The 102,444-nt window shown below is 42.5% G+C and overlaps 2 protein-coding genes across 2 annotated transcripts; one reads left to right on the top strand and one right to left on the bottom strand.

Annotated features, from left to right (window-relative positions):
* The first annotated feature begins 40,111 nt into the window (after positions 1-40,111).
* On the top strand, positions 40,112-46,851 carry FITM2 (fat storage inducing transmembrane protein 2). Its single transcript, XM_063425602.1, has 2 exons — positions 40,112-40,290; positions 45,762-46,851. Exons 1-2 carry the CDS (start codon positions 40,118-40,120, stop codon positions 46,372-46,374), a joined length of 786 nt encoding a protein of 261 aa, XP_063281672.1. The 5' UTR covers positions 40,112-40,117; the 3' UTR covers positions 46,375-46,851.
* Positions 46,852-51,903: 5,052 nt separating this feature from the next.
* On the bottom strand, positions 51,904-100,284 carry GDAP1L1 (ganglioside induced differentiation associated protein 1 like 1). The gene is made up of 6 exons (XM_063425600.1): positions 99,904-100,284; positions 79,985-80,177; positions 66,719-66,892; positions 65,937-66,031; positions 65,395-65,509; positions 51,904-53,119 (listed from the first exon to the last, which is right to left on the bottom strand). Exons 1-6 carry the CDS (start codon positions 100,081-100,083, stop codon positions 52,776-52,778), a joined length of 1,101 nt encoding a protein of 366 aa, XP_063281670.1. The 5' UTR covers positions 100,084-100,284; the 3' UTR covers positions 51,904-52,775.
* Between the last annotated feature and the right edge of the window lie 2,160 nt (positions 100,285-102,444).

Raw genomic sequence — 102,444 nt, 5'->3', positions numbered from 1 at the left:
GCCATGATATGAAGTGTTTCTGGTAAATCACCAACTTCAATGTAAAGGCCATGAGGTTAGTTGGGTTTAGCCTTTTGTAGCTGTAATCAAAGATAAGCAGGTGAGTATTCAGAACTAGAGGCAAGTGAGGCCACTAGTGGTAGACATTAATCAGAGCAGGAACTTGTTTTAAAGGAACAGAAATAAAAGGAACACAAGTCTTGTTTGTCAGGATAGGATCCTGACAGTGGCATTCACTGCGCATGCACATTAGGTCCCCCCTGCTGCCAGAGGGTGGGGTGCGAGGGAAGGTGGGTGCGAGGGAAGGGTAGGTGCGTCCAGGTTTCCAAGAGATATGGTTACCTATTTCTACAGTTAATCAATTTAAACACAACAACGGAATTCATATATATATGTGTGTTATATCATGTGTTATAGCAATACATAAATAGGCACATAGATACACCCATTGGTCATATTAGGTATTACAAGTAAAACAGGTTGGCACAAAGACGGTATAGGTTAATTTTGTAACGGCACAAATGAGATTAAAAATATTGGTATCTTTTAGTTTTTGTTTTGTTTTTTTCGTCTCAGTGTGTGTTTTACGATCTGTCTCGGCTCATTTGCATATCCATAAATTTCCCCAAGGTTAAAGGGCTAATACAGAAATGAATCGCCTAGTAATTTATTGTGGGGATAATTAGCAATGGAAACGCAAAATAAAGATGGTTCAGCCTCAAGGCATTTGTAAAATATAGCATACATGTAGAGAACCCAGAATTTAAGAAATTAACCAAGAACGCAATCAGACCATGTGACCACAATCAGGTCTACTGATCGTGCACAATTTACATACATAAATAAACAAAGCAGAAACTCCCTAATAACTGTACACGGCGGCACGTATCAGTACTAAATAAAAATCAATCAATAACAAAAGCTTGTCTTTCAAAGCAGATAATTGTTAAAGGGATATAGTAAAAAGCTGTATTCCTAAAACTATAGATCCCTCTGCCTCCCCCTCCCTCACATCATCCCTCCCCCAGCTGCAATGAATAAAGAGCTAAAAACACTTTATTTACTTAAATAATCCTTCCTCCTCTGACATTCCTTTGCTGCTAATGCAAGTTTAATCTATATTATACTCCTGGATCTTCCTAATTTTCCTGATGATGATACATCATTTTCCTTGGTGGGGAATATACCACCCAAACATTTTGGATTGAGCAAAACCTTATTTTTGCTCTCAAAAAAGTGAGTACATTTCTGTGCACTATGTTTTATTTTTATATCTACGGCAAGGACTTTATCTACCCATAGAGAGAAGAAGTCTGCACCTATATCCCAAGAGTGGGGATTATTCCACACCAGGCCATATGCAAGGAGCTATTAGAGGGCTCTAACAAATGTGAGTGTGCATTTTTATATTATTTATACATTTTTGGTTTCCTGACATATTGCACTATTATTTGCTCTTGTGTTGATATTACACATGCATACCTGATTCGGACGGACTCAGATCTCACTATTATATTCATAGTTGGGGATTGTACTGCCCAGGTGCTACATCTAGAGCTAAGAGATAGCTGCCTACACTGTAAGTATATTTACCTCTGTTTTTAATTTGGAAATTTGACATACTGCACCTTATATTTCTCCTCTCTTTTTCAACTACATGTCACTTGGAATTTGAGGACCCCTCCAAGGCGCTTCTCCCAAATTTTCCTCTCTGCTAATGTGCATGTTTGGCAAGTGCCCCAGGCATTAGGCCTCCCCATTGGAAAGCATTGAATCAATGCTTTCCTATGGAGAAATAGCCAACGCTGGATGTCCTAGCAGAGTGTGAGGACGTCCAGCGTCAGTAAGCGGACAAAAGTCAAGTAACACTCCAGAAGCGCCTCCAGTAACTGTCTTAGTTTTAGAGAAATTGCAATGTTTTACATCGTAGTGCTAAGTGTAATGGGGACACTCAATTAGCTAAAGTGGTCTGGGTGCCTATAGTGTCCCTTTAAGTTCAATTGTAAAGCAACAATGAATTGCACCGAAAAATGGAGACCACTCTGATACTGTCAAAAGTGCATTAAAAGTGTTTTTTATACATTTGTCATTACAGACGGCAAACGGACTACTGAGATAATTTTACAATCAAATATTAGATTACCAAGCCAAATACATATGTATCAATTGTGCACCAGTCAAACTAATTTAAGAACGACTGGGTTAGACAACACCGGAGGTCGGATGGAGTCGATACGATCTGCTCTGATGGATTACAGAATAGTCCTCACTGGCGTATGACATAGTGTGCTAAAATAGACTGTTCTCATTAAATAAGCTAAAATAAATAACTGCTCAAATTCTTCATCAGTCAGCTGTGTACTGCAAAGTTAGCTTTGTTTTGGCTTGGTCATAGGGCTATGTAATTATACGAGAATTCTTTCTAAGAACCATTTTATGTTTTAGCCTTGATTTTCCTGGATTTTTTCTTTTTAAGAGCAAGTTCTGCTGATAGAGGCATATTTTTTTTAGAGAGTTTCGGTAAACACGCTGGTTACTGCAGCTGAGTAAATTGCAAGCCTGTAACTTAATATATACAGCTGTTCCACTTTTACGGAGAAGAGTCGATGGTTGTGTATGTACTATAATCGTAGCCCGTAACAGCCTGCGTTCAGCATTCCATCAATATTCAGGGAAACAATATGCACAGCCAGATGCTGATATAACATTATAAAAGTATAAAGTGTAAACCTTTAGGTTTTAAATATTGGTAATACGTAATAAACTGATTTAAATGAGCAGTAATGGTTGTGCTTAATGGGGCAAGTAAAGTACCATAACAACCTATATTCGTTGTATTGGTGGTTGGTGGAAGGGGCTTTCATCTATCTCAATGTAACTGCTATCAGCTTCGGCGCAAGTTCCATTAATTATTATGATAAATTTAACCACAAGTTAAAATGTTGCAACTACAACCTTTGTTACATGTTTTTTTATCGGGGTTATGCGCTAAACTCCCAAAGTTTCCTACTCCATATTTAGATTCAGGGCCCTCCTAAATAAAATACTCTGTTCAACTGCCCACTTGGCCTCAGGGGACATTGACCCACAGCTAATCTCCTCTTTTCCTTCTAGTCCAATCAAATGCTTTTATTCATTGGGGATGCAAAGCGCATGCGCAGTAAACTCCACGTTCATCCAATCAAATGCTTCTTATAGGAAAGCATTGAATTCAATGCTTCTCTGTGATAAGCATTTAAGGACTATAGATGTCTTCATGTGATGCGTAATGATGTCAAATGTTACATAACTGAGCATGATTCAGTCGTGGCAGCAATAGCACCCTCCAGTGGCTATCAGCAATACAGTCACTAGGGGTGTATTTAGCCTGCAAAGTAAACATCACTGTATTCACAAAGTGCAAATGTTTTACATTGCAGGACTAAAAGGACAGGACCAGAGTGGTCCAAGCCCTGGGGAGTCAGCACAGCTAAACGGACAAGGGCACATGTATGAGTGTGGGGATGGTGCTAGTGATTGGCTATATGTGTTTAGGGGAGTGGTTATGGGTTTGTAGTGGGGCAGGGATCATCTTACCTGGCCAGCAAACAACTTCCCACCCACCCACCCTAATTTTCTGTTTTTGTTCCGTCACAGCTAGCGGGGAACGTGTCCTTGCCAACAGGGTTGGGGAGCAGATGGAATGTCAGGAGATGGACATGGTGGGTCTCAACCTCCCCTGCTCTGTAAGGTAAACTTTTAAGTTACCGAATAGGACGTGCCCACCGAGCAAAAAGCCGGCTGGTGGTAGAGCATTTTAGATGATGGGAATTTTTGGTTTGGACGAGGGGGGAGGCGAGACACCAGTGGGTAAAGTTTTGGTGCATAGGCACCTGGTTAAGTTCGTTGGCAAGGACGGTTATTTAATTTGGAGGCTGTAGGGCAATAAGTGTAATTTAAATGTTAATTATGGTATGTATATATATATATTTATGTGTTTATTTATATTTGAATTAAAGAAAAAGAATAACGTTTGGATGAGTCCTACAGTTGTAAGTTTCATAAATGCTGTGGCCTGTTTCATCCAATATTCGTTGTTTGTCATTATTGGGGGGAGAATTGGGGTAGTCTCCTTACTCTTAGTCATACCACATTACCCGCTACGTACATAAATGTAAAAAAAGTGGTCCTTTAAAGAAACGCTTCAAGCACTATAACCACCACAGAATGCCCCTCTCCGACCCCACTACTTCAGACAGAGAGACGGAAACGCTCTGTCTGGGCTAAGCTCGCTGTGTTTAGCTCATAGGCTGAGAGCGATAAGCTGACGGAGGCATCCTGTTGTCCCCAAATAAAGTGTTAAACCATGACTGCTGTCTAGATGACTGTACCACCCACCCAGTGCCCCCCTTTCCCAATGACACACAGAGACCGTATAAAGTTGGGTAAGGGCATCGGCCACAGCTTTATTTCATTTTTCCATGCCAGCAACATAAATACTGTCAGCTGTTGGGGTGATTGCCCAACAGACAGGTCTATCCCCACAAACCATGAGTCCATGAGCAGCCTGCCTCCGCCATCAGCTCCCAACAGGCTGCGACTCCCCAAGCCTCCTCGGCAACTCCATCACTTCTGCCTGCGCTGGCCAGGACTCCCGCCACCGCGATGACGACTTCCCCTCACGCCTCCTGCCGTCATCGCGCCCCCCGCCGACAGCGCAGCCTCAATCCCACTCTGCAAACCCGTGTTCAGGATGTCCAACCCTATCTCATTTAAGTGGACCCCATCCCTCCTCATTAAGTTCTGGTTCTCTCCTTCCAGCTCCACGTGTCGAACGACCACCCCACCTAGCCGCCGGACAAATTTCCCCACTGCAATGTTCAGCTTGCGCCGGCTCTTCTCCAAACCGCGCGAGTGCGGCAGCGCGCGCCAGCACGGCCTGGAAACCACCTCCGACCAAACCAAGGTCATGTCCGGAAACAGCGCCATGCACCTCGCCAAGTCGTGCCGAATCGCGTGGAGAAGGTCCACAGTCCTGGATACCCCCAAGTCGTTCCCGCCCGCATGGACCACCACCACCACCGGCCCTGACACAAACTTACGGAGCTCCACGAACTCAGGATATACTTGCTGCCATCGGAGGCCCCTAATGCCCTTCCACCTGACTCGGGCCAAGTCCACTGAGAACCCCAAATTTCGTCCATAGGCCCGGTCTTCAGCTCGCCTAGCTGCCCAGTACACGTAGGAATGCCCTAGTATCCACACGTACCGGGGCCGCCCACCTACAACGAGAAGAGGGTTACAGCATATGAGGTCGGACATAAGACTTAAAACGCCCCGACTCCCATCTTCCAATGCGTTTAATGCCCGCAGCCGAGTAACCCAAAACACTTGCCTGGGTAGCCGCCCCAATCCGAAAGGAATGGGCCGAAAACCCTTGACTTTCCATACCACCCGCGGCCAATGCTCTCTTCAGCATTGCCGAGAACTGATAGCGTGTTAGGGGAGACCCATCCGCGTGAGCCAACAAAGGGCCTCCCCGCTCCGGGCGCACCTCCAGAAAATCGTGAAAAGCCCCGACAGGACAGACGACATCCCTCGTGGCCCCTAAACGAACCCAGGCACCCCGGGCCGCCTGGTCCGTCTTAGAGCGCCGCACAAAAATGTCAACGGAGGAAGTAGACCACCGCACATCCGACAATGCCAAAGGCGAGGCCTTCCCCTTGCTCGGGGCTACCAACTCGCCGATGCGAAAGGCTCCAAAAAAGCAGACCGAGAAGGCTACGCGAAACAACTTCGATACATAATCCGAGCCACAGACCCGCGGCAAGACTAAAAGAATCCGCCGCAACATTTCCACCGAAATCGGACGACGACGATCCGGGCGACGCCGCAGTCGCCACCCCTTCACCACCCTCTGGATCCCAAATTCCTTAGTAGCATCCCGCCAGCCCATAAATCGAAACAAGAAAGACAGGGCAGCCAGCGCCTTCTCCGCTACTGCGCAAGACCTACCTCTCCTGACCAAGTCATCCAGCAACACAAGAGTCGCCTCCGTACGTCCCATTTCCGTGGATACATCCCCGTCCCGTGCTGCCGACAGCCACTGTTTCCACACTGCCCGGTATGCCTTCCAGGAAGCCTCCGCCAAGGAGTCCGATACCAAGCCCATCAGGCCTCGAAATCGAGCTTCCATAAGGAGTCCGGACACTGCAGACCGGTCCGCCGCGCCTCCGGCGCTGCCTCGCGAAACCGTTCCCACTGCAAGCGAGACAATGCATCAGCCACCACATTTTGCACACCCGGGACATGTTGCGCCCGCACCCAAACATTAAACTGAAGACTAAGGAGCACGAGGTGACGGAGAAGAGCCAAAACTGGTGGGGACGAGGAGGACGATCGGGCAATCACATGGACCACACTCATGTTGTCCGTGTGAAAGACCACCGTGTTATTTCTCAGCTCCTCACCCCACAGTTCCAGCGCGACCACTATCGGAAACAGTTCCAAAAAGGTCAAATTCCTTCGAAATGGGGAAGACTGCCATTCCTCCGGCCACTCCCCCGCGCACCACTGACCCCGAAAATACGCTCCAAAACCAACGGACCCCGAGGCATCGGTAAACAGATCCAAGGCAGCATTGGTGGTGGCCTCCCTCAACCAGCAAGAGTGCCCGTTGTAACGTCTGAGGAAGGAGCTCCACACTGCCAGATCCGCCCGAAGGCGCCTCGTGATCCGAATGTAATGGAAAGGTTCCTTCACCCCCACCGTGGACAAGGACAATCTACGACAAAATGCCCGACCCATCGGTAACACCCGACATGCAAAAACCAAGTGCCCCAACAGGCCCTGCATCTGACGCAACTGAACCTTCTTGGAACCTTTGACTAAGTCCACCAACCGCAGCAACCCCTCCAACTTCTCTTCCGGAAGCCGGAAAACCATGCTCTCGGTATCGATTTCGATACCCAAGAATGAAAGGACCAACACCGGGCCAATCGTTTTTTGTTCGGACACAGGAACCCCGAACTCAGACGCCACCCGCCGGAATGCCTGAAGCAACGCTGTACAATCCTGGGAACCCGACGGACCAACAAACAAAAAATCATCCAGGTAATGTGTCAACGAACACAAACCCGCAACTCTGGACGTGACCCACTCCAAAAAAGAAGAAAACAGTTCGAAATGATAACAAGAGATAGCGCAGCCCATGGGCATACACATATCATAATAGAAGCAACCGTTAGCGAAACACCCCAACAAGTGAAAGCAATCCGGATGAACCGGCAACAAACGAAAGGCCGATTCAATGTCCGATTTTGCTAATAACGCCCCACGACCGGCCCGCCGCAGGAGGAGCAATGCCGAGTCGAAGGACGCATAACGTACCCTGCACGCATCCCTGTCAATGTCATCATTGACCGACGACCCCGAAGGGTACGAGAGATGGTGAATCAATCGAAAAACTCCCGGATCCTTTTTGGGTACCAGACCCAGCGGAGACACCCTCAGGTTGTGGAATGGGGGGGAATCAAAGGGGCCGGCCATGCGGCCCCGTTGAATCTCCGCCTCCAACTTTTCCTGTAACAAAACCTCTTTTCCCCGCGTGGACCGAAGATTGTCCGCGAACTGGCCCTCGTCCGACAGCACAAAGGGAATCCAGAAACCCGTTGTGAAACCGTCGAACAAGAGGCTAGCAACGTCCCTCTTAGGATACTGGACGAGCCATGGACGCATCTTTTCCACGCTCACTGGAGTCCTCTCTGCGAGGAACGTCGTCCCTACCAGAGCCCTTGGAGGCAGATGGTCTGCCCTTCTTGAAACAACGGAGAGCCGGGTGGGCTCCCCCACAGTGGGCACACTCGTGCCGGAATCTGAAGGAGCTAAACCACTTACAGTGGCTCTCGTTGAAGAGCCAACAGACTCCCTTCCTCTGACCTGCCGACGTACCCGTGGGGACGCCGGCCGCCCCCGAAAAGGGAGAGGGTCTACACGGGGTCATAAGTAGCAGCCACAGGCTGCCGTCCTGCACCCCAAAACCCATACCCGGACACGCCGCCATCTTCTGGCGGAATTGCTGGTCGTATTTGAACCAGCATTGCCCTCCATAAACCTTGTAGGCGCCCCAAATTAAGTCCAAATAACCAAATAAAGAGGGGGCCCTCTCAGGGAAACGGCGCACTAGTACGCTGGCAAAGATATTAAATCCTTGCAGCCAATTACCGAACGTACGCGGGATAGCCTTACCCTTTTCTCCCTCCAATTGTTCGCCACGTCGCGGTCTGTCCACGGACTCCTTGTCTGGCGGAACGAGAGAAAGGAGATCCACATACTCACCACGAATAATCTTCTCTTGCACCTCCGTTGGCACATGTAAACCTAGGGGAGCCAGTTCACACCCTGGGAGAAAGGAACCAACCCCAACCCCATGACCCCTCAAACTATCCGCACTACCGGGACCCTGAGCCCCTAGACCAGTACCCCTGGCTTGCCCCTCCACTAACATCCTCAGCAGGCGCAACACCTCGCTATCCTGACCTGAACCCCCTGCAGCACCCCAGGCGCCTGCGCATGCTGACTCACCAAATGAGGGGAGGCGCAGGGACCGTCCTCCATCACCTTCTCGCTCCTCCTCAGACTCCTCCTCCTCACCGGACTCCCCCTGGAGCCTCCCAGCTCCCAGAGGGGCTGCAGCCGACACGGCCTCCCGACCGCCGGCATCCTCGCAGTACTGCAACCTTGGGGCTGCCGCCTGATCCGCGGCACCCCATGAACCGGCCGGTCCTGGGGACTCCCATCTCCTTGGGGCTGCTGTCCGGCTCACAGCACCCCTATTGCTGCCTTCTTCCGCCGGCGCTTGTGGTCTCCGGGCGCCCGGCGTCCTATTTCCGGCGCGGGCACCCACTTCCGGGTTTTGCCCGTCGCCGGCTGCCGTCGTCATATCCGGCGCGCCGGCCGTGCGCGACCGGCGTCGTGACGTCACTTCCGGCCGCGCCGGAAGAGAAGGTGGAGGGCTCCTGGATCTTCCCGCCGAATCGCCATCTTGGAAATGGCTGCCGGACGCAGCCGCAGCTCTCACCTGGGACCGGATCGCTCGGGGGGACGACACCAGGCTCGGCTCCACATTCCCAGCCACTCCAGCTCGCCGGCTTCTTCGGCCTTCACGACCTCCTCTCACCGGGCTGGGAGACAGTCGCGACGGCGGCCTTGAACGCCTGGCCCGCCGCCCACCTTCCACAGGTCGAGCCTCTTCACCGGGGACGCCATCCATGCCGGCCAACACCTCTGCTAACGAGCCTGCACCATGTGCAGCCCGGTAAGCCTGCAACAGGGCCACCAACGATTCCTGGGAAACGTCCATCACTCTCAAAATTCAGGAACAGGTAAGTATAAAACTTTTTAAGAATAATGTCTATAATATTTTATTTTTTTTTTTTTTAAAGGGGTCAGCAAAGAAAGACAGATGCAAATCTGAAAATCTGAAAGTCAGGATCCCTGCACTTCCAAGAGCTGACTGGTAAGTCCCCTCCCCTCACTGTCCTTATAACTGTCTTCCATCTTAGCAACTATGTATCCATATATCCCCCTCCCATCTGCTCTTCCTTTAAGACTCCTTATCCTAGCCGCAGTCATGTCCCCCCTTCCTTGTCAGTCCAGGGAGGTGTCTTTCTGAAACTCTTTGACTACTTACAAAGCGGGGCGCCAGGAAACTCTGTCACCATAACCACTACAGTTCCTTTAACAAGCCAAGCTGTGCAATATAAAAAAAACAATATGTATACATTTATAGAAGCCTATATTTTGCCATTCATATTTCCAGTGGCTATAACTCAGAGTTTAGTGAATTATGGTGTTAGCATTTAGTTGTGGGCTAGCTTGGTTTGGAAAACTATTTCTGTTTCTTAATATTTTTTTCTTCAATTTTTCAATCTCATGAGAATATCTGATTCTCGCTATGTTTTGTATGAAATCGAAGACTCAGCATATTTTCCCTAGGCTTCTGTGAAACGGAATATAAATTGTTTTACCATTTCATGCTAATGTATTTAACATGCATGCCTAAAAAGTCTGGGATATCACAGATAGCAAGCGAGGATGCCAATATTTAGGAGAGAATGTAAAATCACCAAGGTTAAATGGGACACAACAATTTTTTCGTTCATTCATTTGAATTTCATCCATTATTCTGGGGAAAAAAAACGGTTTGGGTGAAGGATGCAAAAAATGGTCAAACAATTGTCCAGTTGGGTTGCTTCGTAACTCGACATAGTTTGTTAGACACTTAAAGGGACACTGTAGACAATCAGACCACTTCAGCTCATTGAAGTGGTCTGGGTGCTGTGACCCTTTTGCACTCATTGCTGCAATGTTTCCAAACTGACTTTTGGTCCATTATCTGACGCTGGACATCCTCACGCTCTGCATGAGAACCTCCAGCGCCAGATTTTCCCCATAGGAAAGCATTGAATAATGCTTTCCTATGGGGAGGTCTAATGCGCATGTGAATTAGGTCTCCCCCACCGGCTGACGTCTGCAGAGGACGCTGGTTTCAGGTAAGTGGCTGAAGGGGCTTTAACCCCTTCAGTGCTGAGGGAGGGGGGGGAGCGAAATGGGGGGGACCTACTAACCCTATTGTGCAAGAAAAACTGCTTTGTTTTCCTGGCACTATGGAATCTCTTTAAACAAATGGAAGGGTAATATTTGTGGGGGTAGCAGGTTCCCCATACTGCCCTCTGCTAGGGATTCCTTTGGGAGTTGTTGACCAGCTGCTCCCACTTTATGCCCAGCTCTATACACAAAAATAAATGCCTTGACCGTTTTTTGAGATGGATCATTTTCTTGTGACCCCTCTCTATATTTTTATAGTAGGTGTAGGTATTTAGATAAGACGACCATATTTAAGAAACAAAACTGGGCACAACTTTTCTTCTAAATTATTCTACTGGACATGGGTCCATAGGCACTGTCCCCCCCCTACACTACAGCTCCTGTCCACTGTACACTGCAGCCATTACCCAACATTCACTAAATCCCTTATCTCCCCAACACTACAGCTATTATCCTCCCCAAACTACAGCCAATACCCCCTTTACACTACAGTCTCTACCCCCACCATTCACTGAAGCCCTTAGCCTGCCCTACACTACAGCTCCTGTCCTCCACCACACTATAGCCCCTATGCCTTTTAACTGTAGCGTTTGTAAACCCTCCCATTCTAACCCCGCCCAGACTTTATGTGTCTGTCCAATCACAGACTTCCCAATGCAAGAAGTAAGAAGTCTGTGCAAGACAGGTGCTCTGATCAATTGCGTTTAAGTACACTGACCTAGCCCACCAAGAATTAACAGGACCAGTTGTGTGATTGACAGACAGGTGGTGTAACCAGGTTCATTTATAGAAGGGGGGTTTAGATGCAAATCCTCCTTCAGTAATGACCGCAGGGTGCCCCGGTTGCTAGGATGATCCAATGATCCAGCCACACCAAAACAGCTCCCATAAATCGGTTTAATTGATAAGTTGAATTGAAGATGAAGGATTACAAAAAATACATAAAAACATTAAATTGAATAAAACATAAAAGCCCACAGGTCCTACGCGTTTCGTTCTATATGAACTTCCTCAGGGACCAAAAATGATAAAAAAGCAATAATCAGGAAAAAGCAATCTAACATTCTGCTTGAAATAAAACACTTAAATAAGGCTAATCCCTTACAGTCCATTGGTGGAGAACAGTGGGCATCTTTTCTTCGGAACTCTGCTATTCGTTTTCAAATTTTCTCCCATCTGTAAAACGTTACCGGCTTGATGAGCGTTCCGGTCCTATTCTTTAGCCGCACTTCCGTGTTGATACACATGTTCCGCTTGCGTTTCAATTAAAATGGCCGTGCGTTCCAAACGGAAAGACCCTGTAAAAGCTTATCAGCTCCCCCTCTGGTCGCCAGAGGAATTTTTCACCAATGTATCTAAACGCGAAGCCTATTAATATACAATATCCATTGCTTACATTAAAAAGTCCTTTTCAGTTTATGTGCATAAAGTATTCAATAATTTTGAGAACAAGATGGGGCTCCCTATCTGAGTATCCCACTTGTTAATGTAGAAAATAATAAACAAAAATAATCTATATTTTACTTAATCTGTTTTCTTGTGAAAAAGTGATAAAGCGCCAAAAAATATATATAAAACATTTAAAGTGTTTGTTAACATTATTGTTTATCTGTTAACTCAATTGTTATTAAGAGTATTATTTCACAAATTAGTGCTCACAAAAAACATTAATTCAATAAATGAATAAAAATTAATATATTCATGAAACAGTGTACAGTGAGTACCATACTACATATCCATATTGTGCTGGTACATTGACTATATTTCCCAAACCATATGTAATCTACATTTATCCAATCTAATATTAAAGTGCTTTATTAATCCTTTAATGAACATAAATCATATAGAACCCCATATCTGATTCTACATCGTGGGGAGGCACATCTAACACGCTTTTATTTCTTGGCATATGTGAGTGTAATGGAATTCTTTATTTTATAATTGGTTCCAGACAATATTGCACTACGTTTTTTTGTCCTTTATTCTAGGCACATCAGGAAGATCACAAAATACCCTATCTTGTTTATATCTGTTTCATGTTGCTAACTGGGAAGCAACCGTGGGATGCTATGTACCTATAAGCTAAGTTTTTTAAAATATTATTTTTGCACTGATCACTTTTACACTGGTGGTTTGCAAATTTGTTTAAAACTACTCATTTATAGAAGGGCCAATTTCTGTTGAAACCTGCACGGTTTGTAAGATGGAAAGAAAAGAGGGCACACTCTTTACACATAAACCATACAGATTGAAATACTTCCGAGTTAATAAATATAGGTAGAGAATAAAACTAGGGGATGAAACGTTACAGACAAAGAACACCAGAGGATGAAAGAATAAAATTTCTTTATGTGTTAATCTGGCCGGCTGAGGATCACGACTCCACAATACAGCACATAGTAAGGGTTTAGCCGTCTTTGTTCCTGAAAATCAGTCCTTGATTCACAGCGTAAGAAACCTTAAGCTTCATAAAAAGGTCCACTTTTTAATTACATAGCTCCACCTAGTGGTATACATGATAATTGCATTAGCGTGGCCAATATTTTTGATCGGCTTCACGTCAGTATATAGTTGGTAGAAAAAGAAAAAAATATATATATTTATGAGAATCTCTCCTCACATTAAGGTTTCTCAAAACTGATACTGTTTTCCCAGAATATAAGACATGCTCGCAATATAAGCCCTACCTCAAAAATAATCCCTAGTCGCTAGTTTGCTAATCTATGTTCGGGCATTTTCCCCAAACATAGATTCTTGGGATTCCATGCACTAGTGAACTGGTCTATGTTTGCGAATCTATTTTCGGGAAATTCCCCCGAACGAAGACCTGATTTCATGACCCGAAATTAGACATCCCATGAAAATAAGTCCTAGTGCGGGTATATAACACTGCCTTTCCCTGAGAGCAGGGTCAGTTCATTGTTCCTGATGCCTAATTTCCCTTTATTTCCAGACTAACTTGGTTGTTACCTCTTTAGGATTATTCTGTTCGCTGCCTGCCCTGACCTTTGGAACCGTGTCTGACTACTCTCCTAGATTTGCCCTTGTCTGTTTCTATGTACCCAGTTATTGTTCCTGCCAAGCCCCCGTGCACAGATTCACAGCCCAGGTGGCTTCTTACCTGTTACCGTGGGCTGTGATTATCTGCAAGGGTGAGCTAACATCTCTGCACTATGGACTCCAACCAAGGTAAGCCCTTACACACACTCACCGATTTGACACAATCTGACAGACACACACAATTACTGATTTGACACAATCTGACAGACACACACAATCACTCAGACATGCACTGACACACGCACTGAAAGACACGCACACACTGACTGACAGGCACACATTCGTGACAAACATACATTGACAGACATACACTCACACTCACAGGCACACACTGACAGACATACACATTGACAGATGTACACACACATTCCCTGACAGACACACACAAACTCACTCACAGAAACACACATTCACTGACAAACCAACTCACTGACAGACACATTGACAGATATAAGCACACATTCACTGATAGACAGACACATACACACGCACTGACATACACACACTGACAGACATACACACTCAGACAGACACACACAAACTGTCAGACATACACACACACTGACAGACTGACATACACTGACACACACATACACTGACATACACACATACATTTCCCCCAAACATTTACATATAATGTAAATTATTTATTTGTATTTGAATTTAAATCCACCCAGCCTCCATAGCTTTAGGAGAGCTTGGTGGATATTTACCTGGGGTCCAGTGTGCTGCTGGGCTGGCCGCTAGGTGGGAGGACGTGCACGATGGAGGTCAGGCAGGCGTGCAGGATAGAAGGCGGGCAGGCAGGGGGGGAGTGGGTGCGCAAAATAGGCAGTGAGGGAGCTGTGATCTTCCTGCTCAGCTCCCTCGCGCACTGCTTAGTGATACCGGGCGCGGAGTGACGTCACATTCCAGCTCCCGGCATCACTGCAGGTCGTGCGAGGGAGCTGAGCAGGAAGAGCTCAGATCAGCGCTCCCTCACCGACGCCTGTAAAAGAAAATGTCCAGGGCTTAAGGGTGGCAAGCTGCCCAACATTTGGGGCCCCTATAAGTCAAGGCTAACAAGTTAATTTCCAGGGCACATGGGAGGTGGCATTTTTTGCCGCCCCCTGGAAAGTGCAACCCAAGGCAAATGCCTTGTTTGCCTTGCGCTAAATACAGCGCTGTCTATACCCCCTACAGTACAGTCCCTATCTCCCTCTAAACTACATCCACTATCACTCCTACACTATAGCTCCTACTTTCCCTATACTACAGCCTCTACCCCCCCTACACTATAGCCCTTATCCCACTCTACACTACAGCCCTTATCCCACTCTACACTACAATTCCTATTTCCCTCTACTCTACAGCCCCTACCCTCACAAACACACACACTATGGCCCCTACACTCCCTATTCTACAGCCCCATCCCCACACTAAACTTACAAGCAGCCGCACCCAGTTCATTCCCCCGAGCACAACCACACAAACAGCGAGCCCATAAATGTTCCATATTACAAGGACAACACTTCAAATGTACAACACTACAATGTACAAACACGTTATATCAAAAGCAGGCTACCTAAAACAATATTCCCACACGCATGCATTCCCACAGACATGCAACATCACTAGCAGAATCACTAGCAGCATCCCGACAAGCATACAATACCACACGCACCATCCCAACAAAGACGCAATACCACAGTGTCTTCCCACACACGTCCGCACAGACAGGCAACATCACAAGCAGTGTCCCTAAAATGCGCCATACTGCAAGCAGCCTACACACCCACACACAACACTGCAAGCAGCCTACCTGTACATATTATTGGACATTAGAGACCCCAAAAGACACAAAATGGACTTGCCTCTGGATGCCTCATGAACTCCCTACTCCACTGATCTCATTTCACAATTGTGAGATATCTATGTAAGATCCTGATGTCTTGCATGATCCTCCGCGCACCCCTGATTTTTTTCTCCTGTGCATGAGTGAGACAACAACAGCGACACAGTTCCTGGCACACAAAGCTGCATCTCCTGTCATCAATAAGGCAGATATGATCATGACAAACACAAAATGATCAGTTTTCCTTACAATGCCAAGAAATTAGATTTATTAATTTTTTTGCAACAAAAACTTAGTATGTTTAGTCTGAATAAGAATATCATCGAGCTGTGCTAAAATAATCTCACTAACATGGGTTTAAATGCAAAACAATGTTATGTAAATTAAATATCTTTTACCTTGTATTAAATGACCCATCCGATTATATAAATGGCTAACGGTAGGACAAAGAGTCATCTAAAATAGTTCTAGAATTATCCCAGTTCTGACCACCCTTACAAAAATGTATCGTGGTGGCCATGAAACACTGGGCGTAGGGTTGCCAAATACGCCACGTTTTCCTGGAATACAGCACCTCTTTGTTCTGATGGGCCGCACATGGAAATGTATCCCACTCCCATGTGTATCATGCATCATTCAGTCACTTGTGCGTTAGTTACGCTTACTGGAATCACTTTTAGCATGGCTAAACAAAGCAGAGCGTCATTGAATCATAGATTCCTTCAGAACTGTTTTAAACTGTACATTCTAATCGACTGTATATAATTGCCACAGCCTCCCATATTGGTCTCAATTACATTCTATCAGCAAAACCCAGGGAAAGATTATTGACTTGTTTCGGACAATATTTTTTAAGCAAATTTTAACTGGGTTTAATTGCCAGACAAAATTCTAGGAGCCGAACATGATAAACGGGTTGGCTACTTGAGAGAAGACGTCCAATAAATGTGCTTTAGAAGCATGTGTCATCCTTTTTTATGGGTAACCCAGTTAGCCACTTAAAAAGTATATGAAATGAAAGCTTGTGGGTGTCAATCTGAACTCCACATTAGTACAAGGGAAGGAGGTTTTATATCTGCCCCATTCCCTGACTTACCATGCCATGAGTAAGGTGGTGATTGCTGTTCAGTCACATACAGAGGAAACCTGGCACATGCCCCTCTGTGCCACCACCTGTGGACATCAGGTGGACAAGGGTTCTGAGCAGATGGACCTAGCATAGCAGCAAGAGTTTTTATAAGGGCTATCCCATGCTATACAATTTCAGTAAGAGCACTCTGTCAGCAAGTCTCGCTTATATAGTAAAGACATTATGGAATTGGCCTCCATGCCCCACATTGCAGGAATGGTGGTGCCGTAGTAACCAAAATTCATACATAATACAGATTACATAACAGTGCACACTTAAGAATGCATTTTTAAATCTTATAATTATATATATTATATATTTCTGCTATATTTGTTTGCTGAGAAAGGTGATTTTATGTAGCCTATAAAAAATGTAAAAAGTTTTTGGATACTAATGTCGCTTTAACTATAATGTTCATTGAGCAGATATACCATTTCCATTGTGAGTATATTCATCCAAGCACTTTTACTGTAATTGTTTAGTTTTGACACTGTTTTTTATTTCTTTTATCACTTTAATTTTGCATTATATACTCACAATGCTCTTACAATAGAATAATGAAATACACTTTAGCTTATTTAGCACTAGCACTATTTAATTTGCCTCTCATGTTTGGAATTATTGTAGGACCCACTGATATTGGGGTACTGGGAAGTAGTGGTGGGCTTAATACAATTTGGCCATATCTTGGATTTCAATCCCCATATATTGTTTGCTGGGATAGGTGATATAAGTAGCTTTATAAGATTTAAAAATGTATTTTTATGTGTGCGCTGTAACTTAATCTGTAGTATGCAAGCCTCACTTACACTGTCAAGCCACAACATTAAAACCACTTGCTTGATATTGTGTAGGTCCGCCTCTGAAGCATCGCGCCATTGGACTCCCCAAGACCTTTGAACAACCAAGACCATGGCAAGACCATTGCCATGTAGGGGTGTTCGTGGCCTCCAACAATCTCTAGGTAGGTGGTGTCAAAGTAACATCCACATGAAAGCCAGGACACAAGGTTTCCCAGCAGAACATTGCCCAGAGCATAACACTGCTTCCACCGGCCTGACTTCCTCCCATAGTGCATCCTGCTGCTATCTCTTCCCCAGGTAAAGGATGCACACACATCTGGTCATCCACCTTATCTAAAAGAAAATGTGATTCATTAGACCAGGAAACCTTCTTCCATTGCTTCATGGTCCAGTTTTGACCCTCGAGTCCCCATTGAAGGAACTTTCAGTGGTGGACAGAGGTCATCATGGGCTCCACTGAGAAAGCCTTTGGCGAAAGGCGTTAAGTGAGGACTAATTTCATCCACAGTTTGTTTATTTGTTTTTACTTATATAGCTGTTGTTTCCAGCATTTTATTTAATAAACCTACTATTTTATACATCATCACCTGTGGAATGCATCCTTCATACAGCCCTCATCATCCTTCCGGTTCCAGCATATATCCCTAGGTGGAGTTTGTTCCACCTCAAGTTCTTTATACCAGAGCAGGACATTGCTCTGGTATAGTATATTCAAACAATTTATACCAATTGTTTGAATATACTATACCATTGGATTTTCTATTTTGTCTTTTTTCACATATACCTACTCAATCCTGAAAACAAGATCCAAAGGCCCTCCACTTATATCCATATACGGGGATGATTCCATCCAGGCCTTTTTAATTGAGCTGAGACAGCTCAAAAAAGTGTGAGTGTACAATTTTGCCCATTTGTACTCCATTCAATAACATCTACTGTATTGCACCATAATCGGTTTCTTGCTTTGTACTTATAGAGTTGTTATGGGCAAATGCAAATATTACAAGTTTTAGAATGAAATGTTGTATTTCTTAAACTGTGTACTTTGTCTTTAAGAGATATTGCAAACTGACAAGGGGTTAGAAATGGAACATATTGTGTTCCATAACTGTTTCTTTAAGCAATAACCTCTTACTTACCTTCAGTGCTTAATATGTTTGCGCCATTTTGTCCCAGACGAATTACAATAACAATAATGCATAAACAAGCTTCAAGGCTATGCTACGACTCTTTCAGTACACAATATACTGTGGTAACCTTAGTAGATAAAGATGTTCAGACTTTAAGATGCCATCTTGACCGAAGTCAGGAAAATTTCCATGACGTATTTAGTCATGGACTTGTATTTTTGCCAAATTAAGGGAGGTCCTAAAATGAATAAAGTAAAAAAGTAACTTTTTATATATGAACTACGGTAACCCTAAAATGGAGACACCTAAGGTATAAATAGGTACTTTTAAAATAGGTACTTAAAAAATAGGTACTTTTAAAATGTTAAGACACAGAGGAGAGACTTGGAGACAGACGCTGCTCCATCTTAAAATGACAGAGAGGCTGACATGATGACATGTTCAGGAGGGTATGTTAACCTATTAATGATATTTGCAAGCATTTAGTTTAATCTTATAAACGCTGCTATAATGGATTTTATATGTCTATATTTATATTTTTATATAATAAATATCTAAAAGACAAAACTATTGCTTCCAAGACAATCCTTATTTTATATTGTATTCTCAATTATTTATATATGTTAAATAGAGGATCTCTTACACTAACTATATAAAATTATAGCTAAGATATCTGTATGGTAAGCCCTACTAAGTTCTATGCTTTAAGACATTATAGTGGTAAATAAGGGAACCAGCCGCGGTTACAGAGTCATATACCAAGAACATCATCTGCATGGTATGTACAGTGGCGTACATACCAGGGTCGCAGGGGTCGCGGCTGCGACCGGGCCCGGCCCACCAGGGGGCCTGGCCGCCCTGCGACCCAGGTATGTACCCACAGGGCCAGCCGCTTCTGCTGGGGGGCCCCGGAGCCGGCCATCTCCGGGCCCCCCGAGGCTGGCCCTGCTGTCATCCGGCTGGCTGTCGGGCGCGCGAGGGAGCACTGTCCCCTGGGTGCTCCCTCTTCAGCTCCCTCGCGCACCACACTGAAACCGGAGCCGGAAGATGACGTCATCTTCCGGCTCCGGCATCAGTACGCGGCGCGCGAGGGAGCTGAAGAGGGAGCACCCAGGGGACAGTGCTCCCTCGCGCGCCCGACAGCCAGCCGGGTGACAGCCTGGCCAGCAACACCACTGGACCCCAGGGAATTCCCCCAGCTCTCCTGGGGGGATTAAATTAAAAAAAAAAACGTTTGAGTGTGTTAGTGTTAGTGAGTGTGTTAGTGTTAGTGAGTGTGTGTGTTAGTGTTAGTGAGTGTGTGTGTTAGTGAGTGTGTTAGTGTTAGTGAGTGTGTTAGTGTTATTGAGTGTGTGTGTTAGTGAGTGTGTTAGTGTTAGTGAGTGTGTGTGTTAGTGTTAGTGAGTGTGTGTGTTAGTGAGTGTGTGTGTTAGTGAGTGTGTTAGTGTTAGTGAGTGTGTTAGTGTTAGTGAGTGTGTGTGTTAGTGAGTGTGTTAGTGTTAGTGAGTGTGTTAGTGTTAGTGAGTGTGTGTGTTAGTGAGTGTGTGTGTTAGTGAGTGTGTGTGTTAGTGAGTGTGTTAGTGAGTGTGTGTGTTAGTGAGTGTGTGTGTTAGTGTTAGTGAGTGTGTGTGCTAGTGAGTGTGTGTGTTAGTGTTAGAGTGTGTGTGTTAGTGAGTGTGTTAGTGTTAGTGAGTGTGTGTGTTAGTGTTAGTGAGTGTGTGTGTTAGTGTTAGAGTGTGTGTTAGTGTGTGTGTGTTAGTGTGTGTGTTAGTGTTAGAGTGTGTGTGTTAGTGTGTGTGTCTGTTACTGAGTATGTTTGTGTGCGTCTGTCACTGAGTGTGTGTCTGTCAGTAAATGTGTGCGTCTGTTCATGAGAGTGTGTGTGTGTGTGTCTTAAGCACTTACCTTTCTCCAGCGCCGGACTCCCTTAACGCTGGGGATCTCTCCGTCCCCATCCGCCTCTCAGCTCCGAATGCACATGCGTGGCAAGAGCCACGCGCGCATTCAAACCGCCCGTAGGAAAGCATTACTCAATGCTTTCCTATGGACATTCAGCGTCTTCTCACTGTGATTTTCACAGTGAGAATCGAAGAAAATCCTCTAGCGGCTGTCAATGAGACAGCCACTAGAGGCTGGATTAACCCTCAGTGAAACATAGCAGTTTCAGCTGCAGGGTTAAAACTAGAGAGACCTGGCACCCAGACCACTTCATTGAGCTGATGTGATCTGGGTGTCTGTAGTGGTCCTTTAAGTGTATGTGTTTATGCATGCACTGGCATACATACCGCGGTCGCACGGGTCGCAGCCCTGCGACCAGGTGCCCGCCGCCATGTGTTGCGGCCCCAGCCTGCGCAGAGTAAGCGCTCGCGCGGGGGGAGGGGGGGGGCCCGGATCAGTTTTCGCACCGGGGCCCCATGGGTTGTGTGTACGCCACTGGGTATGTATATATAATCTTAAACGCTGATCACCTCCTGTCTGTTATCTTTACTATCCACTTCACAAGGGTGGAGAGAACCTTGTGTTGGTGATTTGCTGCTAATTATAGATATTGAGCACTTCTGCTCACCAGTTTTTCCATATCATGGGCTCTCTGCCCGGCCTGCGGCTTCGCAGCCCCATACCCAGCAAACTAAGAGTCACTGTGTGTTTTGACACCTTTCTATCATTGCCAGCATTGTTTTCAGCAATTTGAGCATCAGTAGAGCTTCTGTGTGATCTGACCAGACGGGCAAGTCTTTGCTGCCCACATACATCGATGAGCCCTGGCATGAATCTGACGCCAGTACACCGGTTCTTCTTCCTTGCACTACTTTTGGTAGGTACTAACCATTGCATACTGGGAACATCCCACAAGACTTCCTGTCTGAGAAAGGCTTTGACCAAGTCGCCTAGCTATCTAAATTTCATTAATTTCTAAAACATGGGTGTGTGTAAGGAGTACATAGCTCCCCAACATGTCAATAAAATGAAATACCTCATGAAGAAATGGAAAGAATTGCAATATCATTATTTCTTACCATAAAAAAAATAGTACACGGGGGCGGGGCCGGACCGCCGAGCTGGACGGTCGCACTTGACACCAGCTCCTGCAAACTAGGCCCAGATTGGCACCAAAACTGCAACCTTGGGCAGAAAACCGACCAGCTCCGGTGGCCCCCAGCGGGCAGAGAGCCCTGGATCTAGGGAGAGGCTGGCCAAACGGGCTTCAGTCCCCAGGAGGAGGGTTCCTCATCGGCACCTTAAGGCCTACTCAGGCGGTGAGGGGGGTGGACGGCCGCTACCCCACTGACTGCCGATCAGCGCTCAGCCATGAGTCGGACCTGCGGGGAACCGGCCCCAAACCCCCCCCCTTTGGACCGGGGGGGTGATCCCGGTCCGCACCCTCGGGATCCAAGCACCTCGAAGCACAGTAACTGGGCCGCAAAGACCCGCAACCCCAGCACTACAATCAAAATGGCGGAGGCCATGTGCGATGGCATAAAGCCTGCATACACCATCAAACACCAATCTGTTACTCACCACCGCTATGGCTGGAATCTGGGAGACCTTCTTCCTCCTCCGGGCACTGTACGGGACGGCACAATGATCCGCCGGCTGCCCGCAACCGCGCAGCCTACTGCTTGCACCCACGTCGACCGCCGGTAAAGCGAGACCTCAGCTCTCACCCCAGCCCGGCGCAAACCGAATGGCGAGAAGCGGAGGGGTCGGTACCTGCCGCATACCTTTACTCTGGACCATCCCCTGAAGCCTACCAGCGGCATCGGACCGGAGTCGCAAACCTTAGCTGGACTCATCGTTTCCAGTGACGTCCTCAAGGCACTCCAAACCATCACAGAGGCACACACTACAAATGCCATGCAGCTTCTGGGACATCAAATGATCGATGTATCTCTACGATCCCGGCAGCCATCTTTGATCTCTGTTCCTGCTCTCGCCTATCCACCTCTCCAACATGGACTTACATGGACATAAGTACCTGTTAAGCAGTTAGCCCGACTCCAGTGGTCTCTGCTATATAATATATCTGTCTAGCATGTAACCTATACCAACTTAACGTATATTACCATTAATGTCAGTTTCACTGTATCATTAACTGCAGACAGGCTAGCTTGCACACTCTGATGTACCTTAGGACCAACAGTTACTGCTATATAATTATATAATAAGCTTGTTTAACTACTGACATATCTAATCTCACTTCTCATGCAACCCATATTGAAAATGACCAGTCTGCTATATAAATAGTCGTACTCTACTATTAGACTAACTAAGCATGCTTTACCCTAACACTGTTTGTTTTTTCATGCACTTAGCCTGATTATTCTATAAAACAAAAAATGTGCTCTTTCTCACTTGCCACTGTGGTGGAATCTCGGTAAAAATAAATTTAGTAGGCCGAGATTACCACGTGGCATGTGTACGTGCATATGCTGACGTATCGATCAGTTGGTTGCACGAGGCAAGATACGATCAGTAGTGTACGGAGCATGTGCAAGAATACAGGATGTAGTATTCCCCTCCTCCATTGTGCTGGACAAGCCATGCGGTCAAGCAGGAAGTTAATTCTTATTTGTATTGATTGGTTAAGAGAATGTGCGGGTGGAGCTTAATATGGGAGGAGTTATGTGCCTATATAAGGAGCCTGCACTATTGTCCGGGACTCAGAACTTGTGGTATTTTGGTGACGCTAGTCCCTCTGAGTCCCGATCGGTGATCCAATAAAGAATCTCTTCCTTCCTGAAGAAACCTGTGTCCATCTCTCTGTGCCTCGCTTCCGTCAGTTTCTCCGGTATCATTTGGTGCATTGGCCGGGAAGCTCATCGTTCAACGGTAGCTGAGAGACAGAGGCGTGAGACGGTCTATCTTTGCCCACGTTCTCTACGGCTGCACCCCTGAACTTCTGCGTGGACCTCCCTTCGTCTCGGCGCCACTGGTCTGTTGTCCAGGAGATCATCGGCCTCTACGTTAGAAGTGCTGGGGTGTCCCCGTCGATGAGTGTGAACTCAGGTTCAGGAACGAGGAGGTAAGACAACTGCTGTTTTAGACGGCAGAACCCACTAGGGGTATACCGATTGTGCGGTAGGCCCAAAGGGGTTTGAATCTGTGTATCTGCCCCCTCTGTCGGAGGGAAGGAGCGAAGGCGCACCGCTCGATCGAACGCTCTTTAGTCAGACCGTTTGATTTTGTTAGTCAGGCGGGGTCCTGGTGTAAATAGCCCTAGCCGGACACCGGTGTCTTGTCTAGACTAGCGTTCTAGGGTGTATATTACGTTCGCTAGGTCGGAGGGACCGGGAGACTAAGCGGCGCCTGTGTAAATTCGGCTCGCTAGCTCTCAACCTATCTGGGCTAAGTGGGAAGGCGTGTAAATTTGGAACCCACTAGACTTTTGATAGTGCGACTAAGAGGCGCCTGTGTAAATTCGGTTCTCTAGCTCGCTATATGTGGTGATTGGGCAGTGTGGCTAACCAAAACGGGTGTATATAGTTTTAGGTAGTCCATTCAAGGTACTGGCCAATAGTTTAGTTGGGAATTGTAAATGTGATAAAGATTGTTTAGTAAAGTGTATATCTTGTTAGATAGCGCAAGCTCAGCCGTCTAGCGAGAGTGTTAATAGTGTGTTGCTGTATCATAGTGCACGGTACCATAACCCTGTATATTTACTGACACTGTATATAAGTACTAATCATTGTCGTCCATTGCATGTTTAACACCATAACCACTAATAATTGTATTGTGACCTTAACTTGTGCTTTGACCTATGCTAACCGTACTGTAACCGCTATTTGTAAAAGACGATGTTACTGAGGTGTGTTATAGACGGGTAATTCATATATAGAGAATTATAGCGTGGGTGACTGTATAGTTACGCCAAAGGGCATAATATTGATTATATAGTGACTGGTGTAACAGCTGTGTGTGTACGGGAATTCCCTGAGTGTTTATTGTTATTGTGTACGTTTCACTTGGTAACCGTACCACGTGGTGCTGTTGCCAGAGGAAACGGGTGTGACTGTTGAATAGTACGCGTGTATAGTATTCGTTGTCGACGACGTTCCATTGTTAAGTATGGGTGCGTCGCAGTCAACGATTCCGGATCCCTTAGGTTGTATGGTGAAGAATTTTAAAAAGGGATTCAAAACTTGTGATTTTGGGGTTAAAATGTCTCCTGTACGTTTGGTCACTTTGTGTACTAGGGAGTGGCCTACTTTGGTTGCGGCATGGCCGCCACGTGGCAGTTTGGATCCAACTCTGGTACAGCGCTTACACGTGGCTGTATCAGGTAGGCCTGAACTTTACGGCCAGTTTCCTTATATTGATTGTTGGAGACAGGCCGTAAATGACTCGCCAAAATGGCTCCAGACATGCCACGAGGAGCAGTGTCGCCTCATGGTAGCTAGGACTTGTTTGTCCACTAGGACTGGTGTTAGGCCCATTTTGGACACGCCCCCTGAGTCCGAGATCCCTTTGCCGCCCCCTTACTTTCCGTTAAGAGGAAGTGACGCAAATGCAGGAAGTCCTGCAACCCTCCCCTCATTACCCTCATCCACTTCCGCTTCCTCCTCCAGTACAGGATCCACCCCCCCTCGTACTAAATCTCCCCTTCCGGAATCAGAACCAACCCCCATTAAAAACGAATATCCTGATTTGGCGCCACTTCAGACTTCCGGTCAAGCTTCATCTAGCTCGGCTCGAAGTGTTTTATTTACAACCTTTTCCCAAAACCAAGCTCCCACATCCCCATACCCTATTTCTCCCTGACTGGAACCTATGACTGACGCCCCTCCACGTAGCCCCATACAGACCCGACAGCTGACCGGTGCCCAACAATTAAAACACTATCAGATGCCTCTTCGTCTGAATCCTGGGTCAGCCTATATCGATGCCGCAGGCCAAATGGCACATGCTGACCCAGTCTTTGTATATGTCCCATTCACGACAACCGATCTCTTAAATTGGAAGACCCACAATTCCTCGTATACTGAGAAACCACAAGCTATGACTGATCTGTTCACCTCAATAGTACAGACACATAACCCGACATGGGCTGATTGCCAGCAGTTATTAATGACTTTATTCAACAATGAGGAAAGGACAAGAATTAATCAAGCGGCCATTAAAGCACTAGAGGATAAAGCCCGTACTTTAAACCAAGCCAATCCATCAGCATGGGCCGCAACACATTATCCCAACACCGATCCCGACTGGAATGTAAACGGTGCTGATATGGTTCAACTCAGAGCCTATAGAGACGCTATAATTGCTGGCATGAAAGCCGGAGGAAAGAAAGCCATTAACATGTCGAAGACAGTTGAGGTGATTCAGAAAAGTGATGAAGCGCCCAGTGTCTTTTATGACCGATTATTGGAGGCATACCGCTTGTATACCCCCTTTAATCCGGAAGACGCAGACAATTCCCGAATGGTGAACTCCGCCTTTGTCAGCCAAGCTTACGGAGATATTAAGCGCAAGCTACAAAAGTTAGAAGGGTTTGCAGGTATGTCAATCACCCAACTAATGGAGGTAGCGAATAAGGTTTATATGAATAGGGAAACAGAAAGTAAGAAAGAGGAAGAGCGCAAGATGCGTAAAAAGGCTGATATGCTAGCGGTAGCGATCGCAGGCGTAGATAGACGGGGCCCAGATAGAGGCGATAGTAGATGGAATAGGGAGCCTTTGAGTAGGAATCAATGCGCGTATTGCAAGGAAGAAGGGCATTGGAGGAACGAATGTCCACAAAGAGAGCAGTACGATAGAGACCAACCCAGGGCAGGTTATGGAAACTTTAGAGGCAGAGCGAGAGGTAGAGGAGGCCCCGGAGGGAGTAATGGTAATAGAGGGAGTAATGGGAACATAGGAAGTGTTAGGGAAGACAGGTATATTCCAGCAGCGCAAAGGTCCCGCGATAGAGAAGGTAGGGACTTTGTAGGATTGGCTGACACGGTCATGGAGGACTATTGATACCGACCGGGCTCCATCCCCCTTGGTCGAGCGGAGCCTATGGTCGATGTATCAATAGGGGGAAAAAGGAGTGCGTTCATGATCGACACTGGTGCTGAACATTCAGTGGTGACTAATCTAGTGGCTCCTCCATCTGGAAGGACTATTACTGTGATAGGAGCAACTGGAAGAAGTGCTGAAAAACCGGTTCTTAAAAGTCGACTCTGTACATTGGGAGGCCACGTAGTAAAACATCAATTCCTTTATATGCCTGAATGTCCAGTCCAATTGCTGGGACGTGATATGCTATCAAAATTACAAGCGCAGATTACGTTCCTACCAAATGGAACAACATCCTTAAAGTTTAATGGACCTTCAGGTATCATGACATTATCCGTACCAAAGGAAGAAGAGTGGCGACTTTATACAGCGTTGACTAGCCAAAACCCTAGGAGTGATGAGACATTATTTAACATACCAGGAGTTTGGGCAGAGAACAACCCACCAGGACTGGCCCGCAATATTCCACCTATAAAAATTGAACTAAAACTTGGGGTTTATCCAGTGAGCCTAAGACAATACCACATCCCGCAGAAGGCTAAGAAGAACATCCAATCCTATCTGGATAAGTTCATACGGTATGGTATCCTAAAATTCTGTACTTCCCCCTGGAACACCCCATTGCTGCCTGTTCAAAAGCCCGGTACAGATGAGTATCGACCTGTGCAGGACTTGAGAGCAGTCAATGATGCGGTTGTTAGTATACATCCAGTTGTACCCAATCCATATAACCTGCTTGCTTTAATTCCGGGCGGGGCTACTTACTTTACAGTCTTAGACCTCAAAGATGCCTTCTTTTGCCTCTGAATTGCCGCAGAAAGTCAATGTATTTTCGCTTTCCAATGGGAGAACGCTGTAACGGGCTCAAAACGCCAAATGACTTGGACAAGACTGCCCCAAGGGTTTAAAAATTCACCTACCCTATTTGGTTCAGCCCTAAGTCAAGATCTACTGGATTTCGAGTCCATCCCAGGAGAGTGTGTATTGTTACAATATGTAGATGACTTGTTGATAGCAGCAGTTACAAAAGAAATCTGTCAGCAAGCAACGCACGATCTACTACACATTCTCTGGAAGGCAGGATACAAGGTGTCTAGAAAGAAGGCTCAGTTGTGTTTGCCAACTGTCAAATATCTGGGATTCCATATCTCTGAAGGTCAAAGAATTATGGGGCCAGAGAGAAAAGAAGCTGTCTGCCAAATACCAATACCCAAGAATAGAAGACAAGTGCGAGAATTCTTGGGGGCAGCAGGCTTCTGTAGGATATGGATTCCCAGCTACGCGATACTGGCAAAACCTCTGTATGCAGCTATCAAAGGTACAGAGCACGACCCCTTCTTATGGACCCAAGAACAGCAAACGGCATTTGAAGATGTGAAGAAGGCTTTGATGAGTGCCCCAGCATTAGGTCTACCTGATCACACACGACCATTCTACCTGTATGTACATGAGCAAATAAGAATGGCTGTGGGAGTATTGACACAGTACTTGGGATCATGGCAAAGACCTGTTGCCTACATGTCTAAGCAATTGGATGCAGTGGCCAGCGGACTTCCACCTTGTCTAAGAGCCGTAGCTGCAGCCGCCCTGCTAGTAGCTGAAGCCGATAAACTCACTCTGGGTCAAGAACTTTATGTACGAGTCCCACATGCAGTACAGACGTTGTTGGATTACAAAGGAAATCATTGGTTTAGTAACAGCCGTATGACCAAGTATCAAGCAATGTTGTGTGAAAACCCCAGAGTGCATTTAGAGACTGTAAACACCTTAAATCCAGCTACCCTTTTGCCACAACCTACTGAAAGTCAACATGATTGTTTGGAAGTAATGGATGAAGTATTCTCAAGTAGACCAGATCTTCGTGATTTTCCCATCCAGAACCCCGATGTTCAATATTATACCGACGGCAGTAGTTATGTGAAAGAAGGGATCCGCTATGCAGGATATGCAGTAACAACAATAGACAAGGTGATAGAAGCTCGGCCACTGGCGAAAGGAACATCAGCACAAAAGGCAGAATTGATAGCACTGACACGAGCGTTACAATTGGCTGAAGGTTTAAGAGTGAACATCTACACGGACTCCAAATATGCGTTTTTAACCACTCATGCCCACGGAGCTTTGTATAAAGAAAGAGGACTACTGAATTCAGAAGGCAAAGAAATAAAATACGCAGCTGAAATCCTACAACTATTGGAAGCAGTGTGGGAGCCGAAAGAAGTCGGTATCATACATTGTCGAGCGCATCTGAGAAGAGATGGTGATGTAACCAAGGGAAATCGGATGGCAGATAGTGCAGCTAAGCGTGCTGCTGAATCAGGAAGACAGGAGTATGTGGGGCATATAGCTGCTCTTATACCAACTCCACTGTCCCAATGGACTCCAGTTTATACAGCTCAAGAAGAGGAGTGGTTAAAGACTGAACCGGGAAAGTATTTGGAGAACAAGTGGTATCAGCTAGAAGATGGAAGAATAGTCATACCAGCATCACTAGCGGTAGAAATTGTCCAAAATTATCATAACGGGACACATTCTGGGAGAGACAGCACTGAAGAATCTCTCAGAAAACATTTCTACATACCAAGATTGTCCAACTTGACTCAGGCCATTGTACGAAGATGTGTAACGTGTGCTAAAAATAATGCAAGACAAGGACCAGTAAAGCCACCAGGAGTCCAGTTTATGGGGGGACTCCCCATGTCCGATTTACAAATTGACTTTACAGTGATGCCTAAATCGGGTGGACATCGTTACCTGCTGGTAATTGTGTGCACCTATTCAGGCTGGGTAGAAGCATGTCCTACTCGTACAGAGAAAGCAGGAGAAGTTGTGAGATTCCTGCTACGAGAAATAATACCCCGATATGGACTACCCTGTTCTATAGGATCGGACAATGGTCCAGCTTTTGTTCATCAGTGCCTACAACAACTGACTCATATGCTTGGTATAAAGTGGAGGCTTCATACTGCATATAGACCCCAGAGCTCTGGTAAGGTAGAGAGAATGAATAGAACTATTAAGAACCAGTTGGCTAAAATGTGTCAGGAAACCCAACTTAAGTGGAACGTTCTCTTACCCATAGCTCTATTGCGAATCCGCAGTACCCCTACCAGAAGGATGGGCCTCTCTCCTTTTGAAATCATGTATGGGCGACCACCTCCCGTACTTGGTAACTTAAGGGGGGACTTGAGTCAGTTGGGAGAAGGAATTACCCGGCAGCAGGTTGTAGAGTTGGGTAAGACTATGGAGGAGGTACAGAAATGGGTACAAGATAGATTACCTGTGAATATTTATCCCCCTGTTCATAGTTATCATCCAGGAGATCAAGTGTGGATTAAAGAGTGGAATAATGTACCGTTAGGGCCCAAGTGGAGAGGTCCTTATGTTGTTCTTTTGTCTACCCCTACAGCGATAAAAGTAGCCGAAGTGACTCCGTGGATACATCACTCCAGGGTTAAACCAGCAGCAGTCGATTCTTGGCAAGTTACAGCAGATCCAGAGAATCCCTGCAAGATCCGGTTAAAACGCACTACTCAGTCGGAGTAACGAGGAACTATTGTGGATTACAAATTTTATTGTTACAGGGATTTGGTGAAGTGAGTGTTTTTAGACGGCCATAATAAAGCCTGTCCGCTCACCAGCACATAGTATATAAGCCAGGGAAAGTCTCGAAGGGACTCCTGTGAAGACGAGCAGAACTCCATTCCCTGCAGCCCTTACATCCTGGAAGCTGAGGTGCCTTCGCACGGACGAAGACTGAGGATGACGGCGAAAGATGTGTTTTTGATAGTGTTTATTTATGTGTGTTTTTATATTCAGGAAGGTAGAGGTACCGACACTCCTAGCTGTGAGGTATGCATTAAGACTACGAGAACAGGTAACCATATTTCCCAAACCCTAATTTGGCATTCACAATACGAGTGTAAAGGAGATGTATCGAGATGTAGATACCTAAATATAGACTATAGTGTGTGCCATTTAGGAGTAGGAGAACCTAAGTGCTTCAGTCCGGAGTATCAACCTCGTACAATTTGGTTGACTCTCAGGAATGGAGATCCTCAGGGGACCCTAATTAATAAGACGGTGTTAGAATTCGTACATTCTTCGGGTGTTCTGCTATTTGATGCGTGTAAAGCGATATCGAGTGGTAGAAAGCCGTGGAATGTATGTGGGGATCTTAGATGGGAGAGGACGTATGGGTCTAATGATAAATATATTTGTCCCAGTAGTAAAAATAAATATGTGAGTCCTAGATGCCCAAATAAAGACTATAACTTTTGCCCATATTGGTCTTGTGTGGGGTGGGCGACTTGGGGACAGACAGTAGACAAAGACATGATAGTGACTAAGTTGCCTACCAGCCCATATTGTAAGTCTATGGAATGTAATCCCATCCATATACTTATAAATAACCCCGATAAGTTCTTAGACAAATATGGCAATTTATTTGGGTTTCAAATATACGGGACGGGTTTAGATCCTGGGACAGTATTATTTATAGGGATAGAGACTGATACGGTATCCTCCCAAACTCATCAAGTATACCATTCCTTTTATGAAGAGATGAGTATAGATAATAAGATCCCCCATAATGCTAAAAACCTGTTTATTGATTTAGCCGAAAGTATTGCCGGTAGTCTTAATGTTACCAACTGCTATGTGTGTGGAGGTACTAACATGGGAGACCAATGGCCTTGGGAAGCAAAGGAGGTAATGTCCGGTTCTGAGGCAGTTGACCAACTAATATCTACACAAGCCGATTATCATATGAGTGTTAGAGGTAAATCTGAGTGGAGATTAAAGACCTCCATCATAGGTTATGTTTGCATAGCAAGGAAAGGAATAATGTATAATACTTCTGTAGGAGAATTAACTTGTCTAGGGCAAAAAGCTTATGATGATGATACAAAGAATACAACTTGGTGGTCGGCTTCAAATGTCTCAGAACCATCTAACCCGTTTGCTAGATACGCCAATTTAAAGGATGTGTGGTTTGACCTATCCATCACATCTACCTGGAGAGCCCCAGCAAATTTGTACTGGATCTGTGGTAAGAAAGCCTATTCGGAGTTGCCACAGGACTGGGAAGGGGCATGTGTGTTGGGTATGCTCAAACCATCCTTCTTCTTGTTACCGATTGAAACAGGTGAGACTTTAGGTGTTAAAGTGTATGATGTGAATCATAGGAAGAAAAGGGGACCCATAGAGATAGGCGCCTGGGAAGATGATGAATGGTCTCCCCAGCGTATCATAGATTATTATGGGCCAGCCACGTGGGCAGAAGATGGTACCTTTGGTTACAGAACCCCTATTTATATGCTCAACCGTATTATAAGATTACAGGCGGTGGTTGAGATTATTACTAACGAAACATCACAAGCGCTCAATCTTCTAGCGAAGCATAACACCAGGATGAGGACAGCAGTCTACCAAAATAGATTAGCCTTGGATTACCTTTTGGCAGTAGAGGGAGGTGTATGTGGGAAGTTTAACCTGAGCAATTGCTGTCTTCAAATAGATGACGAAGGGCAAGCAATAGCTGAGCTTACTAGCCATATGGTTAAACTAGCGCATGTGCCTACTCAGGTATGGAAAGGGTACAATCCAAGTAGTTGGTTTGGTAGCTGGTATGAGTGGTTTGGAGGGCTTAAGGCAGTGGTAGGTGGAGTCCTACTGATTTTAATGTTGTGTCTACTCCTGCCGTGTCTTATACCCTTAGTAGTTAGGTCTGTGCAAAGCCTGATAGAAAATATAGCAGAGAGGAAGGCTGCTGCACAGATAATGGCGATTTATAAGTATAAGGCTCTAGATCAGGGAGAACCAATGCAGGAAGATGAGTGTTAAAAGATTCACATCATAAGATAAGTCTGGTCTGGTTCAAGGTAACTTGCGGTGTATGCAAACCAAGGTTAAGTGATGCCTCAAGTAATTGTGAAATATCAAGAGGCATCAAAGGGGGGAATGTGGTGGAATCTCGGTAAAAATAAATTTAGTAGGCCGAGATTACCACGTGGCATGTGTACGTGCATATGCTGACGTATCGATCAGTTGGTTGCACGAGGCAAGATACGATCAGTAGTGTACGGAGCATGTGCAAGAATACAGGATGTAGTATTCCCCTCCTCCATTGTGCTGGACAAGCCATGCGGTCAAGCAGGAAGTTAATTCTTATTTGTATTGATTGGTTAAGAGAATGTGCGGGTGGAGCTTAATATGGGAGGAGTTATGTGCCTATATAAGGAGCCTGCACTATTGTCCGGGACTCAGAACTTGTGGTATTTTGGTGACGCTAGTCCCTCTGAGTCCCGATCGGTGATCCAATAAAGAATCTCTTCCTTCCTGAAGAAACCTGTGTCCATCTCTCTGTGCTTCGCTTCCGTCAGTTTCTCCGGTATCACCACGATGCCCTGAAATGTTTATGTAAGCGAGTTCTACGCTGTTGTGGCGTTACATATATGTATGTGAACCTAAGCACTACTAAAATAAAGAATTTAAAAAAAAAAATAGTACACAGTTATGAGAATTATGGGGAGCAAAAAGTAGGGGTATGACAGGCTGACCCTCCCTCACACAGTGTATAATAACAGATAGGTATAATAACAGAGTGTATAATAACAGAGTGTATAATAACAGAGAGGTATAATAACAGAGTGTATAATAACAGAGTGTATAATAACAGAGTGTATAATAACAGAGAGGTGTAATAACAGAGTGTATAATAACAGAGTATATAAGAACAGAGAGGTATAATTACAGAGTGTATAATAACAGAGAGGTATAATAACAGAGTGTATAATAACAGAGTGTATAATAACAGAGAGGTATAATAACAGAGAGGTATAATAACAGAGTGTATAATAACAGAGTGTATAATAATAGAGAGGTATAATAACAGAGGTATAATAACAGTGAGGTATAATATCAGTGAGGTATAATAACAGAGAGGTATAATAACAGAGAGGTATAATAACAGAGTGATATAATAACCGTGAGGTATAATAACAGAGTGTATAATAACAGAGTGTATAATAATAGAGAGGTATAATAACAGAGTGTATAATAACGGAGGTATAATAACAGTGAGGTATAATAACAGTGAGGTATAATAACAGAGAGCTATAATAACTGTGAGGTATAACAACAGTGAGGTATATTAACAGAGGTATAATAACAGAGTGTATAATATCATTGAGGTATAATAACAGTGAGGTATAATAACAGAGGTATAATAATAGAGAGGTATAATAGCAGTGAGGTATGATAACAGAGAGGTATAATAACAGTGAGGAATAATAGTGTGGTATAATAACAGTGAGGAATAATAACAGAGAGGTATAATAACAGAGAGGTATATCATCAGTGAGGTATAATAACAGAGAGGTATAATAACAGTGAGGTATAATAACAGTGTGGTATGATAACAGTGAGGTATAATAACAGAGGTATAATAACAGAGTGTATAATATCATTGAGGTATAATAACAGTGAGGTATAATAACAGAGAGGTATAATAATAGAGAGGTATAATATCAGTGAGGTATAATAACAGAGAGGTATAATAACAGTGAGGTATAATATCAGTGAGGTATAATAACAGAGAGGTATAATAACAGTGAGGAATAATAACAGTGAGGTATAATAACAGTGTGGTATAATAGCAGTGTGGTATAATAACAGTGAGGTATAATAACAGAGGTATATTAACAGAGGTATAATAACAGAGTGTATAATATCATTGAGGTATAATAACAGTGAGGTATAATAACAGAGAGGTATAATAATAGAGAGGTATAATAACAGTGAGGTATAGAGATGTCCCGAACGGTTCGCTGGCGAATAGTTCCAGGCGAACATAGCGAACATATGCGATGTTCGGTCCGCCCCCTATTCGTCATCATTGAGTAAACTTTGACCCTGTACCTCACAGTCAGCAGACACATTCCAGCCAATCAGCAGCAGACCCTCCCTCCCAAACCCTCCAACCTCCTGGACAGCATCCATTTTAGATTCATTCGGAAGCTGCATTCTTTTTTTTTTTTTAGACAGAAGTGTGTTATATTTGAGCATGCTAGGCTGAACGTGCGTATATCATGGCTAGTTGCACTGAGGTGAGGGTATGAGTATATAGCAGTACATTGTTGTGAAAGATGGCTGTCATGTTAGGGTGTAGCTTACACGTTATCAACTGTGTATTTATATCAGCAGTTCCACCGCTAGTTATAAAACAAGTGTGAGTCGCCCCATCAGATGAGACTAGTGAATAACATAATACATGAACGGTTAAGGTAAAGGCATGTAAGGAACTACGACAATAAACTCTTTAGGAGGTGAAATAATGACATGTTTAAACGCTTGCTACTTTACAATTAGTTAATGTGCAGAGAGCAGTTCATGTGATCAAAGGCATGGTGTGGAGGATCGGCTATAGTGGGACATGCTTGACAGACTGCTGTTTACTGCTTGTGCTCATCCGATCCCTTCTGGGCGCCAGGTGCAGACCCTGGGAGTCCCTGATACCTGGAACAACATAGGCAAGTCTCTGGCTGAGTGCCGGGTTCGCGGCTTGAGGTGGTGGAAGCTTGTTTTGTCGGGTGGTCGGATCTGTCCCGGTGGTGCTTTACGTCCGGTGCGGGATTGTGGTGGCTTAAGGTGGAGGCGAGTGCTTGACGTGGGGCAGGCTCTGCATTTCTGTTTGTGCCTCCGGTCCCGTCTTCGACGCCTTTTGCGTTGGCGGATTTTAATGGGAACTGCTTCGCTTAGCTGTGGTGGAGCTTGTTGGGGCTGTGGTGGAGCTTGTTGGGGCTTCCTGCTTGTTATTTGCTTCCAAAATTGATTAAAGAGTCTGTCCAGCTTAGACTCAATATCCTGCCATGCTTTGCTGGTACCAGGAGGACACGCGGCTGCCGCCATATTGGGAGAGTCGCAGAAGAGTATGTCAGCCTGGGCGGCTGTGCTCTGTGCGTCCATTAGCTCCAGACAGCCTCTCAGGGGTGGACCGGTATAACCCCCACCGGTCCGAGGGGGGGGGGGGTAACAGAGCTCCTGCCGGGAAGTAGCTGCTCCTGGGTATCCCAGGATCGGGAAATCGTCCGCCTCTCCTGCCCGGTGAGCACCAGGCCACACTTGCCATGCGGAGGTAAGTAAGACTCGGTCGAGTTGCTGACCGCTTTTAAGCATGTCGGGTCGGTCAGGTAGGAGCAACATTGCTGGGGTGAAATTCGCTTGTTGATAGCTGCTTAAAGTGAGATATTGAGGGAGCTCACACGAAGTGCGTCTTTCCTCCATGACAGCTAGGCCCCGCCCCCCAGGAAGCTGCATTCTTAGTGAGAGGAGGGACAGTGTAGCTGCTGCTGATTTAATAGGGAAATCGATAGCTAGGCTAGTGTATTCAGTGTCCACTACAGTCCTGAAGGACTCATCTGATCTCTGCTGTAAGGACAGCACCCCAAAAACCCTTTTTAGGGCTAGAACATCAGTCTGTTTTTTTTTTCCTGTGTAATCTAATTGCAGTTGCCTGCCTGCCAGCGTATGTTTCAGGCTCACAGCGTATACTGTGCCCACTTGCCCAGTGCCACAACTCATATCTGGTGTCACAATAGCTTGCATTTAAAAAAAACAAAAAACTTTTTTGACTCTAATATAATAGCAGTCAGTTTCCTTCACACGTGTGCGTTTCAGGGCCTGCCAGGGCACAGTGTCACATCAGTGCAACTCATATCTGGTGTAACAGTAGTGTACATTAAAAAAAAACCTAGAAATTTGACTGTGAAATAATAGCAGTCAGTTTCCTTCTCACGTGTGCGTTTCAGGGCCTGCCAGGGCACAGTGTCAAATCAGTGCAACTCATATCTGGTGTAACAGTAGTGTACATTAAAAAAAAACTAGAAATTTGACTGTGAAATAATAGCAGTCAGTTTCCTTCACACGTGTGCGTTTCAGGGCCTGCCAGGGCACAGTGTCACACCAGTGCAACTCATATCTGGTGTAACAGTAGTGTACATTAAAAAAAAACTAGAAATTTGACTGTGAAATAATAGCAGTCAGTTTCCTTCACACGTGTGCGTTTCAGGGCCTGCCAGGGCACAGTGTCACACCAGTGCAACTCATATCTGGTGTAACAGTAGTGTACATTAAAAAAAAACTAGAAATTTGACTGTGAAATAATAGCAGTCAGTTTCCTTCACACGTGTGCGTTTCAGGGCCTGCCAGGGCACAGTGTCACACCAGTGCAACTCATATCTGGTGTAACAGTAGTGTACATAAAAAAAAAAACTAGAAATTTGACTGTGAAATAATAGCAGTCAGTTTCCTTCACACGTGTGCGTTTCAGGGCCTGCCAGGGCACAGTGTCACACCAGTGCAACTCATATCTGGTGTAACAGTAGTGTACATTAAAAAAATATATAGAAATTTGACTGTGAAATAATAGCAGTCAATTTCCTTCACACGTGTCCGTTTCAGGGCCTGCCAGGGCACAGTGTCACACCAGTGCAACTCATATCTGGTGTAACAGTAGTGTACATTTTAAAAAAAAATACAGGGGGCTTGTTGTCACCTTTCGGGGACCCTTGGTGTTGTACGTGTCTGGATGGAGGAAGAGACCTTCAATGACATGAGTGAGGACAAGGAACGGGACATGGCTAGCTTAGTATCCAACCTTGTGCAAATGGGGAGTTTGCGGTTGTGCAAATGGACTGTTTGCGGTTGTTTGCGGTGCGTTACACGGGGAGTTTGGTCTGTCACTGTGAAGCGGGCGTAACCCTTACACTACCTGATCGATACAACATCATACCTGATGTTTTAAAGCACGTTATTCCAAACAATTTAGGAATGTTACGTGATTTATGCCCTTTATGGATTAAAACCAGACTCTGCATCAACTATGTAATTTTCCATGGGAGTTTTGCCATGGAACCCCCTCCGGCATGCCACAGTCCAGGTGTTAGAGGTATAATAACAGAGAGGTATAATAACAGTGAGGTATAATAACAGTGTGGTATAATAACAGTGTGGTATAATAACAGTGAGGTATAATAACAGAGAGGTATAATATCAGTGAGGTATGATAGAGTGTATAATAAAAGTGAGCTATAATATCAGTGAGGTGTAATAACAGTGCGGTTTAATAACAGTGAGGTATAATAACAGTGAGGTATAATATCAGTGAGGTATAATAACAGTGAGGTATAATAACATTGAGGTATAATATCAGTGAGGTATAATAACAGTGAGGTGTAATAACAGTGAGGTATAATAACATTGATGTATAATAACAGAGTGTATAATAACAGTGAGGTATAATAACATTGAGGTATAATAACAGTGAGGTATAATAACAGAGTGTATAATAACAGAGGTATAATAACAGTGAGGTATAATATCAGTGAGGTATAATAACAGCGATGTATAATAACATTGAGGTATAATAACAGTGAGGTATAATACCAGTGAGGTATAATAACATTGAGGTATAAAAACAGAGTGCATAATAACAGTGAGGTATAATAACATTGAGGTATAAGAACAGCGAGGTATAATAACAGTGAGGTATAATAACATTGATGTATAATAACAGTGTATAATAACAGTGAGGTATAATAACAGTGAGGTATAATAACATTGAGGTATAAGAACAGTGAGGTATAATAACAGAGTGTATAATAACAGAGTGTATAATAACAGAGTGTATAATAACAGAGAGGTATAATAACAGAGTGTATAATAACAGAGTGTATAATAACAGAGTGTATAATAACAGAGAGGTATAATAACAGAGTGTATAATAACAGAGTGTATAATAACAGTGAGGTATAATAACAGTGAGGTGTAATAACAGAGTGTATAATAACAGTGAGGTATAATAACATTGAGGTATAATAACAGAGTGTATAATAACAGAGTGTATAATATCAGTGAGGTATAATAACAGTGAGGTATAATAACAGTGAGGTGTAATAACAGTGAGGTATAATAACAGAGAGGTATAATAACAGTGAGGTGTAATAACAGTGAGGTATAATAACAGAGTGTATAATAACAGAGAGGTGTAATAACAGAGTGTATAATAACAGAGTGTATAATAACAGAGCGGTATAATAACAGAGTGTATAATAACAGAGTGTATAATAACAGTGAGGTATAATAACAGTGAGGTGTAATAACATTGAGGTATAATAACAGAGTGTATAATAACAGAGTGTATAATATCAGTGAGGTATATTAACAGTGAGGTATAATAACAGTGAGGTATAATAACAGTGAGGTGTAATAACAGTGAGGTATAATAACATTGAGGTATAATAACAGAGTGTATAATAACAGTGATGTATAATAACAGTGAGGTATAATAACAGAGTGTATAATAACAGAGTGCATAATAACAGTGAGGTATAATAACATTGAGGTATAGGAACAGCGAGGTATAATAACAGTGAGGTATAATAACATTGATGTATAATAACATTGATGTATAATAACAGTGTATAATAACAGTGAGGTATAATAACAGTGAGGTATAATAACAGAGTGTATAATAACAGAGTGTATAATAACAGAGAGGTATAATAACAGAGTGTATAATAACAGAGTGTATAATAACAGAGAGGTGTAATAACAGAGTGTATAATAACAAAGAGGTATAATAACAGAGTGTATAATAACAGTGAGGTATAATAACAGTGAGGTGTAATAACAGAGTGTATAATAACAGTGAGGTATAATAACATTGAGGTATAATAACAGAGTGTATAATAACAGAGTGTATAATATCAGTGAGGTATAATAACAGTGAGGTATAATAACATTGAGGTGTAATAACAGTGAGGTATAATAACAGAGAGGTATAATAACAGTGAGGTGTAATAACAGTGAGGTATAATAACAGAGTGTATAATAACAGAGCGGTGTAATAACAGAGTGTATAATAACAGAGTGTATAATAACAGAGCGGTATAATAACAGAGTGTATAATAACAGAGTGTATAATAACAGAGTGTATAATAACAGTGAGGTATAATAACAGTGAGGTGTAATAACAGAGTGTATAATAACAGTGAGGTATAATAACATTGAGGTATAATAACAGAGTGTATAATAACAGAGTGTATAATATCAGTGAGGTATAATAACATTGAGATATAATAACATTGAGGTGTAATAACAGTGAGGTATATTAACAGTGAGGTATAATAACATTGAGGTGTAATAACAGTGAGGTGTAATAACAGTGAGGTATATTAACAGTGAGGTATAATAACAGTGAGGTATAATAACAGTGAGGTGTAATAACAGTGAGGTATAATAACAGAGTGTATAATAACAGTGATGAATAATAACAGTGAGGTATAATAACAGTGAGGTATAATAACATTGTGTGTAATAACAGTGAGGTGTGGGGCCATTGTGGGACAGAAGCTGATTTCAGCCCTGCTGGTGTGTCTGGGGCTATTTTTACATACAGACATTGTGAGATTAATAAAGTTACATTTAAAAAAAAAAAAAAAAAGGGCGGTGTGTAGGATTCGCCCTGTGATTGGCTGAACGCGCCCGGCGCTCTGATCACGTGGTCACATTCACCATGGCGGCGTTGGAGGGCTGTGTGAGGCTGTGGCGGAGCCTGTGTCTCCATGGGAGCTCCCGCCGTCACCTGGCAGCGCTGCTGGCCGGGATCGCGCTGGGCGGGTCAATCATCAAGGAGCTATGGCCGCTGCCAGACTCATACCTCAACAACAAGAGGAATGTGCTCAATGTGTGAGTGACAGGTCACCTTCCACCAGCCGGCTGGGACTGTCACTCAGAGTGAGAGACAGCCACTCAGAGTGAGAGACAGCCACTCAGAGTGAGAGACAGCCACTCAGAGTGAGAGACAGACAGCTACTGAGACCCTTACTGAGAGAGAGAGAGAGAGAGAGACAGCTACTGAGACCCTCACTCAGAGAGACAGCCACTGAGAGAGAGACAGCCACTGAGACCATCTCTCTGAGTGACAGGTCACCTTCCACCAGCCAGCTGTGACAGCCACTCAGACAGAGAGAGACAACCACTGTGACCCTCACTGAGAGACAGCCACTGTGACCCTCACTGAGAGACAGCTACTCAGAGAGACAGCCACTGTGACCGCCACTCAGACAGCTACTCAGAGAGACAGCCAGCTGTGACCGTCACTCAGAGAGACAGCCAGAGGTGATCGTCACTCAGAGAGACAGCCAGAGGTGATCGTCACTCAGAGAGACAGCCAGAGGTGATCGTCACTCAGAGAGACAGCCAGATGTGACCGTCACTCAGAGAGACAGCCAGATGTGACCGTCACTCAGAGAGACAGCCAGCTGTGACCGTCACTCAGAGAGACAGCCAGCTGTGACCGTCACTCAGAGAGACAGAGAGACCGTCACTCAGAGAGACAGCTACTCTGAGAGAGAGACAGCCATCTGTGACTGTCACTGAGAGGGAGACAGCTACTGAGACTGTCACTGAGAGAGAGACAGCCAGCTGTGACTGTCACTCAGAGACAGAGAGAGAGACAGCCAGCTGTGACTGTCACTCAGAGACAGAGAGAGAGACAGCCAGCTGTGACTGTCACTCAGAGACAGAGAGAGAGACAGCCAGCTGTGACTGCCACTCAGACAGAGAGAGAGACAGCCAGCTGTGACTGCCACTCAGAGACAGAGAGAGAGACAGCCAGCTGTGACTGCCACTCAGAGACAGAGAGAGAGACAGCCAGCTGTGACTGCCACTCAGAGACAGAGAGAGAGACAGCCAGCTGTGACTGCCACTCAGACAGAGAGAGACAGCCAGCTGTGACTGCCACTCAGACAGAGAGAGACAGCCAGCTGTGACTGCCACTCAGAGACAGAGAGAGAGACAGCCAGCTGTGACTGCCACTCAGAGACAGAGAGAGAGACAGCCAGCTGTGACTGCCACTCAGAGACAGAGAGAGAGACAGCCAGCTGTGACTGCCACTCAGAGACAGAGAGACAGCTACTGAGACTGCCACTCAGAGACAGAGAGACAGCTACTGAGACTGCCACTCAGAGACAGAGAGACAGCTACTGAGACTGCCACTCAGAGAGAGAGAGACAGCTACTGAGACTGCCACTCAGAGAGAGACAGCTACTGAGACTGCCACTCAGAGAGAGAGAGACAGCTACTGAGACTGCCACTCAGAGAGAGAGAGACAGCTACTGAGACTGCCACTCAGAGAGAGAGAGACAGCTACTGAGACTGCCACTCAGAGAGAGAGAGACAGCTACTGAGACTGCCACTCAGAGAGAGACAGCTACTGAGACTGCCACTCAGAGAGAGAGACAGCTACTGAGACTGCCACTCAGAGAGAGAGAGACAGCTACTGAGACTGCCACTCAGAGAGAGAGACAGCTACTGAGACTGCCACTCAGAGAGAGAGACAGCTACTGAGACTGCCACTCAGAGAGAGAGACAGCTACTGAGACTGCCACTCAGAGAGAGAGAGACAGCTACTGAGACTGCCACTCAGAGAGAGAGAGACAGCTACTGAGACTGCCACTCAGAGAGAGAGAGACAGCTACTGAGACTGCCACTCAGAGAGAGAGAGACAGCTACTGAGACTGCCACTCAGAGAGAGAGAGACAGCTACTGAGACTGCCACTCAGAGAGAGAGAGACAGCTACTGAGACTGCCACTCAGAGAGAGAGAGACAGCTACTGAGACTGCCACTCAGAGAGAGAGAGACAGCTACTGAGACTGCCACTCAGAGAGAGAGACAGCTACTGAGACTGCCACTCAGAGAGAGAGACACAGCTACTGAGACTGCCACTCAGAGAGAGAGACAGCTACTGAGACTGCCACTCAGAGAGAAAGAGACAGCTACTGAGACTGCCACTCAGAGAGAGACAGCTACTGAGACTGCCACTCAGAGAGAGAGAGACAGCTACTGAGACTGCCACTCAGAGAGAGAGACAGCTACTGAGACTGCCACTCAGAGAGAGAGAGACAGCTACTGAGACTGCCACTCAGAGAGAGAGAGACAGCTACTGAGACTGCCACTCAGAGAGAGAGACAGCTACTGAGACTGCCACTCAGAGAGAGAGAGACAGCTACTGAGACTGCCACTCAGAGAGAGAGAGACAGCTACTGAGACTGCCACTCAGAGAGAGAGAGACAGCTACTGAGACTGCCACTCAGAGAGAGAGAGACAGCTACTGAGACTGCCACTCAGAGAGAGAGAGACAGCTACTGAGACTGCCACTCAGAGAGAGAGAGACAGCTACTGAGACTGCCACTCAGAGAGAGAGAGACAGCTACTGAGACTGCCACTCAGAGAGAGAGAGACAGCTACTGAGACTGCCACTCAGAGAGAGAGAGACAGCTACTGAGACTGCCACTCAGAGAGAGAGAGACAGCTACTGAGACTGCCACTCAGAGAGAGAGAGACAGCTACTGAGACTGCCACTCAGAGAGAGAGAGACAGCTACTGTGACAGAGAACCACCTACTGAGAGAGAGAGAGCTGTGACAGTCATTCAGAGAAAGATAGACCCCCACCTACTGTGACAGTCACTCAAAGAGAGACCCACCTACTGAGTGAGAGAGAGAGAGCTGTGATGGTCACTCAGAGAGAGAGACCCAACCTACTGAGTGACACACCTACTGAGAGAGAGCTGTGACAGTGACTCAGAGAGACCCACAGACTGTGACCGAGCACGAGACTCCCACCTACTGAGAGAGAGAGCTGTGACAGTCACTCATAGAGAGAGACCCACCTACTGTGAGAGAGAGCTGTGACAAATTATATTATAATAGTAACAATCACTCTGACTGAGAGAGATAATACAGTCACCAACAAAATAACCTCTGACACAGAGACCGACCACCTACTGTACTATAACAGTAACAACCTCTGTCTGAGACAGAGACCACCTTCTCTATGATAATAGTAACATCTTCTGACTGACAGAGACCAGCTACTCTATTATAGCAATAGCATCTGACTGAGACAGAGAGTGAGACCACCTATTGTATTATAATTAGGAATGCACCGAAATTTCGGCTGAAAATGGGCCTATACCACTTTGGACGTAAATGGGGCAAATCTCCTGAAAATTACCATGGATGCGCAGTTCCATGCACCAGGCCGGTAGTTATTTTATCTTTTCAGCCCTGCTGCGGGCTAGTGGCAGAGTGACTTGTCAAGCTGAGGACCCGACATGGGGAGGGGGCCGGCGGCTTGCCCTGGGGGCAAGGCCCCTCTCGTCTGCCCGGTGAAAGAGCCAATACAATCTATAGCTCCGCCTGTGTGAGCTGCAGACTGTGCTGTATCTCGCGATCTCTGGCCAATCAGAGCTTTGCTGCGGGTTACCACAGTAACGCTATAATATCAGAAGATACAGCACAATCTGCAGCTCACAACTGACGGAGCTGCAGACTGGAGAAACAGACCACCAGGGAATGGAAATAAAGGTATTTCTAACACTGTCACTCTGTCACCCCCTGCCTCAGTTACTCTGTCACCAGTCACCCCATCCCTCTGTCACCCCCTCCCTCAGTCACTCTGTCACCCCCTTCCTCAGTCACTCTGTCACCCCCTTCCTCAGTCACCCTGTCGCCCCCTCCCTCAGTCACTCTGTCGCCGCCTCCCTCAGTCACTCTGTCGCCGCCTCCCTCAGTCACTCTGTCGCCGCCTCCCTCAGTCACTCTGTCGCCCCCTCCCTCAGTCACCCTGTCGCCCCCTCCCTCAGTCACCCTGTCGCCCCCTCCCTCAGTCACCCTGTCGCCCCCTCCCTCAGTCACCCTGTCGCCCCCTCCCTCAGTCACCCTGTCGCCCCCTCCCTCAGTCACCCTGTCGCCCCCTCCCTCAGTCACCCTGTCGCCCCCTCCCTCAGTCACCCTGTCGCCCCCTCCCTCACTCTTGTGACCAGTCGCCCCCTCCCTCACTCTTGTGACCAGTCGCCCCCTCCCTCACTCTTGTGACCTGTCGCCCCCTCCCTCACTCTTGTGACCTGTCGCCCCCTCCCTCACTCTTGTGACCTGTCGCCCCCTCCCTCACTCTTGTGACCTGTCGCCCCCTCCCTCACTCTTGTGACCTGTCGCCCCCTCCCTCACTCTTGTGACCTGTCGCCCCCTCCCTCACTCTTGTGACCTGTCGCCCCCTCCCTCACTCTTGTGACCTGTCGCCCCCTCCCTCACTCTTGTGACCTGTCGCCCCCTCCCTCACTCTTGTGACCAGTCGCCCCCTCCCTCACTCTTGTGACCAGTCGCCCCCTCCCTCACTCTTGTGACCAGTCGCCCCCTCCCTCACTCTTGTGACCAGTCGCCCCCTCCCTCACTCTTGTGACCAGTCGCCCCCTCCCTCACTCTTGTGACCAGTCGCCCCCTCCCTCACTCTTGTGACCAGTCGCCCCCTCCCTCACTCTTGTGACCAGTCGCCCCCTCCCTCACTCTTGTGACCAGTCGCCCCCTCCCTCACTCTTGTGACCAGTCGCCCCCTCCCTCACTCTTGTGACCAGTCGCCCCCTCCCTCACTCTTGTGACCAGTCGCCCCCTCCCTCACTCTTGTGACCAGTCGCCCCCTCCCTCACTCTTGTGACCAGTCGCCCCAGTCGTATAATCTCTGACTATACACAGGGCCACCTACTGCAGAATAATAGCTATAACGTCTGACTCGGGGCACCGGCTGCAAGAGAATATGAATAATCTCTGACTGTTCGAGTATAAACAAAAGAAAAATAGTAGGTTCTGACTGTTAAAGAGACAGGGGACACCTGCTGGGGGATATTGGTAATAACATTTGACTGTTTAAGACTCTTTCTGGAATCAGAGCCCCTCATTGTTAGAATAAAATAATAGCAACTGCTATTTGACTGACACCTCTGATAATAACTGACATCTCAGTAATGATGACTTTTGTCCAATCCAACGTTGTGACCTTAGATGCATACATGGCAATTGTTGTGCTCTGTCAATCAAATGGTTCTCATAGAGAAACATTGAATCTAATGCTTTTGCATTTGACATCATTATGCTGGACATTAAACTGAATGTGATGACCTTTGGTTTTAAGAGGAAGATCAATCAGAAGGTGTCACTCTGGAAGTCACTAAACACATGGTTTCGGACAAATGTAAAAAGGGACCGGGTCTATGCACCAAAACCACTACATTTAGTGTCTTTAATGGGATAAAGGGTACCTTGTGACATGACAGTTCTGTAAGTCATTTAATATGAAAACATGTTTTACCTCTATTTCAGGTATTTTGTGAAATTTTCCTGGGCGTGGACCTTCTGGCTTCTCTTACCATTCATAGCGCTGACCAATTATGCACTTACTCAAAGTGTTAGATCAGTTCTACAACGTTTGAGCTCATTGGTGGTCGGTACGGTAATCTGGTACCTCTGCACAAGGTTTTTCATGTATGTGGAACATATCACAGGAAACTGCTATGAGTCCGAAGTCCTGGCCGAGCTTAGATCCCACCACAAAGACAGACATGAGTGCAAGGTGAATGGGGGTTATTGGCATGGATTCGACATATCTGGACATTCCTTTCTGTTGCCTTTTTGCATCTTGACCATTCTTGAGGAAACATCAGTTCTTCTTGATAAACGACTTGAGAGACACCAGCTAGGGACTGCTATTAATGCTCTCTTTTTGGCCCTGGGGGTATTGTCCATAATTTGGGTTTGGATGTTCTGTTGCACTGCTATATATTTTCATGATGTCTGGCAAAAAATGATTGGAACCAGCTTCGGTATACTGGGCTGGCATGTGACATATCAATGGTGGTACTTGCAGCCATTTTCTCCTGGGCTTCCCCCTGGACGGACATCTAAAGATTTGAAGCCACACAGTTGCAACAATTAAATTATTTTTTTTAGTTCTACATAATGTAATTCACATTTAAACTATTCTTGATTGTGAACAATTACAATTTATTTAATGCTAATTGTATCAATTTTTAAGCAGTGGCCAACAGAATTTGCACTGGACATTTCTCCAGTAAAAATGCCTGATAAAGAACGTGTTATAACAGAGCCATACGGGCACACATTTTACCTCCCTCCCTCTGTGCCTTTGTTGTGGAACAAGTTAAATAGGTCTAGAAGTAAAGTAAGTAGCCTAATAGCGGAACACTCCAAGCACCATAACCACTAAATCCCTGGTGCCGTCCCTCCAACCATTCTTGCAAGGCCTGCACATTGGCTGAGACTGACTGCAAACCACATTATACACTATTATTTAATAGAGAGGGTGTAAGGTTACTCATTTTAAAGAATGGGGGTAACCCCTATGATTAACAATTTATTCAAAATGAGAGGATTAGGGGAAAAGCTATGAAAAAAACCCTGTAAGTACTAGAGTAACCCAGTAGTTAAAACTTAATTTTTATTAAAATTTAAAAACCGTTTTAACAATTCAAGGTAATAAATGTATAGAGCTATTATAAATCTTTGTATATAGTGTCAAAGATTAATTCTAAAACCAGTCAATGAGGATAGAATTTAAATGGTTATAGCCTTTAATGTAAACCTTCATATAATTGCGAAAAGCTGATACAACACTATCCAGTTACACTGGTAAGATTGGTAGTAATGTATCAATCGAAGAAATGAAATACAAATTGACACACAAACTGTGTCTACACCAATACCTATAGGGGTGTGTAAAGCGTAGCATAAACACCATCCCAAGGCAGTAAAAATGAGGGGAAACAAGGGGTATATAGAAAACTTATATTGTAACTGGAGGGAGAGAATCTAAAGAATGTCTCTAAGCGATTGCTAAGCTGACGTGTCTTCATACATGGTTTATGTGTATTGGTGCTCTTGGGATATGGGACGACACTGCAGCACTAGACAGTTATAGAGATACACACCATACACACTTTTTTTGTATTTTACCTGTTTAATATTCTCATTTATCATTTAGATTCTATTTTCTTTATGGAGGGATTGGGCATTATTGCCATTTTCTGCCTGTATACTTGTTGCAGGAGTGCCGTCTTGGTGGGTGGCCGATTTTAGTTAACGGGTGCCCTCAAAGGCACGTAAGCACGTATAATAGATCTATAAATTTATGACCTTGAATTGTTAATACGGTTTTTGAATTATAATAAAAGTTAAGTTTTAACATCTGGGTTACTCTGGTACTTATAGGGTTTTTTTTTTCATACCTTTTTTCCCTATTCCTCTCTTTCTTTGTATAAATTGTCCGTAATCCCCCCCTCCGCTATGCGCTGCTGTTGAATGGTTTGACTACTTACTCTTGGAGGTCCTCTACATCAGGATGAAGTGGTTATGGTGCTTGCACTGTTCCTGTAAAAAGAGATGCAAGCCTTCTTGTCTCTGTTCCTAGAGGCAAGAGACCTAGGTAGAAAAATGTATCATTCAAATTATTAAAACTTTAAAAATAAATATATATATATATATAACAGAGCATGTGGACAGATTGATAATTTCATATGAAGGATGTTTGAAATATCATTTGTCAAACTGGAATAATTCTAGTAAGACATTTTAAACGTTTGGTAAATGTGCAAAGATTACACACGTTTGACTGTTGGCCAAACTAGACGCCACTCTGAATCCTTGGAAAGCTTTTTAAAGGCTTAGATTTAATTAATTGGCAACGTGACAGCAATACACTCCCTGTAAACCAATTTACTATATTAATGTTAATGTCAAGCTTGGGGAATATTTCCAAAAGGTAAAACAAAAGCAGAAAAAAAAAAAAATGATTTTAAAAATGATTCAGGGAATTCACTCCCGTCCTGACAATATGTGCAACAGACGCACAATTTGCTGTCTGTCTGTTAATAATTCCAAGTAGAATTCAGTGACATTAGTGTCTTGGCACACGGTTACTGAGGAACTGAGATTAATAGGCAGTTTGAGAAGGCAGTAGAAACACATCCGAGTCACTTGCAGGTTCCGTTATAAACTATAAAATCCTTTAATGCCGGGTAAAATGTATTCAGAAAGGATTACCTAAGTAGGGTACTACTCTATTGCCTTCTGTCTACAAATTATACATTGGGGTTCCTGAAGGAATAGTTGTTTTTTTCAGCATATTTCTGGAATTAGAGCAGTCAGCAGGAACATTTTATTTATTTCAAAATTGACTGCCCAGCCTTTCACTACTCTGCAACAGTATTATGATTGTTATGTATGTCTTAGCTCACTGCTACATATCACAGGCTGAAAATGGCTCAATGATATTGCAGGGGCCAATTCTAAAACAAGCTAATGCATTGTAAAATGATCTCACTATATAGATAACTAACTCCATAGAGGGGGTACGTTTACTCCAATAGTAAACTATAAATGTTTAGGTTAAAAAATGCATTTTATATAATTCATTTATAAATGTATTGTCCAAAGTCATTATGTATTAGTTTAACCCTTTTCCCGATGACTGCTTGTACTGCAGTATTGCAAAGTTTCTGTAAGTTCAGCTGCATAAAGCAAGTCATTGTCTTTCTCAAATTTTTCTTTTCACCTGATTTTGTTCAGTGTGAATCTGGTTGAAATACTTAATTTTATCTGGAATATGAAAGTGAGGATTTCTCATTTTAAAGCAGACACCAGATGGTACCAAATGAGATGTGATTTGGTTGGACGAAACAACATTTCAACTGGATTTTTCTTTAGCAAATCTGAAAATTGCAAATTTGCACTGCATCCTGTCGTTGGGTAATAACTCAGACAGTTTCTAAGTGGTGTTAAAATCAGAATGTAGGATTTGCCTCCCACCCTTACCAGATAGGTGTTTTTGGTGCTGATGAGAGCTTCATTACGTCTTGAAACTAATTTAGTTTTGATGTTTATCTGTCGCTCCTTGTAAAGTGGATAAAATATTTTTTGAAAAAGCATCTGTGTGCAAGCTAGATTTTAGAGTATTTTCTTACAAATGGGGATAGGCGTTTTCTGTATTTAGTAAACTTTGTCTTTTTTCTGTATTTGATCCCATAACCATCCTAAGTACACGTTTTTAATATGTCCAGTTTACACGATTTGCAGTATTTAAAATAAATATTTTGCCGTAGGTGAATTATAGTTATTGGAAGTATACCATCACTTTAACAGGAGTAGAATATTAATCCATGACTGCATTGTAAAAAAAACACTAAGTGCACCCATACCACTTTATCTAAATAAAGTGGGCTGGATGCGGTGGCCCTGTCTTCCAGACAGCCACTAGCCACTATAGGCGCATCCACAGCAACAACCGAATGAAAATGCTGGTAACAGGAAAGCATTGGTCATTCATCGAGGAAGCAAAGCGTTTTATTCCTAGCACTATAGTGTTCCTTTAATGTTATATATTTTCTAAAGGGTTCGTCTAAGCACCATGACCACTTCAGTATTTTGGTTTGAAGTATCCAGTGTGTTTCAGCTTGAAACTTCACACATACAAGGATATAGCAGCGCCTGCAGCGTCATTAAATAATCAGGAACTGGCTAATGTTAAACTTGTGCATATTTGGGTTATGCTGCCAGCACCCACAGCATGCTTATGGCAAAAAAACAGGTAAGATTTTTCCTTTTCTGGGAGGGATTGGGAAATCAAGCAAGGGTAACTCTAAATATTTTTTTTTTTTAATAAAAACACTGCTTTTGGTTGGAGTAACATTTAGTTTTTTTAGTTTTTTTTTTATATAATCGTTAAAAGGACACTTCCAAGTACCATAAACACTATGTTACGTTCCTTGCATTGGTTATTATTCCAGGAGCTCCCTTTTTGCTGTCTGCCTCCAATCACCATAACCGTTGAACCAGTAAATGCAGTTTTGTGCAAGGAATCTTGTACAGAATTGACATTAGCCAGCCCAGAATTAAAGTTCCCAGCTTGCTGGTTACATGCCAATGACGCTGTTGGAGGTGGAGTTAGTGAGGGGTTAAACTCTGTGCAGCATTCCACAGTGGAACGTTGCGCATACATACTCCAGGTGCTATGAGCACTTCAAGCCAGTGAAGTAGTCATGGTGGTTGGAGTAACCCTTTAAATTTCTACCTTATAACTTCAGAAACATGATATATATATATATTTTTATTTTCAAATATAGCTGTAGAAGTCTGATCCAATGTAAAGGCGATAGTTACCTCTACCTAGCAGTGGTGTCTTGCGTCTTTTGGTGCAATAGCTACAATATGTATTTTCCCAGGACACGCATTTTTTAATGTGACTTTTGAAGCATCCAGTACAAAATTACTATAATTTCATATATGCACACGTAGAGACAAGTTTACCTTATGGCCTTTCTTCCCGAAGGCTATCTAATCTTCAACTAGACGGTTTAATTGACGTCCGTTGTTTAATCCTTCCTCCCTTTTATTTCACTTAATTGCATGTTAGTTGGCTAAACTAAGTTGTCAATGAAAAGACAAAGCCATCCTGATGTTGCCTCCAGGAAGACAAGAGAATGATTTTACATAAACACATAAAAAAATCGATTTCTAAAACTATATAACCCTACAGACACAATTTAAGATAAAGTAATAATATACTTTCATATGGCACAGAACGATGCTGAAATGCACTATAATAGGCTAGATTTAAGCTAAATGTTTTGTATGCATCTTTTCCATACGCCTGCCATTGCAATTTACTATAGAATTTATATATCTTGTACTAAAATGTTTTACACATTGTTTGTGTATTTTAACACTACAAGTTTTGGTTTTTTTTCCCCCTCAATAAAGTTGTGCATTTTAACACTACAAGCTTTGCATTGTTTTGCATTCACAGTTTGTGCAGTATGTAGAATTTTTTTTTTTACGTTTTATTCTCTATAAATATATATATATGTGTGTGTGTGTGTGTCTCAAAAGGAATGAACACATAGTGGAACAAATAAACAACACCAAATATAATGTATGTAATTTTATGACGCAGAAATACTAATAGATGTGTTTTGACTTCTGGGTTAAAAGTGTCTCACCTTTCCTTTGTATTGTAAAGCAATTCCGAATGCAAAAACTATGCATCACAGTAACAAATCTGTTCAGGTTGTTTTTTACACTAATGGGAGTAGGCCTACTTCACTCTTTAGGTTCAGACAGGTGCTGTTAACGTAAAATCTTTAGCAAACCACATTTCAAAAAGTAAGTTCTGAAACTATAACTTGGTCTACAATTTTAAAGCGCTCTTAAATAGTGTGCATTCTATTCCATTGGGTGTTTATGAACTCATGGTTCAATTGCTCTGGTGCGCATTTAAAGACCGACTTCAATAGGTTTTATTTTTTTAAGTCAAAAAAATAGTTGATTATCTCTTAAAGACAAAGTTTTTATCCCTAATCATTTGTGCTTTTCCAGTCAAGACTGTAATGTATGAATGAAATATATTGCTTTGAAAAAAAAAATGTTTGAAATAAATTTTCCACCAGATATTTATTGAAGATCTGCAATACTTTCTTGGTTTCGTAGAATTTCATTTGATCTTACTGACATAAAAAAAGGCACGAGAAAGTGTTGAACCCTGTGAGTATTTATGAAAATGTATCCACACAGGCACCACATTATTCTCTGGTTAAGTGGAATTAAAATCCCAACCACAGTCTTCAATACAGTGTGACAAGAACAGAATGTGGTGAAACACTTGAATGCAAATGGATGAAGGGTAACGGCAATGGGCACAACCTTTGACAGTAATCGGAGCTGTTTTCAACAACACATCAACAAAAAAAAATCATACATTCTAAAAACAGCTCAAGTAAAAAATATATTTAATGAAAATTAAAAAGAATAAAAAAAATCCAATAACACAAATTAATGCATTCATTTTGTTATCTCCAGCTTTACATAAGGGGATTATCTTTACTGTGCTCTTGTTCAGTATTTTCAAAATAACTTAAAAGTGAGTGGATTTAACTTATTTAGAAAAGTAATGGCTTATATTTGGTCATCAATAAAGATTTTAGTTGCTCATACCATACATATATTCATGGATTCTAATTAGGAACTAGTAATTTGGGAAATATAAATATTTTAATTTCGCAGATTTGTTCCAGTGCGTTCGTTGCATTCACCTATTTTCGCAACAGTCTGACTTTTTGTTGGTTTTTGCATACAAAAGGCATTTGCAAATGTAACCTTTGCTTCTTTTTTTTCTTTTGTCGCAATATTTTTCTAGGTTTTCTAATATGGAATGTTTACATTAGCATTAAGAATATTTGTATCATGTCAACGTGTTGTTCAGATTTCTGTAACTAGGTATTAATACCACATAGCACAGACACATCAAACTAATACAATTACATATCATTAGATGTATTTTTTCTTCAAGTACCAGTAAGCAAAATATCCCATTCCTCCCAATGATCCCATGAGAAATGATGCCCCAAAAAAGGATGGCGGTTTTCGTTTCACAAGTCGAAATGCGTTGGGTAAAACGGCTGATAAAAGCGTAGTGTGGATATCTCCCAATACTCTTCGAAATGCATATCTTTTCTGTATTCTCTCAAAAAAACACTGCAAGTTTGGTCTGCTTCCATCTTCCCAATATTTACTGGAAAGTCCTAGAAATTTAAGTCGATGCAATGTAGCTCCAAGTAGGATGTCGGCTAGGGTGAAGACTGGTCCACAAAGCCAAAGTTCACATTTTTGACCTAGGGAAAAAAAAAAGACATTTTACATCACTATTTTAAGGCACATTTACTTTGCTTTCAATTTAGTTTAGTATGAACCAATTTCACGATAACAAGCAATACATTAATCAACAAAGCATTAATACAGTTTATACTTTTTGTTAACCTTTCTTTAAAGATTGTAACTTTTATTGCCCGTCTCTTGTCCTTGGACCAGCACACACCTGATTCTTATAGACTGTCCATTTAATGTGTACATTTTTGAATCTCTAACTTGATTTATATATTTATTCACATATTCCTTGCAGCAATAAGAGATTATAAGATTAAGAGATTATAAAGTATCCCTTATCTTGCAATCCTCTAGACTATTTCTGATTTGTTAGCCTAGAATAGTGATTCGCAATCCATTCATCTAGACCAAGGGTGGGGAACCTTCGGCTCTCCAGATGTTTTGGACTACATCTCCCATGATGCTTTGCCAGCATTATGTGTGTAAGAGCATTATGGGGGATGTAGTCCACAACATCTGGAGAGCCGAAGGTTGCCTATCCCTGATCTAGACACACCATCAGTCCAGATTTTATCAGTATCCCCACTGGAACAAAACTGGGAAGTGTCTAAATCCCGGACTGCAGGTGTACCTTGAGGACTGTGTGGCTCCCTTAAGGCTAGAAACCAATATAAGTATGATTGTGGCATATACATTGTCTCACAATGGAATTCATCAATGGAACAAACTACACTGTGTGTTGTAAATATCATAATAATAATAATACATAATAAAGTTGTTGGATATCAAGATACACACCCATATTTTCCAGAGCATTGACCCTGAATATTTTGTCACTGATAAAGTGGTACTGCTCATTTAAGCTCATTAACTCTTTTTCTGAGATTATGATATCCTCCCCAGGAACAATGGTGTGTGCAATCTTGAAATACATGTTCCACTTGGTAGTCTAAGTTGAAAAAAAAAGATTAAAGTCCAACACTTTGCCGCCTTTTACAGAACGCTGGCTGTAGCTGATCCAAAAGATGAACATTGCAATAGAAAATCTATGGTTATGAGTTTGATATAGTTATAATTTTTAGTTTTACATTTACTAGAGCTGTTATATGGCTCTGTTAGAGACAGCAGTTAGTACTATTGCAGGATGGTAATTTCTTTAAATGTGTATATCGTTTAAAACTAAATATAGAGCTACGTACATCTGATTGTTATTGGTAGATTTTCCCAGAGATATAATCTGAGTTCTAACAGTTTTTTGTTTTTTTTTAATATGCACATTAAAGTAAGTAATACCATTTTAGAGTTAACAATCCTTATTGCAACCCCTATCTGTGCTCTTAACCCATCACATGGCTCATCTGCAAACATCTCTGGAAACGCGTTTCACTATGCACATGTACCGGTCAATCAAAAATAGAGCAAATTAGAACACAGATTCTAATACCAAAAGTAGTGCAGGGGATCTGAAAATAGAAGACATTGCTAAGTATGACAAGGTCAAAATGACAGAACAAATTTCTTTCTTAGTACTATGGATGCCGTCTGTGTAAGGTGGAAGGAATGCCAGCAGAGGGAGGTACCCTGCTTTCACCTAACTACATACAGAAAAGTCTCATCTAAAATGTGCATCCTTCTACATACATTCTGTCGCTGTTTAATTTAAGAAACACTACCAGCCGTTTATAAATATATTTCACTGAAAGAACACAAATTGTCAAGGGTGAAGCTTAGTTGCTTTTTTGCTCATTCTGGGTACAAGCTGCCTTTTTCTGGTATAAGAGTGCCCATCTCTGGCCTGTTTTCAGCATGTTTATGTATGCTACAACTAAATAAAAAAATCGTATTATTTTTATTATATAAGGTTGGATGGCACCGGATATGATTACTACTTAGTAGCTTTTGTGATGCAAAGTTGGTCCAGTGGCCCCATTCCTGATTTACAGTGGCCCAATCGTTATTAAACCAACCCAATAAGTGTCCCTGCCACTACTCACCCCCGTTATTGTCTCTGCCCCAACCCAACTCATTAATGTCTCAGCCCTATCACCAATTAGAGTGTCTGTCCCCAACCACCATATTTATCCTCCTAATGTGCAAATTCTGGTCTCCAGACAATCAGGGAATAGACATGCGATATGTCCCAGCCCCTACGCGACCCACCACAAAGACTCTGGCATGAAGTGGAACCGGAGGCTGGACAGAGTAAAGGTACAGCAGCTTGGTACTTACTACAAAGTGGGGTCTGGCCACCGAGGATTTCAGGCACTTGGTCTGCCCCTCAGAATGCAGGCCACATTCCCCCTGTAGCAGCCCTGCTGCTTGCCCGCTGCAGGTCTGAAGGTAGATTAAAGCTGCCTGCTTAGCGCCCAGAACTATATGTCGTCAGGCCATAGAAGTTCCACATCCCTGATTTTGCAGTAAGCAGTTAGGCTAATTTTCCTGCCATTTCGTTAACAGATCAAGTGAAAAAAAGTAACCAGTAGTGGGTTAAAGAAGAGAAGCGGGACAAAAATCTACATTTCTATATGAAATATATAATATATGAATATGGATTTTTTTTTTTTTTTACTCTACTGGTCACTACTCACGTGATCTGTGAATAAAATCTAAATTTACTGGCTGTCCCCTAGGCCAATAAACATGTTTTTTTTTATTTTTATAACCACAGGTTGAACTCTGACCCCCGTAGCAAACAAACATGCTCATCCAACTCGCTCATTCTTTGCTCGGCTATACGTCCAAAAGGCATTTGGGAGACATTGAATTTTGTGTAACTGCTGATCGGCCTAAATTCGGATGAGGTGCAGTTCGGGCTAAAACCTAATTTGGCTACTCTGGTCTAAATTTCACATATATTGCCAGATTAGCTGAATTGAGAGTATAGCTACATTTTTCCGGTATGGCTATTTCGACCTTCAAGTTGAAATTTACTTTGAAATTCTCATTTTAATAAATAACTGAGTTTGTCTCTCATTCGCACAAACATCATTCCTCTACACAATGGACTCAATTCACATTATTTGTGGGTAAGTGCTTGGCTGAGTATGACGTGACCAGCCTAGCTATTCACTAAAAGTGAGAATTGTTAAGAATTCAAAGTATATTTTGTAGGCAAAAAAGCCAAACTGGCAATGTTCTCTAAGTCAGCTGTGCTTCTAGTTCAATGGCTTTGGCCTTACACACTTTCATTTCCTGACAATGTTCACACTGCAATAGTCCACCATGGCTGGTATGCTATATGCTTGCCATCACTGTCCTCTGGACATAAATCTGTTAACAACCCTTATTGACATTCCAAGAGATGATATGAAATAGCATCGCTAGTCCTTCTTTTGTTAATTATTCAATAATCCTAGTGCAGAGAGTGAGACTGGATCCTACTGAGGATCTGCAAAGGTCAGATAAATTATTCATATAGGAGCTTTATAGAAATAGCGATTGTGATGTACTAAAAGTAAATGCAGTATATGAGAGCAATCCTATATCACGGCAGCATTGCAGTATACATGGAACACTATGGAAACAACTGATTTTTGTTTCAATATCATGATATACAGTAATTGTAAAGAAATCCGCAGCTACATCAGGAAGAAGACTTTTTGGGGAGATGTTGATTAAGACCTTGTGTTTCAGGTGCCGAAGAAGGTTATAGTACAAATGAAAATTATTGGAAAGGTCAGAATTACCATACATGTTATAAGGAACCAGTGGCTTAAAAAGAAGGAAAGGCTATCCGGGTGCTACTGCAAACCTTTAACCCTTTTTAAGGTGGGAGACGGAGATGGCTGCTGGGCTAGTGCAGTGTTTTTAAACCTGTCATTTGGACCCCCAAACAGGCTGCATGTCAGGGTCCTGCTTTAGTAGAAGTAAGATAATCAGTTCATTGAGAAGCCTGTGCATCGGTAGGGACATTCTAATAGGGCATACTTCCCATGTGTCCCTATTTAGGAGGGACAGTCCCTATGTTGGACCCAATCTCTCTGTCCCTCTTTTCTGTCCTAATGCCCCTCCTTTCTAGGAGCTCCAAATTGTTGGTGTGTCTGAGTGTATAACAGAGCTCCACAGCAATAATACTCCCAGTAATGTGTCTAAGTGTATAACAGAGCTCCACAGCAATAATACTCCCAGTAATGTGTCTGAGTGTATAACAGAGCCCCACAGCAATAATACTCCCAGTAATGTGTCTGAGTGTATAACATAGCCCCACAGCAATAATACTCACAGTAATGTGTCTGAGTGTATAGCAGAGCTCCACAGCAATAATACTCCCAGTAATGTGTCTGAGTGTATAACAGAGCTCCACAGCAATAATACTCCCAGTAATGTATCTGAGTGTATAACAGAGCTCCACAGCAATAATACTCCCAGTAATGTGGCTGAGTGTATAACAGAGCTCCACAGCAATAATACTCCCAGTAATGTGTCTGAGTGTATAACAGAGCTCCACAGTAATAATACTCCCAGTAATGTGTCTGAGTGTATAACAGAGCTCCACAGCAATAATACTCCCAGTAATGTCTGAGTGTATAACAGAGCTCCACAGCAATAATACTCCCAGTAATGTGTCTGAGTGTATAACAGAGCCCCACAGTAATAATACTCCCAGTAATGTGTCTGAGTGTATAACAGAGCTCCACAGCAATAATACTCCCAGTAATGTGTCTGAGTGTATAACAGAGCCCCACAGCAATAATACTCCCAGTAATGTGTCTGAGTGTATAACATAGCCCCACAGCAATAATACTCACAGTAATGTGTCTGAGTGTATAACAGAGCTCCACAGCAATAATACTCCCAGTAATGTGTCTGAGTGTATAACAGAGCTCCACAGCAATAATACTCCCAGTAATGTATCTGAGTGTATAACAGAGCTCCACAGCAATAATACTCCCAGTAATGTGTCTGAGTGTATAACAGAGCTCCACAGCAATAATACTCCCAGTAATGTGTCTGAGTGTATAACAGAGCCCCACAGCAATAATACTCCCAGTAATGTGTGTGAGTGTATAACAGAGCCCCACAGCAATAATACCCCCAGTAATGTGTCTGAGTGTATAACATAGCCCCACAGCAATAATACTCACAGTAATGTGTCTGAGTGTATAACAGAGCTCCACAGTAATAATACTCCCAGTAATGTGTCTGAGTGTATAACAGAGCCCCACAGCAATAATACTCCCAGTAATGTGTCTGAGTGTATAACAGAGCCCCACAGCAATAATACTCCCAGTAATGTGTCTGAGAGTATAACAGAGCTCCACAGCAATAATACTCCCAGTAATGTGTCTGAGTGTATAACAGAACTTCACAGCAATAATACTCCCAGTAATGTGTCTGAGTGTATAACAGAGCTCCACAGCAATAATACTCCCAGTAATGTGTCTGAGTGTATAACAGAGCTCCACAGCAATAATACTCCCAGTAATGTGCCTGAGTGTATAACAGAGCTTCACAGCGATAATACTCCCAGCAATGTGTCTGAGTGTATAACAGAGCTCCACAGCAATAATACTCCCAGTAATGTGTCTGAGTGTATAACAGAGCCCCACAGCAATAATACTCCCAGTAATGTGTCTGAGTGTATAACAGAGCCCCACAGCAATAATACTCCCAGTAATGTGTGTGAGTGTATAACAGAGCCCCACAGCAATAATACCCCCAGTAATGTGTCTGAGTGTATAACATAGCCCCACAGCAATAATACTCACAGTAATGTGTCTGAGTGTATAACAGAGCTCCACAGTAATAATACTCCCAGTAATGTGTCTGAGTGTATAACAGAGCTCCACAGTAATAATACTCCCAGTAATGTGTCTGAGTGTATAACAGAACCCCACAGCAATAATACTCCCAGTAATGTGTCTGAGTGTATAACAGAGCTCCAGAGTAATAATACTCCCAGTAATGTGTCTGAGTGTATAACAGAGCTCCACAGCAATAATACTCCCAGTAATGTGTCTGAGTGTATAACAGAGCTCCACAGCAATAATACTCCCAGTAATGTGTCTGAGTGTATAACAGAGCCCCACAGCAATAATACTCCCAGTAATGTGTCTGAGTGTATAACATAGCCCCACAGCAATAATACTCACAGTAATGTGTCTGAGTGTATAACAGAGCTCCACAGCAATAATACTCCCAGTAATGTGTCTGAGTGTATAACAGAGCTCCACAGCAATAATACTCCCAGTAATGTATCTGAGTGTATAACAGAGCTCCACAGCAATAATACTCCCAGTAATGTGTCTGAGTGTATAACAGAGCTCCACAGCAATAATACTCCCAGTAATGTGTCTGAGTGTATAACAGAGCTCCACAGCAATAATACTCCCAGTAATGTGTCTGAGTGTGTAACAGAGCTCCACAGCAATAATACCCCCAGTAATGTGTCTGAGTGTATAACATAGCCCCACAGCAATAATACTCACAGTAATGTGTCTGAGTGTATAACAGAGCTCCACAGCAATAATACTCCCAGTAATGTGTCTGAGTGTATAACAGAGCTCCACAGTAATAATACTCCCAGTAATGTGTCTGAGTGTATAACAGAGCCCCACAGCAATAATACTCCCAGTAATGTGTCTGAGTGTATAACAGAGCCCCACAGCAATAATACTCCCAGTAATGTGTCTGAGTGTATAACATAGCCCCACAGCAATAATACTCACAGTAATGTGTCTGAGTGTATAACAGAGCTCCACAGCAATAATACTCCCAGTAATGTGTCTGAGTGTATAACAGAGCTCCACAGCAATAATACTCCCAGTAATGTATCTGAGTGTATAACAGAGCTCCACAGCAATAATACTCCCAGTAATGTGTCTGAGTGTATAACACAGCTCCACAGCAATAATACTCCCAGTAATGTGTCTGAGTGTATAACAGAGCTCCACAGCAATAATACTCCCAGTAATGTGTCTGAGTGTGTAACAGAGCTCCACAGCAATAATACCCCCAGTAATGTGTCTGAGTGTATAACATAGCCCCACAGCAATAATACTCACAGTAATGTGTCTGAGTGTATAACAGAGCTCCACAGCAATAATACTCCCAGTAATGTGTCTGAGTGTATAACAGAGCTCCACAGTAATAATACTCCCAGTAATGTGTCTGAGTGTATAACAGAGCCCCACAGCAATAATACTCCCAGTAATGTGTCTGAGTGTATAACAGAGCCCCACAGCAATAATACTCCCAGTAATGTGTGTGAGTGTATAACAGAGCCCCACAGCAATAATACCCCCAGTAATGTGTCTGAGTGTATAACAGAGCTCCACAGTAATAATACTCCCAGTAATGTGTCTGAGTGTATAACAGAGCCCCATAGCAATAATACTCCCAGTAATGTGTCTGAGTGTATAACAGAGCCCCACAGCAATAATACTCCCAGTAATGTGTCTGAGAGTATAACAGAGCTCCACAGCAATAATACTCCCAGTAATGTGTCTGAGTGTATAACAGAACTTCACAGCAATAATACTCCCAGTAATGTGTCTGAGTGTATAACAGAGCTCCACAGCAATAATACTCCCAGTAATGTGTCTGAGTGTATAACAGAGCTCCACAGCAATAATACTCCCAGTAATGTGCCTGAGTGTATAACAGAGCTTCACAGCGATAATACTCCCAGTAATGTGTCAGAGTGTATAACATAGCCCCACAGCAATAATACTCACAGTAATGTGTCTGAGTGTATAACAGAGCTCCACAGTAATAATACTCCCAGTAATGTGTCTGAGTGTATAACAGAGCTCCACAGTAATAATACTCCCAGTAATGTGTCTGAGTGTATAACAGAGCTCCACAGTAATAATACTCCCAGTAATGTGTCTGAGTGTATAACAGAGCTCCACAGCAATTATACTCCCAGTAATGTGTCTGAGTGTATAACAGAGCTCCACAGTAATAATACTCCCAGTAATGTGTCTGAGTGTATAACAGAGCCCCACAGCAATAATACTCCCAGTAATGTGTCTGAGTGTATAACAGAGCTCCAGAGTAATAATACTCCCAGTAATGTGTCTGAGTGTATAACAGAGCTCCACAGCAATAATACTGCCAGTAATGTCTGAGTGTATAACAGAGCTCCACAGCAATAATACTCCCAGTAATGTGTCTGAGTGTATAACAGAGCTCCATAGCAATAATACTCCCAGTAATGTGTCTGAGTGTATAACAGAGCTCCACAGCAATAATACTGCCAGTAATGTCTGAGTGTATAACAGAGCTCCACAGCAATAATACTGCCAGTAATGTCTGAGTGTATAACAGAGCCCCACAGCAATAATACTCCCAGTAATGTGTCTGAGTGTATAACAGAGCTCCACAGCAATAATACTCCCAGTAATGTGTCTGAGTGAATAAAAGAGCTCCACAGTAATAATACTCCCAGTAATGTGTCTGAGTGTATAACAGAGCTTCACAGCAACAATACTCCCAGTAATGTGTCTGAGTGTATAACAGAACTTCACAGCAATAATACTCCCAATAATGTGTCTTTATCTACAATAAATGTGTTTAGAAATCAGTCTGTGTAAATAATATACTTTGTTCTTGTTCTTGTTCTAAATTACATTTTAGTTGTATAAATTGTTATTAGTAGGTCACCTAAAAGTGCCCCTCTTTGTCCATTTGAAATATTGGGGGAGTATAAATGACAGTGCTATTATATTAACACAATGAGTCTAAAGTTTATGCTAGAAGTGAATTTGTATTCAAAGTATTCAGTAGATAATATATCATGCATTTATTGATTACTGCATTGATGGAGATCTATGCTAAGTGCTAAGGATACAAGTACAAGATAAGAATTGTTAAAGGAAACCTGACATTTTGAATTATTTAAAATAAGAAATTGCATGCGTTGTATTGTTTATGTATAATGTTTTGTAATGGACACATTTAAGTAAATACCTTTTTTTGTGGCTTCTCCTGGTGTAGCCAAGCTTCATTAGGGTAGTAAACTTAAATTTCTCTTAAAGGACCACTATAGTGCCAGGAAAACATACTCGGTGCTGAAGGGGGAGGAAGGGGTTAATCCCTTACTTTTTTTTCAAGCGCCGGGCTCCCTCGGCGCTGGGGACTCTCCCCCTTTTTGGCGCCATCGGCTGAACAAGAGCCGCACGCGCATTCAGCCAGTCAATAGGAAAGCATTCTCAAAGCTTTCCTATGGGCGCTGGCGTCTTCTAACTGTGAGAATCACAGTGAGAAGCACGGAAGTGCCCCTAGCGGCTGTCAATGAGACAGCCACTAGAGGCTGGATTAACCCATAGGTAAACATAGCAGTTTCTCTGAAACTGCTATGTTTACAGCAGAAAGGGTTAATCCTATATGGACCTGGCACCCAGACCACTTCATTAAGCTGAAGTGGTCTGGGTGCCTATAGTGGTCATTTAAGCACAGTTTACCTAATCCAAAACTGCACAGATAATCAACAGCCTTTTGTGCATTCTTGAATCTCAAAAATTCTCCCATATTTTCCCAGATATGACTATAGACGTCTGTGCTGGAACATCTGCTGAGTATCTAACCTTTTCATTTACGGTGCGTGGATAGGAGTGTTTGGCTAAATTGCTGTTGGGCAGGCAATCAATTTGTGTTGAGAGGAGTTTGGGGACATTTTTTCGAAATCACAGTTTTTCCGTACTTCTTCCCTTTTTTCCAACAAAGCTTTGTGTATTGGAAAAAAAAACAAGAGGGCGAGTAAAACAAATCATTGATTACTTCCAGTGTTGTAGCACACGCTCGATTTTACTAATATAAACATGCTTACGTTCTATTCAATAGATTGTTTAAAGCCGCCAGGGCTGTAGAATAGAATGATATAGGAATAACATTACACAACACAGTTTATATTCAAAACCTCGGCATGTGTTTTAACTTTGAAGTAAAATTCTTAGCACATTCCCTCCCAACAACGTGTCTATGTGTTCACTTACATTGCAAACGTTTAGCCCAGGAAGCCCTATTATTCACATTGCGTTAATTATGTTTTTTTTTACTGTGCCATTGCCCTATTCTGTTTTACACCTCTGCAGAGGGACGGTAAGTGTCACCCACTTCTTTTACTTCGCCCAAACTAATCAGCGACTGTTGTAGGTCAAACTTTATGGGTGCAATTTACAAGGGAGGGGGATATGATATTTTTACATTCTGGTGCATTTTTGAAAAAGCTATATTTCCATCAAGTTCCTTACAAATGCCAGTGAGTTTATTTGATGAATTATGATCCTCTAGAGTAGTGGTCCCTACCACTACTGAGAAATGCATGTTCCGGGTGTGCCCCCCCATTCCACTTTTTTTCTGTGTATATTTCTAATACAGACAGATTCCTGTTGGGTTGAGCACCCCACTCATCCATGATAGGTGACCCATAGGAGGTGACTAGAGATGTCGCGAAACATAAAATTTTCCGTTCGTGAACGACGAATGCGAATTTCCGCAAATGTTCGCGAACTGGCGAACCGGGCGAACCGCCATAGACTTCAATAGGCAGGCGAATTTTAAAACCCACAGGGACTCTTTCTGGCCACAATAGTGATGGAAAAGTTGTTTCAAGGGGACGAACACCTGGACTGTGGCATGCCGGAGGGGGATCCATGGCAAAACTCCCATGGAAAATTACATAGTTGATGCAGAGTCTGGTTTTAATCCATAAAGGGCAGAAATCACCTAACATTCCTAAATAGTTTGGAATAACGTGCTTTAAAACATCAGGTATCGATCAGGTGTTGTATCGATCAGGCAGTGTAAGGGTTACGCCCGCTTCACAGTGACAGACCAAACTCCCCGTTTAACGCACCGCAAACAACCGCAAACATGGTTGGATACCAAGCTAGCCATGTCCCGTTCCTTGTCCTCACTGATGTCATTGAAGGTCTCTTCCTCCACCCAGCCACGTACAACACCAAGGGTCCCTGAAAGGTGACAACAAGCCCCCTGGGACGCCTGCTGTGTTTGGTCTTCCACCTCCTCAAAGCCACCTTCCTCCTCTGACTCCTCTTCTTCAGACTCCTCTCTCTGCGTTGCCTCTCTCTGCGTTATTATAAGGTGTGTTAAGTAGTACTATTATTTCACAGTCAAATTTCTAGGGTTTTTTTTTAATGTACACTACTGTTACACCAGATATGAGTTGCACTGGTGTGACACTGTGCCCTGGCAGGCCCTGAAACGCACACGTGTGAAGGAAACTGACTGCTATTATTTCACAGTCAAATTTCTAGTTTTTTATTAAATGTACACTACTGTTACACCAGATATGAGCTGCACTAGTGTGACACTGTGCCCTGGCAGGCCCTGAAACGCACACGTGTGAAGGAAACTGACTGCTATTATTTCACAGTCAAAAAAGTGTTGTTGTTTTTTTTAATGTACACTACTGTTACACCAGATATGAGTTGCACTGGTGTGACACTGTGCCCTGGCAGGCCCTGAAACGCACACGTGTGAAGAAAACTGACTGCTATTATATTACAGTCAAAAAAGTTTTGTTTTTTTTAAATGCAAGCTATTGTGACACCAGATATGAGTGGTGGCACTGGGCAAGTGGGCACAGTATACGCTGTGAGCCTGACACACACGCTGGCAGGCAGGCAACTGCAATTAGATTACACAGGGAAAAAAAAAAAAGCAGACTGATGTTCTAGCCCTAAAAAGGGCTTTTTGGGGGTGCTGTCCTTACAGCAGAGATCAGATAAGTCCTTCAGGACTGTAGTGGACACTGAATACACTAGCCTAGCTATCGATTTCCCTGTTAAATCAGCAGCAGCTACACTTTCCCTCCTCTCACTAAGAATGCAGCTTCCGAATGAATCTAAAATGGATGCTGTCCAGGAGGTGGGAGGGTCTGGGAGGGAGGGTCTGCTGCTGATTGGCTGGAATGTGTCTGCTGACTGTGAGGTACAGGGTCAAAGTTTACTCAATGATGACAAATAGGGGGCGGACCGAACATCGCATATGTTCGCCCGCAGTGGCGAACGTGAACAAGCTATGTTCGCTGGGAACTATTCGCCAACGAACTATTCGGGACATCACTAGAGGTGACCAAAGGAAAGAATACATTTGAATACATATTTACTTTGTTTATACACAAGAATACACATTACTCAGGTCAATGCAAAGCCCACAAACTTTTCACTTTAAGAGTCTACGCTAGAAAATTCACTGCAAGAGATATTAAGATAAAGCTTACAGGGTTTAAAGTGATTAAACCTGTAATGTTCTTTAATTTATCTCCATCTACTTTTAATTTGATGAACAATAACGTGAGATTTTTTTTTCTTACCTGCATATTCTATTTTTCTCTTTTCCAGCTCGGCTTCAATCTGGTCTAAAACCATGGCTAGTTCAATTAGAATTTTCTTCAGGTAATTCACATTATCATGTTCTAAGATCTTTGCCTTAAAAAAAACAAAAAGAAACAACAAAGTCATTTTTTTAAAGGGATTTAAAGGGACACTAGAGGTATCACTTCATCTAAACAAGGTGGTCTGTGTGCAATTCCCTTGTTATTTTAGATACGGCAATGTTTCCATTGCAAGGCTACACACAACTCTAGTCTTTGTGTTCATTACAACCACTAGAGGCGCTTTCCCTGTGTGAACCAAGTCAAACTCTGTTTTTACACATTACTTCATCTGAATGCTTGTCGTAGAGAGCTTTTGATTGGAGAATTGTGGTGCTTGCTGCGCAAGTGCTTGTCATCCCAGATGCTTCTCTTTGAAGACAAAGAACGCGCCGCAGAACGTGATGATTGCGTTTAACCGCCGTATTCCCTGAGATCTGGAGAAGGGATTTTATTTGTAAATAAGGCAACCAGATCCTTACCATGAGTTTCTTTTGTTTGGAAAGATAAGGCTCTGTTAGTTGAGGTTCTTCGTGATCAAGTTTGAGGAGTTCAGTGCTGGCATTCTCCAGATGTCCTGAAGTGCAAATGACGAAGAAGAAAATACAATATTTATTTAACTTAACTGAAAAGCAACATCATTTTCTATGCCATGCATTTAGTTCTTTTTAAAAAAAGTCAGTGTTTTCTGCAACATTGTTTTTTGTCAGGGTAAAGGTCGCATTGTCGACGTGATAAATGTTTGTACAATATTTAAAATCCTATAAAAATTATTAGTTATCAAACAAAAATGAAGACAGTGGTGTCTTACGCCTATAAATTAAACCAGACATTTTCGATTGGTATATAAAATACAGACAGAAAATGTCATATTACATTACAGTGAAATGGGTTCAGAAAGTTTATATATTCTTTAAAAAAATATATATATTTATATATATATATGATTATCTTTTTCTCTTTATCTAGTCAAAATTTAGTAAAAAAACATTTGGCCTTACTTACACTCGTACCCTACCCTATGTTTTAATTCCAGCTTCAAAAAAGGGACAAAGAAAGATAGATAAGACAGACAGACTATGCGAATTCTTGAAATCTTGGGTATTGCATAGCTTCACTTATTACAGTACTGACAATCGGCCCATTGACTTCTAGTTAGAACTTTGGTGGACCTGCTACTGATACCTGGCAAATGGACTTTATAAGGTCATCTTTCCCCACTTGCTGACATAGCAAAAGGCAGCCAGATAACATGGCCACTTACGGCGGATCTCTGCAGTGGCGTACTTTGGGATCATGGAATCCACTGTGAGTTCCGGGTGTAGAATACATCCATGTGTGTAGGCATCCATTGGTAGATTCTCTAAGATTTCTCTGTACTGGAGGACTCGGGTGTGGAGAAGACTCCCGGCTTCAGGTATCAACTGAGGAATAAGTTCTAGAATTGAAAAACAAAGGTGAACATATTCAATATATTCTACTCGATGATGAAAAGATCTGCTGGCCTAGGAGGAGAACGATAAGGTTTATTTACTACATTCCAAACAAAAATGTGAATTAAAATGTGTATAAGAAATTTCAGATCAAATGTTAAAAAAAAGTTTACAATTTGCCATTTGGATTTCAATAATCTACAATTTGGAGTTTAACGAATGAACCCGAATGTGTTCATTAAAAATATTGACTGTATTTGTGCTTGGTCCTTGGAAACCACCAGGAGGGGCTATCATACTGGTATGTTACGGCTTGTCCTCATGCTTTTAACACACCATCCTGGCAGTATATTTTAGCATAAGAGGCAACACTTATAATAGACATTACAACAAAACTAAACTTGGATATGTTTAATATTAGGCTTGCATGGGGTAGCAATTGTGTGAATAGGGGGTGGGTTTCCCCTGCCCCCCCCAAAAAAAAACCAAAAAACAAAAAAAACGATATTCACTATATTATATGTAAAGAGTTGATTATCCCATACCACTAATAGACTCCCCAGTGATAATATATATTTTGCCGGTGGAATACAGCATGGTCTAAATAATACATGATCCCTAAGTGGGGCTTGGAATATTGTGATAGGCTATAGTAATTTACCGTGAATAGGTATTTATAAGCGGTTTTATTTGAAACATAATTGGATCATCCCTACATTATCAAGTGCCACTGCCAACTGTTCTATTACAGAAAATGATAGAAATTAAATGAAAATGATAAAATACCCATAAATAAATGATTGTAAAGTGTTACATGTAATTGCCATTCAATCTGAGATTTAGTAATTCAGCACTTTCCCTACACTGTCTTTTATCACCAGAGCTGTACTGGCAAATTTGGGGTGCACTCCTAGCTCAGGGGACCTTTTAAAGGGTGTCTGTCATAACAAATACGACTTCGTCTTAAATTATAAGAGAATAAAATGTCATGTATACATTTTGCAAGCAGGATAGGTGGCAAATTGTTAGATTTCTCTAAAATCAGAGTTTAAAAAAACAGCCATTTCCTCCTCTGTTCTGTCTGTGCCAAACTATGCTGATGAGCAGAGATAAGGCTGTGCTTCTTTATGATCTGCTATCAGGGAAAAAAAACCTCTGGGTGTCTCTCCTGCTTGAATACAGCCAGGGGACGCAATGCTTGCAAGGGGAGGTAGGGATAAGGGGCAGGCTCTGTGTGATAGCAGCAGGGAGAGAGGACAGAACGATGTACTGCAGCACCTTTAGACAATCTGAATAAATTTAAATTTAAATATGAGCTTTTAATAGTATAAAAGGAAGAAACACGTAGTTGTACGAGTCAAGCCAGATGGTTTGAATACTGCAAACCTTTATCTGTCATGATAGGTTCACTTTCAAATAAACCCACAGAATGGCACTTTCTCTATTATTCCTGAGTAACTATGAGTAATTTTGTTTTAGATCTCAGCTGATTAACTCCCGTCATCCCACTGTGCCAGAAATGAAATTAATGCATTGCTTGATTCAATATCCCTACTAAGCCCATGGAAAGCTAACAAATGAGGCCAAAATTTTACAGAACCGTCTCCCACATGGTGCTGTGCTGACGTCGTAACGCGTTTCACCAATCAATGGCTTCCTCAGACCTGCCATTGATTAGTGAAACGCGTTAAGACACCTGTTGCTTTTCAGCACTTTGGATGCTGTTTTTAAGTACTTTTTTTTTTTTTTTACTTTGTGAGTGACACAATTTCCATAATTATGTAAGACCAGATTCCCTTTGCTGTAGTACTCTAAATATTTGCGTCAGGAAGACAGCCACTAGAGGCTGGATTAACCCCTAATGTAAACATAGCAGTTTCTCTGAAACTGCTATGTTTATATCTAAAGGGTTAAAATCTGAGGGACCTGGCACCCAGACCACTTCATTGAGCTGAAGTGGTCTGGGTGACTATAGTGTCCCTTTAACCCCTTAAGGACCAAACTTCTGGAATAAAAGGGAATCATGACGTGTCAGACACGTCATGTGTCCTTAAGGGGTTAACTAAGTGCTTTACATTGATCACTGTTAAACAAATTAAAATAATTTTATAGATTTACAAGAATTAAATGTTCAGTAAAAAGCATTCTAATAATAGAATTACTGTAAATTAATCAATTAACAGGGAAAGAATTGTAGCAATTTCAAGAAAACTAATTTATTAAAGAATTCTTTCCTAGAACTGAAGTGTAGCCCTCTGCTTCAATCTACACGGAAATCTGCTTAGTCCAACAAATCCTCTGACCTTCTAACGACATGTTTATATATTTTAGTCATCCTCACTTCTCAATCAATACTTCCCCCAGGGAAAGCTGCAACGCAAGAACAAATTCTTCAAGACTCCTTGTTTCTCTTTCTGGAGAGAACCAAGACATGTTAACGTATTATCTCTGTCAGGAATGTACAGAGCTCGCAAAACAAAAATCTTAGAAAGCCCGTATAACCAGTCCTTAGAGGTGGCTGGACTTAAAGGGACTCTCCAGTGCCAGGAAAACAAACCGTTTTCCTGGCACTGCAGGTCCCCTCTCCCTCCCACTCCCATCCCAAGTTGCTGAAGGGGTTAAAACTCCTTCAGTGACTTACCTGTATCCAGCGCCGATGTCCCTCGGCGCTGGGTCAGGGTCCGCCCACGCTCCTCCCCCGCCGACGTCATCCGGCAGGGGAGATGTAATGCGCATTAGACCTCCCCATAGGAAAGGATTGAAAAATTCTTTCAGTGCTTTCCTGTGGGAATTTCAGCGACGCTGGAGGTCCTCACATAGCATGAGGACGTTGAGCGACACTATAAACATGGAAGTGCCCTCTAGTAGACAGCCACTAGAGGAGGAGTTAACCCTGCAAGGTAAATATTGCAGTTTATGAAAACTGCAATAATTACACTTGCAGGGTTAAGGGTAGTAGGAGTTGGCACCCAGACCACTCCAATGGGCAGAAGTGGTCTGGGTGCCTGGAGTGTCCCTTTAATGTATAAAGCAGATTCAGAATGGTCGAGGAACAAGACGAGGCCAAAGTCTCACAAAATAACAGGACAGGCTAAAGTAAGGATAGTTAAGCCAAGTCACTTGTTCCTGTTTATGCAGCCCTAGACACACCTCCCATGACTGTGACTCACACAGCCTGCACAAAAAAATGGTTTCATTTTCCATCAGATTTTGACTTGCTTTAGATGTTTTTATCTCCTGCTCTATAAATCGAAATTTAATCACATACAGGATGCTCATGCAGGCTTTAGAAGTCAATTAACAGAGTAGGAGATAGCACATTCTAAATTAAACAGACTGTGCAATAAAAGAACCTAGAATATCTAGGTTCCTTTTCAGGAAGTATTTAGGAAGACTGTGAAAGTCACATGCAGGGAGGTGTGACTAGGGTTCATAAACAAACTGATTTAACTCCTAAATGGCAGAAAATTGAGCAGTGACACTGCAGGTGCATGATTTATACACCAAAACTGCTTCATTAAGCTAAAGTTGTTTTGCCTATAGTGTCCGTTTAACTCAGTATATATCTGTCAATTTTTTGGCTGTGATGTCGGGTTTACTATGAAATCCGCACATTGTTATTTCCCTGATATACTGGGATGGAATACCGAAACAGCTATTTTTGTCTGTCTTTCAGCAGCTTATAACAAAGTGTAAACACCTCAGGCATTGCTACAAATGTACCTACTAACAAATTAACATTCTGCAGGAGAAATTGACACAAAATTGTTACTGTGGTTTTCTTTTTGTTAGTTTCACACATACTGACTGAACATACATCTCTTTTTATTACAAGTAAGCCTTGGGAGCCTTTAGTGACCTTATAGAGTTCGGAGCGCTTTGCAGTCAGACATATATAGTCTACTCATTATTATAGGCAGCACACCTCTCCCATCTTCCTTCAAACGTGTGACCAAAAGCATTGCAGTCTACCTGACTGCCTACAGCAATCAGCCTTTCATGCACCCTGTCTTTAAGTGTGCAGGAATTGAATGTCTGCTAATTTCTTTCAGGGATTTTAATGCCAAATCACACTGTTAGACGCCTGGCAGGTCACTAGGACACATTTGGGAGTGCATTCCTGATACAGAAATAACTGTATAGATTCCTGGAAGGTAATGATTATAAAACAGATCAGAGCTTTTATCTAGCAAAGAAGAGTATAATTAGCAAGAGCGAAATACTCTTTAAAGAAACAAAACATTTTAAGGAGGGATTACAATGGCCCTAAACTATTTTAAGAATAGTTATAAAAACTGCAAAGAGGTCATAGGAGAAAAGAACAAGGGAGGAAGATCTAGAGAGAGATAGGAAACTCCTAATCTCTATTCCAGATCGACCAAGGTAGGAAACCCCTTCCTAGTTGTAATGCTAAAACTTAACCTTTAATGGAAATATAATAAAACAATATAAACACAAATAATGAAAATAACGAAGAAAACAAAAATAAAGATAAAAATAAAAATGGAGTGGTTCCTAAATAACTGTGGTAATGGACAATAGAAATCGTAGAAAAATCAACTGTCGTCCTTGAAAACCACCTATAGATAGAGAACTAAAGTCCAAACTGTTCCCAAATAAGGGGAGGTGTAGAGAGATAAAGGGAGAAAGTCAGAGTTGTACTATGTTGGCCCTTTAAAACTCTTAAATGGAAGGGTTAGCAACTCTAGAAAAACTGTTGCATACTAGCTAACAAGTGGGTACTATAAAAAAGTAGCACTGTGAAATATACACTTGTAGCAAAACCCTAAATCCTTAATGGAAAGGTTGGCAACTCTAGAAAAACTGTTGCATACTAGCTAACAAGTGGGTACTATAAATAAGTAGCACTGTAAAATATACACTTGTAGCAAAACCCTATATCCTATGGAGCTCCCATGCATTGTACATACAGGAGACCACCCACATAGAGCAGAGGAAGTGTGTCTAAACTCGGTAGACTAAATCGCCAGCTGAACCTCCAAACTTCCAGTTAAAACTCGGCTAACTGTTTAGCCAACAGAGACTCTCAACCCCTGGAACCCCTCTTAGTAAACCTCAAGTGTTCCGATAAAAGAACAAACAGTCTGGCTAGACTAAAGACTCAAAGTCTGGAAAACACTCCTGACTAGCTACCTAACGCGCGTTTCAGCGCTTCAAAATGCGCCTTCGTCAGAGGTACAAGCGTCGTGCTGTCCTTCTGACGGCTCTTTTATACCTAGAGAGCCGGCAACATAAGGAGGGAGTGGAGGATTCATTCGCGCCAAAAAACGGCGTTCCAATCAGTTCCGCCCATCTGATTACGTCATGGGCTGATTGACAGGATATGCAAATGGATGTCAAACCACCTAAATGCTTGCTTCAAAATAAAGAAAAAGACCCCAATTGTATGCTTATGAAGAATCAATAAAGAAGGGATGAATCACTCCTATAAACTAGAGGGATGCAGCAAAATTATGACTCAGTCATATTACACTGGTGTGCATCCATAATTATAGAAAAATAATAATAATGAAATAATAATAATAATAGTGATGATAATTCAAAATAAAACATATAGGAACGGGTCTAATAATAATTTTAAATTTGTCTTTAAAAAGGCAGTATCAAAGACTTGTATGTCTTGAAGATGACAGCATCCAAGACTCCCAGCTCTTAAAGGGACAGGTATATGTAATCCAAGTTATTCAAAATATAACAAAAGTATTTACAGAAATTTATGAAATATATACAGATTAAAGATAGAAGCATTACTGATGGTATAAGATAATGCTCTCAGTGTAATTCATTTTTCAATGAAGGGAGTGAACGTGAACCCTTCATTTAGACCATTGGGGGTCAGTGTATTGAAACTGTAAATCCAGAAGGATTCTCTTCTGAGGAGAGTGCGGTCTAAGTCACCCCCTCTACGACCCAATAGGACTCTCTCAATCCCTGCAAATTTTACCCCCCTCGTGTCGCCGTGGTGGTAATTCCTAATGTGTCTAGCGACAGGGGTATCTTTGAGGTTTCTGACTGAGTGTATGTGTTCCATAACACGCCTCTTAAAGGGGCGTATGGTTTTCCCCACATACCTAAGTCCACATACACAAGTCAATAGGTATATGATGCCTTTCATGTTGCAGTTGAAGAAGTGTTTCACTTGACATGCCGTATTGTCTATCAAATTTGGAAGTATTTTAGAGTTTTTCATCATATATTGGCAGGCTACACACTTACCACATTGGTAGGTACCCTGCACTGAAAGCCAGTTAGTAGTGGCGCATCTAGAGGACAAGTGGCTGGAAACCAAGACATCTTTTAAATTTTTCCCTCTCCGTGCAGTAAGAGAAGCAAATGGAGTCACAGCTCCCTTCAGTTGGGGATCTTGAGAGATCAGTGGCCAGAACCTACCCAGTATCCGTTTGGACTGGTCCCATCCGGAGTCAAACGTTGCTATGCAACGAATGGGTTCCTGTTTGGATGGTGTTGCCTTGTCTTTTAAGAGGTCTTCCCTGTTACTCAATAGTGCCCTTTGATATGCCCTCTTGAGGCAACGATTGGGGTATCCCCTCTCTTTGAATCTTGTTCTCAGGAGTTTAGCTTGATCCATGAACTCCTCCACAGTTGAGCAATTTCTCCTCAAGCGGAGGTACTGTCCAACTGGAATCCCATTTTTGAGGGGTGTCGGGTGATAGCTATCCCACCTCAGCATGGTGTTTGTTGAGGTGGGCTTCCTATAGAGGGTAGTATCAATTACCAAGTCTTTAGAGATGTTAAAGGTGCAATCTAGAAAGTTAAGTGTGGTTCCTCCGATCTCAAACGTGAATCTTAGATTGAGATCATTGGAGTTCAGATTTTCCACAAAGGATCTGAAACAGTCCTCCGTTCCAGTCCAGACAACGAGGACATCATCGATAAATCTCTTCCACAAAAATACATATTTTGTGAAATCAGCATTGGTATCAGAGAACACCACATTTTCTTCCCACCATCCCAGGTGCAGGTTGGCATACGATGGAGCACAAGACGTGCCCATAGCAGTCCCCTGCACCTGGTGGTAGAACTGGCCATCGAAGAGGAAGAAATTGTGGGTCAGGATAAATCTCAGCAAATTGATCACGAATTTCGTGTGGCAACCATGTCTCGGACCACGTGTGGCAAGATAGCATTCAGAATGCACAAGACCTTGAGTATGGGGGATCGACGAATACAGGGCCTCCACGTCGAGACTACATAGAAGTGCGTTGCTTGGTATACTGAGAGAGGCTAGACATTTTAATGTGTCCTTAGTGTCTCTCAAGTATGAAGGTAATTTTTCGACGTATGGTCTCACTATTGTATCTACATATAGACTGGCCCTGTTCGTTAGGTTATTAACCCCTGACACAATAGGTCTAGCTGTTAGTTGGATACATTTTTTGTGCACCTTGGGTAGGCAATAGAATGTAGAAACCACTGGACTTTTATTATAGATGTAGGTGTGTTCGTCCCTACTCAAGATGCCATCATCAAATGCTGAGTCCAAGATGGCTTTGAGATCCGATAGAAATTTAGTGGAAGGGTCAGATTTTAGGGTACGGTAAGTTGTTTCATCCTTGAGTATGTTAGTAGCTAACTGGATGTAGTGTGTCCTATTTAGAACCACAATATTTCCACCCTTATCTGCCGGTTTGATTATGATGTCCTCGTTGTCTCGCAGGCCACGGAGGGCTCGCCATTCCTCCCTCGAGAGGTTACTGTGAGGTCGGGGTTCCAGAGAATCGACTTTGAGCTTCTGTATCATGTTGCATACAGACTCTATAAATAGCTCGACATTTTTAAAGTCCCTGATATTAGGAGTGAATTTGCTTTTAGGGCACAGTTCTGTATAGGGTTGTGGAGAGGTAACATCGTTATCCTCCAGTAGGGACACTAAATCATTTAGACACTGGTATTCTCTAACACTAAAGCCGAGATCTTTGGCTCTTTTTTCATTTATGGTATAGAAGAACTTATGGAGGGTCAACCGTCTCCCAAACAAATGGATGTCTTTGATCCAGTCAAACTTATTAAAAGGGGGGACCGGAACAAAAGATAAGCCCTTCATCAAAATTTGAGATTGCTGTTCAGTGAGTATAGTGTCAGAGAGATTAAGCACCTTGGTGTTAGTGCTTAGTATCTTTTCCGTGCCCTTCCTCTGTACCGTGTTTGTCTGTACTGTGGTGGTTGTTCCCCCTCTCGGGGGTTGTGCCCTAAAAAAGTCACCCCCTTTTTAAGAATGCTTTTTGATTGTTCACTGGCCTGGGACATAGAAGAGGTACTGCTATCGTCGTTGTCTGTATCTGATGTCTCGTATTCAGATGTGGTGTTCTGATCTGAATCTACTCTGGTACTTCTTTTGAATTTTCTATACACTCGCTCATTTTTGTAGTCGTGATGATCTCTGGGAAACTTTCTGTGTTTTCGTTTTTTAATTGAATCTCTATACTTGTTTAAGTTTTGTTGAAGATTATCCTCTTGGGTGTTAAAGTTAGGATCTTCCTTAAAGGTTTGAGTGGCTTCTACTGCCTCAATAACTTTTTCATTAACTGCGGTGAGTCGTTTATTTTCAAACCTGCAGATGATATCCATAAAGGTTTTAGAACAAAGATTCGCTGCCTCTTCCCATTCCTTTAGAAGGGCAGCGTCATCCATGTCAATATTAGGCAAGATTTGTACCCTGAGACCCCTTGGTATCATGGATTTATTAAGATAATTGTGTAGAGATGATAATTCCCACCCAATCCTGATTTGTTGCTTACATAAATTAGATAAACGTTTAAATTTGGATTCAATGCTCATGTCAGTTGATGGAAATAAACATTCTTTATCTGAAAACACTTTGTCAGCATCTAGACACCATTGATTTGGGTCTTTTAATTGGTTCAAAAAACTGGCCATGTTAATGAATTACACTGGAGTAAGGAACACGGCACACTTTTAAGGTATTGAAACCTGTTAGAAATATCGAAAAGAGAGAACCAAAAGCTAGTTGCCTGGGGCAACCAGCCTATGAGTGTGCCTGGGGAAACCTGGGAAAGGGGGTAACCCTTACATACGTTATAGGAGAAAAGAACAAGGGAGGAAGATCTAGAGAGAGATAGGAAACTCCTAATCTCTATTCCAGATCGACCAAGGTAGGAAACCCCTTCCTAGTTGTAATGCTAAAACTTAACCTTTAATGGAAATATAATAAAACAATATAAACACAAATAATGAAAATAACGAAGAAAACAAAAATAAAGATAAAAATAAAAATGGAGTGGTTCCTAAATAACTGTGGTAATGGACAATAGAAATCGTAGAAAAATCAACTGTCGTCCTTGAAAACCACCTATAGATAGAGAACTAAAGTCCAAACTGTTCCCAAATAAGGGGAGGTGTAGAGAGGTAAAGGGAGAAAGTCAGAGTTGTACTATGTTGGCCCTTTAAAACTCTTAAATGGAAGGGTTAGCAACTCTAGAAAAACTGTTGCATACTAGCTAACAAGTGGGTACTATAAAAAAGTAGCACTGTGAAATATACACTTGTAGCAAAACCCTAAATCCTTAATGGAAAGGTTGGCAACTCTAGAAAAACTGTTGCATACTAGCTAACAAGTGGGTACTATAAATAAGTAGCACTGTAAAATATACACTTGTAGCAAAACCCTATATCCTATGGAGCTCCCATGCATTGTACATACAGGAGACCACCCACATAGAGCAGAGGAAGTGTGTCTAAACTCGGTAGACTAAATCGCCAGCTGAACCTCCAAACTTCCAGTTAAAACTCGGCTAACTGTTTAGCCAACAGAGACTCTCAACCCCTGGAACCCCTCTTAGTAAACCTCAAGTGTTCCGATAAAAGAACAAACAGTCTGGCTAGACTAAAGACTCAAAGTCTGGAAAACACTCCTGACTAGCTACCTAACGCGCGTTTCAGCGCTTCTAAATGCGCCTTCGTCAGAGGTACAAGCGTCGTGCTGTCCTTCTGACGGCTCTTTTATACCTAGAGAGCCGGCAACATAAGGAGGGAGTGGAGGATTCGTTTGCGCCAAAAAACGGCGTTCCAATCAGTTCCGCCCATCTGATTACGTCATGGGCTGATTGACAGGATATGCAAATGCATGTCAAACCACCTAAATGCTTGCTTCAAAATAAAGAAAAAGACCCCAATTGTATGCTTATGAAGAATCAATAAAGAAGGGATGAATCACTCCTATAAACTAGAGGGATGCAGCAAAATTATGACTCAGTCATATTACACTGGTGTGCATCCATAATTATAGAAAAATAATAATAATGAAATAATAATAATAATAGTGATGATAATTCAAAATAAAACATATAGGAACGGGTCTAATAATAATTTTAAATTTGTCTTAAAAAAGGCAGTATCAAAGACTTGTATGTCTTGAAGATGACAGCATCCAAGACTCCCAGCTCTTAAAGGGACAGGTATATGTAATCCAAGTTATTCAAAATATAACAAAAGTATTTACAGAAATTTATGAAATATATACAGATTAAAGATAGAAGCATTACTGATGGTATAAGATAATGCTCTCAGTGTAATTCATTTTTCAAAGAAGGGAGTGAACGTGAACCCTTCATTTAGACCATTGGGGGTCAGTGTATTGAAACTGTAAATCCAGAAGGATTCTCTTCTGAGGAGAGTCATATCCCAACCTTATTAATGGAACCCTGTCTGTGGGACACACTCATTACCAGTGAGGGTTAATCCCTGTTTGTGGGACACACTCATTACCAGGGAGGGTTAATCCCTGTCTGTGGTACACACTCGTTACCAGGGAGGGTTAATCCCTGTCTGTGGGACACACTCATTACCAGTGAGGGTTAATCCCTGTCTGTGGGACACACTCATTACCAGTGAGGGTTAATCCCTGTCTGTGGGACAGACTCATTACCAGTGAGGGTTAATCCCTGTCTGTGGGACACACTCATTACCAGTGAGGGTAATCCCTGTTTGTGGGACACAATCATTACCAGTGAGGGTTAATCCCTGTTTGTGGGACACACTCATTACCAGTGAGGGTTAATCCCTGTCTGTGGGACACACTCATTACCAGTTAGGGTTAATCCCTGTTTGTGGGACACACTCATTACCAGTGAGGGTTAATCCCTGTCTGTGGGACACACTCATTACCAGTTAGGGTTAATCCCTGTTTGTGGGACATACTCATTACCAGTGAGGGTTAATCCCTGTTTGTGGGACACACTCATTACCCAGGGATGTGTCTACCACGAGGCAAACAAGGCATTTGCCTTTGGCGGCAATTTCCAGGGGGCGGCAAAAAACGCCACCTCCAAATGCCCAGGCAAATACATTGTTTGCCTCGTTTTATGGGAACCCAAGAGCTGGCCGGCTGGCCACCTTTGGGCTCCCCCGGGACAGGCGGCCAGTTGTTTCCCGGGCAGGCGGGCGACGAGAGAGCACTTTCCCCTGGGCTCTCTGCTCAGCTCACTGGCGCGACCCGCAGTCATGATGTCATATTCCTGCTCCCAGCATCACTCGGCAGCGCACGAGGGAGCTGAGCAGAGAGCTCAGGGGAAAGTGCTTCCTCGCCGCCTGCACGTTCAGCCGCCTCCCTGCCCAGCAACCCCACTGGACCCCAGGTGAAAAATCCACCCAGCTATTTCAAAAGTAGTTATCTACTAAGCGGCTGCAAGAGAAGTCCCAAAGTCCCGAAATTCTGAAATGCCGAAGTTGCCCAAGTTGACGAATTTCTGAAGTGTCGAAGTGCTGAAGTGCCGAAGTTGCCGAAGTTCCGAAGTGTTGAAGTGCCGAATTGCCGAATTGCCGAAGTCCCGAATTGCGAAAGTCTCGAATTTTGGAATGCCGAACCGAACTGAAAATTTTCCCCATGCACATGCCTAGCTGATTCTGTTAACCATGTCTGCAACTTCTTGGTTCCATATTAACCACTGCAGATTAATTATATTGCAGGTAGTAAGGAGTCTATCAGTATCCTGCTGCTTTAACCCTGTGTTCACTGTGTGCTGAGAGCTAATAGTAAGCCAGGAGTAGCTAAAATGGATGGAGTCTACCGGTATCTTGAGCTCATTGAGTATCCGACATGTTTCATAACAGCAGCAATATTAATAGAAAGCTAAAGTTTCATAGCAGGAGCACTACTGTAGATGAGATCATGAGAAGGAGAGCTATGAGAGGGATAGAAAGATAGAGAGAGAGAGAGAGAGAGAGCTGGAGCATTATGAGACATGAACTGTTTGGGGGTCTCTACATTGCAGCTCAGTGTAATCAATCACAGTGAGCCTGTGTGTGATAGTAATGTTATCGTCTTATTGTGCCCAGCTCTGTGTGTTATTTATCTGTATTGTACTCATCCCTACCTATTGTATGGGTATCTCTGTAGTCTACCCGGCTCTGTGTATTGTATCAGTATCTTTGTATTGTGCCCAATTTTGTACATTATATTTTTTCTCAGCTCTGCTTGTGGTATGGTTACCTCTGTATTGTACTAAGCTCTATGTATTTTATAGATATCTTTATGCTGTACCCAGCTTGTTTTACTGTATGGGCATCTCTGTATTATGCTCAGCTCTCTGCATTGTATGAGTATCTCTGTACTGCATAGGGACGAGTGAAATTCTGGGGAAGGAGTCTGACGCCCCACCAGCTGTCAATAATTTATTTTTGCTAAGTAGTTTTTTCCCCCTTTACTACTTACTGGCAGCCCCTGATTCTTTTGTCAGCTACCCTTGAAACAGACTCAAACTATATACAATGTTGTCCTAATCTGCAACTTTCTCTGTGCACCCTTCACGCACCTTCCCGGTAATGGAAATTGTTTTTGCTAAAGTACATATATTTTAGGAAGCAAAATGCATATGAACCATGTAATGTATTTTGTAATAGCCTGTAACTCAAAAATTTAGGAACCTTGTCAGATTGTTTCCAGTGAATTCAATGTTGTTGCACCTAGATGCAAATTTTTATGGCAATATTTTTTTTCTTATTCCAAAAGAGCAAAAAGCAGTTCTTAATCTTAAATACCAAATCCACGTAAATACAGCATTTATTGAAAATATTTTTTTTTTATTTTTTTTTTTTACCTCCCACAAAATTGTTTTCTATGTAGTCAACGATCTGGTTATAATCACTGATGATGTTGTCGCAATGGATGACGACCGGCACTTCTTCTCCGAGGTTGAGACGCATGAACCAAGGCTCCTTGTGTTCTGTGAGAGGCAGGCTAACATCTCGCTCGTCACACGGCAAGCCCTTCTCGGCGATCACCAGACGTATCTGCACATGGAGACAGAGAACATGCTCATTAAAAATAAAAAGTATTTAAGGTTTTTAGAATGCTAAGGTTGCATAAAACCAAAGCCTGTTTAAGAATCATCTATTTTTGTGCTGGGCACAACTAAAATGACTCTACATTATTTGTGCGGGATCATTATTTTTATTTAGAATTCATCACACATGTGGCAATACCCAAGATCTATACAGCACCCCACTTTAGTAAGCGCTAATCCATTTTGAAGATTCCATTGAGTCTCAGAGGAGGTGCAAAAAGGGTCTGCTAACTTTGCTACTATCTGTGTCCTTAAAACGTCCTCATTGTAATAGTGGACTAATAAAAAAAGTCACTTAATGCTGTTAAATATTAAGAATATTATTATAAACGCGGACATTTTCAAAGGCAACCAGAATACTATCATTTTAATTGGCATAGTATTCTCTTAACCCCTTAAGGACCAAACTTCTGGAATAAAAGGGAATCATGACATGTCAGGACCACTATAGGGTCATTAGGTCCCCCCCACCCTCAGGGCCCCCCTCCCGCTGGGCTGAAGGGGTTAAAACCCTTCAGCCACTTACCTTTCTCCTGCGCCGGGCTCCCTCGGCGCTGGGGAACTCTCCTCCCCCTGCCGACGTCAGATCCGAATGCGCATGCGCAGCAAAAGCCGGGCGCGCATTCAAACAGCCCATAGGAAAACATTTATCAATGCTTTCCTACGGACGTCCAGCGTCTTCTCACTGCGATTTTCACAGCCACTAGAGGCTGGATTAACCCTCAGTGAAACATAGCATTTTCTCTGAAACTGCTATGTTTTCAGCTGCAGGGTTAAATCTAGAGGGACCTGGCACGCAGACGACTTCATTGAGCTAAAGTGGTCTGGGTGCCTATAGTGGTCCTTTGAGCCTTGTTATGTCTCGAATATTCCCCCAAAGATTAAAAAATTATAAAAAGGGACCTCTGACCTCGGAATTCTTTGCATTACGTTTGTGACTTTTTTTAAATCACAAAATCACTTTGAGTACTATCTCTGTTATACTACCTAATCTGACTCTACTAGCTAACGGGGAACAATGTTTTTTTCAGTTTTATATAATAAGTTTGGACTAATTGCATTTTTAATAAAAGGTACAAAAAAAAGAATCCATTGCTGACTGTGGCAGGATCACTGGATGTGTCCTGCGCATTGTGGCATGAACCTATGAAACAAATGCGAATTCTAAAAACAGCTATGCCATTTAACATTTTGTAAATGGCGCTGGGTCTCGGACACATGACAAGTGTTTTTTTTTTTTTTTTTTAATCACAAATTCTATCCTTGAGAAAGGATACCAAATGCAGCCACTGTCCGTTGCTGCTCTCTCTAATGCTTCCTCACTAACCCAAACAGAACAGACAGGAAGGGCATTAATATATTAAAAATTGTTGAATGTTGAATGTGGTTGCCAGAGGACTTCAGACACTATAACCACTTCAATGAGATAAAGCAGTTACAGTGACTACAGTGTCCCTTTAACACATTGAGGGGCTCAATCATGTTTTAATAACACACGCAAGTAGATATAGCAAATGGATACAGCATGGGGGCAGATATACAATATATCCAGTACTTAGCAAGTCAATTTCACTAAATTCAGTATTTTTTTTTTTTTTATCGTACCGTCTGCTTGAATGAATCCAATTCGGAAAAAGTTAAATTTTGGTTCACTACGTAAACATTTTGAGATGATCCTCAGGAGTGTTGTTTGTCTATGTTTTCATACTTTGTGTAAATAGCAGCTGTTTGCGGCCTGATGCATTTAATCTCCACATTAATTACGGGTCAATTGCTCCCAGTTTCATCAGTGCCGGCTCGATAGTTAATGAGGGTAGCCCTCACATAAATTAGACAGTATTATTGATGCATTATTTCAGATATGGGCAGAAATAAAAGAGAAACTCTTTATATCACAACACAGAGGAAGCAATTTCACTGTGAATGAGACAGTATTCAATTAACATTATCATTTATCTCCAGACAAGGCTGCATGCAGTGGTCTATTCTCTACACAGCAAGTGGCAGCAATGTGAAAACAGACTTACAAATATCTAACAAAAAAAATAATAAAAAATAAATAAAACGCATACTCAGTCGATGTAAATTTATTTTCTCAGCCTCAATTTTGCAAGTTAGATATTCACTAAACATGACAATTTTGACAATTCCACAAATATTTATTATAGAATTGTACCTGTGTGCATTATTATGTTTGGGGACAAATAAAACTATATTTTATTTATTTAATTTTAAACAGGAATTGTTACATTTCTAGTTTTTTATGAAGTTAACACCTGGATGAATCACTAGATAAATCCACAGCCAAAATGACAGACAAATTCAAATGATGTGCATGTTTTGTCAAATAGCAAACGTACGTTTAGGTAAAATCAACGTATATCTGCCAAGTGAATCACATCATTGGTGCTGCCATTTTGAATAGCTAATTATGTTTTTAAATCTCTTTATGCAAATGATCTACTTTTCCAATAATCTCCCAGTTCTGCAGGTTGTGTTAACGCAAGACCACACTGAACTTATTATTATTATTATTATTATTATTATATTATTTATAGAGCGCCATCAAATTCCACAGCGCTTTACAATGGGTGGACGAACAGACATGTAGTTGTAACCAGACAAGTTGGACACACAGGAACAGAGGGGTTGAGGGCCCTGCTCAATGAGCTTACATGCTAGAGGGAGTGGGGTAAAATGACACAAAAGGTAAGGATAGTATTAGACTAGTGACAGTTGCAGAAGAGGAATCAGTTGGGAGCTATTAAGAGTTTAATTGATACGCTTTTATGAAGAAGTGGGTTTTTAATGATTTATTGAAGGAGTGGAGACTGGGTGAGCATCTAACGGAGGAGGGAAGCGAGTTCCACAGGAACAGTGCAGCCCTCGAGAAGTCTTGAAGGCGAGCATCAGAGGTGGGAGTACGGACAGAAGATAGACGTAAGTCTTCAGCAGATCGTAAGGGCCTAGACGGGACATACTTGTGTATAAGGGAGGATAGATAGGTGGGAGCAGCATTATGTAGACATTTGAAAGCAAGAACCAGAATTTTAAATTGAGCTCTATATTTTATACTTATCTCAGGTATTGACAGATTGTAACAATGCTTGCGTTGTGAGGTTAATGAGGTTTGTCTAAAATGAGAAATGGTGGAAAACGTAACCGAATTTGCTTTAATCTGTGCTTTTTCCCCAAGTCTGTTATACTATAGCGAAATCATATATTTTTTTTTTTTTAAGATTTATTTATTAAATATTTTACCAATATTTCATATTTTATTATTAATAAAAGCTATTTCTATTTGCAAGCTTTAAGAATACTTATCTCGGAAATGATCACAAACAGATCTGCTTTCAATCCATATTTATGTTTTGGGATAGAATATGTCCTTATTCTACAATGCCGGCAATTATTGAGTAACATTGCAACTAAAATATCCCTTCCACAAGGATACGTTCAATGAGGCTCTTCTCCTAAAATGCACACTAGTCCTCTTTTTTTGCAGTGGTATCAAAGATAGTCATGACTTAGTAAGCAAATACATTTTCCTTACGCCAGGGTCAAATTTGCCATAATAGCAAAATTTTAAAGGTTAATTCCTGGTTAAATAAAGACTCATCTCCCGAGTTCTGCATTTGGGATTTAATATTGTTGGATACGTTTTCCAAATGATTATTTTGGATAAACTTTTATAATGTTTTTTTTTTCCCAAAATATAAAAATTAAAAAAATATATGACATGTAAAAAAATATATCAATATATAAAAAGAAAAAGTGGTATGATACCCACTATGTTGATTACCTTCAGCCATTGCTGTTCTGTGCCACCTACAGGGGAAACTATCTATTCTTTCAATTGGTCTATAAAATCTCCTGGTTTACTGCTTTTCCTTTCTGGCATCTATGTAGGTCAGTGGTCACTTACCTTTTTGACTGCATTCCTGCTTCCAGACTCCACTCCAGCAGTTCCAACGCCGGCCGCTGTAACTCCACCCCCTTTATGACTTTGCCTTGTTGTGGTTCTTTTGTTAGTTCCCAAAAGCGCTTCCTACATGATTGTTCTTTTTGGTATCTTGACCTCGGCTATCTGACGACTCTCCATTCTCTCGTTCTTGATTCGGCTCTCGTACTACGACTATTCTCATATCTGGTTCCCTGACTCGGCTAGTATACTCGTTTTCGTGATTTCTGTATCCCTTGAACGCAGCTTGTTCTTGACTATTCTCTTTCTGTCAAACGTAAAGTCCGGCCAGTTTAAGGTCCAGTATGCATTTTTCTATTACACCCTGTGTGTTGGGTCTCCTAGGAGTCCTGACATCACCAGGGCTGGACTGGGACAAACATTCAGCAAGGGCAGTTTAAGGAAGAGCAGCCCACAAGGAGGCGTGGGGTCAGAAAGGAGACATGCTATGTCATCCCGTATGACAACCCCCCTTCTCCTTCCAATGAGTATGCTAGTGTGATGCCCCTCCAAAGCATCAAGTGCTCTTGAATGGATAAAATGAGGTGGAAATCGCTACAAGGTGTCAATTGGGCTTAACAAGCACACGGGTGGTACCTGGTTTGTGCTGTTGTTCGGTTCCCAAGCGGTAGAGGGAAATTACATGAACCAAGCCATTTAAAATGTATTTTACAGTCCTTTGTGCAGGGCCCATAGTCTTACGGCAGGAGGCTGGCAAGCAGGCTCCTCCAAGAGCATGGGCGTAGGAACCCCAAAAAATCTGGGGGGGATAGCATTTTTACTCGCCGGGTATATTCTTATTCTGTAAACTAGGAGTTGTTTATCCCATTGTACAGCGCTACGGAATTTGCAGTCGCTATATTAATGATTAAATAATAACATTAAAGGGTCACTACAGGGAAGGGTTTTTACTTACCCGGATACAGCGCCGGGATCCTCCTGATTAGAACCACCCCTACCCTTCCCATGAATATTAGAACCACGCCTACCCCTTCCATGCACAAAAGAACCCCACCTACCCCTTCCACGCATATTAACCCCCTACCCCTTCCACGCATATTAACCCCCTACCCCTTCCATGCATATTAGTATCCCCCTAACCCCTTCCATGCATATTAGTACCCCCTAACCCTTTCCCTTGCATATTAGAACCCACCCTACACCTTCCATTCATATTAGTACCCCCTAACCCCTTCCATGCATATTAGTACCCCCTAACCCCTTCCATGCATATTAGTACCCCCTAACCCCTTCCATGCATATTAGAACCCACCCTACCCCTTCCATGCATATTAGTATCCCCCTAACCCCTTCCATGCATATTAGTACCCCCCTAACCCCTTCCATGCATATTAGAACCCACCCTACCCCTTCCATCCATATTAGTACTCCCCTAAACCCAATTATTTTTCTACCTACCCCTCTCCCCCTATCCTTATTAGTAGCCCCCCTAACCCTTTCCAATTATTTTTCTGCCATGTTAACTAACGCCAGTGCTGGAGTGCCGCCGTGTTTACATTAAAAGGCCTGCAGGGACAGGCTATAGACACCAGAACCACTACATTAAGCTGCAGTGGTTCTGGGGACTATAGTGTTTATTTAATGTGAGGTAAATTAGATATTAGTGCCACGAATAATATGCTAGATTGCCTACTTACAACCAGATGAGGAGCTTCACTCCTACTTGATATTTCCTATCCTAATGTTTCTAATACCCCACCTCCTATAGACTGTAAGCTTATTTGAGCAGGGTCCTCTTCAACCTATTATTCCTGTAAGTTTTCTTGTAATTGTCTTATTTATTGTTACATCCCCCCTCTCAAAATATTGTAAAGCGCTACGGAATCTGTTGGCGCTATATAAATGGCAATAATAATAATAATAATAAATAATAATGATGGGCTCTAGCTGCAGTCTGCCCTTGGCCAGGTCACGTTCGCCACATTTATCATGGCCAATGGCATCACTGCTATGCCTCTGTAGGCCCAGCCACCCTGATTTCATACCTCCCAATGTTGGGAAGTTTGTGATCAGTTGTTATATCTGGACTATAGATTCCCTTATCTCCATCTCCCTTTGAGATAAATAATTCAAGTTAAGTAAATAATACTCACCTTGAAGGGCTGCCATCAGAAATGTTGGGCCCCTTACACAGCTCAAAGCCTGGACCCCCTTCCCACAGGGCCCACCCCCAAAATACGCTCCAGGATAAGTAAAGTGGATGCAGAGTGATATAGTGGATGCAGTGTGAGTGTGTGCATAGTGGATGCAATATATGTGTATATATATATATATATGTGTGTATAGTGTATAGATGTGTGTGTAGTGGATGCAAGGTGTCTGTAGGTGAAGCAGTTTTTTGGATGTAGTGTGTGTGTGTGTGTGTAGCGGATGGAGTGTATTTTTAGTGGTTGCAAGGTGTTTGTAGTGGATGCAATGTGTGTTTATATAGTGGATGCAGTGTGTATTACAAGCAGTGTGTGCATACATTTCCTTTTTTTTTTTTTGTTTTGTTTAGTTAGGTGTAGTCATACAGCTGTACTGACTGTATCCCCCGATGGCGGCCCTGTCACCTCGTTTCCCTCTTCTGCAGCAGCCAGCTCCTCCTTCGAAGACGTCTGCATACCCACTGACATCTTCGCAATCTCCTGCTATCAGCAGAATTTGATGCGCAGACCAAGTTGTACTCGGTCCGGGGAAGGAAGGGCCTCTAGCGGCTGTCAGGAAGACAGCCAGTAGAAGTGGATTCAACCTTGCAATGTGAACATAGCAGTTTCCGTTTTAGATTGCAGGGTTAAAACGAACAGGCCTCTGCACTCAGAACACTTCATGAGATGACTATAGTGTTCCTTTAAGTTGTGCCAGAATTTGTAGTGAAACCCAGAGGCTGCAATTTAAAATTATATAAAGAAGGAAGCGTATGATCTGTGTCAATGAACACGTGAACATTAAAATACAGCGAGAGTTTATTCACTAAACGCTAACTGTAGCAAACTGAAAAAAGGGTAATTATTAAAGTGTGAATTGTCAGGAATTCAAATTAAAATTCCCCTGTCCACTATATTACGTTTGGCTATTTTGGTTTAAAATGTGAACTATATGCAATAAGACTCACCAGTCATTTTATTTATAGACGAAGAATGCTTTTAGAAAGAAAAAAGTTAATAAAGGCCACAAACAGATGGAAAAAAAATTAATATGTACATTTTGTCCTTCTGTGTTTGGCTTTGTTTGTTTTGTTTTTGTTTTATTACCCTGCACATATATTTTTTTTTACTAAAAGAGACACTCCACTGCCCAAATACAAAATAAAGCAAAATCACTGTTTAGTAGATATACCCCCAGTGAAGACATGCTTGCATTTAATTATGCATTTTATCATTGGAGTTATATCTAAAAACATCTTGAAAAACCTGCATTTTTTCTTGTCTGTTGCCTTTATAAGCCCTCCCCTTCTAACCCCACCCAGTGTTTCTGTGGCTGTCCAATCACACACCTCCCAATGCAGCTCTATGAGAAGTCTTTGCAAGGCAGGTGCTCTGGGCAATTGCTGCCTCTTGAGTTTAGCTCCACTGAACGAACCAAACCAGGAAGTAACAAGAAATGTTGTCTGCTTAAAAGCCAGGGTGTGTAACCAGGATAATTCATAAAGGTGTAAATTTCTAATAAAACCTGCACTTTTTGTAAAATGAAAAAAAGGACACAAGCTAACGTACTTTAGGGGTGTCCCTTTAAGTTATTTCTATATACAATGCATATTCCAATGCTATTTCCGCAAATTTGGAATTCACTTTGAATTCCAACAACTGACGACGTCGTGAATAACCCCACGAGTCCTATTTTATACAAACACCATATATATTTTTAAGACATTCCTGATGCTTTATAGACGTATCTGCTCCTTCTAACTGCTCAGTGACTGATTGGTGAACTGAGATAAGAATACAATTTCTGTTTAACTGCTCTTTACACAATCACACATTATACCCAGCTGGGCTCTCGATACGGAAACAGATTGTCCTACGTCATCTGTAGTAGTCAACATTCGTTGCCTGTACAGATTGTCTCAGTGTTTTCTCTAATGCTCTTGAGAAAAGCATTTATTGGATTTGCTATCTAGTTTTCATTACTTAAAGTAGGCAGAACAGCTTTGAAAGTGACACTACATCGCAGTAAACACCACCTTTTGATTGTTTATTAAAGACGAAAGCTCTGATAGTATTTATGAAAAGGAATCCTTTTACCAAAAATGTGCATTTGACTGTGTTTATCTCTTAAGGGAGCTTATTTGGAGGGACTCATATCTGCACAATTCATATAGTATTGTACTAGTCTGTATGTCTTTCTACCTATGTACCTACCTATCCATCACATATTATCCTTGATTAAGTTATGAACATCTAAGAGAAAGAAACACAGAGGCAAATAGCTGGAGAGAGAGGAAAATTAAGGAACGGATATGGTACATTTTGACTTGAATTGAGTGAGGTTTTATGGTCAATGTTGGATTTTCTATTGGGAAAACAAACGTGTTGCCTTTACTTTCTGCTGCAGCGATGGTGAAAAGCCTCCAAGAAAAATGGCTCGTCATGCAATATTTCTATTATGACATACATCATATGTCATCTGATATTCAATGTCACAGGTTATTGTAAAGCGTCCATGCATATTAATTCCAAGTATAAATGGATACATCATTCCTGATAGGTTGTGGAATTACCACATTTGTAGCAATAGCAATGTTCTCCATATACACCTAACTTGTCATTGATTGCACACGGTACACAAATATGTTCACAACCCCCCTCCCCCCCCCTTCACATGTCAGAAATGAAAAAACAAACAAATTGAGAAACATTTGGACCTGTCACTTCTTTTTGCTCTCTTATAAGCATGTCCTAAAATCTCCCCCCTATTTGGCCTGTTGTTTTTTTCATTGTCTCTTTTTTTTTGGAATCATACATATTTTCAAAGTTATACTTAAAGAAACGTGGGGACCATTTTCTCTTACATATAACCTGCAGGTTGACAAAAGATAACAAAGGGTGGAACTTTTAGTCAAGCCACATGGCCTTTTTCAACTTTTTCATTAACCATCTTCTATACACACCTCCCTCGGATGGCACACCACTTTCAGAGGCGGTGCGTCACGGATCCTCATTATTGATGCTTGCACAATTGTGTGAGTTATCACTGAGGTCCGTGGAAGCCGTCGGGTCCCCTGGGCATGCATGTGATTTCACGCGCACACCTAGGAAAAGTGTTCCAGTGTGACTGGAACAGCTTTGCTAAAAAGTTCTTTGAACCGGTTCTGAAGCCAGAAGAGATTGAGGAGGCATCCGAAGGGCTTACACTGGATCTGTCACCACACGGATCTCATTATCCATGCCCCCCCAACCTATTTCAGATCCTGGGACCGGCTTTACTTATCAATATTAACAGAGTACTGGTGTGAGGACACAGATCCTTGTACTATGCCACTCCCGACATTCTGCCCCTGCCTCCACATTGAGCAAACAACAGTTACAAATTCACAGACACTTTTATCAGTTTCTGACACCAGAGGCTGTAGCTCAGCTCCTTTTATGTCATCAGGCCATGCCCACTTTGTGACCTCATCACAGCATGGCCTATGCCCACTCACGCCTAGGGGGCATGGCTATTAAGGAAACGCCAGTACAATAACAATATCGCATGGAGGATATACCTATATACTTCAATTATTCACAGTAAGGTGCAAACCAAAATGCCAAAAACAATAATCCTCTAATTGCCAAAAATAATAATCTCTATACAAAAATCAGGATGCACACTGGAAATTAACCAAAACAAATGCAGTGCTTTATTAACAAAAAATATACAACATATAAAAATACAAGACAAAAGACACAGTGAAAATACGAGAAAATAACAGAGCAATAAACATATACCTCAATAGCCTATACGGACAGGACACAAGCCTCTCGGAAAACACCCCCAGGCCTATAAATACATCTGGAATACGGAAAAGACAAATGTGTGGATTACAGGCGCTTATTATTTAGTGATTATTTTGGATAATAGCAGCTTGAACACTTTGTGGATGCTCCAAAAATCACCCACTATTTCGAAAGCAGAACAGAACACACAGAGAGGATAGAAAGTGAAAAAAAATCGTCTCCACTCCGTGCGATATTAGTGCAGCGCTAATTTAGAGTAAAGTCGACTCACCCTATTGGTATTGATTGGGTGGTTCAACTGAGTTGGACATATATAGAAAAAACACAAATAGAGAATATATAGTGCAGGGTTGTTTAAACCACAAATTGGAGTTGTCTGTACAATGGCACACTCACATGATAACGAGCCTTTTTAGAAACAGGCTCTAAACTTTTCGGCTGGTATGTTATAGGGTAACATACACCCCCCTTTTCTGGATCTCCTCACCGGTCACACTTCCAATATATATGGTAGAGAAAAGGAGAAAAGGATCTCTAAGTGAGATCTGTAGGTGTAAAACACAATTTTAGATATTATAAAATTTGCTCACCTGGCTCAGAGCCTTCCAAACTGGCTCTGAGTTTCAGAAGTTTGCGTCAAATAAAGGGTGACAACCCCCTCTTGAACCTGGGCAACACCAAAGACTGGATCCACTTTTAGTTGAAATGCACAAAAAAGTGCTTTTTAATATAATTAAAATTAAATGCAATTCGAGTGCAAATAAAAATACAAATAAAATACAGATAAAAAATATATATAAAATGTCCGTCTGGATCTATAAATACATCTGTTCAGTGCCCTGTTGTGGTTTTCTTGTGATCCAAATAGCGCATTCCTGATTATCTGTGATTTAGTGGTTTCCTGATTCGGTTTGTCTGACCACTCTATTTTCAGAACACCTTTACCTGACTTGGCTTCTCGTTATTGTGTACCTCTGGAATCCCTGACCTTGCTTTGTTACTTGACCTTGCTATTTCGCCTGCTATAGGCATTGCGTTAAGCCTGGCCACTCTTAGGTCTGGTAATACCCCGCTATCCTTTGTTTCTCCATTTGGTAGCGTAGAATTAACCACTATGTGCAAGGTTGTTATACTTATCTTGACAACCACTCCCTTCGGATCTTCTTTTTTGGTGTCATCATTTTTAATTTTCTAAGATTGCATTGCCTGGAAATGCCGGGTAGCTGGGTGTGGGCGCTTCCACGGACCTTAATTGTCTCTTGAGAGAATTGAGGATCAGTGACACGACGCTACAGGATGTGACACGTTGCTTGGAGGGAGGTGAGCACACAAATCCCCCAATGACAAAGTTGACAAAGGCAGTGGAGCTTGACTAAGAGAGACAGATGCGCTTTAAGGAAGAGATTCCTCGGGTAAAAAACAAGGAATCTATATAGTGACAGAGCCGCTTAAAACAACTTCAACTGTCCAAGCTACTAGCGCAAAATATAATTGTTAGCATTTGTATAAATCAAAGTATTTTATTAAATGTATGATGCATGAAAGGATCACAGCAGAGAAGAAGAATTGGTGGCCAGCTTTCCAAAAATTAATCAGACTTTTATTCAGCCAATAATGAGCAAAACAATAAAGCGTATTATAGCATAAGTCCTTCAGCAGATTTGGGCTTTGGCAAGAACCCAACACAAACGCTCTGCTACGAATTCTTTAAAATGTAACCCCTACCCTCCCAATAATGTATATTTGTGCTAAATTTCATTTTCAATTGTAACTAAAAACAATAGTTAATTGAACTAATGGAAATTCAAAGTGAATCAAAAATGAATTTTAAATTATAGAACAAAATAGAGGAATTGGAAAATATCTTAAATTCTGCTATATTTCCCTTCAGTCGTTTTGCAGTAAGCACTGTGTTTTCAGAGAAAATGCAATGTTTCCATTACAGCCTAGGGATACTTCCACTGGCCACTCCTCAGATGGCTGCTAGAGGTACTACCTAGGGCAGTGCACAATGTGCAGTACTGCCATTCAGCATCTCCACCCTCTGCATGGAGACACTGAACTTTTCTCAGAGAGATGCATTGATTCATGAAGAGATGCTGATTGGCCAAGACTGTGTTTGGCTTGTGCTGGCTCTGCACCTCTCATCTGCCTCCTTGACAGCATTGTGATTGGCTCAGATAATCAGTTCTGAATGTCAGCCAAGCAAGCAGATCAGGGGCAGAGCCAGCAGCTGCAGACTTGAATAAACATAAGATTTTGCTATATTTAGTGGGGTAACTGGGGGGTTGGATGGCACTATAGTTTTCCTTTAATGTTGAATTCCTAAAAACTCTCACTTTAGTCAATAACTGTCACGGTTCTCACCATGCCATATAGTCAACCAGATGTAGTTGCCCCACAAGTGCCAAACAGGGGATTTGAACCTGGGTCCTTTGCTGTTCTGTGCCTGCTATCTGCCTTTGAGCCACAGCAGGTCCGTTTCTTTTCGAGCTGTTCTAGCCCTATTATTCCTGGCTAGGCCTGAAGCACTGGGGGCTGGACTTATTCTTAGACTGATCATTAATCTGTTGGGTATATAACCTGCCCCTCCCTGAGAACATTATCAAGTCTTTGATCCTGGTGTATGTGTTCAGTTCCTGTTTTCTAGGCTCCTGAACTTGTATTCCATATTGACCCCGACTTCTGACTTTGGCTACACTTCGTTTATCCTCATCTCTGGCATCCTTTGACTTCGGCTGTCCCTCGACTATCCTGCTGTTTGTGACCTTGTCGGTACTGCTTTGGAACACCTTTCCTGCACAGCCCCCGTGCACAGATTCACAGTCCAGGTGGCTTCTTACCTGGTCACCTTGGACTGTGTCTATCTGTGCTACAGACTCCCACCTTAGGTAAGACCCTGACAATAGCCCTGTAAGGTAGCCCAACTTACCTTACCATGGCTTCGGCACTGGTTTTCAACCTACATAAAGAGTGTCAGTTTGCATCTCTGCAGAGAGACTGTAAACCTCATCTTTTCCTTTCTCCTTCCAAAACTTAGGCAACTTTTTTTTTTTAGATCAAACCTAACTCTGCAGTCAGAGACAATTCTCTCACACACCTACTGTATGTAACAAAATGGTATTACTGTTAATATTACAGAATCTGCCTGATAAAGGAATACATATAACCTCTAAGATATTTTATCCACCACTATTTCTGTAAAATATGATCAAATCTTAAAATTCTTTACGCTGACATAGAGTTTGCTTTTATATTTTTGTGCAAGCAAGACATCTCATATTTCAAATAAATGTTATGGTATTGTTTAAGCACTGCAAGGAATGTTGAGACATCCAGAGGAACTTCATGGTGGGCCAAAGGAGAAGAACCCATTGCATAGTCATTCTATGTAAGAGGTCTGTTGGGCTCTTTGGTCTAGTTAACAGGCATAGGCAACCTTCAACACTCCACGTGTTTTGGACTACACCTCCCATAATGCTTTGCCAGCATTATGGGTGTAAGAGCATTATGGGGGATGTAGTCCACAACATCCGGGGTGCTGAAGGTTGCCTACCCCTGATCTAGTAAATGGTGCCATTATAATACATCATATAAAACTACTATCCCCTATGCTTAAGGTTCACTGCTTTCTAGAATGCTACTGTTATGCCTTGTATTACCTATGGCTTACAGGGAGACTATAGGCAATGTATCTGCTTCATCCCATTGAAGTGGTTATAGTGTGTGGACCCCCTGGTGCTGTCCTTTAACTCAGCGTTATTAATGCTAAACTAGAGTCCCCAGCAGCCTATCCCTATGTGATGTTTTGGCTAATGGGGAAGTATTAGCCAGAGTGGCAGTGATTGTTAGAGAGTGTCAGCTGACGGCTTTTAGCCTATTAGAGCTCTCATGGTCTGAACTGAATGGGTATGGCTACAAGGAAGTGTGTAATCTCTGCCATAGCCAGGGCCGGCGCTACCTGTTAGGCGGACAAGGCAGCCGCCTAGGGCGGACAAGGCAGCCGCCTAGGGCGCCCACTCTGTAGAGAGCCTCAGGCGGCTGCAGCTTTGCCCGGGCTGGTGCGTCCAGGAGGGCGCACCACCCGGGCGCAGCATGAGGAGAGGGGCTGACAGGAGGAAAGCGCTCAGCGATCCCTCCTGTCACTCCCTCACTGTAGCGTGGCCGAGCCCTGTATGGTCCGCGGGTACCCGGCCAGACTAACAGGAACTGCACACTGAGTGTGCACTTTTTAGTACGGCCGGGTACAGGAAACAAATGCTCCCTGTACCCGCGGACCATACAGGGCTCGGCCACGCTACAACAGAGGTAGGGGAGGGGGTGGAAAGAAATTGACAGGGGGGGGGGGAGAAAGACATGGATGGGGGAGAAAGACATTGACAGGGAGGGGGGAGAAAGACATTGACGGGGGGAGAAAGACATTGACAGGGAGGGGGGAGAAAGACATTGATGGGGAGAAAGAGATTGATGGGGGAAAAAGACATTGATGGTGGAGAAAGACATTGACAGGGAGGAGGAAGACATTGACAGGGGGGAGAAATAAATTGATGGGGGGAGAAAGACATTGACAGGGAGGGGGGGAGAAAGAAATTGACAGGGGGGGAGAAAGACATTGACGGGGGGGAGAAAGACATTGACAAGGGAGGTAGAGAGATTGACATCCATCACATACACACACACAATCACACACAATGCACCCCTTACACACAAAGACAATGCACCCCTTGCACACAGAAAAACACACAATGCATTACACACACAGACACACACACACATGCAATGCAACCCTTACACACACAGAAACACGCAATGCATTCCTTACACACACTCAATGCACCCCTTACACACACTCAATGCAACCCTTACACACACTCAATGCACCCCTTACAGATGCACACACTGCATCCTGTACATACACAGAAACACACCTTGCAGCCCTTACACATACAAACACAGATTCACACAATGCATTCCTTACACACATATCAGGACATCCCCTACACACTCCACCCCCGTGAACAATTTCATTGGTGGAACATGAAGGTGGACCCTGGGACCCAGACCTTGAGCTGTGTAAAGGGCCCCAAAAAAAGGGAGCTGCTTCCCGTTCTCCCAGAACATTGATTTTTGTGACCACAGTTACAAACAGCCTCCAGAGAGCCTGTTCTACACCAGACCAGTGGAGCCAGACTGCAGCTAGAGCCATCATCATCCTCATCTGATTGTAAGTAGGCAATCTAGTATATTATTCGTGGCACTAATCTCTAATTTACCTCACATTAAAGGGACACTATAGTCCCCAGAAGCACTGCAGCTTGATGTATTGGTTCTGGTGTCTATAGCCTGTCCCTGCAGGCCTTTTAATGTAAACACGGCGGCACTGCAGCACTGGCGTTAGTTAACATGGCAGGTCATATGGGTGGGGCATTGTGATGTCACATGAGGGGGTGGGGGCGGCAATCTTTACTTTTGCCTAGGGCGGCAAAAATCCTTGCACCGGCCCTGGCCATAGCCACACCTCCAGAGGGGGCCAGGCTATAAAGTTTATGATAAATGACTTGGAGCAAGACTTACAGACCACAAAATTGCTGTTGGTGATCACTGGAGACCTTTTAAACAGCACCACCTATAACCTAATGCCAAATGCCTCCATAATAACGATAGGAGGTTTTAAAAGGAATTAAAAAAAAAAGCCAAATTGAGGTTACATCTATGTTGGTCAAGATGAACTACTACTTAGGAGTCTACTAAGTATGATCTGCTGGATTGACAGCCAGTAGATATCCTTTCACAGTGCTGATTCCGAATCTGTAAGCTCGGCAATGTCACCATTGAAATAGCAGCACCGATTACGGTATGTCAGAGAGAAGGATTAGAGCCAGGGCGGTGCGTGAATAGGTCCAAATGGGGCCATGGTCCCAGGCACATTTTGCTAACCCTGTACGTGTTAACTAGTCTGCTGTATGGAGTCTGACGGGACTACGTCTTATAACACTATCTAAATAGGGGTATAGGACCTCGCGAGAGGAGAGGATCTGCTGCTAGAAGTGGAGGATGAGACTCCAGGGCCACCTTGCTATCCATACACTACACTACAGAAAGGGTCTTGGCTCCGAAAGTGCTATGTCCTGTCATATTTCTGCCCTTGCTTCCTGGCAGACCTCTCCTGACACTGATTGAATGGTCCAACTGGTGGCTCAGTAGGGCACTTTACAGTCACATTCCACTCTATATAGTTCAGACACATACCATGCAGTATATACCACATCAAGCAGTTCAGTCACACTATGTCGTGGTATTTAACCTGTTGTGGTTTTCTCTTGGTTCCTTGTCTAGTGCATTATAGTAGTGTAGCAACGATACACCAAGTTTGACATTTTGTAGACAAATTTAAATTAATTTGCTAATATAAAAAGTACATAGGTAGCAAACAGCCCTTCCCAGCCATGCATCAAACCCCTGTCATCTTCCCTATCTTCTGGCAGACTGGCTGACTCTCTCAGCCATGACAGGGGAGAGCTGCAGACCCAAGGCTACACCCAGAGCAGGCTGAAGCAGGGGCTTCCTCCATCATCCATGATGAAGGTTGCATGCATTCTGGAGTAAGAAGGGGTGGGGCTAGACAGAGGCAGCAAATGACTCGGAATCCATTGCTTCCTGCCGCTCATGAGACCTTGCCTGATATAAACTTGGGTGTGCTATCACCTCAGATCACCTCTGTTGGGGCCCTCACTGCTCTCTCTACCCTGACTGGTGGTCAAGAGTAGGCCCCTAAACTATTGTGGGCCCCAGGGCCATTGCACCTGCTCCGCACATATGCATTCATTAAACGCCAAATAGAAGTGAATTTAAAAACAAATCACGAAATTTAAGCTACAATAGTGAAGCTGTTACTACAAAAAAGTAGGAATATTTTTGCAAAACAGTTTTTTCTTTTGCCTCTAATTTGGATATTTTTTTCCCACGTCACTACAGTCTGTTGCTTAGTGAATACATTCAGTAGTGTCGATTTGCTCAGCCAATGACGCTGCTGCAAGAAGTGCCGAAGAAATTTTAAAAATCCAGTCGATGTATCGGTAGGTTCCACCGGAAACCACATTGGCTATTTTTGGTAAGGCAGGTAGGAAACTGTCACAGTGAATGCACACAGGGCTATCCGCTAAACTTCGAATTGCACGGTGCTCAAATTCAGATGTCAGAATTTAGGATCTAATATCCAAGCTGTGACAGTCGTTGGGTTGGAACCTTTTTCCTGGCCAGCTATTTTTTTGTTTAGATTTTGGCATTTGACTTTAAATTTGCTGCAGTTCTGAGTTTATTGAATAACCTTATTTCTCTGCAGGTATATACATAATAATGGAGCAGAATTAGATGGACTATGACCAGTTTCAATTTAAAACTGTATCTTTGTATGTGTGCTATTCCCCAATTTGTAATTTGGATATATTTTGGTCTTTAAGACAGCACCACTACTGAGCAATGCATGTTCACGATGTGTCCCCCCCCCCCCCAATTCCCTTTTTGCTATGACCAGTTTCTTACGATTGATCCCAAATATAGCGCTGCCATCTACAGGACTGATATTCGCCCTTGCTCCTACTACTCATCAATACTTTAAACTCAATGCAACCTAACAATAAAACACTCAGTGTGTCACTAAAACCATTAGTAGATCTGCCAATGAAGATGGTTTATAGCACCCCAGGGGAAATCTGTAGTGGAAGAGGTATTGTGTGCCTAGTGATGTGTCCAATAACCAGACCGGCCTATCATCTATAGACTAAAACACCAATATAACACCAATATAAAGCAATACAGCTATAGATATACAATTATACTGCAACCCTTTAAAGAAGACCCATCACCTTACTGGAACTTACACCATTGAATAAAATATTAAAAATCAGCTAAAGCTTGTTTTATCATTTTTTTCATGTGATGATTAATTTTCTCTATAATGTGTATATTATAAATTTTGCAGTTGACATCACAAGCCAGTGCAGGCCTGGCACAGCCAAGGCACACACAGCACTAGCGGAGGAGAAATAGAAACATTGTTTCAGTTTGTCAACATTCTATCTTCAGTGGCAGAAAAGGGCGGAGCTTATAACAATGATTGACAGGGAGTCAAGATGGAGGCGCCCAGTTCCAGGATAAAATTCAATACAGCACTGTTGATGTCTACATTTTAATTATATTTTTCAGCCCTTAAAAATACATATCTGTAAAAAAAAACAAAAAAACACAATATGTCAACTTAATATTACAAATCAAGGTTAATGACAGTTCTTCTGTAGAAGAAACCATACGGTTGTCCTTGCTCCAATTGGGAGAAAAAAAAAAAAAAAAAATTTAATTTCGGAACCCTCGTTTTTATCGGATTGGTCTACATAACTGACAAAAATATCATGTTCTATTATTAATATTTATTGTCATATAAAATTATCAACATATTCCACAGCACAAAATAAAAAAATAAATAAAATAAAAAAGACAATAATTTTCCTTTTATTTAAATATCTAAGAAAATGAAGATATGCATGTAAGTATATTATAAATCACTATTTCACTGAGATAAACCGGGAGGATAGCTCCATCAATCATCCGTCTATCTAAATGCTATTGGATGAGATTTAATAAACAAGAAACATAGGTCAAGGGAAAAGGTCACCGCATATCTACCCAACCATAGAAAATTCTGCGTGGTTAACCCTTTGTGTTTTAGCGTTTAGTGCTATATGAATTGCTTTTTTCTACACCCTTCCTTCTTTGTCCTCAGTCTACTTCATGCATTCAAGTGTTAAGAAATACATTGGTCTGCATAACATGATTTCCTGTTAACCCATTGGGTGCCGGATAGGATGAGCTATGAACTGTTGCACTCAAACGCCAGTTAAAAAAAAAACAGACCTCCTTAAAATCCTCTTGTATTAGTATTTTGCTGACAGTAGCGTCTTGCAAAAATGTAATCCCTTAAGTACCAATGGCTGTTTAGGTTATCAATTACAGCTTGATTTTTTAGAAACATGTTCTAAAACTGAATCTCGCACTCACTCAACAACAGCGGGGCTCCAAAGATATGCCAATGACATACAAGCAGGGCATTCAATGCCACCACAGGGTCTTTAAGGATCAGACTGTGCTGACTGCTAACAATATCACTGGCCCACAAAGGGTTAACGGATGGGATTAAGGTGAATAGGAGACTGGACGCAAGTGAGAATTCTAAAGAACGGTTTACCAGACCTCACAGTGTGTCTCCAAGGAAAATCATTTCGATTAGGTCCCCTATACAGCTATGGAAAAGAAAATGTAAACATCACTTGCTACAATTTAAATCCCATCTGTATGTATGTAATCAGCTGGTACCCACAGCAGCAGCAGCAGCCCAGCATACACCCAGCACATCAGCAACATTTTTGCAAGGAAATAGACATGTCCTTGGTAATTGTTTTTCCTGACATCCATGTCCTTGAATGCTATAGAACTGATGTAGTGAAAAATAATTGCCTTTTTTTCCCCTCTACATTCAGCAATCCAGGGACACAACAGAGGATGCAACAGCAACACTATATTGTCCAAGCCTCCTACAACAAAGCCAGCACATTCATCTCATAACCTACAGAACAAATGCTAACATGGGTTTAAAGAAAAGATATATATTCTGATTGCTTTGCCAGGCTTGTCGTTGTGTAGAATGCAAAGGAATTCACAGATGCATACATGTTAAATAATAGAGCATCCATATAAAGATACAGGACAGGCACACTCACCTTTTGGGAGCTGAAGGATTGGGTCCAATGATATAAAACAAGTCTGTCCTTGGATTTAGGACTGAGCTTAGATGGTTCAGGGTTGTCCTCACCCTCACTAGGTTTTCCTCCATCATTCTCAAGGGCTGAAATGGGCCACCAGCTGCAGTTAGTGGGAGTAACGTTATTGGGAGTCGCCATGACAGCCTAAGATGAAGAAGGGATGGGGATGTAAGGACCAGCTGTGTAGTTTAGCATCACATGGTCTACAGACATTACCATTGGCACAGACCCTGAATATCACTGCTCATCACATAGGCTGCTCGATGATACTGCTTAGTGTAAGGACAGGGGGAATGATGGAAAAGACATTGTGTTTCTTTTCAATATCTCTTCAATGACATTTGCAGCAGATATTTAAAAATATCCTAATAAAAGCTGCAGAAAAACTGACATGCCCTAGTAGTTTTTCACAAATAATCGAGTAAATTAATTAATCAAATAAACTTAATAGTTTGGGCACTATCAAGCCTTGAACTGCAAGCATCAAAGGTTTCACACACAAAATGAAAATACAATGTTTTTTGTGGTTGTGTGTGTATTTTTTTCTTCTTGTATATAATGTATATATTCTTATGTTCTATCTGCTTGTTTGTATTCTTCTATACAGTGTATTGTAAACAAATACATTTTTAAATTCCTTCTGCAAATATATATATTTTTTAATCCATACATGTTCCTAATTGACATGGTCTGTAAAATGCAAAATGTATTCTTAAAAAAAAAAAACCAAAAAGAAAACCCCAAATATGAAAATAAACAGTAATGATAAATGTTATCTTTAACCCCTTAAGGACAAATGACGTGTGACATGTCTTGGTTTCCTTTTATTCCAGAAGTTTGGTCCTTAACCCCTTAAGGACCAAACTTCTGGAATAAAAGGGAATCATGACATGTCACACATGTCATGTGTCCTTAAGGGGTTAAGGGGTTAAACAAAAAACAAATATGAAAATAAACCGTAATGATAAATGTTTATGAATGATCCTTCAATGGGACTAAATAGACAATTATTTTTATAGACAGATTTCACTAATTTACTGCCCAAGAGGTCGATAATATCACGTAATACCTCCAATCTGATCATTTTATGTAATGCATTTTAATCTAATTCTCCAAGTTGTTTATGTTTTTAGTTTGGTTATTGTCACCTAAAATTGACACTTCAAGTCTGACATTAACATGCCCACCCACTTTCTTTTATTAAATAGCCTCTTCTCAATGGTGTAGGGACAGGGGGGGGGGGGGGGGACGGGGGGGGACGGGGTCACATATGTAGAGAGGGTTAAAACCTTCCTTACTGACACCCATAGGATTTTAAATGTATTAATTTGGTTAGAAATTGGTGTTAGGCTCAGATCGCCAGTTGAGACTGTCCGCCTATTACTGGCATCCCATTTAGAAAAAAGCATTAGAAAGGTATGTACCCTTCTCAGTGGGACGTCAGTTATAGTCTCAGAGCATCAGTTGACACTCTCAGCCTATCACCAATGCCTAGTCCCAGGCGTCCAAATTAAAGATAAAGTCCAAGAAGAAGACACAGTAAACTGTAAGATTAGTGCCATTTGGAACCCTTTGGAGTTAAATCGTTCATGCAGGATGAAACTAGCAGGGCCACTGCATTGAGATGACATGTTCTGGTTACCACTGCCTATAGTTTACATTGCAGCACTAAGTCTGCCACCAGTGGTTGTCTCCCAGACAGCCACTAGGGGTGCTTCCTGGAGCGAAACGGACCTTTGGTCCAGTAACTGACGCTTGACGTCCTCACGTCCTGCATGAGGACATCCAGCGTCAGATTTTTCCCTATAGTAAAGCATTGATTCAGTACTTAAATATGGGGAGGTCTAATGTGCGCATGGCACTCGTTCGGATGGGGCAGAGCATCAACCTAGTGCCGAGGGACATTGGTGCTGGGATAAGGTAAGTAAATGAAGAGTTTTTAACATGGAGGGGGGGAGGGGGGCGCGCGCAAGTGATGGTGGAGGCAGGGGGAGCAATAGTGCCAGGAATACTGCTTTGTATTCCTGGCACTATAGTATCCCTTTAATAAGACTGAATATAAAATATGCCAAATCAAAGAGCTCATAATCCTTTGGAAGAATTGTTGTTTTGTCCCTTTAAACACAAAATATCTCCCACGCACATATATACATATTTCAGAACACACACACAATATGGTATATTTCCCATGAGGCGAGAGGCCACTCTGCTCCTGTATAAATCTGCAGAATACTGAATTATAGATTGGCAAAAGAAATATTGCATTTGTAACTTGTTGCAATCATTCTCATCCCTTTTGTTCTCACTATATCGATGACTAACCTGAAACTGATCTGTCTTTACTCTCTGTCAACCTTTGCAATATATCTGTGTCATCTGCAACCCTCAAAAAAAAACCTTTGAAAAGTAGATATCATTTGCCTAATTATTTTTCACATATCGCCACCTAGTGGAAGAAAGGAAAATCTAATGTTACTTTGCAATATTAGGAAATTATCT

The sequence above is a fragment of the Pelobates fuscus genome, chromosome 6 (genome assembly GCF_036172605.1).
Source record: "Pelobates fuscus isolate aPelFus1 chromosome 6, aPelFus1.pri, whole genome shotgun sequence".
NCBI lineage: Eukaryota > Metazoa > Chordata > Amphibia > Anura > Pelobatidae > Pelobates > Pelobates fuscus.
The sequence above is the reverse complement of the archived record's forward strand: the minus strand, read 5'-3'. Positions and strand labels throughout refer to the sequence as shown.

Coding starts and splice junctions, on each gene's coding strand:
- FITM2 (XM_063425602.1), top strand. CDS start 40,118: ATGGCGGCGTTGGAGGGCTGTGTGAGGCTGTGGCGGAGCCTGTGTCTC. Junction 40,291..45,761: donor AAGAGGAATGTGCTCAATGT/GTGAGTGACAGG, acceptor CCTCTATTTCAG/GTATTTTGTGAAATTTTCCT.
- GDAP1L1 (XM_063425600.1), bottom strand. CDS start 100,083: ATGGCGACTCCCAATAACGTTACTCCCACTAACTGCAGCTGGTGGCCC. Junction 66,893..79,984: donor AGAAAACAATTTTGTGGGAG/GTAAAAAAAAAA, acceptor TTTCAATTCTAG/AACTTATTCCTCAGTTGATA. Junction 65,510..65,936: donor CCAAACAAAAGAAACTCATG/GTAAGGATCTGG, acceptor GTTTTTTTTAAG/GCAAAGATCTTAGAACATGA.